Below are 144,179 nucleotides of genomic sequence, written 5' to 3'. Positions count from 1 at the left end.
GGGTATCGAGGGCACTTTCAGATAAGGTCCCTCAGTTTCCAAACCAAACTACTGAGCTAAACAAAATCAAAAGTGGGCTCTTCAGCATTTCAATGCTTCCCAATGTTGTAGGAGCCATTGATGATGTCAGAATCCAAGTGCTGTCAACTGATGAACATCTGTTTGTAAACAGAAAAAGATATCACAATCACAATCAAGCGTCGCAGGAAATCCACCATATCAGCTCCCTTGGATCCCTCTGGAACTCCAACAATCAACAGATTTGACTGTCTACTCTTATTTTCCATATAGTCCACTCTTGATTGTAGTGAGGCTTAATTCTTCTCCAGCACTTTTATGTGTTTTAGCGTATCTGCCACATCATCTTCAGATTTACTCACCCTTTGTTGCATTTTGACATATTGCTCTGCCAAGTTTGTCATAGCAATGTGAAGTTGATTGACTTTCTTTTCTGTTCCTTGAAGATTAGAGAGGACTTCTTTTTTGCTGTCCTCAATTGCTCGGAGTTTCTTTTCCATTGTGAATTCACCTGCCATCGTTAAGCACACAGTAAAAAAGGTGTTGACTTCCAAATGAGGGTGATTTCACACCACCCTTGGTCCCTGTTAGTGGGTAGAGGGAAATTCCTCTTTTGTGGTGAAAGTGGATATTTCACATATTCTAGTAGTCCAACTGTTCATATGGTTAAAAAGTTCTCAGAGAGAGAGGGCTGTATAATCCAGATGAGGTCTTTAGTGTGAATAGTATATCTCAGTAGACCACCTTCATTCAAAGTAAAAAACACTGTCTGAAAGGCTTTTAAAGATCTGATAGTGCCTGCTATAGTGCATTCCAGAGAAAGGGGATGTGTGTGTGTAAGGCAAAAAAACAAAATATCTTACAAGATTGTCAAAGTAAATCAAAATATCCCATATTTTCACTGAACTAAAAAGACAACTGCTCTAAAAAGAAAGGGGAAGGGGCAACTAAAATAGACTCAGGGAAGATGGGCAAATATTCATTAGTTTAATATACCAGGGCACTTGTTGCAATAATGCCTTATAGATAAAACAGGTGCTTCCATATTTAGTTAGCATTGTATTACATACTGTAGGGGAGGACTGATTACTTTGGGGGAATCCACTCAAATTCCTGTAGCGTTTCCCTTGCTTGGCGGGCTGCGCCGTCACCCTTTCTCCCCCCCATCTTGTTGGCATGGCTGTGTCAGTTGAAGCCACTTCATCGTTGCTTCTGTATCCATGGTAGTGGATTTGGGTATCTCCATGGTGTATCCCTGCTTCATCAGGTCTGGAGTCCCAATGGATTCTTATTTTAGTGAGGGGGGGCCTAAAAACAGATCCCCTTTTCACTCAGTATTTTCTTGATCCTGATGTATGCCTTATGTTTCTGAAGTAGTTCTGTTGCAAAGTCATGGTCAGAATTCAGCTGCTGTCTTTCTAAGACAATTTCCTTTTGCCAAGCTTTTTTCAGGACAATCTTCTTGATATTAAATTCCAGAAAGTTAACAACCATGGACCTTGGTGGTGAGTTTCGGTTTGGTTTCTGGGCTAGCACTCTATGGGCCCATTGGATTTGTAGGCTGACATCTGATGACAGTCCAATGATAACTTGGTTGTGAGTAGTCCCTCAACATACTTCGAGGCTAAGTTCCCTTATTTGTCCTTGGGTATTCCAAAGATATGAAAGTTATTTCTTCTACTCCTTCCTTCAATGTCTGTCAACTTATCTTGCAGGATTCTCTGTTGTTTCAAAGACCTACACTGTGCATCCTTCCCTTTCATATTCCATTGTCTCTGTTTCGCTGATTTGCACCTCTGCTTCATTGATTTGAGTTTCATGTGTTTATATTGTTTTGATGTTAGCAGAGAGTTGCTGGTATATCTCCTGTTTTAGTTTGTTAAGTTCAGACTCAACGTCTTTTGTGACTTGTTCTTTAAGTGAATTTAAATCTATTTTCATTTCAGCTTTGATGTCATATATCTCTCAGCTAATTGCATCTATCCCAAAGCACATTGTTGCAGTTAGTGGAATGCCAAATTGTTGTTTTGACCTTGTTTCATTTTGAATTGATTATATCAGTTAACGGAAGAATTGTGGGAAGTTGGTTGGTATAGACATCACATATCATCATAAAAGTTTTGATTCAAATAGATGCTGAATGTTTTTTATTGTCTGATAGTGTGGAAAACATGAATGTCTGCTTTTATTTAAATTAACATAAAGGTTAAATTTAAGACTTTAATGACTTTTATCTCAGCACAGTGGTAAAAATGGTGTCTGACCTCAGAGTCTCCAGTCTACAGTGTGGACTCTCCAGAAAATCACACAGCAGCTTCACTCCTGAGTCCTGCAGCTTGTTGAAGCTTAGCTGCAGCTCCCTCACATGAGAGGGGTTGGACTTCAGAGCTGGAGTCAGATAAGTACAGCTGATCTCTGACAAACTGCAGAAACCCATTCTGAATAAAAAAAAGTAAATGATGTCACATTAGAAGACAATGTTCCTGCTTGAAATTATTCAATGTTCATAATCTCCAAAATCGCATGTTGTACAGCCAAACACAAGTAAGAAAATACAAATTTATTTCAGATTCTACAGCACCCAAAGGTTTACAAAAGATACCAAATATAGCAGGATTGATTTTGGAGAAATGTGAACATATTGTTTCTCCAGACACCTACAATAGTTCAAATTTATGGAATGATGAATCAATAAAAACTCATTTAATATTTAGTCTTAATATTTCAGTCAGTATAAACTCAAAATATCATCATAAAAGTCTGGAAAAAGCAGATACTGAATATACAGTGCTGCTTGAAAGTTTGTGAACCCTTTAGAATTCCCTAATAGTAGTCCTAATACTAGATAAAGGGAGCCCAATTAAACAAATGAGACAAAAAAAAACATTTTTTTCATTTTTTAAATTCATTTATTGAGGGAAATTATCCAATCTTACATATTTGTGGAAGGCAAAAGTATGTGAACTCTTGCTTTCAGTAACTGATGTGACCCCCTTTTACAGCAATAACTTCAACCAAACGTTTCCAGTAACTGTTTATCAGCTTTGCATATTGGCTTGGAGGAATTTTAACCCATTCCTCCTTACAGAACAGTCTCAACTCAGGGATGTTGGTGGGCTTCTCAACATGAACTACATGCTTCAGGTCCTTCCACAGCATTTCTTTGGGATTAAGGTCAGGACTTTGACTTGGCCATTCCAAAACATTATACTTCTTCTGCTTTAACCATTCTTTGGTAGAACGACTTGTGTGTTTAGAGTGGTTGTCTTACTGCATGACACTTTCTGTCGAGCTTCAATTCACAGACAGATACCTTGATATTTTCATGTAGAATTTGATGGTATGACTCAGAACTCATAGTTCCATCAATGATTGCAAGCTGTCCTGGTTCAGATGCAGCAAAGCAGCCCAAACCATGATACTACCACCACCATGTTTCACAGATGGGTTTAGGTTCTTATCCTGGAATGCAGTGTTTGCTCATTGCCAAACATAACTCTTCTCATTCAAACCAAAAAGTTCAATTTTGGTCTCATCCATTCACAGAACATTGTTCTAATCACCTTCTGGCTTATCCACGTGGTCTTGAGTGAACCGTAGATGGCAGCAATGTTCTTTTTGGAAAGTAGTGGGTTTCTCCTTGCAACTCTGCCATGCACACCATTGATGTTCAATATTCTCCTGATGGTGGACTCATTAACATCGACCATAGCCACTGCAAGAGAGACCTTTAGTTTCCTAGATGTTACCCTGGGGTCCACTGTGGCCTCACAGACTATTACAAGCCTACTCTTGGTGTGATCTTTGTTGTTTGACCACTCCTGGGGAGGGTAACAGTGGTGTTGAATGTCCTCCATTTGTACACGATCTGCCTGATAGTTGACTGGTGGAGTCCAAACTCCACTGGTTTTATAACCCATTCCAGCCTGGAATGGAGTATCAGCAACTCTTCTTCTAAGATCCTTCGAAATATCCTTTGTTTGAGCCATGATACACTTCCACAAACCTGTGTTTTGAAGCTCAAAGTTTGAAAGTGAAGACTCAGATTTATCTTCTTTAAATAAGGTAGGGCCTCCCAGACTCACACTTGATTGTCATCCCATTAATTGAAACAACTGACTGTAATTTCCCCTTCAAATGAATTGATAATCCTAGGGATTCACATACTTTTGCCATGCACAAATTCATAAGATTGGATCGTTTTCCTCAATAAATGAATGAAAAAATGTTTTTTTGTCTCATTTGTTTAATTGGGTTCCCTTTATCTGGTTTTAGGACTTGTGTAAATATCTGATCATGTTTTAAGTCATATTTATGCAGAAATACAGAAAATTCTAAAGGGTTCACAAACTTTCAAGCAGCACTGTATTTTTTTGTTGTCAAACAGTGTAGAAAACATGAATGTCTGTTTTTATTTAACCCTTTCATGCATGGTGTCCACTACAGTGGACAGATATTTGGAAGCCATCTTGAACCATTTCAGCTGTAGTATCATGTCCCAACTACCAGGTGGTGAACCCCCAAAGTGTTGTCTACAATTCCATCTGAATATCATTTTTGACTCTCTCTGTGATTTTGTGATATTGAATCATAAATTCAAAATGGCGGAGGATAGAGGAAATGCACCAAGTAGCTCAGAAAAAAAACAGGTAAAAAGTATATTTTTCAACTAAATGAGATGTTTGAAATACTTTTATCAAGTTTTTAATAATATTTTTCTGGTACATTATTTTCTGTGACTGAAAATATATCTGTCCACTCCAGTGGACGTCATGCAACAAAGGGTACATTCTGTCTATTGGGCCTAGGTCTTGTTTTTCAAATATCCTCTCTATTGTTGTTGTTATCTAATGTTCTTATGTGTATTCATACCACTTGCTCTTAGTAATAAAATAATATATATATATAAACATAAATATATATATATTGCCTATATTGATTTCCATAAATCACTTTTTACTCTATTAATGCATGGTGTCCACTACAGTGGACACATTTCAAAATTCAATATATTAAAAAAAAGTTACTGACATGATTTTTCACTTGTTTAAGAGTAAAAGTAAACAATAAAAAATTTTTTACTCTGTGATTTAATAATAAATGCATGAAAGGGTTAACTGAGCAATGATTACATTTAAGTTCAAGATCAAATGTTTCAGAGGTTAAGAGTGAATTAACCAGTGTAATACTTTTAATGTTATATTAAGTATATTTTAAATATGACTTTCAACAAGATGTACAGTGTGGGTCAACATAAAATCGGAGGTCAATGCACCATCAAAACTATTGATTGATTCTTCATGAAAACTACGGTTTCAGTGTTTGAAAGAATGTTTTTATAGTGTTAACAATGGTTTAAAATGTAATAATTAATTAGTATTTTCATATTTAAAAACATTTGAATGTCTAAACTTGAAGGGGATTTTTACCTCATAAAAATCATCCTTCTGTTGGTGTCACCACAATGGTGAGAATCAGAAACAGGTTTATTGCCAAGCAGGTTTACACATACAAGGAATTTGCCTTGGTGTTGCGGTTTCACATCATACTGATCTTAGCACAGAAGTATAAAATGGAGTCTGACCTCAGAGTCTCCAGTCTACAGTGTGGATGCTCCAGAAAATCACACAGCAGCTTCATTCCTGAATCCTGAAGCTTATTGTGGCTCAGCTCCAGCTCTCTCTGATAGGAGGGGTTGGACTTCAGAGCTGAGACCAGAAAAGCACAGCTGCTCTCTGACAAACTGCAGTCTCTCAATCTAAATAAAGAATAAATTATGTTGCTTTAGAGGTAAAAGTTCATGCTCCAAATCATTCAGTGTTTCATTATGTGTTTAGTTTTACTCAAGTTTATCTCATCATCTCATCTCAATCTGTTGAGAGCTGAAGGTTTAGAATGTAGATGTTTTCCTAACACCTGAACCCAACAGGATGCAAGTTAAAAGCTGTCAAATACAAATAGTGAAAAGGAGCTCTCATTAAAATAAATGACAACACGCTGCTACTTCAATAAAGACATAGTTACTTCACCTCTTATACTCTGCCATCTACGCCAGTGACTCCATCTATACAAATATTATATTGTGCAGCCAAACATTGACATTCATTTCAGGTTCTACTCATCATCCGTAAGTTTACAAAGATACAAAATATGTCAGGATGAATTTTGGAGAAATGTGAACACATTTATTTCCTACAATTCAATTCAAGTCAAAAATGGTGTCTGACCTCAGAGTTTCCAGTCTACAGTGTGGACTCTTAAGAAAATCACACAGCAGCCTCACTCCTGAATCCTCAAGTTTGTTGTAGCTCAGCTCCAGTTTTCTCAGATGGGAGGGGTTGGACCTCAGAGTTGAGACCAGAGAAGCACAGCTGGTCCCTGAAAAACTGCAGCGACTCAATCTGAAAAAATAATAAATGATGTCACTTAAGAAGAAAATGTCCATAAGGTTTGGAACAAGCAGATACTTCATATATTTTTTATTTCCTGATAGTGTGGAAAACATGAATGTCTTTTTAAAATTTACATCAACATAAGTTTCAATTTAAGGTGAAAATCAAATGTTTAAGAGGTTAAGAGTGGATCACCTAGTGTTTCATTTTTAATGTTATATCAAATATGTTTTAAATATGAAGCTCAACAAGATGTTTAGTGTGGATCAGCATAAAACCTATGAGGTCAAATCCCATCAAAACTAATAACATAAAAACTAAGATTTGAATGTTTGAAAGTATGTTTTTGTATGTATGTATAAATATGTGTATATACGTGTGTGTGTGTGTGTGTGTACAAGTTGTCACCACAACTTGTACATGATTTTTATGTCAGCACAGTGATTAAAATGGTGCCTGACCTCAGAGTCTCCAGTCTGCAGTGTGGGATCTCCAAAAAATCACACAGCGGCCTCACTCCTGAATCCTGCAGCTTGTTGTAGCTCAGATCAAGCTCTCTCAGATGGGAGGGGTTGGACCTCAGAGCTGAGGCCAGAGAAGCACAGCTGATCTCTGACAACGTGCAGCGACTCAATCTGAATAAAGAATAAATCATGTAGATAAAAACCTATTAGAGTATAATCAGATCATTTCAGTTTTTAAATGTATAATTCAACATTTTATGTCCTAATCAATGAACTTTTCCCTAAAATGAGCACAGTGACTTTGTCATTGTGTAATTGAGGATCATCATGTCAGCCTTCTACAGACATCCAAATGTCACCACAACATTATCAACACTTATTCATGCCATCACAGATCAGCTAATAAAATGCTGCTAACCTTGATCAAGTCTGTAATAATGATCAAATTAGACATGTTGGATTAAAAGGCGTTTGCATTATTTTTATCTTCTTGTAAATTCTGATAATAATGTGTTGTTTCATTAAAAACAGAAAAGTAAATATTTTTCCTCATAATGAGGCGCTTATTTCTGACCACAGATTTACTCTCATCATTACTCGACTGACTATGATCAGTGCCAAACACCAGACTTTCACATTCATACACATTCAACTAATTAATTAACTACACAGAGGCTTATCTTCTGTTCCTCACTACACTCACTAAATCTGACAGAATGCTGAATCTGTATTATGTCACAATCTTGATGAGTCTCTTCTGTATGTATGTATGTGTTTTTACCCAGAACTCGTTCACCTCTACACTGGTACTCTTAACTACACCCTGAATCATCAATAACTGGATTAAATGTGCACCGAGCATGGTGACGAACATGTTCTCCTAATCCTAAATGTAACCTAGAACCATCATTTACAAACATGCCTGCAGTGCCATATTTATGCTGTGTTTCTGTACGTGATTGTGTGAGACTCCCACAGTTTTCTTACAAGTTTTAGCCTCTTTTGGTTAGAGACTAGATTCAAAATGAAACCAACTGTTTGGGCATTTGACTGAAACTTTAAAAACCTGATGTGATTTGTGGTGCAAAAAAATGAGTCAAGCTAAATTTGAAATTTCTGTCACAGCTTTAAATAATTGGGTAGACATAAAATGTACAAGAGGAAAACAGTCAGTGAACTGACCTCAGAGTCTCAAGTCTACAGTTGGGACTCTCCAGTCCAGCAGACAGACGCTTCACTCCTAAATCCAGCAGGTTCCAGTTTCCACTCAGGTCCAACTCTTTGAGATGGGAGGGCTTAGACTTCAGAGTTGAGATGACAACTTCACAATGAGTCTCAGACAGTCGACAGCCAGAAAGTCTGTGATTACAGATAAAATAACATTTAAAATACATTATCATCATGTCATTCGATGTCAAATATGACATCAAACATTTTTATCACAACTATTGATATTGTGATAGAGAGGTCTCCTCCTCTCCAAAAACAAATGTAAATGGGGATTAAAACCCGTAAAAATACTGAATAAAGTTGTTTCACGTAAAAATCTATGTTTCTCCGACAATGTTCGGCGAGCACCGGACTTCTGGGAGGGGCTGCTAGCTGAGCTGCTGCTAATGGTTGCCCAACTTGTTTCTCTGATAACTTAAGATCCAGACATCTGATGACTAAAATTCTTCATCCGGTATAGTTAAAAACAACCAAGATCTAAAAAAAAGTTTATCATAAAAATTTGGCTTAAAACTGAATAAAAGTCAATTCATAACAGTTTCTGATGAATAACCACAATGTTGACGTACTACCTTGTATGTGTATACTCTTTGGTAGACACCATTGTGGCGAACAGCCACAACGCCAATGTATTATTTTGTACGCTTATACTCTCTGGTAGACGCAATTGTAGCAGACAAACAATGCTGACACATGCATTTTGTGCACATATACTCTTTGGTAGAGGAAGTATGACGCCACTAAGGCGACCAAATGAAATGGATCATTACCTTGATTAAAATTACAGATTTCTCTCGGTTTGAACATTTTTGGAAACATTTGGGATAATGTAAGTACACAACTCAACAAAATATACAACATAGGTCTAGCTGTTTTTAGACATTTTAATGCGGGATAGTTACATATTATAGCTTTAAAGGTGCAACACATAAGAACTGGCCATCTTATCCAAGCAAATAGGGGTGTTTAGAAGGAGTCCCTCCATTTCCTTTTCATCTCCCATGAAATTAGTTCCTAACTCTTGTTGCATTAACAGTATGATAAGGACTAAAAATTCTGTTTTTTATAAATGTATTGGTGTTCAAGGGCTTAATTTCCACACACACTTTTGATTTACTCATTAAAATCTCTAAATATTGCCCTCTGACTGTCCACCTGCTCGAATCCAGATTAGAGAAGAGAGGAGTTGATGAAAATGTTGACATGCTTATCTAAGTCACCTTCAGCTATCACAAGAAATTAATCTTTGAGTAGCAAGGGCTTTGTAGACTTTTGTGCCCTGTTTTTTGCTTTTCACGTTACATACAAGCTGGTAGCTGCACCTAATCACAGATATTACATGTATGTGTCTCTCTACTGTAAAATACTGCAGTCTTTTGTCATAAAATAATAATAAAACTAAAGAGATTCATTGTGTTTACTAATTTGATTAGTATAGACACACCAAAAACAAAATAAAGTTTTTCTTGCTCTTGAAGAATTTGTAACAACTGAACATATAGTGAAGCACTTCTCATATATGACTTTAGTAAGAATCAGGTGTAACATGCTTAAAACTTTTATAATGTGCAAGGTTTACAGTGTTCATGTGTCTATCTTTACTGTAATACTAATGGCTTCAGATGAGAAGGCAGCTTTCTAATGTTGATAATCACATCCGGACTTACACAGCCTTTCTGCAGTTCCTCACAGCTGGGATCAGTCTCAGTCGTCCCTCCTCTGATGTGTTGTACTTCCTCAGGTCCAACTCATCCAGAACCTCCTCTGACATCTGCAGCATGTAGGCCAGAGCTGAGCAGTGAATCTCAGAGAGTTTCTTCTCTGATCTGTTCTCTGACTTCAGGAACTCTTGGATCTCCTGATGTACTGAGTGGTCATTCATCTCCATCAGACAGTGGAAGATGTTAATGCTTCTGTCAGGAGAGATATCCTCAGTGCTCATCTTCTTCAGGTTGTTGATGGCTCTCTGGATGACTTCTGGACTGTTCTCTGTCCGACCCAGCAGGCCTCCTAAAATACTCTGATTGGACTCTAAAGACAGGCCATAAAGGAAACGAACAAACAGATCCAGGTGGCCTGCTCTACTTTCAAAGGATTTCACCATGGCTCTCTTCAGAAAGTCATCCAGGGATGAGTAACTATAGTATTTTCCCAGGAAGTCCTTCAGTACCTCTTCCTTCCTGTTGGTGTAACAGTGGTACATGTAGACTGCAGCCAGAAACTCCTGAACACTCAGATGAACGAAGCAGTAGACTGTTTTCTGGAAGATCACGCTCTCTCTTTTTAAGATCTCTGTACAAAATCCTGATAACACTGAGGCCTCTGTGACATCAAGACCACACTGCTCCAGGTCTTCTTGGTAGAACATGATGTTTCCTTTCTCCAGATGTTCAAACGCCAGCCTCCCCAGCTTCAGAAGAACTTCCCTGTCAGCCTCTGTCAGCTCCTGTGGACTTGTCTCATGTCCCTCATCATACTTGTGCTTCTTCCTCTTTGTCTGAACCAGCAGGAAGTGTGAGTACATGTCAGTCAGGGTCTTGAGCAGTTCTCCTCTCTGGTCTGTAGTCAACATGTGCTCAAGAACTGTAGCAGTGATCCAGCAGAAAACTGGGATTTGACACATGATATGGAAAATCCTGGATGTCTTGATGTGTGAGACAATTCTGCTGGACAGCTCTTCATCACTGAATCTTCTCCTGAAGTACTCCTCCTTCTGGGCGTCAGTGAAGCCTCGTACTTCTGTTACCCTGTCAACACATGTAGGAGGGATCTGATTGGCTGCTGCAGGTCGGGAAGTTATCCAGATGAGAGCCGAGGGAAGCAGATTCCCTTCAATGAGGTTTTTCAACAGCACATTGACTGATGACTTCTGTGTGACATCAGACACAACTTTCCTGTTCTTGAAATCCAATGAAAGTCTGCTTTCATCCAGGCCGTCAAAGATGAACAAAACTTTACAGTGAGCAAGCTTCTCTGCTGTGACCTTCTGTAATGTTGGATGGAAAATATGGATCAGCATGAGAAGACTGTACTGCTCATCTCTGATCAAGTTCAGTTCCCTGAACGAAAGCAGAATCACCAGACTGACATCTTGGTTTTCCAAGCCCTCTGCCCAGTCCAGAGTGAACTTCTGCATTGAGAAGGTTTTTCCAACGCCAGCAACACCACTCGTCAGAATGACTCTGATGTGTTTCTGTTGTTCAGACAAGACTTTAAAGATGTCGTGGCACCTGATTGGAGTGTCATGGGGGATCATCTTGGAAGCTGTCTCAAGCTGCCTCATCTCATGTTGGGTATTGACCTCTTCACTCTGTCCCTCTGTGATGTAGAGCTCAATGTAGATGCTGTTGAGGAGGGTTTCATTTCCTGCTTCATCAGTTCCTTCAGTCACATGTTGACATCTCTCCCTCAGACTGATCTTATGCTCATCTAAAACCTTCCGGAGAGCATCATTCACTAAAACAGAGAAAAATGTGAAACTAAACAAAGAAAATCTGACAATTATTTATTATTATCAACACAAAAACAATCTGTCTTACTTTGTACAGGGCTGGTCTGACTGTCTGTCTGCGGTCCAGGTCTTGTTCTGGATCTTTTTCCACACTGGGGACAGGAGGAGTCGCCTGATGAGGCAGACTGGTCCCTGTATGAGGTGATGCACTGTCTGCAGAACCAGTGTCCACAGCTGGTAGAGACTGGATCCTTCAGGACGTCCAGACACAAAGAACAGCAGGACAGCTGCTCCTTCACAGAAACATCACTCCTCCTCCTCTTCTTCTTCTTCTCCCTGTGAAGACATTTCTTTATAATTAAAATGTCAGTCATTAGTTGTCATTTGTATTTTGATAGATTACCAACCTTAAGAGGGTGTCTTCTGTAATATCAGCCAGACTGAGGGAAGATGCCGTAAGAGGAGAGGGAGAGAAAAAGTAGTGGACAATGAGGAGAGAGCAGCATGCTGCTGCTTGTGGAGGCCTTGATGGACAATGAATGATAACCCTCATCCCTGAAATAGTTTTTATCTCATGCAGATTACCATCTTATTTACATGAATGAAGGAGACTACGTTTTTCATTGAGATAAAATGACTTTCTTTCTCCCTTCATGATTTCAATGTGCATACTGCTCCAGCCTCAGGTAACCAGCTGCCAGGCTGACGGGTTGTGCGTTGTGCATTAGGCTGCGGGAGAGGGGGCTGCAGCAAGAAAGTTGAACCAGAATCAACTTTTGGAGAGACACAACCTGTAACACTGTACTTCCCTGCCATGAGGGAATACAAAAACATTAGTAGGAAGAGGGGAGGACATTTCTCTTGGTTTGCTGACGGCTTCCTGACTCATTTTAAAAAAGACGAGAGACAGAGAGAGAAAGACAGAGAGAGAGAGAGAGAGACAGAAAGAGAGAGAGAGAGAAGTAGTGGTCAAACGAGCTAGAAAGCGGTTACAAATAAGTATGCCCTAAACCGCACCTCCACACAAACCTGCAGAGGTACGCTGCGATACCTGATAATGGCATTAGTCTTGTCAAGTTCCTTGTTTCCTTCGACATAATAAAATCCAAAATATGTCCAAATGATTGCCTTCATTGCCGATGGGGCAGGTTGTATTTGTTTTTCTGTCAAGTACTCCACTGCTAGCGGTCTCTCCATGACACACACTACACTTCACCTCCTTCTTGCCCCCATAGTTGGGTCTGGGTGGAAACCAGCACGGCATCATTGCGTGATCTCTAGGATTTAGCAAGCTAACTCATGTCAGGAAAAAATGGAAAACAGCATCATGGCAAGACTGAAAAATGTGAATTGATTCTGAATCAGCAGAGATAGAATCATGATTCTTATGTGAATCAATGTTTTTGTGCACCTCCAGTGTAGAAGTGTGGGAGATTATATGGATTTCCAGTGGTTGAGAATAAGTTTCTTAAATACAATTAATGAAAAAGAATAATCCAACTATGCAGATAACTCACTGTATCTTCTAATACATCTTGAAAAGTAACAAATTGAAAATCAAAATTTTGATTCAAATTAAGTCTTACCCCCCATTATTTCTAATAAACACTTTTCTATATCAAACCAAATCTTTTGGATTTTTCTACAATCCCAAAAAGCATGCATCAGTGAATGCATAATTCCATATTCAACACTGCACTCTCATATATTTTTATTATAGTTAGGCTATTTATGATTATTTATACTTATTTAAAAGTATGTGCAAATTATGTACATTATTTTATATTGAATGAAACAACTTTTCATTGGCTGTAATATTTCTCAACTTTCTTCACATTTTTAATACAAATATTCACTGTGACTTCAACTTAAAGGCACAGATGTGTAAATCATCATTGCGTTCTTTTCATTGACAGGTCTACAGACTGGTGCAGCAGGCAGAGCTGTTTATATGAAAACAGGTGATTATGAGCGTGTCTGCATCCATCTATGGGGAACTTTGGGAGGGGAAATCAGGCTACTAAACCAACTTCTACAATGACCGAGATTAATAAAACAGTAACACAAGTATGCTGTGCTTTATAAATGGAGTGAAGAGTCTGTATGCATATTTCTGTTTTTGTGTGTGCTTTGTGATTTTTGGTTATGAACCAGGATTTATTTTATGAATCTAACCTTTAGTATGTTTCATTGCATTTCCTACAGTGTTTCATTGACACATGTCTAATAATCGAAGCATCTTCAGGCCATTTTAAACTAAAAACAGTCTCTTACTTCATGTCTGAGGGTCCAGGTTCATTACTGAAGTCTGGCGGATGATCTTTGGACAAGTCACTCTTCACTGATGGACAGCTGGATACTGGAGACCCTGCTCTGTCCTCCTCTTCCTCCACACAAAAACTCATCTTGAGGACTTCAGTCAGTCTGAGAGGTAAACCAGAAACACTGACTGTGAGATTACAAGATCTTGCAAGATTCAAGAAAAACAAGTCTGTTAAAGAGTCACAGTAACAAGAGACAAATATTTATATTAATTTATATTCAATGACTCCTCTTCCCTCTGCAGTCCTACAGTCATTGTCACTCCTTCCCTCTCCATTTACAGGAAATCAGCTGAGTTTACCTATGTGTGTGTGTGTATGTGTGTGTGTGTGTGTATGTGTGTGTCTAATGCTCACACAAATCAGCTTTTTAACATGATATGTTTGTGAGCATCTCTGTTGGCCTCAAAATGATAAAATAAAATGTGTTTTGGTCCAAATGTTGGTACATTATATCATCTTTGTTTATATCATGCAAATTTAGTTAACAATTTAAGTGCTTTTTCTGTAATGATTTCTTATGGACTTCTAGTTATTTATAATTATCTATACTTATTTAAAAGTATGTGCAAATTATGTACATTATTTTATATTGAATGAAACAACTTTTCATTGGCTGTAATATTTCTCAACTTTCTTCACATTTTTAATACAAATATTCACTGTGACTTCAACTTAAAGGCACAGATGTGTAAATCATCATTGCGTTCTTTTCATTGACAGGTCTACAGACTGGTGCAGCAGACAGAGCTGTTTATATGAAAACAGGTGATTATGAGCGTGTCTGCATCCATCTATGGGGAACTTTGGGAGGGGAAATCAGGCTACTAAACCAACTTCTACAATGACCGAGATTAATAAAACAGTAACACAAGTATGCTGTGCTTTATAAATGGAGTGAAGAGTCCGTATGCATATTTCTGTTTTTGTGTGTGCTTTGTGATTTTTGGTTATGAACCAGGACTTATTTTATGAATCTAACCTTTAGTATGTTTCATTGCATTTCCTACAGTGTTTCATTGACACATGTCTAATAATCGAAGCATCTTCAGGCCATTTTAAACTAAAAACAGTCTCTTACTTCATGTCTGAGGGTCCAGGTTCATTACTGAAGTCTGGCGGATGATCTTTGGACAAGTCACTCTTCACTGATGGACAGCTGGATACTGGAGACCCTGCTCTGTCCTCCTCTTCCTCCACACAAAAACTCATCTTGAGGACTTCAGTCAGTCTGAGAGGTAAACCAGAAACACTGACTGTGAGATTATAAGATCTTGCAAGATTCAAGAAAAACAAGTCTGTTTAAGAGTCACAGTTACAAGAGACAAATATTCATATTAATTTATATTCAATGACTCCTCTTCCCTCTACAGTTCTACAGTTATTGTCACTCCTTCCCTCTCTGTTTACAGGAAATCAGCTGAGTTTACCTATATGTGTGTGTGTGTGTGTGTGTGTGTGTGTGTGTGTGTGTGTGTCTAATGCTCACACAAATCAGCTTTTTAACATGATATGTTTGTGAGCATCTCTGTTGGCCTCAAAATGATAAAATATATAATATAATATAATATAATATAATATAATATAATATAATATAATATAATATAATATAATATGATTTCTTACGGACTTAGAGGAAACAAAAACATGTTTAACATCAGCTCCTGCATATTCCACTGGATCTGAAGTAGAAGACTGCATCAGGATTGGGATCCTAATTTGATCCTGGATTGGGATCCTGCGAGTTCTGCGGGACCCAATGCATATCTTGCAGGAGCAGACGGTTTTAACTTTGCTGCAGGTAGGAGCGGGCAGTCAAAAAGAAACTGCAGGTCCTGGGTTTTATGGTGCTGCAGTTGGCCTGCAGCACCAGATAAAACTCCAACAGAGCTAGGCTGAGTGCTCGGTCAGTGCTCCTCCTAGTGCTCCCTGACACTGCTACTTGCTGCTGCTCCTCCTCACACATACACACACACTCATGAATGCACACTACTGCTGCAACCTGCTGACTTCACCTGAACAAGCAAAGAACAGAAACACCAAACAATGTGTGCATATTGCATTATGCGATATCGCAGGTTATTACTACTTTTGTGCTCTTTTAGGAGGTAATGGAGGAGTTGTAAGCTTGCATAAAGTTACATGCCATTATCATTAGGAGCTCTACTCCTGATCAATGCACTAAAAGACACAGGGAAATGAAAAAAAATAAAACAATCTCAGCAAAACAAACAACCACAGCCAACAACACATGTTCTAAAGTAAGAAGCCTAAAATAAATAAGTACAATGTCATTTTGCCTTAGAACGGGAGTACTTTTTGTTATTACCGACAGATATGCATGTCTTTAATAGGCCTACTACACAATAAAATAACGGTAACAGGCTGCAGAGAGGAAACAGCTGCTGGCAATGATAACTGACAGCTGATCCAGCTGTGATCAGCTGTAGCCGTCATCAGAAACGGACGTCGATTACTTCAGAGGAAAGCACGTCTCATATCTCTTCAGACAAATTTCCTCGTTTCCTTTCTCCTCGCTTCGTTTTCTTGAGTCTTTCCATGCATCCTCAATGGGAGGGACGTATTCAGCCGGTGCGGCAAAAACGCCAGTTCCCTCATTCATTTGGATGGGGGTAGTGCGGCTCGGCTGCGGCCGTTGTAGCCGCTGCGGCGCCGCACCGGACTGCGGCCGGAAAGTTGAGACAGAGTCAACTTTTGGAGAAACGCTACTCGACGTCACTGCAGCTGAAGGCTGCGGTGGCCAATCACAGCGGGAGATCAGACTGATAAGAGTATAAATACTGATGACCCCACAAAAGGCCTCATATCCAATAACAACGTTATTATTATTTATTATATTATCACCGTTAGTGTGAGCAGGAAACCCAAGCAGCCAAGTCTTGGAGCCACAACAACCTACTGCTCAGTACATCCAAAACTCATCAGATATAGCATCTCACCTGACAATAAAACTCCCAGACATATCTCAGGTGAATTATCACAACCATTTAATTTTTCACACACACACACACACACACACACACACACACACACACACACACACACACACACACACACATACATACCATCATGTAAAAATCGAGCTTTAATTACATCACCAAAAAAGCTCAGCAGAGAAACTTCAGACAACTCAAGAAACTCAGTGAAAATCGTATTTAAGTCATTTTAAGACCTAGCGTTCAGATTATTAGATTTTAGACTTTTAAAGACTTTTTAAGGACCCGCGGAAACCCTGATTATCGTTTGTTTCCCAGGGAGCGAATTAATAATGTCTCGTTATTTATCAAGAACAGAGGCCAATCAGAAAGCGGTAATTTGGTGCCTCTGCCAAACAATAAGCATTCTTATATATTTTTCCAAATGAAAACAAGAGAAAGAAAAAGTCTAACGTTCCTGGACTGAGACTGGTTTATTAACACTCACCGGGCATCGGGCGACAGTTCCTGTTCGTACGCTCTGCTTCATCTTAAAATGGAGTCTGACGGAATTATGGACTGAACTGGCACTGCCACTTACAAGAAGTCACGTGACCGTGTAAACGTGCGTGTGTGTTTGTCATAAACATAAATGTTTATGTGGATATCTTTTGGCTTAAACAGGTTAAATTAAAATGGGTTTTGGTGGAAATGTTAGAACTTTATCTCACCTTTGTATTGAATGGATGGAAATTAATTGATGTTTTTTCTAAGTTTTGTGGTTTTATTTGTTAGTCTAGGACAGGTCTTCACACTGAGCTGAGGGACGGAGAGACAAGAGGCGTGTGCCGCAATTTGTGTCAAAACTCTTCTTCCTTTCTCGATGACAAAGTGAAATCTGAACACACAAATAATACACACATTTTTTAGATTCAGCGTGACTTACACTCCCCGACGATATCATTATATGTGACGTGCCTATCGAATAAATATCTACAAATGTAATTAGAAATCACAGAAAAAAGACGTTCTCCATAAGTTTTCTTCAATAACACGATAATCCAGCAATGTCTATAGATCCATGGCTACACTGCAAATTGAGAATAAAAAGAAACTGATAACTCATTCGGGATATATTTTGTCAGCATGTAAACAAATGGCTAAAGGCTAAGAAAACCACAGCTAACTCGCAGTATCCATAGCTTCAAACTCAAGAGAGCAGAAAATGGTGACAGGACAAACAAAGCTAAAGTTAGTTGGATTTGGACAAGCTAACGTTTTGTAGCTCAGTTCAACAGCTTCTCTTGCTTCACAAGCAAATGGTCAGGCAAATTATGTGGATCTACACTAATCATACAGGTGCCATATTTCTCATACACCTAAGTGATGAGTTTGCAGCTATGGTACAAAGTCATTCCAGTGAAAACTTTGTATTTTGGACATCTGGGTTATTTTTGGAGGCTTTGAAATGAAAATAAAATTCAATTCACATCTAATGTATTTTAAGGAAGTGAAACCAAAATAAATAAAACCAAACTAAACACCACAATGGATGCATGGAAAAATGTTTTTAATGTGTAAAAAACAACAATTTTTTTCTTTTTAAAAACACTTTTAATACAAAACACATACTCTGAACTTTAAATGTCTAACTTCTTTTTCCCTTTTATCTCAACTGTCCAAGTCACTTTTTCACCCTCCTCCTCGATAAATGTGTATTTACCAGCATGTCCACACTCTTACCAAAGGTCAGTGACTAAAGTCTTCCTGAGGTCCTCCAACCTCCAAGTCTCTTTCAAATGTAGGACACACTTCCAGACATTGTGAGTTTTATCTCAGTCTGGGTTGGGTTTGGCGTGACAGAAGATTCCTTTGCCATGTGGGGAAACACCTGAAACAGACACGCAGTCCATTCTTCTTTTTCCTCAAACTGACAGTGAGCAGAAATAACTTGTGTGGTCTGCAGAGCGTCTACGCCACAGCGGGGATAAAATACTGCAGCGACACATCTTCATGCAGCAGAATCAGGTGGACAACGCTATGATGGACGATATCTGAGGGGACAAGAGAACAACGTTGGTGCAAATATGATTTAACCAGTGATGTAGCAAAGAGTAAAATCCTTTACCTAATTAACAGTAGTGCATTTACTGTTTACTGTAGTGCATTTGCAGCGTATTCCAAAGCATAATACTGCCATATTAATAATAAATTTGACAGTAATTGTGCATGCTCAAACCCAAAACTTAAAATGAAAAACAGACTTCAATCTTTTTTGTCATACATAATAAACACACAAATGTAAAAGTGTAAAATGTGAATCTACAAAGTAACCAGCAGCTGCAGCCAACAGATAAAAGTAGTGGAGGAAAATCAAAAGGATGTGTCATCTTCTTCCACTGTAAACCTCATATTCAGATCCAGCTCGATGATCATTATGGGAGATATCTTCCAGCATCTCCTACTTTAATTTCCATCTAAGGTGAGTGTGTGCAGCTGTGGGTCGACTTACTGCACATGGCCTTGCTGGGGTTGACCTGCTGTCCCATGAGGAACTGCTGCAGCTTCCTGATGTCCACCCTAGCCTGGGCCATGTTCTCTGGATCCCTGCTCTGAGACAGACCACCGTCCTGGGAGGCGTCATCACCTGGAGGGATGGAGAGAAATGAGCAGGAGGACGTATTTTTTTATTTAGTAAGAAACAGAGGCAAAATGTCCCCAAAATAAAAATTGTTAAAAAGCTTAATCTCGAAGCAGAAGAATTGGAAGAAGTAAGAACTAAAGCTCACCATGTTTACTATCTGAGTACTAGCATTAGTTTCGCAAGAATTTGGACAAAATGAACGTTTCACCTCATGATGGAATCAGAGGATCACCAAAGTTATTACAATTCATCCTGAGGGGAACATGAATGTGTGAACCAAATTTAATGGCAATCCATCCAATAATTGTCAGAGTCAGAGGATCACCAGTCATTAGGATATGTTGTCTGTGGACCATCCATGTGTGACAAATATTTGTGCTAACCCATGTAGTAGATGCTACACAGAATTAGGGACAACTTTGACCTGCTGGTGGTGCTACAGGAAAAGTCAGAGGATCAATAAGGTCATTAAAATTCATCCTCTAGGGAACATGAATGTGTGAACCAAATTTCATGGCAATCCATCCAATAGATGTCAAGATATTTCTGTAAAAAACAAAATATCAACCTCATGGTAGACAAGTCAGTCTCTAAATGCTTTGCTCAACTACTAAAAACCCTACAATGCAGAACCAATCCCAAGTCATTAGAGCAGCCCTTCATATTGGGACGGTAACATGCAGCAGTCATGTGCTACCATTATTTCCGGTGAGGCGTTGACAAAATGTAAGGGGTGTAGGTTTGTTAGTGGCTGTACTCTCCGCCATTCAAGCAACTACCATGCATTTAGAAATCCCCAGATGACTGGCAGGTGGCGAGATCTCTGATTGTCTGGTATCGCGAGACTGACCTTGTAGTGATACTAAAGGAAATGTCAGAGGATCACCAAAGTCAGGGGGATTCATCCTGAGGGGAATGTCAATGTATGCACAAAGTTTAGTAGTGGACAGACAGACTGACATAGCCGTGCTGCTAACGTGGCTAAGAAACAACTGACAGTAACATTGTTTTTACCCCACGGAGGGTTTCCAAGGTCTTTGAAGTGAGTGGTGACAGAAACCAGATCTGTCTCAATCTTCAGGTTCATCTCTCCATTCAGGTTGGCCTCTATTACCTGAGACACAAACACACAAAAACTTGAATTTTACCTCTAACAAACCAAAACTTTAAAACTAGCTGACAAACTAGCCAACATGTTGCAGGTTTCAAAAGGCCAAATATGAGATTTGAACTTTCTGGACCAATTTTAAAGTATAATTCTGGTTTGTTTTAACAAGTTTTGCTAGAAGTAGCTAAAAGTTTTTAGTGGCGGATTTATTTGGAGTTTGGATTTATTTTAAGGAATGTGAAGTTACCAGGAAGTTGGAGAGGTTCTTCATTCTGTCCACAACGTTCTTCATGGTCTTCAGAGGAGGCAGGTAGATACTGACCTGCGAGGAAAGACAAATCACAAAACATCTTTTTTGTATTCCAACATTCACTCTTTTTAGCCAAACACAGCGCTTGTTGGAGACTGAAATTTTTAAATCCACCTTTATATTTCAGAGGAATGCTATCCTCTGAATGTATTTCTCTTTAGAAGCTTTATGTGTATAACGTCTCCACAGTTTTTTGGGCATGTATTGCACCTCATAGCAGTGTCACTTACATCAAAGTCTGGCATGTCTGGTTCTTTGAACTCATGCCAGAGTCTCCGGGGGATGACGTCAACTGGGACATCATGAGTGACGACTCGGCTGATGCTGGACAGGGTGGGCTGGACAGGACAGAGGGAGAGAGGACATCACTCAGTTTCTCAGACATTATGCAACTGTTTACCCAGACTGAGCTGTACTCCGTGAAGTTCCCCTTTAACATTAGTCTAAGAGTAGTACAGAAGTTCCCAAACCTGATCTTTAGTTAAGTTTCTGTGTCTGTTTAGATTTTGGCTTCATCATTTCTGACAAGTGGGTAAATTTTAAGGTCTTTACTTCAATAAATTGTGAGTTTTTAGCTTTTCAGAATGAGCTGCTTATAAGTCAATTCATTCATTGAACTGTTCTGGTATCGATTAATCGTTTTAAGTTGTTTTTTCAATTGAAAACACAAAACATTTAATAGTTATAGGTTCTCAAATGTGCAAATTTGCAGCTTATTTTGGTCTTACATTATAGTGAATTGAATAATGATAGTGTTATATTTTTGTTATTGACAATCCAATTGACTGATTAATCATTTAGTCAATAAAACAATGAAAAATGGCCCTCACATTATCCTAAAACATAAATTGACGTCATTGTTTCCCTCATGTGGTGACAAACTGTCTGGCAAGAAAACATCTTTCTGATTCCTCCAAGTATCTTTTTTAGTGTGGCAGAGTTTTTATGCCTCCATGCAGACAACAGTTGTGGATGAAGGTATTATGTTTTCAGGTTGTCCGTCTGTCCCCTTCTTGTGAACGCCTGGAGGCCACAAATGTCCACTTCGACTAAAGGATGAACTGATTATAATTTGGTGGTCAAAGGTCAGGATCACTGTGACCTCACAAAACACGTTTTTGGCCATAACTCAAGAATTCATAGGCTAATTATGAAAAATTTCACACAAATGTCTAATAGGATAAAATGATGAAAGGTCAAAAGGTCAACTTCACTGTGACATCATAATGTTCTGCAAAAACACTTTTCTGGCTGTTATTCAACACAATAACTGAGGAACAGAAGGGGAGATTGTGACCATATTTCATATTTGGTCAGACACTTGAACTGGTGACACTAATCTTGGTTCTGACTTTGAAACTGTGGTGATTGTTTGGATCTTCTGTGCTGCCGGGTTGAAAATGTGTGAGAAGCATCCACGTTTTAGAATATGTAGCTTCTTTGCAGCAACATCCGTACCTGAAGCTTTGTCTACTGTCATGACTACAACTTTGTGTTCTAGCAGAATCAGCTTTAGCAGCCAAACGTGAACATATACTCACTACAAATATTGTACGAGTCTGGACGGACATGGATGTAAACTGCAATTTGACTGGTTGGTGGAGGCGTACAACTGCAAGGCGGTATTTTCTAGTTTTAGAGTGATTTTTACAGTCTCACCAGCTCAGCGGCGATGGTGAGGCAAGGGCAGTGCTTCTTCGTCAGTTTAACTTTGACGGCCTTGGCGCTCTGGACTGTCTTCAGGGCTCTGGACAAGTTCTCTGGAGTCACCTCCAGACAAATCTCATTGGCCTCAGAGGACACGCCCTCCATCTGGTATTCATCAAAGAAGTTAGCCTGCAGGGAGGAAAACAAACTACTGATTGGTTGGTATATTCAAAAAAGCACAGACAGTCTTATGCTTTAAGATCTAATCTATTGCCTCCATGTCACCATTTCTCTGTTAATTCATCTCTTCTCATTCCAAACTCCATCCTAATCTCTGTTCGGTCTGTAACCTTTGACTGTGTTTTATTTCCCAACAGGTGAAACATCGAGGCTGAACTACAAAATGTGCCGCTGTTACCTGTGACAGTTCACACCACATGCTGACCCCTCCGTTGGCCACTTTACCAGACAGAACGAAGAACAGGTTGTCAGGAGTCAGTCTCAGGACACACATCTTTGTCAGCTTTGAGATGGTGGTGATGACTCCTGGAGAGGACGAGGAAGAGCAAAGTTATTAACCACAGTGACAGAGACTTAACTTAAAGCTGTAAAAAAAACTGTTTTCTCGATTAACCAATTAGTTGTTTGGTCCATAAAATGTCAGAAAAAAGTAAAAAATGTGGATCAGTGTTTCCCAAAGCCCAAGATGACGTCCTCAAATGTCTTGTTTTGTCCACAACACAAATATATTCAGTTTACTGTCATAGAGAACTAAAGAAGCCAGAAAATATTCACATTTGAGAAGCTGAAACCAGAGAATTTTGGAAGAAGTATTCCAATAATTTACATAAGTACCAATACAGCAATGTAAAAATACTCCAGTACAAATAAAAGTCCTGCATGAGAAATCCTACTACAGTAAAAGTACATAGGTATTATGAGCTTGATGTAGTTAAAGTATTGCAGTAAAAGTACATAAGTATTATGAGCTTGATGTAGTTAAAGTATTGCAGTAAAAGTAGTGGTTTGGTCCCTCTGACTGATATATTATTATATATGACGTCATTAGATTATTAATAGTGAAGCATCAGTGTTAGAGCAGCATGTTACTGTTGTAGCTGCTGGAGGTGGAGCTAGTTTACACTACTTTATATACAGTTAGCTAGTTTAGTCCAGTGGTTCCCAACCTAGGGGTGAGGCCCCTCCAAAGGGTCAGCAGATAAATGTGAGGGGTCGTGAGATGATTAATGGGAGAGGAAAGAAGAAAAAACAAAGTTCTGATACACAGGATTTCCACTCAGTGGAAGTATGAAGTAGCATCAGATGGAAACAACATTAGCAGCGTCCGTCAGTAAAAGTTTCTCGGTTTCCTCGACGTATAAAAACTAAGCGACTTACGGGTGAAATGGTTGAGACAGGCGATATCCACGATTTTCCCTCGAAACTTCATTTTTACTTGTGACAATAAATATAGTAAATATTAGTTTCAGCTCCTCTTGTTTGGCGCTTCAGAGCGTTTGTTTGGTCCGTCTGTGTCAAAGGTCCGACGGAAACATCAGCCAGCCTCAACGTCTTCTTCTGCTTCTTCTTACCGCCACCTTCTGGTTGGAGCACCCTAAAAAATAATACTTTTGTAACCCTTGGTCTATTTAAATCTATGATCAGAAACCACTCAACTTCTGTTTGTACCTGTTTTAATTGATTTGTTTTCATATCTTGTATCTTTTCTTATCTGTACTTAAATATTTGTTTTGATAGATTGTTTTCCTTTATTTTGTATCTTTGATCATTTTTAAAATAATTTTAAGCTATATTCGACATCACTGTAAATGAGGGCCCGCCCTCAATGATTTGTTCTAGTTTAAGGGAAGTGCTGAAAAAAAAACTGGCCCATGGTTGAACATAATTGCTGACCCTTGACACACTGTATAATAAACATTACATGTCTAAATTATAAGATACATTTTTAAAAAATGAAATAGTTTTACTTTTTCATTTCTTATCATCAGTTTGACTTAGAATCTAATTATTTTTTTTACTGAGCATGAGTATTTTCTTCAGATTTATAACATTTAATCTATGGAAAAGCTGGTGGAGACACACCATCATACAATGTTCTTTGATTTTACTCTGTCTGATGAAAAATATCACCATCATAGCCTTAGGTGATGTAGGAAATTAAGCTGTCAAATAAAGGTAGTGGAGTAGAAAGTAATATAATATATAATAGTATATAATATTTCCCTCTGAAATGTAATGGAGTGGAAGTATAAAGTAGCATCACATGGAAATACTCAAATAAAGTCACTCAAAATTGTACTTAAGTAGAGTATTTGAGTAAATGTACTTATAATTTCCACCACTGGAAACTGCAGGCCTATAAAAAAGAACAAAATAGCCAACACGTTGAAGGTATTCTGTGTGTAGGAGAGGGATCAAACAAATCCAGCTTCTCTGGCTGACCTTTACTTGTGTGTAAGTTCATTTTCTACAGGATTCTACAAATAAAGGCTTGCTTATTATTTGCTCACCAAATTAAAATGTTCTCTCTAATCTACAAGCTCATTTAGTCTGAAACAATAGAATATTCTCTGTAAGCTGCTTAAATGTCTGGACCAGAGTCAGTTTGCAGATTTGATCACAGTTTGCAGCCTGGACCTGAACAGCCACGGTGAAATTAAACACTTTATAGGGAAATCCTGTTCTTTTTACTCACTTTAATTCATATAACAACAACTTAAACACTCAAGTGCAATATTCAGGTTCTTCTACTTGAGTATTTCCATTTTTTCTATGTTGTACTTCCACTCCACAACATTTCAGAGGGAAATATTGTACTTTTCAAACCACAATATTTATCTGACAGCTGTGGTTACAACTCTTTAGATAAATATACATAACAACGGATTCTAAAACAACACTTAAAGATTATTAATAGCATTATCTTTGCATGGATAAATAAATGAGAAAAGTCTCAGACTTATAGATGAGAGACTTGTTCATTTTTTCTTTGTAATCTTTGTTTTAAAATGATTTAATCGTATTAATTAATTGTTTGTATGCTGATGTTAAACACATTGAACTACAATTGTGAATATAAGATGCTATACAAATATAATTTTCTAGTCTGTTTATGTAATATTGTGGCATAAATATCAATGATTAATGAAAATAAAGAGAAATCACACACTTGACTTTAGACTATATTTTGGTGACTGTGCCTATCAGTGTAAACTTAATTATTTATATTTTATCATGCTATAGAAAAAGAGATCCCATCGCTACCTCTCTACCCATTATTGTTATTTTGATGTTTTTTCTAAATGTAATTTAGAAAATAAAATACGTAAAAATGTGTTTTAGATCCTTGAAATGTCTCAAGTTTAACAAAATATGTAACAAAGAAACTACACTGTCTCATGTACACACCCTTTTCTTTTTCTGTATTTTCCTGTTTGATTATGTTGTTTTGTTGTATTTGTCAATTTGAATTGTTCACTTTTTTGTGAATAAAGTATTTTAGAAGGCAGTCGAGGCAGGTTTCTGGGTTTTGCTGCTGTCGTCCTATTGGTTCTGTGGCCTGCTCGGTGACCAATCACAGGCCGTCATTGTTAATAAAGTTCAGTTGGTTCATAAACATTTCTCATTAAGCAGAAACAGGTGATCCGGGTCCAAACTGCAACGAACAGGTCTCTGCAGCCTGACTCAGACCGGCTGCCCGTTAAAAGGATTATTTCTAATCTATCCTTCAGTTAACTGACTGACTGATTGATTGATTGGCATCGCAATGGCGCCGCTCTCCATCCAGTCAGGAGTGAAATACGCCAAAACTCTGCTGCCGGAGACTCTGGTGAGGTCGGTACAAAAAACTTCTAATGAATTTTAGTTTAGTTTTTGTTTGTCTTTAAGCTGAATATTAATTTAATTCTTCGTAATAATTTAATAATATTGATTTGGCGCAATGAGTCCATGACACCAGCTGCGCGTAACGGTTTTCTTTTTGTAACTGAAGGTGCATGTGAGTTAAACGCGCTGCAGTCTGTCCAGAGGTCTCCTTTATAAAACAAAATAATCAGATTTATAATCCGCGCGAATGCACGTATTTTTCCTTTTTTGTAAATCGCAATCAACTTGAAAATGTGCACACGTGGACCTCATATCCCACCTCTACACTCCCACAATTAACCATAAATGGTCAATGCAAAAGCCTCCATGAATATTGATCATGTGGTCAGACATGGAGGTAGACGCCAAGAAGTGCGTTGCTGCACACTGGCAGGGTATATATGGACTAATGGAGGCACTAAAGCTCACTGCCTCGTGTTTAGGTATCTACTGTATATAGACACATACATGACTGATGAGACCATACACTCAATATCTAAAACACTGTATTCATTTATATTTACTCCAAAATCCAGCATACAGGTCTTTCTCTAATTTCCACAGTCCATATATGAGTGCAGGTGGTGAAGATGTACTGGTGGTGAATGGAGAAGGCAGAGTGTGTGTGTGACAGCCATCATGGTATCTCCAGTGACAGTCATGTGTTCACTGCAGCGATTTTACACACAAAAACTATATGAACACTAAAATCATACCTGGTGATATATGCAGAGTATTAAAAGATATTATTAAAAAGCTATCAGCGCTCTGTTCTGCGATACTTTAAAGGTATTTGATGTCATCTTGGATTTCCACAACTGATGATGATAATGATTTCATTAAGTTAACATGGTTGAACTGTTTTGAACTGTCAAATATATCAAAAAACACAGACAAAAACGTCAGTGTGTTTATGTACTTGCTCTGTACAAGCTTGGATTAACCCTAGATCTTTTCAAAACCCTAAAAACACTTTGTTTAAAAGATGTTAGTATTTTTAATGCTGATTATTTCCACCTAAATGAACTAGATGTTTAGGAAAAAATAAACAAATACTGGATTAGAAACTGCATCCCTACTCAACTCAGAATATTCATTCAATTCATTGATCCTACTAAAGTGTTTTCAAATGTCTTAAAACACTCAGCTGCCCAGATGAACACTGACAAATGTTTTTTTTCTTGCTATAATCATTCCTGCTGTTCATACCGGCCATTAGAAGATTCCCTCCAAACGGTACAACATGGATTGCATAAAATGCATTTAAAAGTCTCTGTGAAGCTTCTATTCAGCTTCAGCAGTCTGAGTTAGTCATATCAAGTGGATATCTGACACATTTACAGTCTTTTTAGCATCAAATTCCCTCTTTGTGTTTCCTCGGCAGTGTTTCCCTGTTGAGCTGCAGGTGGAAGTATAGTAACAAAAAGAGGGACTTTGACACTAAAAAGACTGTAACGTTGAAAGATATCTACTTGATTTGACTCATTTGGACGCTGAAGCTTCATATTAGCTTCAGATAAACTTTTAAATACATTTTTGCACAGAAGGAGGACTGTGGAGTTTGTCCCCCATCACTTCCATTGTAAGTGCATTGTGAGGGGATCTTCTAATGGTCAGTATGAACAGGAGGAATGATTACAGCAAGAAAAACAGGTTTCACTGATTATTTGGGCTCCCGACTGTTGTTTTAAGACTGACTCCTCATGTTTTGTGGCAGGTCAGTATCAACAGTCCAGACCACCATCTCTCGGCACATCCTGCCCTCAGCTCAGCTGCGCTGCTTTAAGGTCTGCACCCACAGCCGCAGGCGGCGGCGGGGTCTGACGGCGTCCTCTCTGGACGAGCTGCTGGAGCAGGTGAAGAGGGGAGGGAGCTGTTCCACTATGATATTATTATCATAGAAACTGTTTATGAACTTGTGTCAGAAAGATTCCTGGGTCCTGACTGTGCTGCAACCTCAGTGACTGGTTTTTGTGCCTCAGGCTGCGAGGGTGTTCATGCTGTCCTGCCACTTGCTGACTCTGGTCCTGGAGGACGACGGGACTGTGGTGGACTCGGAGGAGTTCTTTCAGTCTCTGCCCAACAACACGCCGCTGATGGTGCTGGAGAAAGGAGAGATGTGGACGCAGAACAAGGTGAGAATCAACTGATGAGAGAAGAGGAGGTAAACAGTCACGATTGCAATAATTGATGAACTTCAGGAGATTTTTCTGAATAGATATAAGACTTTATGGATCTCTGGAGGGGAAATCCACATGTTGCAGCAGCTAATAATCTAATAATATTTACTCATTTAATTATTGTATTTAATTGTTTTGTGTCATGTTGCTGGTGCTCCCCGTCTGAGGGTTTGTTGTTTGTTAATTGGTACGATAACTAATAGAAAATAAAATTATAAAGTTGGATAAAAACTTAAGGAAATATTAATACAATCACAAGAGATGTGCAGGCAGAGACAAAACGTCAAAAGGCTTCTCATGTGGCTCCCCTATAATAAGTATCAAAGTTCATATTTCAGGAGAAAAATTACTACAATTGATGTTCTTGCTCTCATCTGTGCAAACTGAATCTACAATATAGGAAACAGTAGGGTATTAAGGGTGCAATGTGTGAGAATTGGCCACCTGATCCAAACAAAAGGGGGCAGCAGAACACCCCTCCACCCCCCTTCCACACGCACATATCACCACCCAACAACATTATTACTCACTGAATGTAGTGTAAAGCTTACTGTTTACAGTGAATCTGTCCTATGATTAAGATATCAAAATCCTACAGAGACATTAGCATTAAATTACCAAAGAGCTGCAGAGATCAGTTCATCAGATCATACAGCTGAGATGACCGACTGTCTCACCAGCCAGCGGCTGCAGCAGCAGCTTTCAGCCTCGCTCTACCATTGCTGCCATTGCCTCTGGGCAGCGCCACTTCCTCTCTTGCTGGACTGAGGGCAGACTGGACGCTACAGTGATTCACTATCAAGATGAAGTACAAAGTGGTATTGTTAAACAGGATGAGCTGGAGCTAGCTGGTTAGCATGCTAATTTCAGTAGACATCATATAGCTCTTTGACATAATGTCAAAACTGTTTTTTCTTCTGTTTATAATTTTTAGTGAATTTGTGAATGTTTTAAACTAAAATTATGGCCAAATCTTACACATTGTACCTTTAGGGCTTACAAAGAGGGATTTCCTAACATAAATATTTTTTAATCCCAGACTTTTTTTGGAAACTCAGCCAATTTGTTTGTTAAAGCAAATCATGAACTGTTACTTTCTCCAGTTCTTCCACAAGATGGCAGCATTTTTCTTTATTTTCATTTTTTACTTGTGGCTTGAGGAGATCCTGCTGACAGAAGTGTCCTTTTGCAATAACAATAACTACATGAACCCATTTAGCATTTATAAGCAGTATACAAACATTTATAAATGGTTTATAACACACTATAATGTAGCTGTCAGCAGATGTTTGGACATTTTAAGTGTTTTATTTTATGTATAGTATTCATTAGCAGTCATAACTTTTCCTATGAAGACATTTTATATTATTTTCATTCATTGTTTATGTAGTAGCAAACACTTATGGGTGTCCACAAGAGGAGTTATAGTCGTTTACTAATACACTAATAAACACTTATATCTGCTTATAACTACATTATACTGTTATATGTTGCTGATATAAATGCTATATATAGCTATATATGCTATATTATATACGCTGATTATAAATGATAGATAGGGAGTACTGAGATTTTTTTCCCTCAAACTAGAAGTAAAAAAAAAAAGTGCTGCCATATTTTGGGAGAACTGGAAAAAGTGAAAGGTCATGCTCTGCTTAAAAAAAAATCTAACTTTCAAACTTCCAGCTGAATTGCTTATAAGGTCAAAAAAACAACAAGAATTACATAATCTTCCAAACACTGCACATAGTTTATTCTGAGGCTGTAAATTTAGACTGAGCGTTCAGACTGTGAAGGCTTTGATTGGCTCCCTGTTCTGTGGCTGACTGTGACCTCTGACCTCCCTGTTGAAAGAAGGACGGTCCAGATAAAACAGATCTGCTTCTGCACAACTTCAGGTTTGGTTTACTGCATATTTCAGATCTTCCCGAGCTTCCGTCAGCCAAAGAAGAATGGGATTGCGAAATTGACCTTTGACCTCTACAAACTGCACCCTAAAGATTTCCTGTGCTGCTTCGCCATCAAGGCCACCCTGTATGAGATATACACGCTCTCCTATGACTTCAGATGCACCAGGATAAAACACATCCTCAAGTGAGTTGACCTCTACTGACCTCTGCTGGTCACCTGTAGGACCTGCAACATATCTTCAACTAATCTCTCCAACAAGTCTGATAATAGTTTTTTAGTCTGCATGCTGAGATTTCTGATTATACATAATTACAGTACGGACAGAGTTGGTGTGTAGCACTAGTGGAGTTGGACACAGTTTAAAAGTCAACAATTACAGAAATATAAATGTAGACAGCTTTCCTTCCCTGCTCCACATTATCTATGGATGGATGGATTGAGTTAGTTAGTTAGTTAGTTAGTTAGTTAGTTAGTTAGTTAGTTGAAAATAAAACATTTTTTGTCTTGAGGCTGCCACTGGAGGTCAAACCAGAAGGGTTTGTTTGGTGTCTATTTTAGACCATCTCAGACTCTTGTCTTATCTTTCATGAGTGTAAATTGATGTTTAAATAATAATAATAACTTTATTTATATAGCACCTTTTTGAAAACAAAGTTTACAAAGTGCTTTGACAGACAAAGCAAAAGCAGCACAATGCAAAGCAAAGACATGAGACAGAAGACAATAACAGATCCGACCTTAAAAAGATGGCGGCCAAAGGCAAAAAAAGACAATAAAGAAATGATAAAAAGTTTAAAAGAAAGATGATCTAAAGACAACATTACATAAAAGCAAGTCTGTAAAAATGGGTTTTAAGAAGTGATTTAAAAGCAGCTTTATCTGCTCAGGCAGCCTTATCTGCTCAGGCAGGTCGTTCCAAAGTCGAGGGGCCCTGATGGAAAAAAGCTCCTTTTTAGATTTAAGCATCGACTTTGGAACAGCCAGAGGGGCCCACCTGAGAATCTAAGGCTGTGCACTGGCTCGTACAGGGGTCAACATATCTGTTATGTAGCTTGGGGCTTCAGACCCAGACGTGGGCTGTGTTCTGGACTAGTTGGAGGCGGAACAGGGATTTTTGTGTTAGTAGCACTCAACCAATTAAGCATTGCACTATAACATTGTCAGACTCATGATGGATGCAGCAGAACCAGAGATATTGTTTTTTTAAAAAAAAAAAAAATCTTTTTGTCAAAACTTGGCGCCTACATTACCCACAATGCAACTCGATTCGATTCACTCAACTTTAGAGTTTCAGGTGCGTGATGCTCGCAGTGCCTGTTAACCTCACTTCTTTTTAACTTCTCTCAAATTTGAGATAACCTGAATTACTGAATTGTTTATTTATGATTTCAATGTGTTTATAATTTGTGTGGATTATTGATCAGCCCAAATGTTTTAAGGAAGGTGAAAATTATGTAAATATATCTCACATCAAACTATTTTGCACATATGACTGACTAGAAAAGCCAATTTAAAACAACAATAATACATCATGCTACATGCTTCAGTGTTAAAAACATACAACATAAAGAAAATAACAAGAGTTAAGATTTTCTATCTCAGTTGGTTAGGATGGCTGTTTTAACAAGTGTGGTTCAGCAGAGCAGAAGTTTCAATCTCCAGTTCCCCGAGTACTAAGCTGCTGGCAAACCTGAGGATGCAGGTGGAAGTTTGGTGGTGTGATCAGTTCCTGTATGTAGGGAGGCACATGACTGTTGATGGGTTTTGTATGCGAGTAGCAGGACTTTGTAGACAACAGACTCTCCTCTTTGGTCCTTTTTTAATGCACAGTTAGTGTTTTTCTTTCATCTCTGCAGCTGAACTGACAGTTTGTGTCTCCTCCTCCCCGTCAGGTCAGTGATGCGCTGCCTCACCTGCCTGACCAGACTGATAGGCCAGCTGCTGCTCTGCACGTCCTCATCATTACTGCAGTTCACTGGAGAGGACGACTGCTAGTGTCTCTGTGTTAATGTCACTGGGTCTGAACATCAAAAGCATTTTCACAACTCTCCATCAGACGGAAGAATTTAGTCTGTCCATTTGTGTGTGTTTGAGACAGACTGAACTTTTAGTTTTCCTCTTGTTCACACTGCTTTTATCTTCACTGAATGATTTTCTTTCTTTGTCTGGATACTTTACATGTTTTAACTCTTTTGTGTGTTGAACTGTCACACAAATTCCACAACTGTGAGGTTGTGGAATTTATTTTTCTGAATGTTTTAGCTTTGATTTGTCTTGTTTTTTGTTGAGCTTCGTTAGTATTAAGTGAATAAAATGTTGGGAACTGTACATTTGATTAAAAAAAATACTCTATGTAAATCAAATATATGAATAAAGATTTGTTTTCTTAAGTTTTTCTAAGTCATGAGAATCTATTAATTTTAATGTGTCCATATCATAAATCCTAAACCTTTATTCAACTTTTGAGGAAGGACTGCTTCAATTTTTTTTTACACTTGTTTCATACTGTTTGTACTGTTTAAGTTACTTTTGACTGTTTTCTTCTCCTGTGCTGAACCATCTCTACCAACAGACATTAGTTTTCTCTGTATAAACTGACTTCAGGAAAAGGTTTAAGCATATATTTATCTGATGTACATGATGATATACAGTAAGTGTTCTCACAGCTTGTTCACGGCAGGATGAAGCAGAGATCGGTGTGTTGTGTGTGTGTGCACACAGGGAGCAGAGCAGAAGTACGGTATCAGTGATAAATTCCTGTTTTATAGCTCATGGTGCTTTGTAAACTGACACTGCTGCTGGCCTCAGCAGCAGCTGACCCATGCTTCATCTTCTCTCCGTGGGAATGTCTGGCACATGTTCCCTGACAGAGGAAAAAAAAATCCCCTCCAGAAGTCCTTCCTCATTTCTCTGATCAGACTGCAGAACAAATCCATATTGTGAAACGACTGTTTGTTTCACAGTATGTGAATATTCAAACCACCTCTTGGAACCGGCTTGTGGTTCATTCACAAACTCACTCGTTCTCGTTTGGCAGGCTGCAGTTCTTCCACCAGGGGGAGCTATTTGATCAATCAGATGGGATTTACACCAACAGCCTGCGCCGCCTGCAGGCAATGAGTGTTACAGTTTTTTCTTTTTAATAGCTGCTATTGTCTTTGAGTTTTTGAGGCTTTACATTTAACATTTTTTAACACCTCAGTCTGTTGCTAGAGGAAACTTATTGGATGGGTATCAGATTTCAGATTTAATAGTTAAATAATGGGAATGTTGACAATATTTCCGTTTTATTTCAACAATATCATGTATGTAACGGATTTGTAGAATAGAGCCATACTATTCAGCAATCCTCTGCCTACTTCCATGACGTAGATCAGTTCACCTGAGTTCACTCACTCCTATCATAGCCTAATCTATACATCCCGCCCATACTGATACAGAAAAACTATTTATAAAATCCTGGCTATATGTATCGGACATCATAATTGCTGCTGCTGTTACTTTTCTTGCCCGTAGGCGGCGACATCAACATGCCTGCATCTGCAGCTTTAAGTTAATAATCATAATAATAACTTTATTTGTATAGCACCTTTCATACAAAAAATGCAGCTAGAAGTACTTTACAACAAAAAATTACATGCACCAAGTGCTTCACAACAAAAAAGACAAATGAACATAAAACATGTAAATGTATATAAGATGGAAAATAAAAACCACTTGATAAAATAAATAAGAATAAGATAAAGTGAAAATATGATACATAGAATGTGTACTCAGTAGTAGTAATTTGAGACTTAATAAACAAAGACCATATCGTGTGTACAAAATCTGTAAATTGGCACTTAGGTCTGTGAAGCCATAAGCATAACAGAAGTGCAGCTGAATGATCATTGGATCCTGCGATTATGTTCTCTGTGACATTGAGTTGAGTTATATTGAGGTTATGCCGCTTTGAATTAAGTGGAAGTTTTTAAGTTGTACACCTGTAATTTACCTGACTTTATTGTCTTGTTAGAATCAGAAACTGGTTTACTGCCAGTTAAGTTTGCACATACAAGGACTTTGCCTTGGTGTTGTGATGACAATCAAAAAATAGAAGGTAAGAGAAAACAGAACTACCACGAAAGTCAAGTTGTTATAAGTAGGTAAGTAATACAGTAGGCCTACAACATATATATGACCTGACAATAATGTAAGATATTAACCAGGAATCTGCAAATGTTCACAGTATAAATACTATAAACAATACATGTAATGTGCAAATGCAATCCTTTTCAATATTACACTTTTTAATATTTTCTAATGAATATTCAGTGGTCACCCTGACAGTAAACATATAGGTTTTTTGGCTGCCAACAATGTTGAATGCTTCCTTTATTTATTTATTATTACTTTATTTATTATTATTATTTTATTACTTTAGGGTTAGGGTTACAATAAGTACAATAATCACAATTAGTAAACATGAAGTACACACAGTGGAAAATACTTTTTGGCAAGTAAAATCTAGTAAAAAATACTGCATTTAAATGTTCAAGTAAAGTTCACTTCTCAAAAGTATAAAAGAAAATGCAAGTAGGTAATAAGTAATAAGCAGTAGGCTGTTTTATTTATAGACAACTTGATGAAAGACAGGAATGCATCACCTTTAATGAGCTTTATTAATTATAGTTAATTAGGATAATTTTAATCTGCAAAAAGTCGTCGGATAAAATACTGAACCTCTAAAATGAAATATTTACTTTCAGCCTCTGGAATCATATATTTGCCTCACTTATGTATTAGTATGTAGTGTGTGGGACAGTGGTAGTGTTGTTGTGTGACAGATAGAGAAGACAGGACTTTCTGCTGAGTGGGACAAACTCTGCCCCCCCCCTCAGGGCGTGGTCGCGTGTCCGCGCACGAGAGCAGCAGCAGATGAAGCCGGCCGCGCGCTCCCGTGGTGGATCAGACACACACCGGCATCCAGCAGCAGAGGAACGACTGATCTCAGAGAATCACCGGAGAGAGAAAAAGACCGAGAGAAAAGACGAAAGATGAGGGAAATAGTTCATATCCAGGCCGGACAGTGCGGGAACCAGATCGGGACCAAGGTACAGACCACTTTATATTTCATGACTCAACTTGTAGCTGCAGCAAAAGTAATACCACAGTAATATCTCCATGACTTGCATAAAGCATCAGGGTTTCCATACATGGCTAACTTCTGTCATAATTATGAAGTGTTACGATTAGTGAATCAATCAGCGACAAGTTTGGTAATTTATTGATTATCTGAGCAAAGATGATAAAGGGTCGGTGGAGGGCTTAAAGGGTAGGTTAAAATTTTTTTCAAGTGTGTCTTAAAACAGCAGTCAGGTGTCCATATGAACAGTGAAAGAGGTTTTCCTCGCTGTAATCATTCCTCCTGTTCATACTGGATATTAAAAGATCCTTCAAATGTGCTTTCAATGGAAGTGATGGAGGCCAAAATCCACAGTGTGTCCACACAGTCATTGAAAAGTCTCTGTGAAGCTTATATGAGGCTTCAGCAGTCTGAGTTAGTCATATCAGGTGGATATCTGACACATTAAACCGTTACACATCACTGTTAAACAATAATGATGTTTTATGATGTGACAATGCTGCGGTTGAGGTCTGATTAGGTTTAGGGAAAGATGATGGTTTGGGTTAAAATGATCACTTTGTTAAGGTTAGGTTTGTTAAAGTTAGTACTTCCTTAAAGTTAGGCCACCTTTGTCATCATGGCTACAATAATATGTAATAAAATGTTCTTTAACAAATTCTGTGAAGAAACCAAAACCAACAATGAACTGATGTACTAACGAGTATTGTGATATATCTTATTCCTCTGTGCTGTAGACTTCTGTTGTTGTCCAAAAACTATTAAAAACACATCAGTGAGCCACACCACTGCACCGGGTGACATGTTTCGTCATCACCATGAACACACACACTGTAGTTTATTCTGATTCAGTCCCACACACACTGTCCTGCTGCCCGTCTTCACAAGAAAAACGACAGTATAGGTCAAAAATTCAGGTCAGCAAAAACAGCCAATAGTTACGTTTACACCATCTAGTGGTCGTAGTAATTATGACCCGAGGAAGTGACGCAGTTGGGTGGATGGTGAGATAGTTAGATGGCAAAAAGTTGACTTAGCTGCAGGAGACCGCTGTTTTGCTTCCTGTTTCCAACCACGATTGTCATGTTTCCAACCACGAGTTGGGACAGTTTTTTTAAAAAAAAAACAAAGGTTGTGTAACTTTAAGGAAGTAACTAACCCACTCCACGTTTCAAGTGATCATTTTGACCCAAACCATGATCTTTTCCTAACTCGAACCAAGTGGTTTTTGTGCCTAAACCTAACCAGATCTTAACAACAGCGTTGTCACACCATAAAATAAAATTATTGTTTAATATTACTGCCGATAGAAGCGGCATATTAGAAAACACTCCACATCCTCTTAATAAAACGACCACATAGGTCGTTTTATTAAGAGGATGTGTTGAGAAATACTCACTAGAGCACCAAATGTGGATCCATCCGCCACAGAAAATAGTCCCCAACAAATGCAGCTCCCCCTGTGTTTGTTTTATAACAAATACAGTGACCAGCTGTTTTAGGAAAGTCCCCCTTCTATAAATGAAACTATATTTCTGAGTTGAACCAATGAGCTTATAGCTGACAGAGTACAGAAGAGACAAGCTATTGTTTTTGAGGTTAATATGATGAATAGAAATTAAAACAATGGATAGCTAACAGTACATTTTTGAATGAATGAATGAATTCATTGGGCCTTGGTTCCTTTCTGTTTAGTAATAAACTCTTCACAGTGGTGCGGAGGAGTGAACTTAGAGCCACTGTGAGACTATTCAAGGAATCTGGATACACACACACACACACACACACACACACACACACACACACACACACACACACACACACACACACACAACTACACTCTGACTCACACAACTATTTCAGTATGAGTTTTCTGGGCTGGAAGTCAAGTGACCGAACATAGTTTTAGTAACAGAGAAAGTGAAACATGAGAATACAACTTTGTTGTCCACAAAAATGGAAAACTGTCTGATCCTATCCGGCAATTCATTAAAACATGAAAACATACGCAAACCACACAATAACACTGACACTATACTCCAAAAAATGAAGTGACTGTAATCGATATTTTTATAATAACGTTGTCTGAACTATCAGTGTGTAATGTGTTGGTTGTGGCTCGTAGTGATGAACCTACAGAGAATTATCAGAGACTCTGCAGCTCCTCTCGGCTTTACGGAGCTTTATAGTGAGTTTCAGCTCATTGTTTATCTGTCCAGCTGCAACTTTACTGTTCTGGTTCACTCTCAGCGCTCTCATAGTGTTGTTTTCAGAGAAAAAGCTGTAAAAAGCCGCTGTACACTACCTGCTCAGCACCAAACTGCAAACAGACACAGTTAGCTGTAGACTAGCTGGTGAACATAGTGGAGCATTTAGCAGCTAAAGAGCCTGATATTTCCCTCAGGAGTTGGTAGAGAGTAAAAACAGAGCTAAAAGAGAGTGAATATTGGACTTACATTCACCAGGTGGACAGAAACACGACTCCACATGAATGATAATGTTGCTCCGTAACTGCTGGATGTGGAAATAAGCAACTGTTTGCTAACAAGTTCAACATGTCAACTTAAAAGCTGATGATATGTCAGAGTTGTGTTCACTATTTGTTTCTGCAAAAAAAACTAGTGGACAAAAAATTAGTTACTGCGGATTTAAAGCTGGAGGGTAGGACTTTTGTCTCCCCCTTCTGGCAGTGAGAGTAAAGGGAGGCGCTCAGCTGTGAATAACAGGCACACAGAGAGGGTTGGTAAAAATGAATATGTTTTGACAGTGTTTTGGTCTATCAGACCAAAAACATATTTTTTGATGGTACACCAGCCCACCAGGATTTGTCCCAGTATGCCTGATGGCCAGTACACCACTGGCCGTAACCTGCTGTTGCTGCTGTAAAATGGTGGATAAATTGTTTTGAGTGTCACACAACTCCTGCCAAATGACTCCTTTCACTATCAGATTTGATCCATTTGGTCTAATAACACTTGGAAAGTCTAGAAGAGCCACACGATTAACAGCCAAACGGCCAGCATGGGAATGTCGCCACTGACATGAGATTTAAAAACTCTTGACTCTTGTAATGGACGTTCATTTATATGTAAAAGTTCCGCAGGGCAGGATTAAACAAAATAAAAAAAAGACGAAAATTATAATCAGAGAAACAACAAACACTCAATGAGCAGCCAGCAGGTTCCATAGTGCAAACACAGAGGCTGCTGGGTAACGAATCCCTGTGACTGTGTGGAAAGTATGTAACTCAGCAGGTTGTAAACAAATGTAGAGAAACGGCCACAGCATTGTAAAAAGTATCTGACATTGTTTAAGTTTGAATATTTATCTTGCTGTTCGACGTTTTATTATCAACCTCTAACGTCTGTTTTCACCTTTTAAACTCTTATTCAACTCATGACAAACTCTTTAAATTCCATGCCAAAGTTTCCAAATGAATACATTTCCCCAAATGTAATGATTCACAAGTTAACTGAATGTTTTTAAATATTTTATGTTCTGGACTCTATTTGATTTTTTGGTTCAAAGGCAAAGAACTAATTAAAAATGTCATTCTGAATTTTTAAATTAAAAGCTCATTTCATCCAAATCACTATATATATATATATATAGTATATATAGTATATAATTTCTGGTAATTATCCATGCAGATTTCTTGGTAATTATTTCCTCAGTATAAAGAAATCACCATGAAAACCTTCTGTTTTTTTCAACCATCGCTGGTTAATTATCTTCTAGAGAAAGCAGTGGTTACCTCTGTGACCCAAATATGCTAATACATAGATGGAAGGAGCTCTGTGGGAGAAAAAGGGTTTAACAAAATGTTCAGGTTAACATCTGAGTTCTTCTTCTTCTTCTCCTTCATCTGTTGCTGCTTCTGTGACTCCATCAGTTCTGGGAAGTGATCAGCGATGAGCACGGCATCGACCCTGCAGGAAACTATGTGGGTGACTCAGCTCTTCAGCTGGACAGGGTCAACGTCTACTACAATGAGGCATCCTGTAAGTAAAATAGATAAGGAGTGTGTGTGTGTGTGTGTGTGTGTGTGTGTGTGTGTGTGTGTGTGTGTGAGTGTGTGTGTGAGTGTGTGGGTGTGTGTGTGTGAGTGTGTGTGTGTGTGTGTGAGTCACTGTGAATATTCCCCTTAATCACCTGCGATGGTCTGAGTTTGGCTTCTACTGGAAAATTAATCACAATTCACCTCTTAAACCAACACAAAGCTTGTTTTTTTTCCCCCAAGTGTTTCCAAATTGATGGATAAAACTGAAATGTTAAGTAAATAATTGACACAAGAGAGGAAAATTGCCATCTTTTTTTGCATTTTTTAAATATTTGGGACACCGCACATTGTTTTATATCTTATTAATATATTTTTATCTAAGGATTCGGAAACCTTTAGTTGGTTTGCTCTGTCAGTATCAGTGAATGAGTTGCATTTTCCTGTTTGTTTGGTTACTTTTCACACAGAAAAAACCAAAATGTATTACTAAACCATTCTCACTAAACATTCTGTCATTGGTCAGTTGTGTCTGGGACGGTATTGAGAACATAAACACTGGAAGAAGGTGCTGAGGAAGCTCCTTCATCCAAATTCTTTGTTGTTTTAGTCCAGGTTGGACCTTGATTCATTTTCAGAGTAGCTGCTAGCAACTGTTGAGTTCATTCATCCACATCCCAGCATGCAAACCATTTGCAGAGTACACCTAGTTGTCAGATCAGATGGAGGTTGGATCACAAGTCACAAGTCACTCCTGTCACAGGTGAGAACTTGTCACTCTGTGTATTTTAGGTTCGGTATTTCCAGGACACACAATCACAAACCAAAGCAGAGAAGTTTAACCAAATTCTAGCTATATGTTTTTAGAGTGTAGGGAACATAAAATGCAAAGAGTAGTCAAAAATATAAAAACAATAAAAATGGAAATAGAATAGATTCTTAAATTAAAGAAACACTAAAAGTATATAGCGCTTATCTGAGGAACAGTATTGCAAATTGTTTTCTTGGCAAATGGCTGCTATGTTGTGCGTAGTTTGCTTAGCTGGCCTACTGGTAGTAGCTGGATCTCTGTCGGATCTCCAGTCTCAAAGGGTCCAAACCCAAGTACGACTGCTGTGTTCAGACCTGCCCAAATGAATAGTACCAAGGAGGAAAAACAAGAGTCTCCTTCAACTGGACTAAACATGGCAGGTTTGAAAACTCCTTGGAACAAGGGAATAGTAACAGGAGCAAAGTTTGTTCATCACAAAGACTCAATGATCAGGATTTGGAACAATATATATAGTGAGCTTAACAGGTGAGGCATGAATCGAGGCAAACTATTGGCCACCAGTCCCCACCAATGGGACCTGAGACAACTCCAAGAGGTCACTTAACAGGAAAATGTAAACATAGGTCGGTTTAGAGCATTTGAACAACATAAAAATGTGACATTTTGGTGCCAGAAAGTATCATGTTTCTTCTGTTTGTTTGTGCAGCACATAAATATGTCCCCCGGTCAGTGCTGGTCGACTTGGAGCCAGGAACCATGGACAGTGTTCGTTCAGGAGCTTTCGGACAACTCTTCAGACCAGACAACTTCATCTTTGGTAACAGTCAACTGCTTTTATTCAAGGAATATGGAGGTTAATGGAGGTTTTAGCAATGAAGTTGTAAGTTTGTGTAAGTTTATAGGGTTGTTTATGTAAAAATGCCCATTATATTTACCTAAGGTCCAATAATGACTGAAGACCCTTACCTGGAAAATGAATTTTTAATTTGCTTTAGGATAAATAAGATAAAAAGTTTTGAGATAAAGGTAGTTTTATGGCATGCTGATCTCTGCTTAAATGCTTCATTATATCAAAGAAAGCAGCCTAAAACTCAGGGGGTTGATTAAGGTGCAATTCTGCAAAATAATTATATAAACCGAATGTATTCTTCTCCTCATGAATGTCTTCCTCAACTAAGTCACTGATTGAGGATAAAAATGAAAGAAAATCTTTATTATTTAGAAATAAAGAGATAATAATATTATGAAATGCTCACATTGACACATGGCTCACCAGACAGCTTCATTTACACAGCAAATGTCAAACTCTTCTGCATAAGATTTTTCCAGAATACCAACGTTAGATAAAAAAAGAAATGGAAAGGCTGCAGATATGAAAAAATCCAAACATAACTGTAATTAAAGGAGCAGGAGATTTTTATTTTTAGAGCACCAGTCAGCAGGTAAAAACCCTTAAAGCTGCATTAATTGATTTTTTCGGCCTCTTGGGGCAGCAGAACCAGCTGTAAACACAGCATATGATATATTATTGATTTATAAAGCAGTTGCGGCTAACATGTCAACAAACAGCTGCCTACTTCCACATCCTGCAGACACATGATCATCCCATTATTGTTGAAAGTGTCAATAATTACTTGTGGAGTTTCTCAGGGTTCCACTCTTGGTCCTTTATACTTTAAATTTGATTGAAGCTAAATTAAAGTTTACTTTTTTTTGCTCCATTTGGTGGCAGCATAAATAACACGACATCTGACATATTATCATCTTATAAAGTAGTCATGGCCAAAATGTTAGCAAACAGCTGCCCACTGCCTGAAACTAGCAGCTAAAAGAGGCTAAAATGCTTTGCAGAACTGCAGAGATGGTGACATTGCTCTCTGGGTTTATTACTACAAGATAAACTTTATAAAAAGTATAAATTATTGCAGCTTAAGGAGTTGTAGGGAGGTTTGTGTTATCACAGAGATGGAACAGCAGTGAAACTTTCCAGCGTGTAATTTGTACAGTAAACACAGTGAAGTAAGTCCAGCATTTGTTTTATAAACTGATGTCTGAGTAGGAGAAGAAGCAGGGAGGTTGTAGATCTCTCCACGTCTCTCATGTACACACACATGAATTAAACTCTGTCCTCTGATACCCCGGCTGAAAATGGGTCACCAGTGGAGTGTGGGTCTGCGTGCACATTCCCATCTGTCGTGGTGATCATTTTACATTTCACAGATGGATTTGCAAAATGTTTGTGCTGATGATTGGTTGTCTGCAGGTCAGACAGGTGCGGGGAACAACTGGGCTAAAGGTCACTACACGGAGGGGGCGGAGCTCGTAGACTCAGTCCTGGACATAGTGAGGAAGGAGTGCGAGCACTGTGATTGTCTCCAGGTGAAGAAGACTAGTCTTCTTTTGGCTTTTCTGAAGAAATAATCAATAATCTCATTGGTTGGTTAAACCCTAAACCAGGTTAAAATGAAGCACTTTTGTAGTAAAGATGGAAACAAAACATTTTTATTTGAAATTGCATTTTTTTTGTCAAACATTTTTATATAATATAATATCATCAAAGGTGATTTAAGGTCAGTGTATTACAATGCAGTAATTTGTGTGGCTTTACAGTTTATTTGCTAGATTACATGAAAAGGACAGTTCTTTACTGAAGCCAAACCTACACCCATGACCAAATAATAAATATCTGAAAGCAGACTGTAACTTTCTCATCACTGTTTGCTGTGAAATGACAGAAATAAACAACTTCTCCTCGCAGGGTTTCCAGCTGACTCACTCTCTGGGAGGGGGCACCGGCTCGGGTATGGGCACCCTGCTGATCAGTAAGATCCGGGAGGAGTACCCTGACCGGATCATGAACACATTCAGTGTCATGCCCTCACCTAAGGTATCAGGAAGGAATAATCTGTGTTTATTCCCTCTCTTTTTTGTGCTTCATCCTACTTTCTTTCATCTTCCTCTTATAATACCCTTTCCACTTATATTCTTCTCTCACAACCCAAAACCCTTTCTATATAGTCCATGGTGTTGCTCTGATTTCTCTTTAGAGCCCAGTCACACCAGAAAATAATAAGTAGATAAAGTAATATAAAAAAAGATCAAACAGATTAAACTAAAGTGAAAATAATTGTTAAATATATCCTTAAAAGTAAGCAGGACAAGGTTTTTTTTTTTGGCAAACTCAAAGCTCATGACAGAGCTATTAACGTCAACAGTACACAATTATATAGAAGGTCTTTTACTTTTTATATGCTGCTTGAATTGGAATAAAAATGAGTGCAGATTATGCAACTGTTTTGTGGAGCAGTTTATACTCCAGTAGAGCAAAGTTAAATATAATTGCTTCTTCTGTTTTGGAGACTGGCCCTATTCCTGGTCAGTAGTCAGTATTGTCAAGATTAGTAGAGGGAGTTACCATCATGGATTAAAGGACAAGCTTCATAGTTTTTCAAGTGTGTCTTAAAACAACAGTCAGGAGCCCAAATGAACATTAAAGCTGTTTTTCTTGCTGTAATCATTCCTCCTGTTCATACTGACCATTAGAAGATCCCTTCATAATGACCTTACAATGGAAGTGATGGAGGACAAAATCCACAGTCCTCCTTCTGTGCAAAAAATGTATTTAAAAGTTTATCTGAAGCTAATATGAAGCTTCATCCATCCAAATGAGTCAAATCAAGTAAATGTATATGTAAATGTGTCAGATATCCACTTGATGTGACTAACTCAGACTGCTGAAGCCTCATATAAGCTTCACAGAGACTTTTAAATGACTGTGTGGACACACTGTGGATTTTGGCCCATCACTTACATTGAAAGCACATTTGAAGGATCTTTTAATATCCAGTATGAACAGAAGGAATGATTACAGCGAGGGAAACCTCTTTCACTGCTGATATGGACACCTGACTGTTGTTTTAAGGCAGACTCTAAAAATTGTGAACCCATCCTTTACAGGCTGAATCCTCCTAAACTGGTATCATGGGAAATTTTCAAATTCTTCCCATTTGGCTGACAATGTGCAAATGAAGGATAATCCTGTAATCCTTTAATTTCTCTTCCTCCTTGTCTTTCTTTTCCCTGTTCCTGCTTCGCTTTTTTCATCACACCTCAACGTCCCCTCATATCCGATCTTCTCTCTAATCCGTCAGGTGTCGGACACCGTGGTGGAACCCTACAACGCCACCTTGTCAGTCCACCAGCTGGTTGAAAACACAGATGAGACCTACTGCATTGACAACGAAGCTCTTTACGACATCTGCTTCCGCACTCTCAAACTCACCACACCCACCTACGGCGACCTCAACCACCTGGTTTCGGCCACCATGAGCGGCGTGACGACCTCTCTGCGGTTCCCCGGACAGCTCAACGCAGATCTCCGCAAGCTGGCTGTCAACATGGTGCCTTTCCCCAGACTCCACTTCTTCATGCCAGGGTTTGCTCCTCTGACGGCGAGGGGCAGCCAGCAGTACCGAGCACTCACCGTTCCCGAGCTCACCCAGCAGATGTTCGATGCCAGAAACATGATGGCGGCCTGCGACCCTCGACATGGACGCTACCTGACCGTTGCCACTGTTTTCCGTGGGCCCATGTCCATGAAGGAGGTGGATGAGCAGATGCTGAACGTCCAGAACAAGAACAGCAGCTACTTCGTGGAGTGGATCCCCAACAACGTCAAGGTGGCCGTCTGTGATATCGCTCCCCGGGGGCTCAAGATGGCAGCCACCTTCATCGGCAACAGCACGGCCATCCAGGAGTTGTTCAAGCGCATCTCAGAGCAGTTCTCCGCCATGTTCCGCCGAAAGGCCTTCCTGCACTGGTTCACAGGCGAGGGCATGGACGAGATGGAGTTCACGGAGGCGGAGAGCAACATGAACGACCTGGTGTCCGAGTACCAGCAGTACCAGGAAGCCACTGCCAACGACGGCGAGGAGAACTTTGAGGACGAGGAGGACGAGATCAACGAGTAAGGAGACCGAACACGACTGGTAAAGCTCTGAGGGAACGCTGGTAGAGCAATCATGTGACATCAGAATAATAATGGTCAAATCTAGTAGTTCTGAAACAGTAGTAGTAGTTCTTTTAATGACGTCATCTCGTTGTGTCCTCTTCTTCTGCAATGGTTTAATGGCACCAACTGAAGAAGCACCACCTACTGTTTATCTCTTAATATTTACACAACAGCAGTGGATGGAAACAAACATTAAATTTAATTTTCTTTTGGCGATTTCCTGGAAATTTGGTTAAAACTTAATGTAAACTTGGCTAATAAGACAATTCGCCAGTTAATAAACTAGTCAGTTTGAATGTTGATAGTTGATTTTTACTTGATTTTTATGAATGTAAAAAAATTTGCAACAACTGCAAAAATCCAAAGATTACAATGGATATTTTCTGGGTTGTTTTGGGGTGCTAGAACAACTTATATAAGAGAATGGAGTCATTATATTCAGCATTTAAAATCTAGACAGCTAATGGAATGATTGAAAAAATAATCAACAAATATATTAAAGTAAAAATAATTGTTAGTTGTTTTTTAATTTCAAAACACCACTGACAAATTCTTAAAAATGTTTTCTCCCACGATGAGCTCTTGTTTCTACAATGTTTCTGAAATGTGGGAATATAATATTGAAAATAATTTTTCTCAGTGTCCTTCCAACAGTCAACAGTGGTTTCTTCTGACAATGACCTAAATGTAACCAAACTAACCATAAAGCTGTCAGATCAGAAAATACAATGAGCCATTTTGTCATTTAGGTTCGAGGATCTGTTGATCGTTAGGAATACAAAAAAATGTTTGGTAACAGTTAAAAATGTAAAATGAATATCTAACAATTCAATTTAAAGTAGTGAATGAAGTAGGTGCACTGACAGGATGCTAACACTTTAAAGTGGAAACATGAAGGCATCTTTGACATTACCTTTGTCTTTTCTACACAGACACATGCTACTCGTTTTTTATTTGACCACTTACTTACAAAATCCTGATTAACTGTTTTTGTACTGTACTGTGTTTGCGTGTGTTTGTTTTCAAACTGTGATTTTTGTACATTGTGAGCACGTCTGGAGTGGCTGAAATTAAAGCATTCAGTGCCTTAAAGTGTTACATGTCTGCCGTGTCAGTGTTTTCTGGATGTGTGAACTGTAGTCTGTTATGTATCGGATCTGTCCCTGGTGTATTTCGTTTCATTATTCTGGTGGTTTATTAAGTTACCACAGTCATTTGAATCATGAAACAGCTTGTTTTTACAATAAGAAGATCAAGTTATTAAGTATATCACTTTTTTAAACAAAAGCCAATCATTTATGTGAATTGACCTTTAGAGATTTTGATCATTGTTCTGTTCCTGTTTATGTACAAAAATGATGCCTGTCTGAGTCTGCTTAAGTGTGTGCATATTTGACCCAAAAACTTTCTTTTATATAAAAAAATGCAAATTTTCTGTTGAGAAAACGTCAACTTCCTGTTTGCTACAGATTAGGGCTAGTGAACGAATCTTAATCAGAAATGTGTCTGTACCACTGATTATTAAAAACCTTCTTTACTTATTATTTGATAAAATAGTTCTTAAATTAAACCATAATTTTCCGGTTTTTAGACTGCTTTTTATTTACACAAAGTTCTTGCATGGCTGCTTTGTGTTGAGATAATGCATTTGATAAGTTAAGATTATTTTGTTAAAAAGGAAAAGGGATTTATAGAAAAGTGTGTTTATATCATGTAAAGTATCTTTTTTTAATGTTTTTTTTTTTTATTGGAGCAAAATGACAACAGAAACAACATGAAATATAAAAAGACAAAAGGACAGAACATAACATAAGATTGTAATTTAGCTAAAGTTGGCAGGGATTTGCGCGATTGTTGAGAAGTAGTATAACCAGGGGGAGGATAATGAGTGTGGAAATTTGGATGAATTAATGGATGAACAAATGAGGAAAACAAACACATGAACAAACAAACAAAACAACAACAACAAGAAAGCATCATTTTGGTGTCAACAATGAAAACTGGACACAGAGAGCTGAATGCCGTAGATGAAGAGTAGGTTTCCAAACCACAGATAGTGAATCTGTCAGGACCTGAGCTCACCTCCCTGCACTCACAAAATACCACATCAGACAGAGAGAATCAGCCCGTCAACAGCTTGTTAATCTCCCCCGCCCAGCTTTGTGTGTGAGAGTTGATTTCCCAGCAGTTCTGTTTGTGTTGTGGATTACGGGGCGAGCAGCGGCAGCCGTCAGCTTCAAAGACAAACGCTTTGCTCATGTCTGTCGGCCTGAGCTGATGTCTGTGGATCTATTCTCCACCTGCGGGTCTTTGTATCTCTGTCTCTACATCACTGGGTATTCAACAGACTCATCAGTGCTGTTGCCATGGTTACATGATGTTTAAAGGATAAGTCTAGTGATTTTTCTACATTATTCTTATTGTCAACAAATCTCATATGCAGAGCCAAACCAACAGTGAACTCATCCTACTAACAAGTATTGTGTGTGGATCAAAGCCTGAGCCTGATATATCATATTCCTCTGTGCTGTAGACCTTCGTTGTTGTCCAAAACTATCGAAAACAAGTCAATGAGCCACTCCGCAGCATATGCAGGAAGGTTTGGACTACAAGCTGTAAACAGAACCATGTTCCCGCACATGCTCAGTGGCGTCTGCCTTACACAGAACTACTCTCTGGAGACTTAAAACATGATGCTGTTATTAGTCTTTGGAGCCGTTTCTAAACAAACTAACGTGACCAAACTCTTCATGATGAAGGAACATGTCACTCAGTGCAGCGGTGTGGCTCACAGACACAAGAGAGGTCTATGGCACAGAGGAATAAGATATATCAGGATTTGGATACACACACAATACTTTCTAGAAGACCAGTTTATTGCTGGTTTGACTCCAAACATGAGATTTGTTGACAATAAAATTTTTTTTGAAAATCACCAGCCTTATCCCTTAAAAGTGTGGACATTTCTAACTCCTGACTTCTTGATAGGACTGTTTGTGTGGATAGAGATATTTTTTCAACCTGATGTATTTCCCATAAATGTGGCAATTGTAGCTCAATGGGTCATGCTAACTTTGCACTTGCTAGCTCTGTTATAGAGATTCAGGTGAAATGAGGACTCGTATATCAGACAACAACAACGAATATCAGAACAATCTGCTGACACCCCTACAGCCCATAGAATCATAGAACCTGGCCTGGAACGGCCATGATGGAGATCTATATCTGGGGGAACTTGCACGTCGGTTTGTTTACGTGTATGAGGCTGCAGATAGTTTTCCATTTAATGTGTATTCAAAAATAGTGGCATGTAGACGAGATCCAGTTGATTTTGGGGAGATAATGTTGATAAGCGCTGCAAATTAATTTGTGGTAGTTAAACAGTTGGAATAACTCTCATCTCTGGATACCTCTAGATTTTCCAAGTCTGGCAACAACAGGTTCACTTGGTGAGGCAGCTGGATTCACAAGATTACATTTTGTCAGACTTCAAGTTATGTGCTTGTGGCGAAACCATCGGTGGTTCGGACCAATCGGCGTTGTGTGAGGAACTACTGGCAGCTACAGGCATGGTTTAGATGTGACAACAGCAAGAACCGACTGTTTGTTTCAAAAATTACAATGGCAGCTCCTAAAGAGGTTAGTGTAGATGCTGCTATAGCATCAGTTATATCAGGACTGGAGAGTATTTATATAACTACACCACCTAGATACACTGACTTGCTTGCTAGCTTTCAAAGTTCCTCAGACTGCAGCTTGTTGCTGTGTTTCCTCTTTGGTGCTCTCCTATTACGTCATATGGTTTGTGGATTTGATTGGTTGAAGTTAGTCGTGATAGACGGTGATAGACTGTCACCTGTCAAGTATTTTTTGAAAGTGCCTGTCCTTATCCAAACAGTTTCCAAGGACGACTTCTCAGATGGTTCTGTGTAACAAACCATTTGGTGCATCAGGTTACCAACCATGGATGTATAATAAGAGCTGGACACTCGCGGTATTGCAGTGAAAAATCCCCCTGCGGCCCAAAAAGCATTTTCCCCATAGACCACCATTGTAAAAGAGACATCTATCAAACTGTTGACAGGACACCTTGAACTGCAAACAATGTCAATTATGACTCTTTCTATAATGAACTTTTGGTCCATGGGGGTTTTATATTTGTAAAACTCTCCCTGCGATAAAACTGTCTTTTTTGGCGTATGCGCCAGCTGAGCAATTCCTCTAGGACTGAATGGGTGCCATTTTTAGTCTGGTATCCAGCTCTTATAAAACATCCATGTTATCAACAGGTCCCACTCTGCAGCAACATTTCTCCTCTTCACTCAGCAGGAGAGCAGTAACTGTCTTTCAGGATGGTACTCTTGCCTTTCTGCCTCAGCCTCTATTGATTGTTTTTGTCTAATCCATTTGATTGAGCTCCTCTCTGTGTGTCTGTGTGCCTGTGAGAGACAAGCATTTAAAATGACGACTTTAAAAAAATCATGTTTATCTGGAAAGCTGTTTGAGGCTCAGCAGCTTGTTTTGTGTCAACAGTTTGTATTTGTCCTTTTCCTGTTTCAACATGACACAAAAAAACAACAAACAAACAAACAAAAAAAGTGTTGGAAGCTTTTGTTTACTAAGTTTGTCAGAGTGATTGATGAGAGAAATTGCATTTATCTGTCTGAAGTTTACTGTTTTCCCTCCAACAGGAGCTGGGATGCAGAGGGGCAGCTTGATGAGCCAATCAGAGAGCAGGAAGACAACTTTAGCCCAATTAACTAAAGGCAGAAGGGGGTCATCAGCTAAAAGACAAAACAAAAAAAACAAAAAACAACCTACAATAACAATAACAACATCCAAAACCAATCTGGCAAATTCCTGATTTTCTGAAAAGTGTTTGAAGATGTGTGACTCATGAAGAGCAGCAGTGCTGATCCAGGATCGCTGTGTGTATAACGTGTAGGTAATGACTCCAAACCTTTAGTCTAAACAAACAGAGCGTTAATTCTGGATAATTCTGTCAAACACTGGATCATGTTCAATTATGTTTTTGAACATTAAATGTGGTAATTAATTATTCTTGCAATATCTCCACATGACAACTACTGGCTTCTGGTTAAGGGAAAGATTGTGACTGCGGTTTAATATATATTAATAAGCCATGGATGAAAGTTGAATGTGTTTAGACTAAACAAGTCTAACATTTCACATTAATTCATTATAAAAAACTTCTTATCTATGATGTCTTGCACAGAGTCAAGAACTGTCCTGCTGTAACGGTGCCTTGTACTTTTTATTTGTAGATACATAATGCAAAATTCCCTGAAGTGCTTCTATTTGTAGTGATGATTTTACTGGGATTACATTTCTGATTGTTTCTACTTGTTTGTGTGATGGGAAAAAAAAAAATGTTTTTACTTTTTACCAAAATCAAAAATACAGATTAGTTGAGCTAAAAACAAGTCTGCAGTTTAGACCATGTAGAAACACACACAGTTATGACTCTTAAATCTCTCGTTAGTATGAGAGGCAGTCAGAGGCTCCAAATGAGCACAGTGCAGGAAACTTGAAAACTGTATTATTTTAGGACGAGTGTTTTCTGACTGCCTCTCCATGCTGATGTATAAACTGGGACATTTTGAAAGTATTTGTTGCTGTGAGTGTAAACATAAAAACTAATAAAGATGACTTGTGTAAAATAAAATGTTTTTTATGCACATTTCTTTTTGTCAAAATATTAGCAGAAAGCACAAATATCCACTCATAATCAAAGGAAATAGAGCCCTCCAGTGGTGAAAACACCAGATTAACTACACTTGCATTTCAACATACTTTGCCAAATAATAATTAATTTTCCTTATTGAGTTTAAATTATGAATTAATTTTAAAATGGATTTCATTTAACAAGGCTGTGAAATTTTACTTTCTATTTTCCATTTCTGTTCCATCATATTCCATCTCACAGTTCATGTCTTCCCGCTTAAACATTTACAGTTTCTCTTTCATGACAGCTCCCTTTAATTTAAAGTACCTATAATTGATATTTTTTATAACTCTACAGTCTGATCTGTCAGTGTGTTGGTTGTGGCTCGTAGTGATGAACCTACAGAGAATTATCAGTGACTCTGCAGCTCCTCTCAGCTTTACGGAGCTTTATAGTGAGTTTCAGCTCATTGTTTATCTGTCCAGCTGCAACTTACTTTACTGTTCTGGTTCACTCTCAGCGCTCTCATGGCGTCGTTCTCAGAGAAAAAGCTGTAAAAAGCCGCTGTACACTACCTGCTCAGCACCAAACGGCAAACAGACACAGTTAGCTGTAGACTAGCTGGTGATCATATTGGAGCATTTAGCTGCTAAAGAGCCAGATATTTCCCTCAGGAGTTGGTAGAGAGCAAAAACAGAGCAGAGTGCCACCAAAAGAAGTGGAAAATTTAGAGCCATTGGTTCAAAAGTGAGTCTGAGCTGAGGGTTTTGGCCCAGATTGACAACCCCCTGTACAAGCTGTTTATTTTAAACAACAACTTTAGCACAATTTGTTTGTTCAGTGTCAGAAGTTTGCTGGTTTATTTGAGTTATGAAAGATGTGGTTTCAGCATTGTATGGACTGTGGAGTAAATCTGTCTGTACACTTGATGATGATGGACAGTTGATTCTGTCTTTCTGATTGTTGTGATAGTGTGTTCATAGTTCTGTGGTGGTAAAAAATATTACTGTTTAATAAAGAACTTTATAAACTTTAATCAAGGATTAACATTAAAAAGCACACTATTTTCTCTCCTCTTCATCTTCTCTGCTGCTCTCCAATTTCCTCTCCTGCTTCCTCATCATACTCCTTCTTCCTCTTTTCCCCTCCTGATGTACTTTTCATCTTTTCATGTAACTGTCATGAGCAGCCACTAGGAGGTGCTGCAACACAACTCTGTCTCCAACCGCCTGACTTACCAACCTCAAATGACTGGACTCCACATAAAAAACACTTCTGTTAATGTTTATGCACCAATGCATTCACTCAGCACTTCAAGAGCAGCAGCCTGAAGCGCCTCTGTGTGTGTTTGTGTTTGTATTACTCATGTTGTGGGGACATCTGTTTACACAGTCAAACTGTGGGGACCTGTCTTTGTTTTGGTCAAGTCCTCATAAAGAAAATCATTAAATTTTAGTGTGACAACTTGATTTAATGTGAAAGTAAGTCTCCAGGAAATGAATGTCAGTCAGTGTAACGTCCTCTTAAGTGATGGAAACATGACTCTGTGTGTGTGATAATACCTCCAATGCAAACAAATGCATGTACTTCAATGAATCATTCACCCACTTTCAACCTAATATAAGCAGCATGAAGAGTTCTTGCTTTCTTCTCCCCTGAAAAACACATTCTCCTCAGACTGAACTTCAGGAAACATGAAGGTGAAAATCTCTGAGACTTTTGCTAAGTCAGCAACTTGTGAATATATGTTTTAGTCAATTAATGCACCTGTGAGATAAGTAGCTGCCCTTAACGAGCGACCTTAGATAATTGGCTGCGGCTAACGAGGAGCCTGTGATAAGTGGCCGGCTGCAGCATGGCGGCTTAGATGAGTGGATAATGTTAACGAGAATACTGCTCTGTGATCGACTGCCAAAAGCAGCGGAGACGAGCTCACCGCACGCCAGATGGTTTAATTGGCAATTACAGGGACAAAAAGAATATTCAGAGAGGCCGTCTGACCGGCCGCAGTCATCTTTAAAAAATGGACTTGGATTCTGCTGCTGGATGCAGTCTCTACTTTCAGAGAACAGGTTTCTCTTCCAAGTCTTTCCCATCCTGTCTGTCTTCAGCATCAGCCCCTCTTCTCTGTCTCACAGTCTTTGTCTCTTGTCCTTATTCATTCTACATTCAATGTCCGATCAACCATTTGGTGGACATTTTTATTGTGTGGCCCAAAGCAGCTACACACAACAAGGTGTCCTCCCTCATATACAAATAAAACATACAAGACAGACTCGGTTATTTCTATATCAGGGCCCTGTTCTTCAAACGTCAAATGTGGTTTAACTAATTCAGGCTAACACACTGTTATCAGGCTAAAATAATCCTGTTTGAGGATTGATTTGTTAATCCTGGATGACGTTATCTTGAATAACAAAAGGAAATTGAGTAGAGAGTTGAAACCATGATCAGTGCTGATCATGCGATTGCAGTTAAATGAGTTAAATGTGTTGGAAACAAGCAGCAGATGCACGTCTTGAGGCAGAAGTACTTTAAAGTGCTAATGACAGCTGCCAGATGCTCCAACTGACTCCCATTCAAAAAGCCTCAACTTCTCATGAAATACTGAGTCAATCATTTTTTTCAATGAGTCATTATGGTCAATTCAGGCCCTCTAATAAGTGTGCTGGTGGTCATTTTGGAAATTATTGCTCTATTAAAAAGATTTGAAGACTTATAGTCTATGTCCATAGTCTATATACTCTATGAGTTGTTAACAGCTCCACCAAATAGTGATTTTTCCCTCTAAACCTCTCACATGCTTTCATTTCAATAAATGTTCAAATGATCCAATATTTCACCAAAAATCAAAGATTAGAGAAAAAGTCCAAAAACTGAAAACAGATTTGTGTATCAGAACTTCGTTTTTTCTTCTTTCCTCTCCCATTAATCATCTCACCACCCCTCAGATTTATCTGCTGACCCTTTGGAGGGGCCCGACCCCTAGGTTGGGAACCACTGGATTAAACTAGCTAACTGTATATAAAGTAGTGTAAACTAGCTCCACCTCCAGCAGCTACAACAGTAACATGCTGCTCTAACACTGATGCTTCACTATTAATAATCTAATGATGTCATATATAATAATATATCAGTCAGAGGGACCAAACCACTACTTTTACTGCAATACTTTAACTACATCAAGCTCATAATACTTATGTACTTTTACTGCAATACTTTAACTACATCAAGCTCATAATACTTATGTACTTTTACTGCAATACTTTAACTACATCAAGCTCATAATACTTATGTACTTTTACTTAAGTAAAGGAACTCAGTACTTCTTTCACCACTGCAGTTACAACATAACTTCTAAACATCACCATTACCATGTTTTCTACTTTAATATACTATGTGCACTTATATAGAAGTACTTAGAACATACATTATGGATAAATTACAATTATTTTCCATGGCCATTGCGTAAAAAGGCCTAATAGTTCATTCAGTAAACACTGTGGCTGCATGCAGTTTCAGGTCCTCAAATATTTTCCTCTCAAATTTGCTTATAGCTCTCTACAAGTGTTTTCACATGTGCAGATTTTTGTTTTTATAAATGTAACAGCAGTTTTTTGTTTTGTTTAAAAAACTGTGACTTTTCTGCAAAGGTTTAAAACATGGCTGTATGTGAAATTAAATTGTTAAATCAAAATGTCAGTTGATGTATAAGTTGATAAACTATCAGGACAAACATTTACAGCTTAAAGGTTAGTGTAAAAAGAATAGAAAGAATATTGTGTTTCTTTCTTTCATATTGTTCCTGTTTTTTTCCTGCTGCTCAGACTCAAAATGAAAAATCTTTAATTAAAACTGCAATCCTTTGAATAAGACTCTGAATTCTGGCATTGTTGCTACACCAGAGGGCCTTTCTGTCATTCTCTCTATCTTTTAGATTAATGTTTGCAATCTCCGAGCCGACCACAGATTGCACTGAGGGCAAACACAAAGAGAGAAAAAGAGACACAGTTAGCTGTAGACTAGCTGGTGAAGAAAGTGGAGCATTTAGCAGCTAAAGAGCCAGATATTTCCCTCATTGAGGGAAGTTGGTGGACACCAGACCACAGGTAACATGTTAGCCACAGCTACTTTATAAGCTGATGTTATGTTTTCAGCTTGTTCCTTAATTTTCCTCCAAGTGGCCCAGAAATAAAATAAAGTTATAATCTTCAAACCTGCAATTTTCTGTCTACAACATTAAAAATTCCCTAGCAAGTCTATCTGAATTCTGCATATTTCTTATTCATGTCAGGTTTCTGAAAGAAGGATAATGATTAAAAAAAACTGAAAGTATACTATATACTACATAGTAATATGGAGTATTTTTGGAACAGGGACTAATTTAAAATGTAGTTAAAATGTAGTCGTAAAAGCTAAAGAACCACAACTGTTCTGGTTAGCTAAAATGTGAAGAAAGAACTTGACTTAAAATCGTCCATTAGTGGCATTCATGATGCTCAAAGGTTAGCAGTTCAGCTAGCTAGCTTATTGTGATAGCATTGTTTATGTTGAACATGGGCCTACTGTAAATGGTCAGCTAAGCTAATTAGCGGATCATGTCAACATAGAAAAGTTAGGTTGTAGTTTATTAACAAGACCACTACTTGTCTACTGACATATCATCACCTTTTAAGTCAATAGTAATTTTTATTTCATAACAGTAAACAGGCTTGAGGAGTTATGGAATACATGGAACGCTGTTACGCAATTAGGATACAAAAAAAGGAGGGCTAACTGTATTCCGTTAAAGGCACAGAAAAAAGGACAATCAGATTACTGATACATTTAGTAAAAATTATTAGCAGGATTACAATTTTAAAATACAATTTAAAACAAAGAACGATATTCTGCCATGCACTGTAAACGTAAGCAGAGCAGGAACGAGGAGGCAAAATAACTCACTGATTCACCATGGATGTATAAAGAGAACTGGATACAGGAAGAGCGCCAGGCTTTGAAGCAAATTTGACATAGCGGCCAAACCGTGTAACTACAACGTCACGGGATGCACACTGGCTCAAAAAGACTTTTTCCCATAGACTTAGATTGTGAAAGAGACATCCGTAAATCAGTGAATACATTTTTTTGAGCATCACAACCCCCGTGAAATGACTCGTTTCGCTATCAGAATTAAATCCGTTCAGTCCAATCACATTACAAAAGCCTAATAGAGCCGTATGATTGAATTGTTTTATCCCCATTCAAGTTAGCTGGAGGGCTAAACCGGAAGTAGCCGGCTCGGCCAGCGAAAGTCACTAGTGCGCTTGCTCTATGGGCCACACAATGCGGAAGATCCGGGTAAGTTAAAAGAGAGCTTGAGTATATGACAGCTTGTAGCGTCACCGAGATGACTGTATGTATGTGTGATGTTCCCAGAGCTGACAGCACATCAGTGGTCGCCGAGCATGTTCAATACTGAATGAGTTAGAGGAAACGTATCGCGCAGATAGAACTGAATAAAAGGACACGGTGAAGGCCATAATGCTGTAACACATATGTCTGCCATTGCCATTCCTCTGAGAAGAGCTGTGGAGGAGGATGAAGCTCTTGTAGAGTGGGCACGAATACCCGGGGGGGGGTCTTCCCCTGCTGCGACATACATTATACCTGTGTGATAGATTCACACAGCCAGTGAGCCGAGCGCTGTTTCATCAGAGTCTTTCCCTGAGAATGTTCTCTGTAATGCACATCATGTGTTGTGCACTTTCATTTTAGGTTTCTAGGCTACTGCCTGAATTTGCTTAATGAAAAACAAGTTTTTCTATAAAAATACACTTAGCAGAGGACACATTATTGATGCTAAAAATCTTGGTTTCCCTGTTTTTTTTTCTAAGGTTACATTGTTCTGTTGTCTTACAGAATACACTTAAGTAAAAGTCATCTTATTGATATTTCTTTTCTCTTGTCTTTATTTGCATATTTGGTATTGAGGTAATCCAAGAGTAACAGAAAGTAATCAAGTTATGTTATTTTAATAGTATGATACTTGGATCAGGTTACTGCTTACATTTTTTAGGGTTAGGGTTAGGGTAAGAATTAGGGTTAGGGGTTAGGATTAGGGTTAGGGATTAGAGTTAGGGTTAGGGTTAGGGTTAGGGGTTAGAGTTAGGGTTAGGATTAGGGTTAGGGTTAGGGGGTAGGATTAGGGTTAGGGGTTAGAGTTAGGGTTAGGATTAGGGTTAGGGTTAGGGGGTAGGATTAGGGTTAGCGGTTAGAGTTAGGGTTGGGGGTTAGGGGTTAGAGTTAGGGTTAGAGTTAGGGTAAGGATTAGGGTTAGAGTTAGGATTAGGGTTAGGGTTAGAGTTGGGGTAAGGATTAGGGTTAGGGGTTAGGATTATGGTTAGGGGTTAGAGTTAGGGGTTAGGAATTAGGGTTAGGGTTAGGGTTAGGAGTTAGAGTTAGAGTTAGGGTAAGGATTAGGGTTAAGGGTTAGAGTTAGGATTAGGGTTAGGGTTAGGGTAATTAATAATTACATATAACAGGTAATTAATAATTGTATCAGAATACATTTTTAAAGTTACCCTCCCAACCCTGTAAACAGACATGGAGAAGTGTGGAGAATTTGAACTGGAGATGTGATTATGTGGTACACTTTCTGAGACCACAGAGTACAAAACCACACTGATTACCAGTCTGGTGTGTACTCCTACAGAAGCTGACCTCACACACAAACACACAAACACACAAACACACACACACACACACACACACACACACACACACACACACACACACACACACACACAAGTGCATTTCCAAAATAACCACCTCAAACATTTTTTACCCCTGAAGACATCAAACTCCACATCAAGCGGCCTCCGCTGGGCTGCCCTGTCTTTATGTTTGTGAACTTTATTGGCATTTTTACAAAAGGGCAATTACCAACATGCCTTGGGCCTCTGAGCTGTTTTTATTGGAGCGTTTGTCATGTACAGCACAGGAGGGAGGGGAGGGGGGGGGGGGGGGGGGGAAGCAGGGAAGAAATGGAAAGCGATGGGAAGGAAAGAAGGGAGATAAATGGAGTGAGCTTTTAATTTGGCTAGGCTCCGTGAAGCTGCATGTGGGGACTGATCCTTAGCAAAGGCTTGCTGCCGTGGTAACGGGGTAAAACGTGGGAGGAGCAGGAGGGGGGGTGGGGGTGGGGGGGTCAAAGAGAAAGAGAGAGAGAGAGAGAGAGAGGTACAGTAGCATGTAAATATAAGAGAGGGGTGAGGAAGGGGAGGAGAGAGGAGGTTTGAGAGGAGGGACGCCGGAAGATACGCCTTCATGGAGACACACACAAACACACACACACACGCGCACACACACACACACATACACACACACTTGATAGGAAAGGAAAGAAAGAGGAAAAAGCTGGGAGTGCAGTAGACTGAAAGGAGGAAGGAAGAGGCTGAACGAACAAGCCTGAGTGCGACACACACACACACACACACACACCTTACATACACACACCCACCCACCCACACACACACACACACACACACACACACACACACACACTTTGCTCCAGCCAGGCAGTGTGTGGAGCGTCAGACAGACGGGGAGAGAGAGCGAGGCAGCAGCAGCAGCACTGTGAGGAGAAACCAGAGCCGCTGAAACACCAGACGTCTGCCGGAGCTGCCTGACAGTCCTAAATCAGGGTTTACAGCAACATTTGATGTCAGTTGTGATCCTCAGTGCTGACAGAAGGCTCGTCTCCTGGTGGGAAAGTCCTACAGTTTATCTCCCCGAGCATCTTTACGGACTGAGACCTGCTCCAGAGAGTTTTCACTCAAAACAGACATCTGAAAGGATACAGCAGGATTGCACTCTCTTTCTTTTAATCATCTGGACTTTGCAGACAACCTGCAGACTTTCTGACAATTCTTGAGTTTACTTCAGTAGGTTTTGTAGAGTTGAATGTCTGATATAATCCTTTTTTTTTTTTTTTTTTTTTTTACAGTTTTGTTACTCTCTTCAAAGGAAAACCAGACAACTAAAGGACCCACAAGCCGCAAGGATTACTCAGTATTTTTTGATTTCTTTTTCACAAAGGGAGAAGTTATCAGTATTTTGCAGACAATTTGCAAACGACCTTGTGGATAATTTCAGTAGTTGTTGAAGAGTTAAAAGTCTGAGCTAATCATGGTTTTGGAGTTTTAAAAACCAATAGGATTTACAAGCAGCAGGATTGCAAATATTTTTAGGATTTCTTGTTCACAAATGAAGGAGAGAAGTTTAGTCATCTGGATTTCGCAGACAACCTGCTGACAATTTATTTCAGTAGCTGAAGAATGCTGGTTTTTGAGTTTTGTCCATCACACCAAACTAAAACCAGACGACTGACGTACCTACAAGCAGCAGGATTACAAACCTTTTTCACAAAAGAGGTCATTTGAGTCATGAGTTTACATACAATCATTCATTTAATTTAATAGGTTTTGCAGAGTTAAAAGTCTGAGCTAATCCTGATTTTGGAGTTTTGATCATCACTTTAAAGGAAAACCAGACAACTAAAGGACCAACAAGCAGCTCGATTACAAAGAGTTTTTTGAGTTTAATAATCTGTTTTCTGCAGACAACTTGTAAACAAAAAAAATATTCTGAAGTTGGAACTGTTTAATGATTTAACGATATCCTGACTTGCTGACAATCCTTCAGTTCAGTTCAGTAGGTTTTGTTGGATCACTTAAAGGCAAACAACAAGCACGAGGATATCAGACAGATCACAATCAGGGAGAAGTTTAATAATCCAGATTTTACAGACAAACTACCAACAATCTTTGGATTTATTTTTGGAGTTGTTTTAGAGTGAAATGTCAACCAGACAACTGAAGATTGTGTTCACCTGATTTTTATTTTGCAAAGAATAATTTGCAGTGAAATTATAAAATTTGGGAGTTTTTTGTGTCGTTTCAGAAGCAAATCAAGGACAACTTTACCCAGATCACTGACGGATCTGAAGCTGACGGGATTACAAAACCTCATCAGATTTTTACTTTTATTTTTTTCCTTTAAGTGAGAATAGTCGTTTGGATTTTGGTTTCTCTGTCATCTCATGAGACTTCTACTAAGGACACTGTCCGCTGAATCTTTTCTAAGGCAGCAAGGAGTTAACTGTGACTCTTAATGTCTTGTGGTTGCTCACCAGTCTTTTGCGGACATCCTTTTACATTTTCATAGATGCATGACGGCTCTAACAGCTGCTGCTGCGACTCAAGGACTTCAAGGACTGTCTGCTGTCATTTTTTTAAGAGACTGTAAAAGTTGACATTGAAGAAGCAGGATTTGGCTCTGATTAAATAGAAACTGCACAGATCGGCTTCAGAGGCCACATCGAGAGCTGGGTAAGTGAAACAAAGTGGCTGGTGGTTTTCTCTGGAGGAGGAGATTCTCAGGGTTACTTGGGGATTTTGCAGTTTGATGTTTGGCACCTGTTGCATCTGTGCAATCAACTGCAGCTACTGTCTGATTCAAGGACTCCCACTATGGTGATTTTCTGTAGAAGAGAAGTAAGTTGAGAGTTTATTATCATTTGCACGTGGAGCATAATTTGGATTTTTGCTCCTTCCTGCACCCGTTCTGCCACAACTACATCAGTGAGCTCATAATGAGAGAAGAGTCTTCAGTCATGCCACCAGCTCTGTGAGGCTGTACTGACACTTTAATGTTCACCTTTTTCACTATCCTAGTTAAGCTTGTTAGCAAGCTAACATTTGCTAATTAGCCCTAAACATAAAGTAAACCTGAGGTTGATGGGAATGTCATTAGTTTTGCAGATTTGGCCATAAACCAAAGTGACAAAGTGGAATTTTGACCTCATGATGGTGCTAGATGAAAAGTCAGAGGATCACCAAAGTTAATACAATTTATCCTGAGGGGGAAATGAATGTTGGTACAAAATTTCACAGCAATCCATCCAATAGTTGTTGAGATTTCACTCAAAATCAGAAATATCAACCATCTAGTAGATGTTGAGATATTTCACAGGATAAATGAAACTTTTGACCTCCAGGTGGCGCTAAAAGAGAAGTCAGAGGATGACCAAAGTTATCAGGATTCATCCACTGGGCACAATGAATATCTGGGCCAAATTTCATTTAGAGGGACTGTCAGAGGATCACCAAAGTCAGTAGGATTCATCCTTTTGGGAACACGAATGTCTGCACAAAATTTCAAGGCAATCCATCAAATAGTTGTTGAGATATTTCAGTCTGGAGCAAAGTGGTGGACCAACAGACAGACTGACATTACCATCCTTAGAGCCATGCAGCTATCATGACTAAAAACTGCCTACAGGGTAGAGTTAGAGTCACAGTCTTACATACTGTACATTTGAACTTGTTTGTATGGACGTACTGCAAGGATCAAATCTATGAGATCACATATAAATAGTGTTTTTATCTCCTGGGAGCAACTTAGGAACAGCTGCAGCAGCCGTAGCCTTTCTGCCACCCACATTCCCATCAACAAGAAACAAACGCTGATATTTTAAGAAGCAGGCAATGATTGACCTTCTCCTGGTTTCAATTCTTCTTCCCTTTAGGATTCGGAGAGTAAGATTTCATCTCTCTGTGACAGACGATAACGACGAAGTCCGCCTGGCAAGAATCTGTGAGTTTTTCTGTGAGCATTTTCTCCCTCCTCCCACCCACAGCTCATGGTTTTGGATGCTTCAGTGAGAAACAACAACAACCACATCAGGAAATTGTAATAAGGGCTAAATAATTGGAAGGCAGAGTTTTGAGATGTGTCAGCGAAAATCTTTAGAAACCGGGAGACAGAAAGACACCAGACAGCTGACACATCTCTGATAGTCTGATAGCGAGAGCAGTTTGTTTTTCTTTAGAAAAAAACCCCCAAAAAATCAAACAGGAAACAGATAAAAGTCTACAAACTTAAATCCATCTGACCCCATAAAAAGAACAGATAATTAGCTTTTTCAACAACAACATCAGAGGAAGAACCCAGATAGCTTTCAGAGCGGCTCTCTGAACCCTTCATGAACTTTGGGGAAAAGAGGAGTTTTTATTAGTTTGGATGCCTTTAAGTGAAAAACTTTCGGCAGATAAACCATCTGAGAGAAAGCAGTAAAAGTTAATGATATATTAGAGTTTTTCATAGTTCTGGAAGGGAAAAAGAATTTTAGATGATTTCAAAATTTTAAAGCTTGAGTTCATAAAATGAAAGCTCATGAAAATGAAGGTTTATTTGCTCCTCTTCTTTAGGGTGAACCTCATTCTTTTTCTCATCGTTACAGGTCCAAGGACATCTTTTTCCATCATTCACCATCTCCTTTTTCAGAGATCAGAGCTGTAAAAAAAAAAAAACTCCTCTGCTGACACCAACAAAGCATTTTTCTCTTTTTCTTCTTCAAAGACGCTTGTTAAAGGACATTTTCCAGCATCGCAGAGCTCTTTTCTTTGGATATTTCCATCGTTTCTTTTTCCAATCTGAAGATTTTGTTGGATGTTTTGAAGTTTTTTTGCCCTGTAAATGATTTTCAGCTCAATGGTCAGATGACCACAGAAACAACGGAGACCATGAGGAGGTGATGCGAGGACACTGACAGCTTTTGGAGGAAGCAGAGGGTCCGATGGGAGAGTGTGTGTGTGTGAACAGAGTGTGTTTATGTGAAGAAACTCTGTGTTTGTGAGTGGAGTTGCACGCATGTGCATCCAAATGCTACAGTGCACTGCAGACGGGCCCAGACACCCATTGATTGTTATTTCCTGTTGCTCAATATTTGTTGACTCGCTGTGAGGAAAACAAATCAACCAGTCAGATATGAAAGAAGGAAATCTCAGCACGGACAAACAAAATTTCCAAATATTTCTTGTGGAAACGCTGCAGAGCCAAGCTGGAGGTCGGACCAGTCAGCTGTCACAGTCTGGAATGTGTTGCTCTGATTTCATGATTACGGAGAACTCTCCTCTTCTGCTGTTTTTGTTTTTCGGCAGAGTTTTATCCTAAACTAATTGTTTTTTGGGAACAAAGCGGTCCAAACACTTGTTTTCATTTCGCTGAGACGGACCATCAGACGGCTGGCGGCGACACACAGTCTCGGAAAAAAACAGTAAAAAAAAAAGGTCTTGATGTCACAGATGTGTTTTGATGAGTGACATCTTGGATTACAGCAGTGCTTCAAAATTTCCACCTAAATTAATTGCAGGAACATCATGGGAGTTGTGACGACACAATAAAAGTCTGGGTCTTAACTGGTGTAGCAAGATGCACTGGCAATATCATTAACTATATTATAATACGAATGTACAATTATATATTTTAATCAAACACAATAATTGATAGCTTAACAATATTTTTTTTTTTTTTCAGTTTTAACTGCACATTTAATCAATATGACCTCATAGGTATTTATTTTCCTTTAAGGGGATTATTTAACATTTTCAATCTACTAAATTTAGCTTTTTTGTTCTACTGCTACACCAACATTTTTGAGAACTTTTTAGGAGACAATTCACCAGCTATTTTGAAGATTTTGGACGCTTTTTGGCAGCATGCTCCCAGGAGGACTGATGTCAGGCGGAGGGGGTCGTGGTGGCGGTGGCCTGTGCCTGCTGCGGTGGCTGGGTCTCAGGCTGTGGTCCCGTCGGGGGACCCTGGTGTTCGCTCTGCTCTGGTTTGGCTCCTGGTTGTTCCTGAACGGCCTGGTTCTGGTCCACAGGAGCATCCTGTCTGACTACTGCACCGACGACAAGAGCAAGAGGATCCTGCACAGACTGGTGAGTCAGAAACCTACTCAGACGTTTTATTTATATAAGGAATTTACAAAATAATCTGAACTCAAGGTCCACTAAACAAGTAAAAAAATCTAAATCAATGACCTCAAGAATTTTTTTTTTGTCATATTTTGATTATATATTGACTTATTACCTAACTGACATAGAGCTGCAGCTGATTAGTTGACCAACAGAAAATTAATCGGCAACTGTTTTTATAATCGAATAATCATTTTAGCCTTTTTTAAAAGCAAAAATACCAAACATTTGGTGGTTCCATCTTCTCAAATGTGAGAATTTGATGCTTTTCTTTATCATACATAATAATAAATGAAATACCTTTGGGTTTTTGAACTGTTGGTCCGACAAAAACATGTATTTGAAGACGTCAACTTGGACTGTGGGAAATTATAACAGCCGTTTTTCAATATTTACTGACATTTTATAGACAAAAGGATTAACTGAGAAAATAATCGTCAAATTGGTAACTAAATTAATCGTTAGCTGCAGACCTAAACTGATGGTTTGTCTGATTTATACAAATCTGATACGACCTGCAGCCTCTGTGTTTGTACAAGTCGGACTGACTTTTGTTTCCACTGATGGTTGTGAAGCTTTCTGAGTCACAGTTACACCAAATTAGTACAAACAAATGCATTGATGCTATAGATGGGTTGTGTGTTTGCATTTGCGTGCCGTCAGTCAGTGTGTTTGTATATGAACGTGTGCATGAATCAGGATCTGTTGCAAATCTTTGTCTAAAAATACAAAAACCTGTAAAGCAGCTCTGTGCTGAGGTTTGGAGTCGAGTCGGTACATCAACAGTGTCAGCTAACCTGTGTCCTGTTTAAGTTTCATTTTAATGGACTTTGGTTTTACCTTCATACCTTGATATGGTACTGTCTATTAAAGTTGCCCTCTGCTAAAAAAAAACATGCCTTTCTTCTTGTTCTTGGTTGTTCTCTTCTCTCTGCAGAATGATGTACGTGCAAAGTTTGTTTTCACATTTATCAGCTGAAGCATGAAAGTTTCTCTGAGCTCAGCTTAAATCTCAGTTTAACGCCTGGACTAACCAATCAAACCCATCATGATCCAGTATGCAACCTGAAACCTCCAGCGCACAAACACTGAGAATGGACTTTACAGTGAAGTAGGAGGCATCTTGTGTCACACTTCTGTTACACTTCTGAAATGAAATACATTTGCATATTCACAGATTCTGGAGTTTTACATGAAGACAAGGAGGAGATGTCGTTCTAAGAATTTCTATGAAATTGCACTCCTTTGTGTCTTGAAACATGTCTGGAGGGGATCTTTAAATGGTAAAATAGTTGCTGCATCAATATTGCAGATATAAAGAAGTAATTCTAAAAATGTTGGCATTGAACATTAAACCTCCCCTCCAGACATGTCATATATAAAAAATAGTCATTGCATTGGAACAATAATGTTTGTCTTGTTTTTCCACTGAAACAAATAATTTCCAGTTTAAAATCCTTAAAACTGCATCTACTCCTTCTCTCTCATTAAAAATTCCAGAAGCTATAAATATGCAAATATATCTTATCTCAGAAGTTTTCATGCTGGACTCAAGATGTCTCTTTCTTCACTGTAAAGTCCGTTCTCAGTGTTTGTGCACTGGAGGCTTCAAGTTTCCACATCGCAACTGTGTCAGTTGCATTCTGGACCACAATTTGGCTGATAAACTAGTTATGATGTCACAAATCCTGCTCGTAGGCCCGCCGCTTAAAATCAGATTTTCAGTGAGCTCAAACAGACTTTCTGTTATCAGCAGATGAATGTAAAAACAAACTCTGCACATACATCATTCTGCACAGAGAAGAAGAGAACAACATCCAACAAGAAGAAAAACATTTTTTTTGAGTGGAGTTTTTTTGATAGCTGGTCGTCCAATAATTGGAAGATCGGCGGTTCGATTCCCGGCTCCTCCCGTCCGCATGTCGATGTGTCCTTGGGCAAGATACTGAATACCTAATTGCTCCTGATGGCTGTACCATCAGTGTGTGAATGATTACATTCCCTTTGATGGGCAGGTTGGGACCTTGCATGGTAGCCCCTGTACCCATTCAGCATATGAACGTGTGTGAATGGGTGAACGTCATTCATAGTGTAAAAGTGCTTTGAGTGGTCGGAAGACTAGAAAGTCCATTTACCATTGACTTGTTTTATCTTGTGTTGTTTAGAGTACTGATACTTGTATATATATAACAAAAAAATCAAGTTGGTGCCATTCTGGCTCTGGTGTTACTAATCAAATTAAAACCAGCTTTTGTTGCCTGCTATCAATTATCTGATACCTGAATGTGCTTGAATGCATCACCAACTTGAAAAATACGATGTTTCATAGTGATGGATTATCTCTCTGCAGAAAGTCTTGCATGTGGATTTTTACAGTAATTAATGGAAACCAAAGGGTGCCTGGAAGGAAGGAAAACAATCTAAAAACTGATGATGATTTGGAAAATGATCCACAGGAATGTAAATTAACTCCAGTTAATGGGACACAAACATGCAGAAGCCTCAGTGCTGTGTGTGTTTTAGTGTCTGCTGCTGTGTTTACAACCCAAACACCCGTCTGTGTTTACTTCTGCTTGTTTGTCGTCTCTTCAGCTTTAAAGACTTTCTTCAGAATATTTACGGTCTGAAGGACAAACTGCGGCTCCCATCGACTGTCTCTGTGAAACCCGCCGACGATCATCAGTCAGGCAGTTACTGTAAACAGGCAGGCGAGGGGAGATAAACGGCCAGAGGTCAATAGCTCTTAATGGCCTGCTGCTCTTATCCACCGCAGCATCTACTCCTGCACTGTGGGTAAACACAGATAACAAGATGCTCTCTCTTTTCTTTTCCATCTCTTAGTCTTCCAAACTTCCACTCGTCACTTTCTGCACTTAAAAACTTTAATTCTCTCTCCCATTTCTGGATTTATTTTTTCTCTATGTCAACTTTACCCCCCATACTCCATTCCTCACTCACTTTCCTTCCTGAGTCTGTATTCCCATTAAAACTTTTTTTTTTTTACACAATATCCTTAATTTTAGTGGAACATAGGAACTCAGGGCTCTCCTGGATAGTGTAAAAATCTTATAGATTTATATTATGACCACCAGTTTAAATTATTTAAACTTTATTTCTGAGAGATCATGTTCTGTCTGTCATTTTGGTGGATGACTAAATACTACAATACCCATGAGCCTCAGCTGCTGTTGCTATGGAGAGAAAACCAGTCATATGTGTGAATTAGAGCGGTAATTAATTCACAATGCTTTGCTGCTGAAGTTATATTGAAAAAAATTAAAAGCAGACCAATTTAATCTGTGATCGAAACATTGTGATCATCAGCTTGATCGAATTTTAAATGGGACATATTCTGCTTTTTGTGGTTTTCCGTAATTTATATCCTGTGCTGATGTTGGATATTAACATGGTCAAAGTTCCAATGCTTGAGGTGAATGTGTGTAGAAATGCTGCCTGCAAGTCAAAGCGCAGGGCTTCAACCTGCTCTGGTCGTTTGTTTCTACTTCTCTAAAGAGCTGGCTCATCACACATGCCCATAAACGGCCATCTATTCTGTAGCCCTGGTTGCTAAGGTGGTTGCTAAGGTGTTTCCATGTGTTGTCCACTCTCATATTTCAGATGTGATTCAGCTCCAACATGTACGGATGGATTTGAGAAGTTGACATTTGGAGTAAAGAAGGAGAAAAAGAAGTGAAATCCTGCTACTATAGTTTGTTTACGTAGCCTCCAGAGCCGGAGGAAGCTTCCTGAAGCTGACCAATCAGAACAGAGTGGGCTCATCAGGAGGCGGGGCCTTAAAGAGACAGGCGCTAAAACAGTCTGTTTCAGACAGAGGCTGAACTGAGGGGCTGCATAAAGGACCAGTAGAAGATAAATAAGGAGTTTTTAACTGGAAATCATGCAAAGATATTCCAGTAGAGCCCCAGAATATAAATATAGAGCTGGAAATGTGCAGAATATGTGTCCTTTAAGCTTGGTGATTGGCTGTTTTATCTGAAGAACCAGATATTTTATTTTAGTTGTTCATCTTTTGTACTGATGATTTAATCAGGGGAGTTTCATGTTAATCCAAGCTGTAGATGAGACTAACATTGTTTATGGGAAAAATGAATAAGACCAGAAAGGAACCAGAAGTGTCTGTTCAGCTCACCACACCTCCTATAACAGCCCTCATGAGTCTCATGTTTTACATCACGTTTTAATGCTTTTGTTCATCACTTGTGATGTAAAAACATAAGATTTCCACACAGTCAGAGAAATAAAAAGCATGCGTCCAGGGTTAGGGTTAGGGTTAGGGTTAGGGCATTTGAGTGACAGCTGCCATCTAGCGGTCGTAGTAACTGTGAGGTGGGACAGTGGTGCAGTTCAGATGACGTTTATATATGTGTACTGATTTCCTCATTCAGCGGAGGAGGATGGATGGAGGCTTTAACCCAACAGTGGACTTTGTTTCCTGTTTCTAACCGCGAATCGGGACAGTTTTTCAAAAAGCGTAACTACAATCGTCCCCTAACCTTAACCCCGTGGTTATTATTGTAGCCATGACGATGAAGGTGGCCTAACTTTTAGGAAGTAGTAACTTTAACCCACCACATGTTTCTCTAACCTTAACAAAGTCATCATTTTAACCCAAAGCATGATCTTTAAACCTAACCAGACCTTAACTACAGTGTTGTCACATCATTATAGTTTAACAGTGATGTGTGACAAACAAATGATGTCGTCCAGCTGATTGCTGCCGATAGAAAACGCTCCGATGTGTCGTTCTGGAGTCACATGATCAAGCCTTGTATTTGGATGGTTAATTTGAAGGACTTGTTGAATCTTAGCGCATCACTGAGCATCAAACGCACATTAGAGGAGGTTATACCAGCGACTGGTTCAGGAGTAGTTTAGTTCAGTCTTTCCATGACTCTTCTTATTTTCCATTACAGTTATTTTGTAGTTCAGTAATTTGGAGACAAGAAACATTTATAGCCTTTCATGCTGTTATTCTGCGTCTCTGTGGACAATTGGCACACCCTACAAAAACAATGATTCAACTGACAAAATGAGACTTGGAGGCTTCCCAAATTATCAAAGTTTGCCCTGAATTGTAGTAACAACATAGATCATCTCTGCAATTATTACAAATCAGAGGCGACCCACAGATAGTCAACACAATGTGAACAAAACTGAACTAAAACTCAAATCTTCTCTGTTACTTTGGCCTTTAACTTTTGGTTTTTGTTCCCCCTGAACAAACAATGTTTGAACATTTCAGTGACTTGATGAAAGCAAAAAATCTGTTTGTCTTTAGAGTCGGCGTCTCATCAAAGTTTTCCATCACACAGGCCGTGATGTCACTCTCCCTCCTGATATTAAAACCTCTTACAAATCCAAAGTGGAAACTGATGAAATCCCAAATAAACAGAGAGATCCAAAGTCAACAAATACCGCAAGTTTTCTGAACTAACACTGCATTTTTGCTCCATCCGTCACATTGTTTGAAATGCTCTTGGAAGTTCAGAGAGGGGTTCCAGTAACATATTGACCGAGAGCAACAAGAGGTGTTGTGTTTCCAGAAGCTGATTTGGCTCCTCACACAGCAGTAATGCAGTACAGATGTAGTTCTGCTCCATGAAGCTCCATTTACCAAAATCAGTTTGAAAATGTTGAGAGTTTTAAAACAAAAAGCTCAAGTTGTGTTCGCTGACTGATGGATAATGCTGCTGTCGTTGCGGTGAATTACCGGATTACTGCTGAGATTTCACCACGGCCGGGGGTTCAGGCTTGTCTTAACTGCTCCAGGTGTCGTAGTAACCTGAACAAATCTTTTCTTCCTTCCTGTGGGCTCATCCCTCCATTCTTAGACTTTTCAACCTGCCTTTGAAGAAGCGGATTAAACAGCGTGTATGTGTTGAAACTGCTTTTCAGCGAAGTACTTGACACTGAGTAAAACATGAATGCAGAGGTTCTGAGTGAAAAGTTTAGCTTTGTGTTTACATATGAGTAATAAATTGTGAAAAAGAGAGACGGACAAGGAAGAAATTTAAAGTGAGACAAAGAAACTTCCAAAGACAAACTAAATACTTAAGTAAAAGTACCAATACAGCATGTAAAAATACTCCATTACAAGTAAAAGTCCTGCATGAAAGTGAATAAAAGTACATAAGTATTATGAGCTTGATGTAGTTAAAGTATTGCAGTAAAAGTGCATAAGTATTATGAGCTTGATGTAGTTAAAGTATTGCAGTAAAAGTACATAAGTATTATGAGCTTGATGTAGTTAAAGTATTGCAGTAAAAGTAGTGGTTTGGTCCCTCTGACTGATATATTATTATATATGACATCATTAGATTATTAATAGTGAAGCATCAGTGTTAGAGCAGCATGTTACTGTTGTAGCTGCTGGAGGTGGAGCTAGTTTACACTACTTTATATACAGTTAGCTAGTTTAGTCCAGCGGTTCCCAACCTAGGGGTCGGGCCCCTCCAAAGGGTCAGCAGATAAATCTGAGGGGTGGTGAGATGATTAATGGGAGAGGAAAGAAGAAAAAACAAAGTTCTGATACACAAATCTGTTTTCAGTTTTTGGACTTTTTCTCTAATCTTTGATTTTTGCTGAAATATTGGATCATTTGAACATTTATTGAAATGAAAGCATGTGAGAAGTTTAGAGGGAAAAATCACTATTTGGTGGAGCTGTTAACAACTCATAGACATGTGAAATGTGACCCCGACTACACACTGCTTTTTGTAAGACGTCAAAAGACAAAAAGGTTGGAAACCACTGGTTTCATCTTTAACAATGTGTTGTATTTTAAAAGCTTGTTATATTATCCATTGTGTCAAATCTTCATCTGAAAAGTAACTAAAGCTGTCAAATAAATGTAGTGGAGTAGAAAGTACAATATTTCCCTCTGAAATGTAGAAAGTAGCATCACATGGAAATACTCAAGTAGGATTTTTCATGCAGGACTTTTACTTGTAATGAACTATTTTTACGTTGCTATATTGGTACTTTTTCTTAAGTAATGGATCTGAATACTAGACACAGCAACACCACTAGACACAGCATGCAGGTTTGCTATATTATCATAGCAGCAGTTGGATCAGTCCAGAAGTTTAGATGTTTATATGTTTACTGTGTGTAGGACTTTGCTGTCGTGGGACAAAGATAAAAATACACTCTTGGGAAACTCTTGGTTGGTGCTCAATCATCTCAGAGACGTCCACTCTGAGCTGGAAGCTGCTGGAGATTTCAGTATGAAAACAAACCATCTTATTTTGAGGCTTAAGTCATACAAGTCAAACTCTGTCTGGTTTGGGAATTAGCGATACATTTCAGCAAACAGCAAATGTTGACTGACTTCACCTCACTTTATTTTCTGTCCATATTCTAAATTAAATTTGTTTCTACTGCTGCAACTTGTCATTTTAAAGGCAAAACAACAATTATTATCAGTTTTTTATCACAGATACACCTTTCTTTCCACCATGTGCCTCATTCATCCTGCTGCAGAGTGAACAAAGAAAACGTTTTTTTTTATTAGGACACACATCAAAGAAGAACCATATTCCCTTTGCCATTACCCCCGTGTGCCCTGATGTCAATATTACAACATCAAACAGAATTATAATGTAAAATTCCCTATCAAGTCTATCTGAATCCTCTATATTTCTTATTCATGCCAGGTTTCTGAAAGAATGATATTTATTTTAAAAAAAAAGACATCTAAAAGCATCAATGTTGGAAAAGCCAAAGAACTATAACTTTTGAAAAACTTATCCACAACCTGAAAAAAATGTATAAATGTAGGTGTGACCAGGCTTAATATGATATAATAATAAACTGTGGTCATACGTACATTTCTTTTCAATTCAGTGGCTTATTTCTATCCAACAAATCACACCACTTCTTGATTTTTCCACAGTGAGGTATATGCAGCTCTGTCACTTCCCTTCACATTCTCTGCTGTGTAATATTTATGTTGACTCTGCAGCTCTGCACATATGGTTTGTGTTCAGGCACAAATTTGTGTGTTTCTGGAGACCCTCTGACTATTTATGGTCTAATGGCTTATGTGTTTCTAACCCTGTCCCTGCATGTCTCTGGCATGCCTTTGCCTATTTATGGCCTGACGCTACATTTTTAATGGCCTACCTCTATTTTCTAACGCAGTCTGGTTTGTTCTTTCACAGGGGGAATATCAGGTTTATCTATACCCAGTGACTCTGACTCTGACAATATCATGAATCTAACTTGGTACATTTGTGAATTTATGATCTCTTGCAAACTTTGGTGTTGTGTCTTCTTGCATGCTCATGCAGTAGTCACGAATACAGTGTTTCTTTTGATTAAACGTCAAAATTATTGTAAGAGAAAATTATCTCGTGTTGCAAATTTGATGGAACATGTGCCAGAACGACACATATGAGCAAGGTCATGGTTTTAACAGGAAATGAACAGTGATCTCCGATGTTAAAGTCTAGTGTTTTGATGACCCATCCATCCACCTCGACCTTAAAACCATTCATTTTTACTTTTCTTTACAGATACCTGATACTAATGTTTACTACAAACTTAAGTACAAAGAGCGCTGCGGTTCTTATTTTTAACTGATGTTAAAACTGATGTTGTAAATTTGAGCATCTTGATGAGTAGTGTCTGAATTTATTCCTCTTAGGCAGCAAACAGCCCCAACAACCTTCACCAGTGAGTTAGGGCTGCCTGTATCTAGCCTGAAAGACAAAACCCAGGGCACAAAAATGTCAGAAAGGCACTCAATGCACTCACTGCTGCTCATTAAAGGACACATATTCTATACATTTCCAGCTCTATATTTATATTCTGGGGCTCTACTGGAATATCTTTGCATGATTTCCAGTTAAAAAAACTCCTTCTTTATCTTCTACTGGTCCTTTATGCAGCCCCTCAGTTCAGCCTCTGTCTGAAACAGGCCGTTTTAGCTCCTGTCTCTTTAAGGCCCGCCTCCTGATGAGCCCACTCTGTCCTGATTGGTCAGCTTCAGGAAGCTTCCTCCGGCTCCGGAGGCTGCGTAAACAAACTATAGTAGCAGGATTTCACTTCTTTTTCTCCTTCTTTACTCCAAATGTCAACTTCTCAAATCCATCCATACATGTTGGAGCTGAATCAGATCTGAAATATGAGAGTGAACAACACATGGAAATGCCTTAGCAACCACCTTAGCAACAAAGACGACACAACAGACAAACGTTTATTGATGCGGGACAAGCTGACGTTGTCTCATCGGGAAGTTAAAAAATCTTGCAAATGAAGCATTCAAGCAGTTTGAAGCCCTGACTTTTGACTTGCAGGCAGCATTTCTACATACATTTACCTCAAGTTTTGGAACTTTGACCATGTTTAACATCTGACATCGGAACAGGATATAAGCATGATACATCCTCATTGATGTTTAAGATAACTGAATTAATGAAGGCGGCTCAAATGAGTGTATCAACATTTTCATCAACTCAGATCTTTTCTCATCTGGTCGATGTTCAGAGACACATCAACCAAAAATAAAAATAAAAAAGAGGGGACAAAAACAGGATCCTCCAGTGGAAATGACACCTTTGGGTATGATACAGTGAAAATCTGTGAATTTAAATTCATGTACTGCCTAAAAAATTATATTTTTTTGTCAGAAATTTGTAAAAACTAAAAACACTGGAAGCAAATGAAACAGTGACGGGTTGAAAGTCAGTACACAGGAGGGAGGTTTGTGGAGGTCTTGACACTCAAAACAAACACGCTGACATTTTAGTGTGACGGCGGTGAGGCGAGACGACCTGACGATGGTCTCTCTGTCGCCTCTGGCAGGAAGACTTAGCTCCTGTCTCTGAGGAATGACATAAACACACCGTTTAGAAGCTGAAGGTTGACGGACTGAAACGCAGCCGAAGGGTAAAAAAAAACCATCCCTGATGACATTTTTGTTGTTGAAGTCAAAGTTTACATTGTCTTTCATGTTCTGACTGAGTTTCATGATCCTCAGACCCTCGAGAACTGTTGAAAACCTTCTTGTATCTCAGAAGTCAGCAGAAACATGGAAAATACTCTATTACAATCAAAAATCAAGCAAACAACATTTTATCAAAGATCTGCCGGTTTTAAAGGTATAATATGTAATTATTCCACATTAAAATGTCTAAAAACAACTAGACCTATGTTATATATGTTGTTGAGTTGTGTACTTACATTATCCCAAATGTTTCCAACAATTGTCAAACCCAGAGAAATCTGTAATTTAATCAAAGTAACGGACCGTTTCATTTGGTCGCCTGTCGATGGCGTCATACCTCCTCTACCAAAGAGTAAACACGCACCAGATGCATACGGCGGCGCTGTGTTTGTCCGCTACAATGGCGTCTACCAAAGAGTAACTTACACACATACAAGATAATACATCGGCGTTGTGGTTGTTCCACACAAACTGTTATAAATTCTCTCTTGTAAGTTCTCTCTTGTTCTACAACTGAGTCTGTGCAGATGTTAGAAGTCAGCAGCTGTTGGTAAATCAACCCAGACTGTAAGATAAATACAGAGAACTGACAGGAGGATGAATCTCAGGTAAATCCTGGATTTGTGTTCTACAGGTGATTTATAGCTGCAGGTCACAGAGCTGAAGGGAAATCAAAGAGTTCATTTTCTCATCTGGCTTTTCTACAGAAACTCATGAATGTCGTGTTTGATGTTTGAGCCCCGACAGCAGGAAAAATTCTTAAATCGATTCAAAAGAGAGATGGAAAAAACATGCATGTAATTTCATTTCCTGTGACTTTATTTCAAACAGCGTCAGAGTGATTTTTGTTGGAGTCCACCCTCCACCGTCTCTGAAACTGTGAAGATTAAACTGAACATGACAGCTGTGATATAACAAACAAAACTAAACATATTGTTCTGCCAGCGTCCCCACATGGGCGCCTAGTTATAGTTAAAAATGCAAGTGCAAGATTAATTGTCAGGCGGTATGGCAGGAAATCATTCATTCATTTAATTAACACCTGAAAGTGCCATTTCCTGCAATGCAGAGCCTTCAGTCATGACCAATAAAGCTGCTCTTTCACTATGAAGCTCAGTTTATATTGCACTATATATTAAAATATTAGGTCTCTTTCTGTCCTTCCTGAGTCTGCACTTAAACACACTCATGAATACACTGATCTGGTTTGAATAAGTGAACTTAGGCTACTCATGAAGAAGTGGAGGGAGAGAGTGAATGAGTGAGAGAGAAAATATGATCCAATGCTGTGTCTCAAATCTCATACTTCTGTACTTACACTTAACATTTTGAGTGCATAAGTGCGTTCACACTGAGAAGTATGGGAAAAGCAGTGTACTGTGAGTACCCGGATGGTGCGCTCAAAACAGTCAAAAAGTTGAGTGTGGAACTGTGGACACTTCTCGCCCTCAATGGTCGCCATCTTGGCTACGTAGCAGAAGGGGAGGGACCACTTTTAAAACTGGAAATGGCGGCCGGGTACGTTGTAACTACGGTGAACATCGCCGCATTATACAAATGTAAGTTATATATGTGTTTTTTAGCACTAAGCACCACTATACTGTTGTTGGATATAAGCAATCAGTATGTTTGTTGGGTTGATTTAGCAGTCTGTAATGATTTGGTAGCGTGAACACTAACGCTAACGCTAGCTAATGCTAATTTGCGATCGTCATTTCCGGTAAGTGCACAACGGCTGTGTTTGATTTGAGAAAACACTACCCTGTAGAAATTCACGCACTACGCCAGTAATATATAGTGTACACAGTGTACTACATGAAAGTGTACTAACAGAAGTATGTGATTTGAGACACAGCTCAGGTCTGTTAGCTATGTAGTGTGTTAGAGTAGCTAGCTAGCTAACACCAGCTAGCTGAACAGCCTCTCCATTCACATCCTTGCACATCACACCATAACCTATAATATTATACTTGGCTCAGCCAAGCTGTTTAGCTCACTAATAAATGAAAGTAGATGTGAAAGACACACAAGTGTTGGCAGTTCTTCTCTCTCTGTGGCTCCTGCAGCCAAATCCTTAAATGTTTCTCTTCATAAATCAGTGAAACACACTCCAAAACTGATTTGTTATTCAGGAAATAACTGCTCATCAGTCTGCTCACTTATCCACCGCACTAAATCCTTTCTTCGTAATCACTAGAAGGGCTTCAGAAATCACACACACACACACACACACACACACACACACACACACACACACACACACACACACACACACACACACACACACACAGGCAACCTAAACAGATCTTCTAGGCAAACAATTAAGTGGTTTGAAGTGCCGTCCCAAGCAGCTGGCTGACAGACAGGTCCGTCGGGGGGTTCCTGTACCCACAATGCACTGCGGTGTGGTGTCAGAGAAGTAGGTCCTGCAATGTCAGCCAACACCAAGGTCACACACACACACACACACACACACACACACAAACAGAAAATTGAGAAAACATATAAATAGACAAAAATGAACATTTAAAATGGAGAGTTGATTGTTTCCTTCAGGTTGCATTTAAGATAACTGACCAAACCAAATGTTTGTTGATTTTAAGATTTATTTTTCGAACTATTCCAGACATTCATTAGTCTCCATTTGTTTATGTTTGCTGTGAAAATCAATTAGAAGACTCTGCAAACATAAACTCTGCATACATTTTCATCCAGGCTCACGGCCATTTTGTGATGAAGCGCAGATTGATTTTAAAAAGTCTGCATGTCATTATCTCATTATGATAATGTAACTTTAACAGCCTTGCTGGTGCTGAATGTGATGGATTACATCATGGATTCATAATCATTTTCATACTGACATTGTTTGTAACACACAAACACGAGGACCTTTAGCTCCCTGCCTCATTCTGAGGAAACTGCTACGGGTTAACCGCAGTATTGTCACATCATAAAACCTCATTATTGTTTAACAATGTTGTGTAACAGTTTGGAAAACACAGACAGATGATGTTGTCCTGCAGATTACTGCCTCCAAACTGTCGTTGTGGAGTCACATGGTCAAAACATGTATCTGGTCTTTTAATTTGAAGACTTGTTGAAATTAAGAGATTCTGTTCATTAATTATTTAAACTTGTTCCTTCAGTTGAATGTTTGAACGTCTCTGTGCAGAATGATGTATGTTCAGAGTTTGTTTTCACATTCATCTGAGCTCATTAAAAATCAGATTTAAGGGGGATGGGCCTATGAGCAGGATTTGTGACATCACAACTAGCCAATCGTGGTCCAGTATTCAAGTTACACAAGTGTGATACTTGGAAACTTGTGTCACGTCCTGCCTGGACTTTTTCTGTTATTTTTGGACTCTGTGTATTTTGTTCTCTTGAGTTTTCAGTGTTGCATTTATGTTGCCTGGTTTTTTCTGTTTCCCTTGTGTGTTTCCTCCTGTCTTTATGTGTACCTCCTCTCACCTGCCCTGCATCACCCTGGTTAGCCCAGCCCTGCTCCCAGTATCTCCCCCAGTTTATCTGCTCCCAGTCTGCCCGTGTGTTGTGTCACCTGTTGTCTGTTTTACTTTAGTTCCTGTTTTATTTCGAAATGTTTTCTCCTTGTGTCTTTTCACCGTTACTTCCTGTGTTTGATTACCTCATGTGTTTCACCTGTGTTTAGTTTGCAATCACACCCTGTGTATTTATAGTCCAGTTTTCAGTTCGGTCTTTGTCGAGTTGTCTGCTTTTGTTCTACGTTTATTCCGTGTTCCTGGTTAGTGTTCCTGTGACTTTTGCATTTTCATTAAATATTTCTGCATCGGATCTTGTCTGCCTGCTGTCTCTGCAAATCCTCTGAGATTAGATATATTTGCATATTTATAGCTTCTGTAATTTTTAATGAGGGAGAAGGAGTAGATTTAATTTTAATGATTTTAACATGGTAATTATACTTTTTTTTTTGTGGGAAAAACCATATCAGACACACATTATTTTTCCAAGGAGAGTATCTATCTACTACACGTCTGGAGGGGATCTTTAAATCTCCCGACACGTCAACAGGATTGTTCAGGATCTAACAGTAATTAATGTCCAGTGTTTCCTGGTCTTTAACACATTCCAGGTTTATACAGTGAAATCATGTGTAATAAAACAGCTCCTCTCAGGATGAATCCTGAGCTCTATCAGAGTTTTTCATTTAAAGCTAAAAGTCTAAACTGTTTTTCCTCTGGAGAGTTTTCTCTCTTGTCAAGTTCATAATTACTTTTGTCTCACAGTATTTGCTGCAGTGACATAACGGCGCAGATGATTAAAACACAAAATGTTTCTAATCACTGAAAGCACCCTTTCTAATCATTAAAGTATTGTATATCTTTGTAGTGGCAGCCTGACTGGGCGGGTAGGCCTATCATTTTGAATTTCAGTGTTATCAATGTGTTTTTGGATGCAGGAAGTAAAGATTTTAGTTCCTCAGATACACCTGTACAGATCAATACAATATGATGGGACATGCACAATAAAGACGCTGACACTGCTAATTTTAAGAGTTTTTTTTCTTTATCAATTTACACCCTATGGTAAAATTTACTGGTATTTAAGAAGCAGTTTTTCCTTTATGTAGTGAGGTAAAAACCATAGACTGCATAAAAATATGGACGTAGTTACCGTGACGTCATCCGTTGGTTTCTGAAGAGCGGTTTTGAAGCTCAAAGCGAGCCGCTCCGGCCGTCGCCATCTTGGCAGTGCGTGACTCTGCCTGACTTCCAGCCAATCAAAAATGGGCAAAGAGGCGGGCTAAATGGCTGAAACAAGCCATCTAGCGGCTGGCGGACCTGTCACTCAAAGCAGCCATGTCCTTCATTATGCAGAACTTTACGGCTTAATAAAATTTAAACGGGTGAGTTAAAAAAAAAATTCTCCCCCCGTACAGTTGTCATAAAAGAGGAAATTAGCTACAGAGACCAAAACCGTTGTTTGTACCAGACTGTAAACATGTTTATTTCTGCTGTAAAGTTGGGCATTTTAACATGGGGGTCTATGGGGATTGACTCGCTTTTGGAGCCTAAAGTGGTCGTTCAAGGAACTGCAGTTTTTGGCACTTCCGGATTAGCTTCATTTTACAGCCCTGGAGATTTCCGCTTGGTAAAAAGGAGGTTGGGATTGTGGATGAGTGTGTAGCACAGCTTACTTTCATGCGGTAGACCAGAGTTTGAATTCTGTTAGCTGCAACCGTGATCTCTCTCTAACCTGAACCGTACCATAGCTGCCATGTGCAGATATGTTAAAAAGCAACAATTTAAATTGAATGTTGCATTGAACATAAAAAAACGGTGTTACTGAACATAATCTGGTGTGTCGCAGAGTCATTCTATATTCATTTTCTAATAGAAACAGTATTCACAGCTGTAAAACACAGCGAACAAACAGTTAGCTGTGATGTTAAGTTTATTATAAATGGATTAAAACAGGGAAAACCACTGGATTGTTCCTTTTAAGACGTCAAAACTCACCAAAATGTGGGCTGAAGAATGATCACAGAGATGCAGAGAGATGTAATAAAAAGCATTACGTTGTACAGATGTTCATATACACCCAGAAAGGATGCAGCAACACGAACCCACTTAACCACAGATCATTCACAGCGTGTTCAGACAAATTAATCACAGCTACATTTCATACATTTAATTATAGCAGCATCGGTCACTGTCCTCTCATGTAGTATCTGCACTCTAGCCTGTATCTCCAAGGCTCCATCAGTCTTACATGTCGTGTGATAATTAAAGTGGCAGCTGATGGAAAGTCTCTCTCTCTTCTGTTAGCAGCTGTTTGAGCTCAGTGCAGAGCCGAAAATGACTGTGTTTAACCTTCAGTTAACATCGCTGTGTGCTCAGTCAAGAGTTTAGGTCTCAGGTGACTTCAGCAGCGGACGAGTTTCTCAGAGACAGAAATGATCCGGCTGTCTGAGTCGAAGCTACAACAACTTACTCTTTCCTCTTCATCTATGTTTGCAGGTTTTATTGGTTTTCACTCCCGTTATTTACAGGCTTTTAGTCACCACATGTCATATATTGCTATTGCCAGAATAAAACGTTAGCACTGTACGTTTCTGCAAACCACAGAAACGTTGAATATCTACGTTTCAACACGTGAAATACATAGCATATAAACATTTCAACAATACGTATGTTATCAAAATGTCAACAAAACATATATCAACATTTCTAAAATGACGTAGTTCACATGTGATCTATATGAGTTGATCTTTCCTATATAGGAGGAGGAGGGGCAGGTGGACGGTTAGTAAGTTTCTCGAAACCGAAATCAATGTCCACTTCCCGTTTCAACCGACAAAAGCGAGTGTTTTTAGCAAGACATCGGGACAATTGCAGCGGTTTTTCTGGCGAGAAAACCCTAACCGTTTTTATTTTATTTTAATTTTAACCCAAACCATGATCTTTCCCCTAAACCTAACCATGTGGTCTTTGCGCCTAAACCTAACCAGACCTTAACCACAGCGTTGTCACACCATAAAACATCATTATTCAACAGGTAGAAATGTTAATATGCTACGTTTGTAGAAATGTTGATATGATACGTAATTCACATGTTGAAACGTTTATATCCAACGTTTCTGTGGTTTGCAGAAACGTTCAATGCCAACGTTTTGTTCTGGCGACTGGGTTGCAGAATAAGTTCAGCTACTCAGAAATGTCATCAGTTTGCATGTTTCAGATCAGTTTTTCTGAAAATGAATAGTGGCAGAACTTCAAATGGTTTGACTTGTTTGCCTGTATGTTAAATAAATATCTGGACATGAATGGAGGAGACATAGGAACCATGTTGATGGGGCACAATGTTAGTTAGTTAGATATTTATAGTGTCATGCACAGTCCACATGCACTTACAGGATGCTAAAATACAGTTACAGTAGTGAAACATTTTTCCCCCTCAGCTGGTCATCATGGTCTTGTCACTCATCTTGACAAGCTGCCATCCTGCCTGAGGCTGTAGAGAGTCTGTAGAGCGTCTACAACAGCTGGAAAAACTGATGGAGAACACAGGAAGTTGGCAAGAAAAACCAAACACACAAACAGACATCATTAAGTTGCAACATTTTGAAAGTGTACTTCACAGAGTATCACGAGAGTCCTTGAAAATTACTAGCCTAAGTGCTATTTTATAGAGTTCTGGATGGTTCTGCTGTTGACTTTTCATCCAGCACATTGTAAACTGAGGGCTGATCTGCTTGGCGGTTAGAGAGACTGAAAGGTTGCAGCTTCACTCCTCTGCTCCCCTCAGTGTGTCTGTCAGCTGCTGTCAAACTGTCCCCCGACTCAAACGCCGACCTCTCCACCTGCTCATTCACTCTCATTTCTTCCAATAACGGCTGAGCGCTGAAAAATGAGCAATCTGTTGTCTCCTGACTCCTACTGCTGTTGCCAAGTAACCGCAAGGAGCCAGATTATAGTACACAGCTTTTCCTCAGATGTTTTTTTTTTTAAAATTTAGTGGCTGAACACAGTGTTACGTGTCAGATTTTCAGCACAGTTCGAAAGAAAAACCAGCGGACACATGCTGTTAAATTCATGGGTATTTTCTTGGGAACAAAGGAGCATTTTGGAGGAATGGAGAAACTGCACTCTCAGTACTTTTGTAAATACTGGGTACAGTACTGCAAAACAACACTGATGTTATTTTGTGTAATTATGGTACAAAAACAAAAAGTTTCCGTTTTCTCAGAGGAATAAAGGTCTGGTTGAAAGGTCATGCAAAATTCAAGATAAATGGGAACAAATCGTTGTTCATACAGTATGAAACAACACGTGAAGCATTTCACTTTAAGTTAATATATAGAGCTCTAGCCATAAAACAACCGTTAAACACACAAGGTCTTGAACAGTTTTAATTGTGCAGATTTTGTATTATTAACTCAAATTTTTTGGTTTTGCTCTCCAGTTGCACTGATCTGGACCCAGAAACTAACTCAAAGAATGTAATATAATAACAGAATTTAATACTCTTGGCAAATTTTAAAAAAGTAAACCCAGTGATGGTCAGCATAACTATCATCCTTGGAATTTCTTTTTCTATTTTTAACAGAAAACTGGCAAAATAACAGAAATGTAGAGATTTAAACCTGCAGTAAAATGCTGGAAACACTAAGTATAGCACATATGAACAAAGATGTGCAATTACGGAATTATGTATTTCACAATTACAATATGTTTCCACAAACTGTGCAGGTATGATAAGGCAATGAAGGGGGAGGGGTTTTTGAAGAATATACTGCTTATATAAGAATATACTTTTGCAAGATTTGTACTACTTTTCTTCAAGCTTTCTATCTTAAAAATACATTACTGTGTCCTGTTTTTAAAAAGTGGAAATGGCATCATGTGACTTAAACGTCACTGAAGAGCTGAAAACATCAGATCTGTGTGGAGCGATGATGAGGAGACCGTAACCTTCCTCACATCAATACATGAAACTAACAGCAATGTCATATTTCCATCATGTTTTCCATTGTTTGAGCTTTGATTGTTGCTCTTTTAATGACGTCATCTCGTTGTGTCTCTTCTTCTACAACAGTTCAATGGCACCAACTAGAGAATTAGCTTAGTTTATCTGCTAATATTCACACAAGTGTGAGTGTTAAAAAAATTTCTTCTTAATGACTATTAAACAATAGAGGCCGGAGCCGAAGTATCAAGATTCCTTCTTGTACATTTTCTTGTACAAGAAGGAGCATTTCACAATGCAACACACAGGATGAGGTTACAAAGAAAAAGGCTCCCAGTGGAGCGCCTACAACAGGGTTTTATTACAGTTCTTTTCTTAATCTATCAAATATAGACTTATAGATAACATCATGTCTGTTTTCAGTTCTCCTGTCCAGGAGCCATCTTGCCCAAGTGACCCCCAGATAACATGTCTCACCTTGTCTCCAACGAATTTTAATTTCTACATCTTCTTCTTTACAAATATAAAACTGAACTTCCTTTAACCTCAGCTGATAAAGTCTGCTGATGTTGCAGAGTTGCAGTACAAGACAGGAACAATTCATCATGATCTAGATAAAATAGTAACACTCATACACAGTGTAATCATCATTTTTTATAACAGTGAGTATTAGTGGGTAGAAGCAAACATTAATTTGAATTTTCTTTTGCCAGTTTTCTGGAAGTTTGGTTAATATTTGCTCTACATTTGGATGGAAACCTGATTATTGAGAACACTTGTCATCGTTTTCAGAACGTAACCTGTATATTTTATGCTCTTCAATAACTCCTCCATTCCTCCAAAATGCAATATTGTTACCCCCTTTGTCTCATAATCCTGTTCTTTTTCCACTGTACATACATAAGTAAGTAAGTATTTTATTGGTACCTAATTCTTACAATGGAATTACACTGTGTTTTAACATGTTGCCAATTGAACTCCATTAAAGTGAACCTAAAACTTAAAACTGTACTCAATTACATGACTTGAGTACATGTAATTTTGTTAGTTTCCTCCTCTTCAGCACAATAATCCAAATAACGCCACGGTTTCTTGATCTGTATTCAACCACGTCTGCTGCTTGGAGAGCAGAAGAGAGGCAGGGAGAACAGAAGGTCAGAGAGGGACAGACAGAGAGACGAGAGGACAGATAAGAACAAAGACACTTAAAAAGAGCGAGCAGCAGTGTTTGAGATGAGAGCTGCATACCAACGAGGAGGCCTGCAGGGTCACAATAAAGCTGCCTGAACAACGTCAACAAGGCTCTGCTATTCTCTCTGAAGCTACGGCTGACCCCAAAACAGTCTCTTTGAGCTCCGTGTTCAAACGGCAGAGCTGCGTCTGAACGTCATGCCACATTTAGATCTTCACTTTATACAATACTCTTACATCCAAACAAGTCTTTTAATCTGTAGTTCAGCATTAAATTATTATTAATACTGCTGTAATTTTCTGGGTAAAACAAGTTTTCTTATCAACTTGTTTGTAAGTTCGGGTCAGAGAATGAGATGGATAGCTCGAGATAGTTTGAAAATATCAGCCTTTGAAAATAAGTTTTGGTACAAGAACCAAAAGGATATCTTACATTTCTGAAACCTTTTGTAGATGTATGTTTTGTAGAAATGTTGATACGTTATGTTTTGTAGAAATGTTGATACGTTATGTTTTGTAGAAATGTTGATATGCTATGTTTTGTAGAAATGTTGATATGCTACGTTTTGTAGAAATGCAGTTACGCTACATTTTGTAGAAATGTTGATACGCTACGTTTTGTAGAAATGTTGATACGCTACGTTTTGTAGAAATGTTGATATGCTATGTTTTGTAGAATTGTTGATATGCTACGTTTTGTCGAATTGTTGATACGCTACGTTTTGTAGAATTGTTGATACGATACGTTTTGTAGAATTGTTGATATGCTACGTTTTGTAGAATTGTTGATACGAAACGTTTTGTAGAAATGTTGATACGATACGTTTTGTAGAAATGTTGATACGCTACATTTTGTAGAAATGTTGATACGCTACGTTTTGTAGAATTGTTGATACGCTACATTTTGTAGAAATGTTGATACGCTACATTTTGTAGAAATGTTGATACGATACGTTTTGTAGAAATGTTGATATGCTACATTTTGTAGAAATGTTGATACGCTACATTTTGTAGAAATGTTGATACGCTACGTTTTGTAGAATTGTTGATACGAAACGTTTTGTAGAAATGTTGATACGAAACGTTTTGTAGAAATGTTGATACGCTACGTTTTGTAGAAATGTTGATACGCTACATTTTGTAGAAATGTTGATACGCTACATTTTGTAGAAATGTTGATACGATACGTTTTGTAGAAATGTTGATATGCTACATTTTGTAGAAATGTTGATACGCTACATTTTGTAGAAATGTTGATACGCTACATTTTGTAGAAATGTTGATACGCTACGTTTTGTAGAAATGTTGATACGCTAGGTTTTGTAGAAATGTTGATATGCTATGTTTTGTAGAATTGTTGATGCGCTATGTTTTGTAGAAATGTTGATACGCTACGTTTTGTATAAGTGTTGATACGCTAGGTTTTGTAGAAATGTTGATACGCTACGTTTTGTAGAAATGTTGATATGCTACGTTTTGTAGAATTGTTGATGCGCTATGTTTTGTAGAAATGTTGATACGCTACGTTTTGTAGAAGTGTTGATACGCTAGGTTTTGTAGAAATGTTGATACGCTACGTTTTGTAGAAATGTTGATACGCTACATTTTGTAGAAATGTTGATATGCTATGTTTTGTAGAAATGTTGATACGCTACGTTTTGTAGAAATGTTGATACGCTATGTTTTGTAGAATTGTTGATACGCTACATTTTGTAGAAATGTTGATACGCTACATTTTGTAGAAATGTTGATACGCTACGTTTTGTAGAAATGTTGATACGCTACATTTTGTAGAAATGTTGATACGCTACATTTTGTAGAAATGTTGATACGATACGTTTTGTAGAAATGTTGATATGCTACATTTTGTAGAAATGTTGATACGATACGTTTTGTAGAAATGTTGATACGCTACATTTTGTAGAAATGTTGATACGCTACGTTTTGTAGAAATGTTGATACGCTAGGTTTTGTAGAAATGTTGATATGCTATGTTTTGTAGAATTGTTGATGCGCTATGTTTTGTAGAAATGTTGATACGCTACGTTTTGTATAAGTGTTGATACGCTAGGTTTTGTAGAAATGTTGATACGCTACGTTTTGTAGAAATGTTGATATGCTACGTTTTGTAGAATTGTTGATGCGCTATGTTTTGTAGAAATGTTGATACGCTACGTTTTGTAGAAGTGTTGATACGCTAGGTTTTGTAGAAATGTTGATACGCTACGTTTTGTAGAAATGTTGATACGCTACATTTTGTAGAAATGTTGATATGCTATGTTTTGTAGAAATGTTGATACGCTACGTTTTGTAGAAATGTTGATACGCTATGTTTTGTAGAATTGTTGATACGCTACATTTTGTAGAAATGTTGATACGCTACATTTTGTAGAAATGTTGATACGTTACGTTTTGTAGAAATGTTGATATGATACGTTTTGTAGAAATGTTGATATGATACGTTTTGTAGAAATGTTAATATGTTACGTTTTGTAGAAATGTTGATATGCTACGTATGTCACGTGTTGAAACATAGATATTCAACGTTTCTGTGGTTTGCAGAAACGTATAATGCCAACGTTTTATTCTGGCAACCAGGCTGAGGATTCAAATGTGAGAAGAGATATGAGGTAGTTTGGAAGCTTAAACAATAAAGCTTTCTTCTTTTTTTTAGGTTTGATACCCAGCGTCGTGCAGAGTCATATCTCAAAAAGTGTTTGTATGTTTGCATACAGAATCATAGATCAAAATCACCTCGGTGGTTCTAACAGATAGACATCATTTTCATGCTGTCTTCAGAATCAGCCTTTTGTTAGTAGACTGTGTGTGTGTGTGGTCTGTGTTCATATTTGAATGCGTCCCATCTCTTCATCACGCTCTCTTTAAGCTCAGTCTGAGAGCAGGAGTGTCTCTGTGAGGATGAATGTGAGTTTTGACGGGTTTGAAAGGCTGCGGCCAAAAACATGACTCAGCACAAGGCCGCTCCGGCTCTCTGATTGCATCATTGTCTCAAACTATTATACGGTTCATGAAATATTCACCCTCACTATACGACGCTAAAACAACAAACCTGTAGCTGAATGAATGAGGCAGCTGCTCTGTGTGAAGTGTGTTAGTGTAGGAGTCTGTTTCCGTCTGGAGCTGCTTTAACTTTCTGCAGAACAATGTCTCTGCAGCTACCAGAGCTGCTAGATAAATATTATTTTTCCTAAATCATTCCTGTTTTTAAAGGGTCATACATGTGGTTTCAGCCCATTAACTACAAATCATGTATATTTCCATTAATTTATCAGCTTTTAGACTGATTTCCTTCCTTCCAGACAGCCTCTCCTTTATCGTCTAATCGTTGCAACTCTATTTTGAAGTGCTGTATGCTGTCTGCCTCTTTAATATGTTATTCAAAAATGTGAAATAATCCCTAAATGTGTCTTTCTTTTAGGCTAAACATTTAGGCCAAAATCACTGGCCCAATACTGTTATACATAACAATTCTATTTATATAAATATACTAACTTTATATCTCAACATGAGTGTTTTATGCCTGCTTTAACTGCCATTGAAATAGCCCTTGGTCATGTTTTAATTACTATAATTAGTCAGATATGCAGTCTGCAGGGAGAGATGGCAGCTAATCAGTGTTTTAGATAAACGATGTGATTTGTATATTATATGTGTGTGTGACTGAGTGTTCACATGCAGGCTTGTTGGCAGCATCAGAGTTATATTTTATTGGGTTTATTTTTATTTTCAACACAGAGGCGTGCTCTGGCAGTGTAAGTTTATGCCTACGGGTTCATGGTAAACACCCTGACACTCAACTTCAGGCTGAGTCTCAACATGCTGTTTGACCACAGGCATTTCAGTTCACTTGACAATCACAGAGACTGTCGTGACTGAGAGAGAGAGACGTTGACTTTTGCTCTGCACGGTGACATTTCAGTGTCCATCATCACGCTTTAATGGATGACTGATTTATCAGCCAGCAACAGTACGGTGTCTGGAGTCTGTCTGCATACGACTGCACATTTGGCTGCAACAAAACGGTTTGAACTCTGCAGAGGCTGGTGCAAAAAAACGTCATAAAAGTAGAGAAGGAGCCATCACACGCAAGCAAAGTATAAAGGTCTGCCCAAAAAGTTGCTACATTTGCTTCTAGGTGCTTTTTTGAAAAAAAGTTGTTAAAAGGGTCTTAAAAGTCGCCATATCAAGCAAGAAAGTCACTAAGGTGGCAACACTGCATGAATCTCAGCCAGCCACAGCAAGAATTCATCACTCTAAGACTCATGTATCATGTAGTCTGATCTCGACATGTGAAACATACTTTACATACCAGAACCCTCTTGGCCTGAAACACTGTATATAAAGATCTACATGGCGAGGTGTGACGTCACCCGTTGAAGCTGGTTTGAAGCCCAGAGTTGCAGCTTCTGGTTGGCGCCATCTTTTCTGTTTGGAGCCAGAACCCAAGCTAATGCTAGCTTACTGGGAAAACTGAGCACTGCACACTTGGGCTAACATTAGCTACTTTAGGTAGATTGTGCTAGCAGGGCAGGTATCAGGTAACATTAAACTTAGTGAAATATTGCAACAATAGTTCGACTCAGTGTGAATCCGGGAGCCAACCGTCAATCACAGCTGTCAATCAACACCCACACAGCAGACATCAAAGCTGCTATAAGTCTTCAAATCCTATTAATGGAGCAATAATTTCCAAAACGACCACCAGCACACTTATTAGAGGGCCTGAATTGAGACCAGAATAGCTTCCTGAAAAAAATGCCTGACTTAGTATTTCTGTTGAGACTTTCTGAATGGGAGTCAGTTGGAGCAGCTAGCAGCCGTCTACGACACTTTAAGGTGCTTCAGCGTCAGGCTCCTCAGCAGCCTTTTTCCTTCTTTGTACTTCTTCTCCAAGTCATTCACGTTCCAACACAATTGAAAAGAGTGAAATCTGTGTGAGAGCTGCTGTTTATCAGCTGACAGATGAGTGTAGTCGCCCACAAGCTGGCCACAGTGTTTAGTGCTTTATTAAGTCAACATCTGTAAAGAACAATCACCTGCTCGCTGGCTCATTATGGAGGCTAACTGCTGCCAAAACACTCAGTGTTTATGTGTGCATTTAACAGAAAAGGGTGTGTATGTGTGTGTGTGTGTGTGTGTGTGTGTGTGTGTCTGTGTGTCTGTGTGTGTGTGTGTGTGTGTCTTGTGGGTGTTCATTAGCAAGGAAACAGTGGTGCAGACTGTGTTGTGACCTGCGGTTGTGGACTCACCAGCTGTGAGATCAGCCTACACTTCCAGTGAACTGACCCCAGGTCAACTGGTCCACCTACGCTGTGTGTGTGTGTGTGTGTGTGTGCAGAGATATACATTGTGCACATGCAGTGTTGAATACAAGCCATTCAGCCCACACTTTATGCTTCCCACAGGCTGTAAAAATCACACTATTGTTCTTGGACCTCTGAGCCTGCTCAGCACAACAAGAGCAGTTATGAAGTGTTGATTCACACTCCAGGCTTGTGGGGATACTATACATTACTGCACTTGACCTTTGATCTTCTGTCGTTAGTGATAAATCACTCCTTGTCAACTGTTTAAGAGCTGAGGCTGACGGAGATGCTTTTTACATACAGTAATGTGATTGTTGCTGTTGATCCTCATGGGAAATTTAATTTCCTCTAGCACTCCTTCCTTTGTGTTTGCCACAATGGTTTAACTTTGGTTTCACAAGTGGTGGGGACAACAACAACAAAATAAAAACAAACAAACAAGTAAAAACATATTTGTAACATGTATAAATACACTCAGTGAGCAATCTAATGCACAGATTTGGTTGAAATGGCTGCTGTGTATAGTTTAGCCTCACAGAGCTGCTAATTGTTGATTTGTTAATTTAGCTGTTTACTGCTAACCAAGCTAGCTATCATACTAGCTGTCTGAGGCTACTGTGTTGCTAATATTAGACTGTTACTTTACTGTATTTTACTCTTTACTTTTACTCTTGTGGACCCTAAACTGTATGTTAACTTGATTTTGTACTTCAGATGTGGATGTAAAGCTGATCTTTCACTGTTGACACTTTCTGCCTGTCAGGATGAACCTTATTTGACAGTTATTCTACTTTTATGAGTCCAGTTTATTTTTTTTATTGATCTAAATATTGAATTTGTCATCCAATACTGTTTTCACAGCTTCATAATCACCTCCAGTTAAAACTTTCAGAGGCCAAATGCTGTCTTTACTTTTATTGGACGTGTTTTTAGCTGTGCATCTTCACACATACTGAGGGCAGACGAATCAGAAAGTTTTGGATCAAAGAAAACAAGCTTATTAAACTGACCAGATATTCAGTTTTGCCATTTTCTTTATTTGATAGTTTTCACTACTTGAAACAGCATTATACTACATTAATGTCACCTTTCAATTATACCCAAAAATTGATGAGATACCAAAAAATGACACTACTTCTCAGTGCCGTGTCTGTTACTGCAATGGAAAATTCTAATAATGAAGTTACAGAAATAAAAGATAACCTCCTGCTTTATTCAGTTCAATTCAAAATATTTTATTCTTCCCTCAAGGGGCAATTTGAGGCAGGCGACAAGTACACATATACAATTAATTTACACATGTAAAAACAATCTAAAAAATGCAAATATGACAACATTAGAAAGAGTTGAAATACATAAGGATTAATGGCAGTCTGTTGCTAGCCAACAATATCCAACACCACAAAGACACATATTATGTCAAAGTGCATTTATTTTTTTGGCATTTCTCAGTTTATACACTGCAGCTACATTTGAGGAGCGAATTTCCAAAATGCCTTCTGTCTAATTTGAAGGAAAAAAAAAAAAAATCTCTCATTTATCATTCAGGTTCTTTAAATTTTAGAAAACTCCAACCTTGAAAAGCACTTCAGCAGCTCAGGGCTGCAGCTGCTGTACTTTAAAAAAGAAGAAGCATCAGTTTCTTTTAATTTGAGGAAAACTGTCTTTCAAATTCACTGAAATGTTTCACTGCGCTGCTGGAGATTATTTTAATTTGCTTTGATAGTTTCCAGTAAAATGCTTCAGGCTCCTAATTCTTGAAAAAAAACTTTTATAATTACGACAGATTCAGACAAAAGGTTTTCAGGAATTTTCTACAAAAACTGCTGGAGCTCGGTTTCAGCCGTCGCTCAGTCTGCTGCTGCTGCTGCTCCTGTTGCTGCAGCCTTTGGGCTCAATACACACAGGAATGTCATTAAGGCGTCTTAATGTTCCTCGTGTGTTCGGGCTTTACCATTATGGAATGTAATGGTGAGAGCCGAACAACAAAGGCCGCCTTTCAATGTGAATGAGACCGTCCGAAACGTCTCAGCTTTCTGTGGCTGCTCTCTACCTTCTGAAGAAAAAACCCTTTAACTGAAGTTAAAGTATTAATAGCAGGAAGGAAACAGAATAGAAAATAAAAGAAAGGAGGAAAGAAAGATTAAGAAAAGGAGGAAAGGAAAGGAAAGATGGAAAGACAGAAAAATGATCGGGGGGGGGGGGGGGGGGGGGGGGGGGAGGGAGGAAAATCAGGAGGTGGGAAAGTAGGAAAACATGGCAGAAAAGTAGGGAAGTTAAAAGCAGGAAAGTGGAAAGTTTAGAACATTAAGAAAGGACGATGAAGACATAAGAAAAGACACGAAGAAAGAAATTAACACAGGAAAATCAAAATAAAAGTAAGAAACGATAGGAATAAAATAAAATGAATGAAAGGAAGAAAGAAAGCAAGCCTGCTGTTATATTTACCTCATGTTAAATGTAAAATATGAATCTACATAGTAACCACTCAAACACAAACAAATGTTTTTAAGATTATTTTTCATACAATATTTGCAGATGTTCAAGCTATGGGAAAGGCATGTCAAATAAACTAGCTGTATGGTAATAATAACAATAATAATCTTTATTTACAGAGAACTTTTCAAAATCCACGTTACAAAACCGACAAATCATAAAATCATCAGATTCTAAAAAAACAGATCAATTTAGTTTAAGTTGAATAAAATAAGAGAAAATTTTAAAGAAATAAAAACAGAAATAAAAGACACTAAACTCAAGTAAAATCAGGAAAGTTTCAGATGAAAGTATGTTTCAAGTAGAGACTTAAAAGAAACTGCTGACTCAGCCGACCTGGTTTCCTCAGGCAGATTGTTCCAGAGCCTCCAGATCCCAACTGCAAACACTCTGCAAACACTGTTCCCTCCAGTTTACAGCCATCAGATAAAAGACCTCAGAGTACGTACCAGCTCGTACTGAGAGGTCAGAGATACACAGTGCTGGAAGAAGTACTCAGATCCTTTACTTCAGTAAATTACCAATAGAGCAATGCAAAAATACTCCATTACAACTAAAAGTCCTGCATTTAAAATCCTACTACAGTAAAAGTACATAAGTATTATGAGCTTGATGTAGTTAAAGTATTGCAGTAAAAGTACATAAGTATCATGAGCTTTATGTAGTTAAAGTATTGCAGTAAAAGTACATAAGTATTATGAGCTTGATGTAGTTAAAGTATTGCAGTAAAAGTAGTGGTTTGGTCCCTCTGACTGATATATTATTATATATGACATCATTAGATTATTAATAGTGAAGCATCAGTGTTAGAGCAGCATGTTACTGTTGTAGCTGCTGGAGGTGGAGCTAGTTTACACTACTTTATATACAGTTAGCTAGTTTAGTCCAGTGGTTCCCAACCTAGGGGTCGGGCCCCTCCAAAGGGTCAGCAGATAAATCTGAGGGGTGGTGAGATGATTAATGGGAGAGGAAAGAAGAAAAAACAAAGTTCTGATACACAAATCTGTTTACAGTTTTTGGACTTTTTCTCTAATCTTTGATTTTTGCTGAAATATTGGATCATTTGAACATTTATTGAAATGAAACCATGTTAGAAGTTTAGAGGGAAAAATCACTATTTGGTGGAGCTGTTAACAACTCATAGACATGTGAAATGTGACCCCGACTACACACTGCTTTTTGTAAGACGTCAAAAGACAAAAAGGTTGGAAACCACTGGTTTCATCTTTAACAATGTGTTGTATTTTAAAAGCTTGTTATATTATCCATTGTGTCAAATCTTCATCTGAAAAGTAACTAAAGCTGTCAAATAAATGTAGTGGAGTAGAAAGTACAATATTTCCCTCTGAAATGTAGAAAGTAGCATCACATGGAAATACTCAAGTAAAGTACAAGTACCTTAAAGTTGTATTTAAGTACAGTTCTTGACAAAATGTACTTAGTTACTTTCCACCACTAGAGATATAGCAGGTCATGAAGAGCCTTAAAGGTAATCAATAAGATCTTAAAATCAATTCTAAAACATACTTGGAGCCAGTGTGAAGAGGCTAAAACAGGAGTGATGTGATCATGTCTCTTGGTTCGGGTAATACTGTCACAATTTTGTGGATAAAGTTTAACTGAACTGAAATATTCTGACATCCACAATGAGCATTCATCAATTTATCTGTGAATTCCTACAATACCATTTAAAATAAGTTGGAAATATGAGAGAGAGAGTCTTCCCAAGAAAAACAACAGAATCAGTTGTTTCAGCTGCCGCCCCGACACAGCTGCGTATGAATCTATGTTTTAAGTGACAGACATCACCTCATAAAACTTACAAGAGCTTGCAAGTTTGGCCATCAGCAAAATCTAGTGTGTGCGGCGGAAATTCTCAAAACTAAAACCCGACAGAGCCTCCAAACTGCACTGAAGCACACAACTGGAGTAAATGGACTCAACTCCCTGCGTGAAATGAGATGAGACATATAATCAACTGAATTTTCCTGAAGATTTAAAGAAAAAAGGAACCATGGTGATATTTAAAACCACATTTCCTCCCTCTGCGGTCCCGTTGGAGTTTGGCAGACATGTTGCAGCTTGGCAGACAGACCCAGAGTTCATTAGCGGATCTTAATGTTTCAGTCTGGTGCTCATTTGCTTCCAGTACCCATTTGTTTCTGTCATTAGCTTGAGGGGAGTTGGCCAAATAAACATTCTGGATTGTTCTGCTGTTTGCTGGCATGGATCAGCTGCTCTGAAACTTGGCGTTGACACAAACGGGGACGAGACTCAGACGACAGCGACTGACAGACTCTAATTGAAACCATGTTGTTCATTTAGACCCCAGAACTCGCTGCCGTTTATCAGACCCACCCAGTGCTGAGAGCTTCCTAAATCACCACTGGGTGGATTTGGACATCTGTACTCACCCGTACACACACCTGCTGTCGTAACGAAGGCCTGTCCTGTTTTCTCTGAGAAATGTACTGAATTAAAAAACATGAACAGTGAGCTTAGAGATTCTGGGAAATGTTTTATAACAACATAGAGTCTTCTTGACGGTCAAGATGGACAAAAACATGAGGCAAATACATATATAGTCAGCCAAGAATAGGTGTACAGTTGTCATTGGATGATTGGTTGGACAGGATTTCAAATCGATCACATGATGGATCCAAGGACGGGAGTCGCCATAGCCAACGTCCAAATGCCAAATCCCTACACACTATAACAGTAGTCCCCAACCCCCGGGCCGCGGACTGGTACCGGTCCGTAGATCATTTGGTACCGGGCCTGATCTGTGTGAGGCAGGGTTTCCTGCAGTGACGGCAACCAAAACAAAATTACGGAGTAGACTGGACATAAGCAACACACTTCGGGTGTCATTGTCTCCCGTTACCCCTAGATGGGACCGTCTAGTTGCAGAGAAACAAGCTCAGGGCTCCCACTGATTCAGCGTTATGTTGAGTTGTATTTTTCATGCACTTTATATTTGTTTTTGTGGTGTATCTTATTTTGAAGGCATGTTTAAACGATACCATAGCGAGAGGATGTAACTCATGTTATGTTGTTGGCGCAACACAGTGGGTCAGGTTTATTATTATATTTAGAAAATACCACAGTTTGGTATCTGTCGTATCATTTTAGTTTGTTGTATTTATCCACTGCACCTCAAAGGCCGGTCCATGAAAATATCATCTGACATTAAACCAGTCCGTGGCACAAAAAAGGGTTGGGGACCTCTGCACTATAATACCATCATGAACACAGATATATTTTAAAGTTACAAAAATCATAAAGTACTGCACCCATCAATCACTTCAACTAACTCAGTTCTTCATTGAGGTAAAAAAAAACTCAACTGTGAATCCCTTCTGTGATTTTTTATCTGTGAAATTTTAACTTCCAGAAAATTGGCAAAAGAAAATCTGAATTAATACACGTTTCCATCCATTACTATTGTGTGAGTATTAGGAGGTAAACAGTAGGTGGCGCTAATTCTCCATTCAGTCCCATTAAACTGTTGCAGAAGAAGACGACGCAATGAGATGACGTCAGTAAAAGAGGGTTGTATTAATCTGAGGAACGTTACACTCTCCTCATTCCACACTGATCTGATGTTTTCATCTTTTCAGTGGAAGCTTTAAAGGACCAGCATGTAGGATTTAGTGACATCTAGCGGTGAGGTTCAACTGAATTGGTTCCTCCAACTGAATACCCCTCCCCCTTCCCTTTCCTAGCGTGTACCAGTGGTGGGCTTCAGGTTAGGGATGTGCAGAGGGCCCAGTATTTGTATTTGTATCTGTATTTGACAGCACAGCGTGTAGAAGAACTTCAGAGGCGATTATTGCTTTGCACTTTTCATTTATTGCCTGTTTTTTACAACCTCACTTTGTGGAAAGGAGAAGAGGAACAACAGGATCTGGAGAGTCCCTTGGGAGCACTTTGCGTTGTCAGTAGTTCAGCTTTATCTCTGGGAAAGACCCCCAACTCCAGGAGTGATGTCCAAATAAGGAAATGTGCGTCATATAGCAGGTGGATGTGACTCCCCTCGTTGAGACCTGCTGATAGACGTCACAGCGGAGCAGAGGAGAGACACTGAGATAGCGATGTTTTTTTTTTTCTTCCTGAAAACAAATAATTTTAAAAATATTTGTATGAAATAAATATTCATAAAAAACCCACGATTTGTGCTTTGCCGAATAACGTATTTATATTCAGGCACACCCTTACTTCAGGTGCGTTTACGCCACCAAACCCAAGCTGCTACTTCAACGTAAAAACACAAAAGGAGCCAGTGTTTGGTTTGTCCGTTCTGGGCTACTGTAGAAACATGGTGGTGGAACATGGCAGGCTCTGTGGAAGAGAACCTGCTGTAGATATAAAGGGCTCATTCTAAGCCAATGAAAATATAAAAATTCTTAGTTTCAGGTGGTTATACACTAATTAAAACATACTTATGAATATTATATTCAATTTCTGCTGATAGATCCCTCTAAATCTAAGTCACATGATTCATGAATGCCATCATTTATTCACTAAGACTGTTTACATTTTGTTTTTATCTGGACATCAACTTTTACACCTCAGACAAGAGGAAAAACTTTTTTGAATATGTGCAGATTTTTACATTTTTAGTTTCAGTTTTTTTTTGTTTTTTTTCTATTTCCCAAAACTTAAACGCTGCAGAGCCACCGTTTGCATGTGCAAAATGAAACTCGATATCATAATCCCTGTTTTCTGTGAGTTTTGTGCTCAGATATATGAATCTTTAGAGGCCTTTTTCTCTCAACAACATAAACCAGATCATAGACACATTTCAGCATGTAGAGCACGTGTGCTGCTGCTGTTAATGATAATGAGGTTTTATGGTTGATGGAACAAACAGTATTTGGTGTCTGATGAGTTTTGTGCACAGTGGCCATAGCGAGAAAAATCTGATTTGGCAGAAGACAGTGTTACCTGGTTACCTGTAAACCAGGTTTCTCAGATTACAAAAATGAAGGAAGGCACTGAGCTGAAATTATTCAGAGACTTTTGAGGATTCAGATGGATTATGATGTATGGATTTCGGCACTTGGATATTGGAGTTTATCTTTTAAATGTTTCTTAAATTATTTATCTGAAGTTTCAGCAGATTCAGATATTTTTATTTATATACTTATCTCATGCACACACACAAATGCATGTCTTAAATCCAAATATCTCCCTTATACACACACACATAGACACACACCAGTAAGTAAAGGACTTGAAGCTGATCTTCTCTAAACACTGCGGTGGGAAAGTTTACAAGCTGCAGGGCCGAGCAGGGAGGAAGCAGCTGGAGAGTGTGATGTGATGCAAGGCGGAGGAAATCCAGGGAATTAACAGATATGTGAAGGCTGCAGAGCTTGCAGCACTGCAATAAAGACCAGAGTCTGCAGATGTCCGAGTCTACTGGGAGAATTCCTCCACTCAGCGATCCTCATCCTCCTCTTTTAAGAAAAGGACTCACAGTCATCTGTTCCCGATGGACACGAGGCGCTGCGAGATGAAAGGTTTACGCAATAGAGTGCATTTCAAAGGGTTTTCAAAGGTTTTGTTGCACAAGAGCCACAATTATCAGTTTGAACCCTAAAAAGATTCAGTTTGGAGCTGTGAGTTGATATAAAGTTGGAGGAGAAAGTCTGAACCATATCTGTTTGAGTTTAAGAGCTGCTGTGAGCTACAAATCAAATGATACTGCGCTCGTGTGTGTGTGTGTGTGTGTGTTTTGAGTCCTAGGATGCTAAAGGGTGGGCATATATTCAAGGATGAACCCATGTGACAGTAAAGGCATGAATGCTTTTTCATCACTAATTATTCACCAACAACAGTTTGCTGACTGCACAGACATCAGCCTGCAGCTCAAACAGAGAAACGTGAAAGGCAGCATCATTCGACCTTCGTCACTGTTGACACATATCGACACGTCATAATTCACTACTGTCTTATTTGACCGAGTTTATTACCAAGAACTTCAATTCGTTCTGTTTAGTTTCCTCCATTTTCTCTCCTTTTACCTTTTATCTCTGTACAATGATCAAATGGATTCAACAGCAAACACAATTCTGCTCTTGAGGAACATCTCGATGGCCAAAGCGCAAAACCTCCTATCTGCAAAATTTTCTGATTGGCGGATTTTTACTTTGGATGATGAGAACAAGGAAGGCTGCGCATATTGAGTCCGATGATAGACAGATAATCCTGCCCTTCGTTGTGACAGAAAAGTCACACAACAAAACAAAAACACACTCAGAGTACCTGAGTGTGTAGAGAGGCTGCAGCACGAATCACTGAACATTCATTTCCAGTGGACAAGGAAGCAAATACACAGAATTTAAGGAATTCTGACCCTAGTATACTACAATGTAGTAACTATTACATTTACTACATCTTTTTACCTGAAAACAAACTTAATGTTATTTTTAATTTAATCTTAATTATAACTTAATTTAGAGCATCGTTTTGTAGAACCTCTTCCAACTTGCACCAAGTACAAAAGCTCCTATCTGCACTTTGCAAGGCATTAATATCTATAACACATAATATAATAATATAGTCCAAAAACAGTGTTTTATGTATTGGGTGTCCTTAACAAATAGCATTCTGCAAGAGTAGTTTTCTCAAAAGAGTGCATTTTTCAGATCGGAGGTTTTGCTCTTCAGCCAGCGATTTGACATTGTTGTGCAGCTTCTAAACTGTGACTTTATTTCTAAATCTTATTAACAAACAACTTTTTTCTTGACATTTTCTCACCAGAATTTTACTGCAGTAGCTGTTCAGTCTAAAATCCTGGTTTTTCCTTTGGTGCTTGCAGCGACCACCAGTGCATTCACACATCTAGCTAAAATGATGTGGGTGAGGATGCTTTCAAAAATAATTCCATGAATAGTTTTTATTCATCAGTTAACTTGATCCAAAGTTGAGAAAACAGCAGAAAGATAAAGTAAATCAATATTTGGTGTTTAAAACAGCAGCAGTTCTCCTCAGTGTTTCAGGTACTCAGCAGCTCGGTTGTTCCTGCATCTTGGAGAAGTAAGTAAGACTGACTCCATGATGTTGAGACCAGAGACCATCTGTTGCAGGACTCCTTGTTCTTCTTGTTGATGTAGATAGATCTGTATGACTCTGGATGGATGTTTGGACTCATTGTCCTGCTGCAGAATGAATGTGGGACCATCAGACGCCTCCATGATGGTGTTGCACTGTGGATAAAAATCTGAAGTGCCTAAAATATTTGCACAGTACTGTATTTGATATCTAATCTGCCCAATGAGCATGATCATCCTGCATGGTCACTATATATTCTTTCTACTAAAACTCTGATTGAAACAGCTCCACTACAGCTACAATACACAACATCTCACACACACACACACACACACACACACACACACAGTAGTGGTTATCATTCATTGTGATGAGAGACAACAGGAACTATTAGGAACTCAAAAGGGAGGAGGAGGGATGATAATTGCAGAGTCTTCTATTACTCTCAACACCTCTCTTCCCACTGCTGTTGAGTCCATCAACACACACACACACACACACACATACACACACAGCAGCCCCAGATAAGGAAAAACACTTCCAGGTTTTATCTGAGGGAGGAGAACAATCCAACAAGAGACCAAAGCAGAAAGCAGAGACTGAAGGAGAGAGGTGAAGCAGTGAATATTTCAGGTATGTGAGGAGTTCTGTTAAATCAGCCTCCAGCTGCTTCTGTTTCCTGAGACACGTTTGCACCAGACCGTGAAAATCTGTGAAATAAGTTAGTACAAGGTCAGGATTTTACAATTTATCATTCCTCAAACAGGTTTGAATGAACTTTTAATGCGTTCAAACCCGTCCCCAGTAGACTCACCCGCTGCCTCTGTGTTTCATGATAGATGGAGGGCTGATCTCAGGCTTCTAGGCGAAGAAGAGGAAAAAAAACAACCTCAAAATTACTAAAAAAAACCCAGAAAAACAAAAACTGATGACATTTTGATTGACCTTCTACACAGGAGACATCTGCCTTCACCAAACTATGTAATAAATACAATAGAATAAAGACACAGCATCACTTTATTGATCCTAACAAGAGGAAATGAGGTATTATTTACTTATTTTATGAAGTAGAATAGACTATAATACAAACACAAAATGCATATTTCTAATATGCATTTGTATGTAAATGTATACTATGCTGTTAATATAGTATAAATATACACCTATATTACATATAATAATGTAAAAGCCATAGACTGTATAAAAATATGGACGTAGTTACCGTGACGTCACCCGTTGGTTTCTGAGGAGTGGTTTTGAAGCTCAAAGTGAGCCGCTCTGGCCGTCGCCATCTTAGCAGTGCATGACGCTACCTAACTCCCAGCCAATCAAAAATGGGCAAAGAGGCGGGCCGAATGGCTGAAACAAGCCACCTAGCGGCTGGCGGACCTGTCACTCAAAGCAGCCATGTCCTTCATTATGCAGAACTTTACCGCTTAATAAAATTTAAACGGGTGAGTTAGAAAAAAACTCCCCCCCGTACAGTTGTCATGAAAGGAGAAATTAGCTACAGAAACCGTTTTTTGCACCAGGCTGTAAACATGTTTATTTCTGCTGTAAAGTTGTAAAGTCTGTTTACAGCCCCAGAAGTTGCTGCTTGGTAAAAGCGAATAGAATATGAATATATGAAAATATAAGTACAATAAAATTAATAGAAGAGGGTTATGCATGCTGCAGTTTGGACTTACAATGGGATTGATTGTTCCAAAATTGATCAGAGCATCTTTTGAACCATCTTTATTATTCCCTTTATTATTCTTGAATCTATCCTTACTTCTCATATTGCCCTATAGTCTGGGCAAATACATTTCCCATAACTCTTCACTAAATCTTACCTCTACAAAAACAACCCACTCACATCTTTTCTTCCCCATCTGCTCCTTTATTTCAGGAAACTCGGCTTCTTAAAATATATGATTTTAACGTTTTCCAGGCAAAAGTTTTCACACACATTCTCTCAGTCAGAGGAAATGGGAAAGTGTGTCCAAACTCATTTCAGGATGTATTTTGAAACTACGATTCTCTGACTCAAAGGCCAAATCAGATACAGCGGTTCTTATAAAACTATTTTTAATAGTGTTTAACAGTTTGTGTCTTTGTTTGAACTTGAATAAACTTGTAAACTCAAACTTCAAAATGAGCTCTATAATATAGGAAAATATTAAAAACTGGACCTCATAGGAGCAGATAAATCACCAACCACCTAGACCAGAAGGTAATATGAGTCGTGGGTTAAAAAGGCAGGAAGTGTGACAGACAGGAAGACAAGACTGCGACAGAAACGAAGAGGACACACAGAGATAAGAGGCAGGTATGCAGACGGGTTAATTGGCCTGAGACAGAGAGAGAGTCTGTTATTAACCGCAAAAAAAATACTCAGATAAAAACTGATGAAAGATGAACGATGATGGACGATCTTCCATCTTTCCAATATCAGACAGTTAATATGTTGAAGGGGAGAGTTTAGATAATATGGCTATTTAGCTCTCCGTCTGTTTTTTGATTCCTAAACATCTGCAGATGTTTCTATAAATCTGCACAAGAGTGAATGTTAACATTTCAAAGTGATGCATATCTCAAACTGACACGATTCTACCAGCTGGATCTGATCTATTCAGACCAGGATCAGCTGGATTCTCATGAACTGAGGCGCCCACATCACTGATCAACATTTTACACATCACACTATTGGATCTCCCTCCCTCCAGAGAGCCATTACTCTCAGTTTATTTCCATGAAAATGAACTCGTAGAAAGTTTAAACATGAGACTAAAGTTGTCTTGACTTTTAAATCCTTTTTATTGTTGTATGATAATCTCCGACTGTCGCTCTGCCAGTTACTGGAGCCAGAAAATCTGTTCCTGATCGAGTCTGTCTTCTCAAGAAAAACGACACAACAGGTTGTAATGTAAGACGCCCAAAAATGAGCTAACTTAATCTTAACCCCTGTGGTTATTATTGTAGCCATGACGACGAAGGTGGCCTAACTTTAAGGAAGTAGTAACTTTAACCCACCACGTTTCTCTAACCTTAACAAAGTGATCATTTTAACCCGAACCATCATCTTTCCCTAAACCTAACCAGACTCGAACCACAGCGCTGCCACATCATAAAACATCATTATTGTTTAAACGCACAATATGTAATTTCAGCCGCTAGGCGTCTCAATCAAAACAATAACAAAAGACGGAGTGTGATGACGGTGTGAAGTAGCAAGGGATCATGGGAGTTGTTGTCTTCGTTGTTAGATAACCAGCTTCACTGGGATAGGATTACTCCAGTGCTCATCATTCAGGATGTTTTTACCGGCAGAGGTCTCCTCCTCTCCAGAACAAACGTACACGCAGATTAAAATCATTAAAATACTAATTAAAGCTGTTTCACCAAAAAAAATCAGTGTTTCTCCGACGATGTTTGGTGACCACCGGACTTCCTGGAGGGGCTGTTAGCCGAGCTGCTGCTAACGTTTGTCCAGTTTATTTCTCTGATAACTTAAGATCCAGACGTCCAATGAATAAAATCCTTCTTCCGGCTAAAAGATATAGTTAAAAACCACCTAAATTTATCATGAAAATGTGTCTTAAAACTGAATAAAAGTCCATTTATAACAGTTTGTGTGGAACAACCACAACGCCGATGTATTATCTTGTATGTGTGTAAATTACTCTTTGGTAGACGCCATTGTAGCGGACAAACACAGCGCCGCCGTATGCATCTTGTGTGTGTTTACTCTTTGGTAGAGGAGGTATGACGCCATTGACATGCGACCAAATGAAACGGTCCGTTACTTTGATTAAATTACAGATTTCTCTGGGTTTGAACATTGTTGGAAACATTTGGGATAATGTAAGTACACAACTTAACAACATATATAACACAGGTCTAGTTGTTTTTAGACATTTTAATGCAGAATAGTTACATATTATACCTTTTACAGATGTTGTCCAGCTGATTACTGCTGATAGAGGTGCCAGATTAGAGAACGCTCCTATGGAGTCACATGATCAAACCACGTATTTGGAGGACTTGTTGGCCTCATATATTCTTTAAGCCTCTGTATCTTTTTAATTAAAGTGAAGCTGAAATATGAATTCCTCCTTTTTGGAAATGAGGAAGGAATGAAACTATAACGATACTGCAATAGATTTTTCCCATTTTTTTGGACATAGTTGTGGACATATTTGTGGAAACAGCGTCTAGGCCTCAGGCCAGTGTTTAAATCTGAGTTTTCATCAAGCATCTCATGGCCAGCTTCATAAATTTAAGCAGCTTTAATGTTTGTTCAACATCCAAGAATTCAGCGTTGGCTTACAGATAAAGTCCATTTTACTTTTATAGCCCAATACCACACATTTTTTCTCAGAGGACTTTACAGTCTGTACATCATGAGCCCCTTGATTCTGAGGGTCATTTCCTTATCGTTTGTCTTCAGAGTTTGCTTTCCCGACAATGCTGCACATCTATGGTTTTCAAGTTCTAACTGTTAAATGTTGCATCCTTGAATGAACCACCTCAAAGAGTTTTCCAAGTATTTGAAGGGGTTAAACATGCATTACAGTGACTGTCCATCCAGGTGTTAGTGAAGTAGGAGGTGTGTGATGTCTGGCTTTAGTCTCTGAGCTCCTCACTGACTGATGTTTGTGTTGGAATGTGGGCAGAACGAGGATTAGCCGGGTAATCCCTGACCAGAACAAATCTAATCCTCAACCTCATCCCTCACACCTCTGGACACTGAGCTATTCAGACAGCACACCGGATATATGTATGTGTGTGTTTCTGTAGCGTGTGTGCGCGCATAACTGTGCTGTAGAATGATCTTTAGGCTTTCTCGGGTTAGAAGAGAGAAAGAAAAACAGATGAGAAAGGAAGGAGAGAAGGATAAATGTTACAATGAAGAGACAGAAAGATCAGATATCAAGCAACAGCTAAATGAGTTGCTAAATGATGTCGGAAAAACTGGATCTTTTGTCTGTTTTGCTGCCTTTACATGTTTGGATCCAAACCAACAATAAACTGATCTACTTACAAGTATTGTGTATCAAAGCCTGATATATCTTATTCCTCCGTCGTTGTCCATGAAGCGTTTGATCATGTTAGTTTGTTTAGAAACGGCTCCAAAGACTAATAACAGCATCATGTTTTCAGTCTCCGGAGAGTAGTTCTGTGTAAGGCAGACGCCACTGAGCATGTGTGGGAACGCTGTTCTGTTTACAGCTGCGCTAGCTTGTTGTGCTACATCTGTGCAACATCTGTTTACGCTGCAGTGACTGCAGCGCCCTCTAGCAGCTGTAAGTAGTCATGACAGGAGCAAAGGAGGAAATCAGGTGACGTTATTAAAGAACAACAAAGTCCGAATCAGACTTTAACCCTAGAGATCACTGTTCACTTCCTGTTTCCAACCTGCAAGGCGGCATTGTTGATTAGATATTAAAATAATTTTTATTGATGGGAATGTGACAGTGACGGGAAACTGACTCTTCCAGATTTCAGTTAATTTCACAGAAGATTCCCAAATTTTGGCAGCAGATGACTTAAATGAAATTAATTTACTTCTACTGATTCGCTGGTTTATGATCCTTGATGGATCTTAAATGGATAAATGTGAAAATTTTTGCAATGAAAATGTGTATTAAAATCTATTAAATTGAATATTAAAAGTGCAATAACAGATTGAAATGTGCAGATTCGTGACCCAATAAAAAAAAAAAGACAGCCATGAAAACCTGTTCCTGTTTATACTCAAAGTCCAGCCTTGATGATGTTTATGATGTTTGTCAGCAGTGTGTGAACTGCATAAATCTGCTTTATGCTGCTCCTTTGAAATCAATCCTAAACATTTGCCATCATACAAAAAGTCTGTTTGCCATAAACAGTATGCGCAGCATCAGAAATAATAGGCCAGGAGCTTCCATCCCTTACTGAGATCTACATCATTAGACTAAAGAAAAAGGGACACAATATTCTTCAAGACTCCCTTCACTCTGCTAAACGTCTTTTTAACTTCTTCTCTTCTTTTAAAAGACTGAGAAGTATCAGAACCAGGACAAACAGGTTCTGCAACAGCTGTTCGTTCCCTTAACTACACCTTACTACACCGTAGCAGGTTGTGATACTGATAGCCTCCCCATGGGAGTGTTGTTTTAATTATTTATTATTGTTACTATTAATTAAATTGCTTTTGTGTCCTAAGGTGTTCATTGTACGTGACTGGGGTTTTTATTCTGTGTGAGCTCACTAAACCAAATCACTATTTACTTTATTTCCACTTCACTGTGATAAAACGGCAATAAAGTATTGAAACCTTGAAGCCTGAAACCCAAAGCAAACGCTTGATAAATAATGATGAAATTGAATGGGGGTCTGAAATTAAATTTCTTCCTGTGACAAGAGATAATAAAATATGCTGGAAGCCACATATAAATTGTATCAAAGCTAAAATGTCAGTCAGTTGCAAACTGTATATATATAAAGTTAAAGACCTTCTAAATTAAGCTTCATTATATACACCTCATACTGTTCCCTTATAGTATCATATATAACTTAGTGTGTACTGTATATATATATATATATAACAAATACTAATCCAATCTTCATACTTATAAAGAGAGACATAAGAATTATAAACAAAACTACTTATAGAGAACCAACAAACTCGCTTTATTGAATTAAAAGGCTCTAAAATTTAAAGATTTGGTCGACTTTAAAATGGTTCCATTATGTATAAAGCATAAAATCAATTAGTACCTGAAAGTATCTGAAAGTGGTTTAAAATGAGAAAAAGGCATTATGATTTGAGAAGAATTTTCATGTTTAAAAAACAGGAAATGAAAACATGTTGACGTTATACGCCGCAGACTGCAGAGATCTTGAAGTTGAAGCTCTGTGTGTCCCTCCTGCTCTCCCGTACAGTGTCTGGAGTTCGGCGAGGGTTCGGTGACGGGGGACATGTGCGAGGATCTGTGTGTGCTCGGCCTGGTCGAGTACAAGCGCTGCCTCTACTATGAGAACGGGAAGAAGGTGATCGAGGCGCGCTGGAGAGGAAACCCCATCATCCTCAAGTCCAAACTGGAGAATTTCTCCTCCTACGAGCCACTGGGAATACTGGACTATCAGGTGAAGTTTCCAGTCATGATCCAGGGAAGCTCGACTTTACGTCCAATCAGAGTACATTAAAAAGGATTTACTATTATTAATCTTTTGCTCTCTTCAACAGGACACAGCAGAGGAGCTCTCCCCTCTCGATGTGGTTTTCTACGCCACTTTGGAAGTTAGTGATTTGAGACATTTGCTGCCAGTAAAGCCCACAAACTCACATCTCTGCCTGTTTTTTTGTAAAAATCACACAGTTTACAGTGAATATTCCTTTCCTCTGATCTCAGGTGCGAAACTCTCTGGGCCTGGCTGAGGAGGATGAGGAGGATGAAGGAGGAGGAGGAGGAGGAGGAGGAGGAAGTAACAGCTCTCTGGCCAGACTGTGGGGGAAGAAACTGAAAAACAGAGACAAGAGTTACTCCAGAGCAGAGCTGGCTTCACTCTGGTCCCTGCTGCAGCAGGAGGAGTACACCTTTCTCAGGTAAAGGCTTCCTGTTGTTATCTCTATCCTACAGTTTGGAAAAGTGGATTTATTCCAGGAAGTGAGTTTAGCGGTTGGCATCGGCAACGTTCTGGCCATCGCATCACTTGCTGGTTCGCAGTCTGCTGTTATTTTAAGTCTTGCTTGAGCTTTTTCATCTTCTCTCGGCACTGTTTCAGATTGTGGTGAATGTTCAGCTGAATGTTCAAGGTCGTTACCTCAAATACCTGCTGGATGTCATCCTCAGTAAATATACCTAATAAAACCTCAACTTCACCGTCACTCCATCTATCAGAACATCTCTGCATTTTTTTGTCACAACGCAATGAACTGTACAGATGGGGATAACGATGCTGACTTCCATTCATGGTTTTGCACTCAAGCAGTGACAGGAGTAGCTGTGTTGAGTCTACAGGCCACTATGCTCGTTAACATACTATCACATACTTTGCTTTTTAAGATCAAGTGATTGAATTTGTCGTTTAAACCATGAAAAATTACGGCACAGCTAAGATGAATTCTTGTTGCTATAGTATCAGGGGACAAAAACACATCAAAATATAAAAACATCAAGACAGTACAAATGCATCAAAAAACTGATTATGATGAAGATGATGATTTCATTATTCAAAACAAGAGTGCATATGGCAGAGTAAAAAGATAAAAAATGAGGTATATGCATACATTTACAGTATATATTCCTATTTATAAGGCTGCAAGGCCAAAATGTGAAGGGTTTATCCTCTGGGAAGCAGGAGAATGCCCAGTAAATTTAATGGATTTATCACAAGAAATGTTGTTATTTCTTGTGCGAAATGACTTACATAAAGGAAAAAGGGGTCACCAAAGTCATTATGTGTCATCCTCTGGAGAGCAAGAATATTCATATCAAATGTAATGACTGTCTGACCAGTAGCTGTTGGGATATCTCACTCTGGGCTGACTGACTGATGTCGCCAATCTTAGTTTTCACCAATACTGAGGCTTTATAAAGATCTTTTTTCATATCTCCCACTAAAAAAATTAACAATTCTCTGATTTGATATTTAAGTCTTATCAAATAAACCTCGTCTCATCCCTGAAATGTCAGAAGTATTGTGGGCAGAGCTGGCGGATGAGAGGAAAAAGACGTTAGTTTGTTTTCAGCTCCTCCGACTCCTCCGAGTCTGAAAATAAAACAGGCGAGACGAGGTGACCCGCACTGCTGCTTATCTGGAGGCCAGCAGGCAGAGCTGCAGTGACTAATGGAGTGTAGGATATATACAAAAACAAACTGTGTGTGAGGGTGGATGGCTGGAGGAACAGAAACGAGAGAGAAAAGGGGAATTCTGCTCAAAAAGAACAAGCTCGTCATACATCATAAGTGTTTATAGCTGTTCTTTAAGGAAGGTGAAATGTAGGTCATCACATAGAGCGGAGTGAGATGCTATAAATGTTTAAATATTAGTATGACACTGCGCATTTTCAGGCAGTTTCTCCTCAAAGCATTCACAGTGTTGGACTCATATTTCCACCTGAAGAGTTTGAGCGAAAAGTTCAAATCCTGCTTTCTTTCTCTCTTTACTTTCTGGGCGTAAATGTCGGATCTTGTTTACACAAGTTATTATCTTGGTCACACAAGATCCATCATGTTTACACAAGTTTTTGTCTTGTGCTCACAAGATAATGATAATTTAACAATAACAATATATTATCTTATGCACACATGTTCATATTGCGGGGTCTTGCTTGCAAAAGATAGTTGATCCACTTGTGCATGTGAGGTAAAGAAATATAATGTTTCAGGACTTCAGGGGCTCGGTAAAAATGTACCATGACATCAGATAAGTCACTGTTTATAAAAGGTTTATAAGGTGCAACTCATGGTTTTATTAATGGTTACTAAATCGTTTACACATGCTTTGTAAATCAGTCATGAATTTAAGAGAACGACTTCTGGGTGGCCAGGTATAAACAAACTCTTTGAGTGGTTGGACTATTTGACTACTTACTCATTGACATTTGCAGCTGCAGACAGGATTGTTTCAGCTCAGTGTCTTGTTGAAATGAATAATATTTAGTTTACTTAAGCAATGACAACAAAACACATTGGATATAAATGACAAACAAATAAAAATGAAGATGAATAAATACACATAGTAAAATCAAAAATAACCAAAAATACACTACTGTGCACGTGCCACATTAATAATAACCTACAGACCAGCTGTGTAGATGGACTGATATTCTATCGTTGCCCTCCTGAACCTCCATCTTCCCTCCTCTGTTCTCCAGAGTCCTGCAGGACCTCAGCACCCACGTAGCCAAGGTGTTGGGCTCCTGCGGACACTTCTACGCCGTGGAGTACCTGTCTGCCGGACACGCCTGGGACCAGAACATCTTCTCTCTGGAGGAGGTGGCGGTTTCTGGACTGCAGGATCCGAGCCAAACCGGAGCCAGAGGGAGGTGGACCGCCCGGGAGATGGTGCAACGCATCGCGCTGAGTTTTCTGGACATGGTGTGGCACTTTGATAATGACTTCACCCACAAACTGCACCTGTGTGACATCAAACCTGAGAACTTTGCCATCAGGAAGGACCTGACGGTGAGTTTAGAGTCACTTTGAAGGTAGTTAGATGACTTTCTCCTTAAGAAATACTCACAGTGAAAACCACCAAGCGAGCCTGAGTGGCCTTAATGTTTTCTGAGAATATAATTGAATGGCCTGAGAATATAATGAACATATAGGATAAAAGTAAAGCAGGGAGTCGGGAGAAGAAAAGCAATAAAAGGCCAGGGATGTTTTTTTTTTAAGAAAGCTATTAAAGAGATCGGAGAGTGGATGGCGGATTACGTGAGATTTTTCTTGAAGAGATGTTTTTTCAGCCTAAAGCAGATGTGACCCTGCAGCGAAGAAGAGAAGGTCACTCTATCATCTGCTGCAGGCTTTACAGTCCAGGCAAAAAAAAAACAAAAAACCCTTCATCTAGTTTGAAAAGGTCTTAACTAGGGCTGCCTGTTGTTTGAAATGTTAGTACTAATTAAATAACTGAGTGTCTTTACCAAAACCTGAACAATAACTATACTTTTTTATACTTTTTTTATACTTTATTTCTTCACTGTTCACTTCCTGATTCAGAATAACAGTCGCTTTTTAAACCATAATCACAATCCCATAAACAGGTGTCTGATAGGCCTTAAAGAATTGGCCAGATTATAAAATAATAGATCAAAGAATAAGCCGACAAGATTTGAAATTTGATTTGATTTGTGAGTCAATGTTTCTAATAGAAGTCTGTAATTAAAGCTGCAAACAGCGTTGGTCGGGACCTCGCACTCTGGCCCGTCGGGATCAGATCATTTTGCTTTTTAAAAATGAGAGATATTTCTTACAAGTGTGGTGTGCTTTTATTTTGAAAGTTTGATGGACATGTGTACTGTCAGGTGTGTAGAGACACAGAAAAATACTCATATATTTGAATGGAGAGTGTGAGTGAACCCACACCTTTTTGAACATTTACTGCTTCCACATAGTTTTAGATACAGACTTCATTTGAACTTTAAATGAGTCACGAGACTTTGACCTGTTTTTTCTTTTTTTAACTGTTTTTGAGATATTAGAGTGTGAGTTTTAAAGTCTTTTCTTGCTCCTCCTGTGATTTTATAATGAGTGTGTATTGCGGAATGTTTCACAGCACTGAGGAAGTGACATCACCAGGAGCAGTTGGAGAGGAGGATTTTAGAGTACGCTTCTTGTGAAATATCCTCATAAATCCCATGACTTTGGCCAAATCTTACATTAAAAGTCATATTTAAGTAGGAAATTTTGTGGTGAATCCATTGATACAGGTTTGAAAGTGGTCAGACTTATAGTTTAGATGTAAGAAGCCTCTGTTTGACACAAAGTTCATGCCTCCCCATTGTTTTACATTGTAAGTGATTTTGAAGCTGATACTATTAACGCCCTCGGAGGAGATAGCGTTTGTTTGGGGGCCAAAATTGGGGCAAAGTCTTATTTTTGAAAGGCTGATTACCGACTTCCTGTTGGATTTAGATCAGGGATGTCATTGTATGATTTGTAGGTCTTGATGAGATGAATAATTGAGTTTTTGTTTGATCTCTCTACGACATTCCTACGGGCCATGACGGCCATTTTAGTTACATAGGTGGCTCTAGAGAGCACATTTTGGCACTTTGGGGGTTAATTTTTACATTTTATCAATTTTTCACCAGATCTGATGTGTGTGCCAAATTTGGTGAGTTTTTGAGCATGTTTAGGGGGACAAATTAAGGGTTTAAGTGGTGTAATAATAAATAAATAAATACAGAAAGAAAGAAAGAAAGAAAGAAAGAAAGAAAGAAAGAAAGAAACACATGAAAAACAATAGGGTCCTTGCCCTTAGGTGAGGAGTACTGTTTTACAGTAGTCCTCTGCCTTTTGGGCTCGGTCCCTAAATATACAGTGAGTCTTTGACAGTAATTCTACAGAAGTGCAATGCATTCACCAAAGAAGAAGAAGAAAGCAGCAGTAGGCTATGCACGTTATTGTCAGAGGTATTATATGAATCTATTTGACACAAGTCAAGTACCACAGTCAGTAAAACCAACAGATGTTTGGGATTGCTCAGGCGGAGAACACACTGATCTGCATGTACATCAGTAATGCATCCAAAATACTGGAACCAACTATGAAAGCATGCAATAAGTTATGATAAAACAACGCTGTTATCTCATAATCATGAGATCTTTTCTCATCAAGGAGGAAGTAAAAGCAGATTAAATCAGGTAGCGTCGTCATGCCTCTGTCTTCTTACGGGATGATCGATAACCACCAACAAGATCAGAATCTTTTAATAATGAGAAAACTACCTAATTATAATGACTTATTATCTTTTAATTATGACATAGTAAGTCATAATTATGAGATAAGGACTCCAGTTTTTTTTAGTGGTGAATGCAATGCGCTTCTGTATAATTCACTCAACTAAAGACGACTTGGATGCTTCCCTTGTTAAAAAAAAGATCTTTGCACAGGTGAAAATATGGCTGTATGTAAAGTCTGCTATGAGCTGCAGCCAGCGATTCTTATCTCAAAGTCACCATTAATCACTAAGCAATCAGACCTCTCATACTGATGCATTAATCCTCTATTTTTCATCTGAAATACATTAAAAGTTGAAGTTTGCTGTTTTCAGCTCCAAAAATAAGACCACAGAGTCTGACAAAGAGAAATGGATGTTCTCCCTTCTGTTTTCCTTCAGTTAAAAACCAAAGCAGAGTTTAAATGCATCAGGAGTGTTTGGACACTGCAGTGCTGTGAAAATAAAGCGAAGGTCTGCAGTTGTTATTCCAGTGTTATCAGATGGTTTATGCAGCAGCCTTGCAGTCATTAATTCAACACCACGTCAGGTCTCCGCTGGGTGCCGGCCAACAATCACAACTGAATCTAAACTATTTTATCTTTTAAACTTCAGCCTGATGATTACTGGAAAAGTAGCAGTAAAGAGAAAAAAAACCCTATTGTGTAGCTCCAACAAATGTCAAGTAAAGCAGAGGCTCATTATTGCTCTGATAATATTAGCAGGATTTGTGTTTTTCATGTAAAAAAGCTGACTTAGAACAGATTTAACGACTCACTGTTTATAATGCCAACATTGTAAAAAGTTGCACATAAAGAAAGAACTCCCATAATGTTCACCACGAAAACAGAAAGAGGTTTGTCTGTTGCAGCTCCAGCTACACTGCTCATGTTGATTTCATGTATATATTTCATAGACAAAACAGGGATATGATTTGAATGAGTTTTTGTTGTCTCACAGTAAAATTCAGTAAAAATGATTAACTTTATTTAACTTAATTTTAACTACTTCAAGTTTAACTGTAGTAATATTCTATGTTTCTCTTAATCTACATGCATTGATCTACAAACAGGCAGTAGTGGAAGAAGTACTCAGATCCTTTACCACAGTAAAAATACTAAGTACATAAGTATTATGAGCTTGATGTAGTTAAAGTATTGCAGTAAAAGTACATAAGTATTATGAGCTTGATGTAGTTAAAGTATTGCAGTAAAAGTACATAAGTATTATGAGCTTGATGTAGTTAAAGTATTGCTGTAAAAGTAGTGGTTTGGTCCCTCTGACTGACATATTATTATATATGACATCATTAGATTATTAATAGTGAAGCATCAGTGTTAGAGCAGCATGTTACTGTTGTAGCTGCTGGAGGTGGAGCTAGTTTACACTACTTTATATACAGTTAGCTAGTTTAGTCCAGTGGTTCCCAACCTAGGGGTCGGGCCCCTCCAAAGGGTCAGCAGATAAATCTGAGGGGTGGTGAGATGATTAATGGGAGAGGAAAGAAGAAAAAACAAAGTTCTGATACACAAATCTGTTTTCAGTTTTTGGACTTTTTCTCTAATCTTTGATTTTTGCTGAAATATTGGATCATTTGAACATTTATTGAAATGAAAGCATGTGAGAAGTTTAGAGGGAAAAATCACTATTTGGTGGAGCTGTTAACAACTCATAGACATGTGAAATGTGACCCCGACTACACACTGCTTTTTGTAAGACGTCAAAAGCCAAAAAGGTTGGAAACCACTGGTTTCATCTTTAACAATGTGTTGTATTTTAAAAGCTTGTTATATTATCCATTGTGTCAAATCTTCATCTGAAAAGTAACTAAAGCTGTCAAATAAATGTAGTGGAGTAGAAAGTACAATATTTCCCTCTGAAATGTAGTGGAGTGGAAGTATAAAAGTAAAGTACACATACCTTGAAAATGCAATTTACCATATTTATGGTCATCAAAGAATGAAATTTAATAAATAAACATATTAAGTTTTTAATTTAGAAACTTAACTTTTGTTTTAATTGATCATGTGTAATTCAGTTTTTTTTAGCAGGTAATTGTAATAGTTAAATTTATATTTAAATGATACAATTTTTTAAGAATGAGTATAAATTTATCACTAAATGTAATATTTATATGTATTCAAATTATTCATTTTAATAACAATATAATAACCTATAATACTTTATTTTTAAAAAAATGAAATTACCTACCATGTAAAAGTGTAAAAGTATTCAGGTGGCCTTTTCCAAACTTCATACAGCATCGTCTTAAAGGTTCTTGTGGTGCCTTTTAATGTTGATGCTTTTAGTCACTGTGACAAAATCAGTTTGTTTATCTATAAATACTGAACTTGTGACAACAGTTGAAGTTTTTGTCCTCTGCAGGTAGTAGCCATCGATGTGGACATGGCGTTCTTTGAGCCGAAGATGAGGGACATCCTGGACCAGAACTGCAGCAGCGATGATGACTGTAACTTCTTCGACTGTTCATCCAGGTGTAACCTGAACAAACGCAGGTGCAGCCCCCGCCGCAGGAACAGCAACCTGCAGGTAAGACCAGCCGGAGGAATGATCGATTTCACGCTGTAGTTGTGATTCAAGTAGCCAGTTCCGTAAGAAGTGCACTTTTGTTGCTGCTTATAACGAGATATTGTACCATAATACTTAAACACAGAATAACAAGAGGATTACAGGTGAAAAATGGATCCCAGAAACATTGGTGACATTACTTAAGTAGAGTTTTGAGGCACTTTTATTGACTTTCATTTTTACATTTTGACATTTTTACCTCGCATCATTTATTTTAAGAATCCCTGCAATTATAATCAGTATATAAACAGTTCATAAATGGTTTAAAAACTGTTACTATAATGGTTATTAATGTATTAGTCAACAACTATACAAAAGTAATGAATGAAGAGAGTTTAAAAAAACAAACATTCATTAAATTATATATACTGATTATAAATACTAAACGTGGGGACTTAAAGTAAATTGCTACCGACAGCTCTAATTACTAAAACTAAATTCAGATTTATCCAAAACCTGTGATGAGCTTATAAAATATTAATAATGAATGTTATACCCTTTTTACACCAAAATTAGTGTGTATATGCAGGTTTTTTAAACGCAGGTAAACCTGCTAAAAATAAGCAATTGACTCCTTTCCCATTGCCAGTAGATGAGTTTGCCTTTCTGTTTTTTTTGTTTGTTGTTTTGTTAGTAAATGGTAGAAAGCAGCATTGAGTCCAGTGACCCGGAATTTTTACTTTTTTATATCTTTTACTTCAGTCTCTCTTTCAAACTCAATGCTCACTAAACAACGTTCGAGCCCTGCTTGAACGGAGAAGGATGTAGTTTGTTGTACGTTGTTACCATAGACTGCAAAAATCAATAATTAATGATCCTTGCTATTTACGCTCCAACGTCCAGAACTTCAACGCGCGTCACAGCATCGCAATAGAAAAAGGACAAAAATTAGCACGTCTATCCAGGTGTCATGTTTCCATCACTGCCGCTCGGAGCTGGAGCCAATAAATACCGACACCACTGCAGAGTCATGTGACTCGGGAATGAATGCCGATGTACCCTTTCACATTGAAGACCAAAGCCAGATGTTAGTGGGGGGTTTTGTCCAGTATGAAGGAGCTTTAGAGTATAAAGTGGTCAGATTTGTCCAGAACTACATTTTTAAAATGTAGCTTAGAAATGAATGCATCAGTAATAATAATCTGTTTATTTAAAATATGAAATCATAACCCTGACAGGAGCCATTCAGCTGCGTAATGAGTACTCTCACTTATTTTGCTGATGATACTTTTAACTACATTGAGATTGCTGGACTTCTTAGTGTGATGGAGTATTTGTCTAATGTGTTTTTGTTACTTTTACTCCAGTTTTTTTTAATCTTTCACTTTAATCTTTCATTTAGATCCAATAAAGTGAATTTCACTTTCTCTTATTTTTCTTTTCTGTATTTTGCTTTTGTCTTTTGTGTCATTCTAGTTTTAGTTACTTCCCTAAGTAAAGCTTATTTATTACTCACTGTTTTCAGTCAGAGGACCGTTTGTTGTTGTTGTTGTTGTTGTTCTCCGACTGACATTTTCTGTATGAGACAAGTTTTACATGCAGGAAATCACACAACCCAGAATAACCACACATTTTCACCCAAGTACAAACATTTTTATCTCAGGTAGACGCGATTTTGTCATAATCACAAGTTTGTGATTCATCATAAATGTAGAATGTAGAATGTTTGTGGCATCGGCGGAAGAAGAATTGAGATCTTTTACTCGAGCACCACTGGTTTGTGGCTTTCCATTATCTTTGTTGACACTGATGCTGCCTCTTAATTAATATATATTATTGAATTTTAGAGCATTCATATGTTTTATATGAAAATTTGAGTTTTGTGACCCAATAGAATGTTTGGAAAATCTTAGATTATTACATTTTCATTGATCAATTCAGACAGGACATTTACTCTTCATTTGATTTAAGTTAGGCGGCAATTTTCTTTTAAATTAAAAAATAATTAAAAATCCCTGATTAAAATGCAAACAGCTTTTTATAACTAAACAATAAGGTAAAAAAATGCAAAATTTCAATTTCAAAGTGTAAATTTGTCTCTTTAATTCTCCTTTGCATCTACGCCATATTTAATGCGCCATGACCTCTGACCTCTACTGTTATCAGTTTCCTGTGAGGCTTTTCTTCTCCTCCACACGTCTGAGTCTCAATGTTTTCCTGCGGCAGGACGAGCGTTTCACGACTAATAAGGAGGATGATAAATTACAAGGTTGTGTGTTTCTCCCAGGCGCCACAGGAATCCATTTTTCACAACATTTAATTATACATATGCAGTAAAGAGACATGTGGAATGATAATTACTGACCAGAAGAACCTGCTGACACGTTGTGTTTTCACATCTATCATGAAGAGATATTTTATTAGAAACCTGGAGATGCTTTTAATGTATTTATGTATATAAATCTGTTTTTTTTTCTAAAAATGTCAGTGACTCAAACAGGACTCTAATTTAATTGCTTTAACTCTGTATCCAGCATATTCTGAGATCACAGTATGAATCTATTATTATTAAAATTATAATTATAATAATTATTATAATTTTAATCCAGACTCATTTAACTAATTTTATAACAAAACAAATAAAAAAGCTCTTCATTCATTACTTAGAGCTCAAATGAATAAATGAATTGTTAGCTTTATGCATTAGATATCATTTTAAATATTTACAAAAGGCACTTAGTTTATTAGATATACAACATTTTGGACATAAAACTTTTTTCTGCATGACTTTATTTTTTTTATCAGGTGATCAGTAGACAATACTTGTTTTAACTTTTTAAATACAAAAGTCAAGTCAGTTTTATTTAGGCCTCATCCTGCATTAGAAAAGTATGCAAAAAAACAACCAAAGAGCTAATAGAATAATGGGCAAGGGAGAAGAAAACACTGAATTTGTCAGAAAGAGGTCTTTTACGTATGTATGATAGTTAAAAGTCTAAAAAGTATAAAATACAGACAGAGAATTGTATAAAAAGTTCCTAAAAATATCTCTGATGCAATATTCACAGGAAATAATCTGTTCAATATTCATCCAAGTTGCTGGTTTTACACAAACTTCCACAAATGAATAAGACATGAAAAAAGTCAAATGTAATTTGTTGTTGTGTCACAAATTACACTTTCTAACTACAAAAAAGTTTGGATGATTTACATCTTTCATCCAATGAGACCTGTTACCTTTTTAAATTAAAATTAAAGGAAAATCCACCTTAATAATAAAGTAAAAAGTCATAATTATGTTTTACATTTATATTTATTCCCCATTCTTCTATTAATACTGTTCACTTTTTTAAATGGTTTATAATGTTTCTAATTACTGTATCATTATGATGACTGTTTCTCTCTGCCGTTAAACTCTAACAGCTCTTCTCAGTTTATTTATATATTTTTTACATTTTTTATTGCAAATTCTACATTATTTCTATTATATATTATTTATTATCACTTGACTTGTGGTATTATCTCGTACTTTGCATATTTTGATCGTTATGCACCACAACACTGAGGCACATTCCTTCTGTGCCAACCTGCCAACTGATTCTGATTTATAATTTCTATTTTTATAATTAGTATTTTGTCTAATGACTCTTTCTGAGGCTGTTATAAATAAAGGTGCTCTGCAAATAAAGTCACAAACAACATAGAAATTTTTGCATATTTCTCTTTTTTTTTAAGGTGAGGAATTCTAAATTATTTTAAACTTATATATTATTATTATTATTAGGAGTAGTAGTAGTAGTATTAATAATAATAATAATAATAATAATAACAATAATAATAATAATAATAATAATAATAATTTATTATCCTAATAATAAACGTTTTTCCTATCATCATTATTATTATTATTATTAGTAGTAGTAGTGACTTTAGTAGTAGCAGCAACATCATGTAATATAAACAATACATGTTTTCATGAGTAATTATAACAAATTGCATCATTATTTTGTCATTTTTACATGATTACAAATATGAATTATTGATATATATATATATATATATATATGTATATAACACTACTAATGTTTTTAATGTTTCATGGCTGGATGTTTTTTTTGCCTAGACAGGAGTTATCATTATTATTATTACAAGTTTATTAATAAAATTATTAGTATTACTAGAAGTGGTGTCATATTGGTTCAATATTATGATTGATTAATTTGATCAAATACAATCATTTAATAAAATGAAATTGTGAAACTACTTATTTTCAAGGCCAATTTTTAAATAATACAAAATATAACTTGAAGAGATACTACTACTACTACTAATAATAATAATAATGATAATGATGATGATGATAATAATAATAATAATAATAATAATAATAATAATAATAATAATAATAATAATAATAATAATGTACATTTTGGCTGTTTGGATGTAACTCTGTGAATCACATTAACTGTAACACGAAGCCATTTTTAAGCGTCGGCCTGTCAGACTCGGAGGAAACGTCTGGGACACAAAGGCCGAGCCGGACATCACCGTCACCGCCGTCATCACCATGACAACGCTCGGACAGACTCTCATCACCCTGCTGCCTCCTGTATCACATGTCATATGATACAAGATACCTGCATTCATCTGAGGAGGACGTGTGAATATGAGACCAGAGGAGACGATGGGGAGACCGAGGGATGGTGATGATGGGACGTGACCAACAAACACATCAACCTGTTGGTACACAGCAGGGATTCAAAGAATGGAAACTTCCATTTCACAGCAAAAACTGACTTGGTTATAATGTCCAGTTCCTAGGAGATGGAAACGTGATAAAAGAAGAAAATCAAGCAAGAAATTAAATAAAAAATAGCTAATAATATGAATGTGGAAGAAAGCAGCAGAGGAGAGAGAAAAGTAGAAAAAAGAAAGGAAGGATGAAAGAAAAATGAACAGCCGTTAAAATAACTGAAGAAAACTGAAGACAAAGTAACAAAAAATAAAAATAATTTTTAAAAAATCAATGAAGAAGAGAAGAAAAATTTATAAGAAGAGAAAAGAACCAAAGATGAAAAGGAAAACATAAGGGAATAAGAAGACAAAACAAAATAAAAAAATGTACAAAACTAGAAACAAGAAAAGAGAAAGCCCAAAAAAAGGGTAATAAATAAAAGAGAAGGAGAAAAATACAGATGAAGATCAAAGAAGAACAAAGAAACAAAGAAGAAAACAACCAAAGATGAAGATAACGAAAGGAGAAATTAAACAACAATCAAGAACTCGATGGTGAATGAAGATACAAAATAGAAAGCAAAGTAAACATGTAGAGAAATGATTAAAGTATTTCAATCCCTTGTTAGTTTTAAGTGTAAAGAGAGAGATTTTGAAATCTAAGGATATCGAAAGACTTGTGGACATGATGGGTCCCATTTACACAAACGAAAGAAAAGTATAATTTACAGGATAAAGACTTCTTAACCTATATGCAGATAAGGATGCAGCTTTGTAGCTATTTGGGGCAGACAGTGAATATACCCAAACCCTCAAAATTGGGAGATCCGCAAAATTTAATAAGGGAGAAAGAAATTATTGCGTCCAAGATTTACAAATTGTCGAATGGAGTGCCCCTCAAGGCACTTGGGAGAGAGACCTGTGACTTTAGATAAAGATGTTTGGGATTCAATTTGGAAAAAACTTCACAAAGTCTCTAAACTGGTACACAGGATATATTTCACCCTGGCGAGAATTAACAGAATGGGCTTGTTAGACTTTGATGTATGTTGGCATTGTCTACAAGATGGACACTTGTCTATCATATGGTCTGCTATCGGTCAGTTTTTAATTTGTCAAGTACTTCTGCTATAGTAGCTGTGGCTGTAGGACTATATGACAAGTCTTAAGTTTGCCAGTTGTGAGAGATTTTAGAGTGTTGCAAAGTGAGAGTTGCTATTTCAGGCACCCTTTGGTTCCAGAAGTAAAAGATTAATTAATTTTCCTCTATATACAATGTTACGCGATTGACGGTTGGTGCGCTTCCAAGACTTGGATTGGCATGAAACTCTTGTGGTTGAATCCTAAAAGATGAGCAACTGTGTTAACAAAATCTTTCTGGGCTGCACAGTTACCAGGGATCCTCTACTGTGCCTCTTTAACCACTCACCTCGAGGCTCTTGGCCCAAACATCATAAACAACTACTAATCATTGGTTGTATGACAACCAAAAGACTTATTGCACTGCACTGGATATGTGCAGATTTAGTGGAGGGTGATTAATGGTTAAAATCCTTTCTTGACATGCTGGTAATGGAGAATGTCGAGCTATACAATGAGGAATAGTCTGAGTGCTCCGAGTTGTTGAACAGATCAAGAAAAAATCCTCTTTTTCCTAAATTGGACTTACTTCTGTATCACTTCTGTGTATTTGTAATTGCTTTATTTTATAATTTATTTATTTCTATCTTGTTCTATATTTTATAGAATAGCCTTTGTTACTATTGTCTAGTATGCTATTATTGGTTTGCCTCTGTAATGTGCATGTTTATAACTTTTTGAAATAAAAATTTTAAAAAAGTGGGATAAAAAGAGGATGACCCACAGTCACAATAATCAAAGAAAAATTAAGATAGCAGGAAAAATACAGATGAAGAAATAGAAAAGCAAAGAGAGCAAGAAAATAACAGAAAATAACCAGATGAAAAGAACAAAATGAGAGATTCAAAACAACAGAACCAGAGGATGAATGAAGAAAAGAAGATAGAAAGCAAAGTAAAAATGCAAAACTAGAAGAGAATAGACACGAAGAAATAAAAAGAAGGAGAAGATGGGAAAATATGTAATGGGATCGAAGACAAAACAAAAAAAATGGACAAAACTTGGGAAGAGAAATATGAGAGAAAGAAATTTTAAAAGAGAAAATATGATTTAAAAAAGAGGATAATAAGCTGTTATGCAGAAGGATGAAGAACACAGATGGAGAAAAGAAGAGAACAGAAAACAAAAGAAGAACAGAATGAGAGAAAATGGAGACCAGATACAAACTCGATAACCAATCAAGAACTTGATGATTAATGTAGAGAGGAAAATAGGAGAAAACAAAAGAAGAGACGAGATGAAAAGAAAAAGGAGACGATTGAAAAAAGGGGAGATAATGAACAAAGAAAGAGAAGATGAGTTGATAGAAGCTGTTGATGACACGTCCATGACACGTTGCCCCCTGATTGGTCCATCTGAGGCTGCACAGGTGACTCCTGACCTGTGACGACCCCACTTTGTCAATCATGTCCTCAGAGAAAGGAGGCATTGTCTTTTTAACTCTGTGTGTCTGTCTGTGTGTGTGTTGTGCTGACTGATGTTTGGTAATGAATAGCGAGGCGTCATCTGCATACTGATGTTAAAAACAGACCATCTATACTGACCTCTTCTCTTTGTTGTCTCCTTTCATTTAATTTCTTTCCTCTCTTTTCCATTCCCCTCCTCTTTACCTTTGCTTCTCTTTTTGTTTCCTCAACACTTTCTCTTTTTTTTGTCTTTTTCTCTCCTGATTTTTTTTCCTCCTCTTCTGTCTTTAATTTTTCCTCTCTAGGTGATTTGTGAGAAGATTTTCAGGCCGTGGTTTTCTCCCACACTGCTCGGAGCCAAAGCAGGACTCCCTCTGCAGGTAGGATTGTTTTTTATCTATATTTATATTTACATGTTCTTTATAATATATTTTAGATGAAACTTTATTTTATGGATCCCTTACTTTCCTACTAACTTCTGGGAATGTTTTTCAATAATTTCCTAAAAGTAGCTTCTATGTAACTGTTCATTCCGGTCATTTCTTTGAAAGGGTTACATAATTTAATGTATATAGGAAAGAATATGCTTATGTCTAGTTTAACACATGAAACTATAATTGTTAACAGTCTAATTTATATTTTAAAAAATGCAAATAACAACTAACCCAAATATAAAGAGTTGGCACTTACCAACTAAACCAATTCAACACTATGTTTTTTCCTATAATTTGGACCCACACCCTTTCTTCCAAATGTCTTAAAAATGAACTGCTCAGAAATTTTGCTGAAAATTAGTATAAAATTAAAGGATCTGTAAAATGATGCTCAACCTTTATTTGGAGTTGTTTTTTGATTTGTTTTTCATACATTTTTTGTCAAATAATTTATCAGAAAGTGATACAAGACAATAATCATTCAAAGCCTCTTATACTTAATGAGAAACTCAGATGTCCTTTGCACACAGAGGCTGTTCAAACACATCCAGTGGAAACAATAAAAAATTAAGAAAAGGCTAAAGGTGCACTGTTCTTATGTTCAATAAAAATACTGTACATTTTCTGTGTTGAGGCATTTCTTTCTTTGACATTTATTACAACTACAGCGACCTGGGCCTCCAGAGTCCTTCTGGTGTCAAAAGCTCCTGTAAATGATCACATACATAACTCTGTGAATATGAATAAACCTATTTGGAACAATTCTAAGGTAGTTTTAAGTTATGCCACTGCCAAAATGGAGAGCGAGAATGACAACATTAGTTAGGTAAATAAATACAAACATATATTGAGTAAATATTATAATGCAGTGGGTTAAATAATTTCAGGAAGAGTGTAAAAGTATTTAAAACTGAAGACTGTGGTTCAGAGAAGAAACTTTTTTATTAATGACAGATTTTGGTGGGTCGTCCTCTAAAAAAAATGTCTTCGGTTTGTTTGAACAGGTGGAGCTGCAGCGAGCCGTGCAGGAGTGTTCAGAGACAGACGGAGGTGTAGAGGAAAGAGAGGATGGAGGAGGAGGAGGAGGAGGAAGAAGAGGCAGGGATGTTCATCAGCGCCTCCTCAACATCCTGACCCGCCTCCTCCAGGAGGGAGGGGCTTCAGATGAAGGGGGAGGGGCCTGGGAGACAAAAGGCCACACCCACACTGCACTGAACTTCTGAGGTGGTGAAGCGAAGGCCGACAGGGACCTACGAAGAGCACTACAGAGGAAGGATACTCAGAAATACACAAGCACATTCTTCAGACGTTTTTCAGGAAGAAAAACATTGATGTTTCTGCGCCAAAAGTTTCTTCTTGGGCAAGTTTTGAAATGCTCATCCTGGAATCAAATGACTCATTGAGATGAAAACAAGATGCTTGTTTACGTGTTGGCTGATGGGAGAGATTTAGCTTATTCTTTAGGTCAATATGGATGCTTATTCTTTGATCAATATGCAAATCAAACAAGATATAGATTCACAAGGAAATATGATGCATTGCTGAGACATATTCAGGATTTTATCTGAGCGAATATAAATATAAAATTCATGGACAAACGTATGTGGAAACTCCTGTTGTGTATATTTGGTCTGAGTTTAGTTTGGGCCTTTCAGTACCTAAGAAGGGAAAATTTAATGTAGTATGCAATGATATTTTTGTTTGTTTCCAACTTTGTGTCAACAGTTTGTGTTTGTCCTTTTCCTGTTTCAACATAACAATGCCTCCGAGCACAAAGCCAGCTCCATAAAAAATGCTTTTCTCAGTTTGGTGTGGGAGAACTTGAACTGGAACGTAGACTCACTGGTGCTTTTGTTTCCAAGTGGGAGCAAATCCTGCAGCCAGGTTCCAACATCTGGTGGAAAGACTGGAGCCAGGAGAGGAGAGGCTGTAATGTTTGGGTGTCCACGTACTTTGTTTGTTGTCAGGGAGTGTTTGGATTTCATGTCAGTCTTCTATCTAGACATAAACTTTAGGGCTGCAACTAACAATTAGTTTGTTATCAATTAATCTGCCAATTATTTTCTCAATTAATTGTTTTATCTATAAAATGAAAACAAAGATATTCAGTTTACTATCGTTTTTGACAAAGAAAAGCATCAAAACACCACATATGAGAAGTTAAACATGCCTAAAACAGTTACTTTATTTATCAAAGTACAGCAGTCAAAGATTATTTCTCTGTCAATTGTTGCAGCTCTAATAAACTCTGAAGATGTTGTGTTTGGGGAAACATCCAGGCCAGGACTGGATGGATGGAGAGAGCTCAGTGATGCCTTAAGTGTCTCCTCATCAGAGGAATATATTATGGGTGGAGTGTTAGCGGATCCTCTCTGATTTTTTTTCTTCCTTAACTTAAAGGCACCCTGTGGAGTTTTTGTCCTTCAGTAGTGCTGTGGAGCAGTTTTTTATGAGTCAGTCTCCATTGTCTTTATTTTGGGTGACACCTTCCTGCCAATGTTATCACACGATTATAATGATCCACAGGTGATTCATGAGGAAGTGCACGTTTGTTAGAGCTCGAGGATACAGATATAGATATAGAGATATATACATATATATATAGAGAGAGAGAGTTTGGTGATTTAACACTTGATGTAAAGATAAACTCCACAGGTTACCTTTAACCAGCTAGTCTCAGTGAGATTTTAAAAACCTCTCTTGTTTGAAGAGAGACTGTGGTAAGAAAACATCTGTTTACATAAAGTGTGCTGTAAAAGCTGCAGATAAGATGTAACAATGTAGAAAATGTATTAATCACTAATAACACCAGTTATTTGGTGAATTAATGGCTTTATTGGTCAATTTAAGGTTTTCAGATCAGCTGCATTTCAGCGTTTTGAAGACAGATAACTGATATTTTTTGACTGAAGCTGCTCCAATTCAACAATATGAATTTCTTCCTCATGATATCTTTATTTTGTACATTCGATCTGTCTGATTAATTTTGGTTAAATCCATGATGGTGAGAGTGATACTGTAATAAAGGTCAACAGGGACAGAATACAGTTTGTTTATTTAAATGAGTGATTAATGTTGCTGTTTGTCAGAAAAACGTCCTCATTTCATATTCTAATAAAAAAGTATCCCGGCCCCTAAAAATCAGATTTTCAGCAAGCTCAGATAAAAACTTTCCTCCTTCAGCAGATGAATGTAAATATATCATTCTGCACAGAGAAGAGAACAACATCCAGCTGAAGGAACAAGAGGAAAAACACAGTTTTGAGTGAAGTGGGACTTAAACTTTCCACCAAATTTCAGTGAAATCCTGCTAACAGACAACCAAAAAAGACTGTTAACATTCTAGCTGGTAATATTCACCAAGTTTAAAAGCGTCATGCAGCCTTGTGGCGCTTCTGTAGAAAACAGAAAGGATAAAAGATATAAAATAACCACCTTCATCTTTCAGCAGCACACAAAGCAGCAGTGGTTCATTTGTGTTTTTGTGTTTTGTTTGTGCTGCAGTTGGACTGGATCTCAAGGGTGTTGTGATATAACCGAGTCAGCTTAATTTTAATGTGTAGCAGCTAAATGGTCTCACTAAGACCAGCCTTCTGAAAATAGACTGACGAAACCTAAGTACCATTTGTTTTCATATGCACAGTTCAGCTGAATAATAAAATCTCTTAAGATGTTTAGAGTTTTGCTGTGTTGCTTCATACAGAGCCGGCCAACAATACTGCAGGCTCCTCATTAAAGCTACAGTGTGGGACTTTTACATATAAATGAACATCTGTTACATTCAAGTCATTGCCGAACGAGTTCACACAATGCTGATTAAGCCTATCACCAGATAAATCTCTCTGTATTTCACAGTATAGTATCGTGTAGTATAGATTAGTTCTTAAATCTGGTATCTGTGGCGAATGAATGCATACTGAGCATGCTCTATGGGCAGAGCATGCGCACCAGAGACTTCCGCCAGCCGATCCGGCTAACTTCTGGTTAGCCCTTCGCTAACTTGAATGGGGATAAGATAATTTAATTGTGCAGCTCTTCTAGACTTTCCAAATGTTTTCGCACCAAATGGATCAAATTCTGATAGTGAAACGAGTCATTTTGCGACAGCTGTGTGACACTCAAAAACGATTTATCCACCGTTTTACAGCCACAATAGAGTAGGCTACTATGACATAAGCATGTGTCAACAGTGTTTTTGTAATTACTCTCACTTCCAGAAGGTCCTGCTCAGCCGGTTTAAAGGATAGGTTCAAGTTTTTTCCAAGTCTGTCTTAATCCAATAGTGATGTGCTGATATATGATATATTCCTACTCTCCACACTGACCCTGAACGCAACTACACTGTATGAGATGAGGGACAAAATCCACAGACCTTGTTCCAAAGTTCAGCTGAAACTAAACTGAGGCTTCAGCAGTCTCAGTTAGCTGAATCTAGTCTGTATCTTCCAAAATTACAGCACATAACAACATTTAGAACCAAATTTCCTCTTTTTGTTGCCTGGTGCGTTCCTTGCTGAGCTGTGGCGGACTGATACATTCTAGTAGTCGCGTGTAGATTTGTTGCAGGAACATGCTATGTATTTATTTACACTGACCTCCATGACAGCTTTCATCAGCTCAGCGGGTGATGACACACCAGATTAACTCACACTGAACCATATAAATGTCTTATTAGGTGCAGCGGCAGGAGCAAATCCAGGAGGTCTGGAGGACAACAAGAACAGCTGGAGATCAACCCTGAGATGTCACACATGCACCGAAACATGAAAAACACATTGAGCCTCATGCAAGAACATCTTCTTCTAATAAACCTCTTGACTTTTTTCTGTGATGTTTGTTTGTTCCGAGTTGAATTCAACAAACTCTCATGGACGGCCATGACAAACATCACAGACTTGTATTAAATCTCTGGTTTCAGTCAGATGAACGTCGCCTGTTCATGAGATTTCATTATCAGCATCATCGACGGCCCTAAAATATCCATATAAGGAGATCTGTTCCGCTTTGTTTGTGGTTGAGTTTCATTCCAAAAAATGTTCCCAAGAATTTGAGGTTGCCGCTGTCAGAAACCAGCAGACACATTTATCAGTGTCAGTAGTCGTATTAGAGGAACTGAAACAACCAGAAAATATTAATCCATCAGAGCAGCACTGTAGTGTGACTGTTACGCCCAGGTCTAAGGGAATGAGGGCACAACATAAGGACAAAGTAGTGGAGAGTTAGATGAATGCAAAAAAGGAGCAATTTATTGCTACACCAGATGACTTCATTTTCAATTAATGAAGTTGGGCTTCAGGGTGAATCAAGGCCAAAACAATTAACAAAACCAACTATCCTACCAAAGCAATTTTTAATTCTTCCCTGAACAAACAGAAGAATGAACAAAAGACATTTTCTAAACCTAACTCCCTACACTAAGAGAAACAGGAAAAAAACTGTGCACAAAAGGAAATGGTGATTCACCCCTACTGCCTCAGGGAAGTTTAGTGATCTTACCTATTTACAAAGTTTGAACCATTTACAGGGTGCATGATTTACGATGTCTAAGCTATAACGCTATACAATGCGAGGAAGCGTTAGCAAAGTGCTAGGCTAACACAGACTACCAAGTCAGCTGCACACGCTGACAATGACCCCAAAACTACAGCAAACGAGAAATCATACTCAGCCTACGCTCACATTCCTGTCACAACATCCAACACACATTGCTCTGCGAAGGTGGGAGGACGAGGAGGGATGAGGCTCCGCTGCCAACACTGACCCTCGGCGTCACCTGGAAACCGTCTTGAACCGGCCGATCCACAGCGGCTGCAGCGCTGGAGGGCTGCCAATCCGGGCTGGAACCTGTCACAGATCCTCACAGGCAATAGAGAGCTCTCACTCTGTTATGAACAGCGTTACACAGTTCAGTATTACACACACAAAAAAAACCCCAATATGGCTCACAAAAGTGAACGTAGGGGAACAGTGAACCTTAAATGTTGTGTAATTATAATACACATGCTGCACAGTTGACCCTGTTACATCAGTATATTTAAACTCCAAAGTCATTAGATGAAGAGATTATGTTTGCAAGTCAAACAAGTGTTTCTCCTCTTGTGAAGAAACGCAGATTTGTACGACAGGTCTGAACTCGAACCTCAGAGAAATATCTAACAACGAGAAAACTGATGCCATAGATTTTCTTAAATCACTCATACGTGACTTTTAAGAATGAATCCGTTCATACGAGTGCTTCTTGCATGAGGCTAATGCTCCAGCTAGCAAATCTGCAAAGAAAAAAAGAGCAGTAAAACCTCAACCAACTTACACATGACTACTAAAATATATCAGCCCATGAAAGACTTGAACTTGTCCTTTAATATACTACATTATTCCCAGACAGTTTACTGTTACTCTAAAGCTACCAAGTCACACTTGTGAAACAGGTCTGGTATAAAACAGAGAGATGGCAGGTGTGTCTGATGTGACGTGGATTTAGGTTTACTGTACGTGTGAGTTCATGTGTTTGGACTGTTTGTCCCACTGCAGCAGTCTGAGGATTTATTCTTATTGTAAAGTCCTTCACATAAACAGACAGTCCTCTCTGCGTCTGTCTCTGTAGGATCAGATTCCAGATCTCCTCCTCATCAGTATTTATGTGGAAATGGAGATGTGAGACTATTTTGCGACCACAATATTTAATTCCTCTCACAGGCAGAGAGTTTAATTGGTCTGAATATCAGGAAACCAAGAAAAAAACCACTACAACTCAAGTTTTGTGGTTTTCCCTTGATAGCAGCCATATGCATCTATATTTCCTCCTCTCCTCTCCTCCAGACGTTGGCCTCCGAGCAGATCGAGTTTCAGTGTTTCTGCAGAAATCCAGAGGAAAGCTGAGACGATGCAGAGAACAGAGAAGAAGAAGCAGCAGCAGGAGACTTAAGGTAGACACAACATGTCAAACACAAGCCTCCATCCTTCCAGACACAGAGTCCAAAATATAAACTGAAGCTCTTATTTACTAAATAATGACACTTATGAGAATTTCCACTCAGTTTGAAATGAGACTGTAAACCCGTGTGGGCCTCAGCTCTTATGTTACACTATTCTACGAGTCTGTCCTCCCAAGAAAAATGACAGAATCAGTCGTTTCAGCACACAGTGATCAGTTTTTGTCTGTATTTCTTCTGGTCTTCATCTCAGCACAAATATGTGTATATGAGAGATGTATTTTGGCTGTTTGAGGCAAATAAACACTTGTACCAGTCCATTCTCTTCAATCTGCGTACAAATAACATGCAAAATTGGACTTGAAGCTAATTTGCATCAGTAGTCCATTATAATCAAGACATACAACAGCACAACAACAAACAGTATAAAGCAAAACGAACAAACAAACGAACAAACAAAACACAAAGAACACACCATACAAAATACAAAGCTACACACAACAGCACATCGCATACACCCACAATGTCAGTTAAAAATTAATAATGTAAACTAGGCTCAGTGGTCACACAACTGATTCGTCTTTAGTTGATTTTTTTTTTTTTTAAATTTTATGAGAGTTTAAAACACTGCGCATTGACAAAATTACAATATATGCATTAAATTTGGGTTTAATTACATTGAATGATTGACTTTGGCTGACATGAGGCAACACCAAGTTGGACCTTTCAGTCCAAATCACAGTTTTACAGTTGTAATTACAACCTGTATGTCAATGTGAACACTATTTACAAGTCAGAAACTTGTAATTCACTATCTCCAGCATATGAGTGAACTGTGGGCTACAACTCGGTTTTTTTGCCTATTTCGTTTATATTTCAACAAATTGGAACCATTAAAAGTATGCTATATTAGCTATTAGTAGTAGTTCCTGTTTGCAACGTACCCAGAGATGTACAGACAACTATCACTGGATTATTCTGATACTGAAAAAAAACTTGATGATTCTCAGGCAAGTTCTTACAGGGAGCGTCTTTGTTCTCTGATTTTTATGCAGATTTATCGATGCTTATTTGCAATGCACATCAGAGATGATGATATCCTGGTGAGGTGTAAGTCTGAATCCAAAAATATATGTATCATCTGCTTTATGTCAGTGATGGTCCTCACAAGTATAGTAGTACAAACAGAGCTAAAAAAGACAGCTGGGGAAGAGAGATACTTCGACGCTGAAGGTTAAAAAAGCAATAAAGAAATAGAGATAAAACTCTACACATGAAAAGAGAAAAGTACACAGTACACAACATGGAATGCTGATCCTGTAAAGTGTTTGTTTGCTGAGCATTTAAGGATGAAACCAAAGCAGAACAACAGACAAACTGGTGTTACCACTGTCATTTTATGGAAATCCTCCAGAGCTCTGCTGGCATCTTCCCACTGTTTTCACTTTCATAACAACAAACACTGCAAAAAGATATCAACGTCAAATTCAGATTGAAGACTAAACATGGTGAGATTTTGATGGAAAGAGATACTGTTTGGTTTCTGTTGGTATCAAACACCAAAGACCGGCCGGGCTGGTGAACATGAGCTCTGCATTTCACTAAGAAACAGAAACTGCTCTCCAACAATGACCTCATGCTGTTTCTCTGCTGCCAACATGCGACGTTGCTTTGTGCAGATTTAAAGTCTTCTTCTGTCAGTGTGGATGAGCTAATTCCTGGAGCTAATTCCAGGGTAGATCTGTGGCTTTTTTCTTATTTTAGCAAGGCAGATAAACAGAAGCATGTTACTGCACTGCTATTCATAAAACACAAGATTTAGATTTCAGTAAAAATTAAGAAAACAGTTGTCAGTTGTGTGTTCATAGATGTCCATAGCTATAACTTCATCACCTCACACTGCAATTTTCCCAGCGCCTATAAGTGTGTTTCCAACCACCTATTTTTTATTCACATTTTCAATTTGTGCATAAAAAAACCCCAGAAAATTTGAAAATAAAATTGCAAATAGTTGTAAACTAGGCTATTTTTTGTTGGTCTTATTGTCATTTATGCTTATGTGAGAAAGTTTATATTTAAAGCACAATTAATCCTACACATCTTTTGACTGTTTTCTTTATAGTGTCACCTTTGCTTCTTGTCAATAAACCTGCAACTACATAACTGTCTCCAGAGTCCTGATGAGAGAAAGGCATTTAGCTGCCTGCCAACACATACACGCCATGTGTATTTAGGACTAGTTGTTATGTGCAGATACTGTAGAAAGAATTTAAAAAACGATGACACTGAACATAATCTTGAGTTTTGCAGAATATCAGCGTACTTGTCTGGCATTAGGGTTCCACAATGTTTTTTACTGGATGACCCTTGAGATCTGTTAACACTTTGTCTTTCTTTTGTGTTTTATTATGAAGCACTTTGTGGCATCTGATCTGGAGAGGCGCTATGTAAATATGTTTTACTTACTTTAGTTGAAGTATTTCTTGCAGTGCAGACCGACACAGACAGCTCCAAGCGGTTTTACAAGAACAGCGTTGTTAAACTGGCGTCACAGATCATCAGCTGTTTGTCTCGGAATACAAACATGAAGGAGACTGAAGTGTCGCTCCTGCTGATTCACATCAAATCACTAAACCAAGAGTTTAACATCAGGCAAAACCCCTGCTGTGACGTTATATACTGAGGTGTTTTATGCATTGTGTGATCTGGTTTGTACATTTTAAGGGGAAACAAGAACAGATTTTATTGCTTTATCCCACAAAATAAGCAGAATTCTCAGTAAAAATCACTCTGACAGTGTGAAACTTCTGGCACTGAACCTTCCTTCCAGTCTGAACTTGCACCTTTCCTTTGCAGGAGGAGACAAGTTCAGTCACTGCTGTAGGAATCCTGCATGTTTGCCAAAAGAGGTTGATACATTACAGGTTAGTTCCTTTTAGGAGATAATTTAAGAATGTTATTTAGTGGCCAAAAAAATCTGATTAATCAAAGATGTGCTCAGTGCTGGGAACTCTCACTGTGGTCTCTCTTCTTGACAGATTTTAATTATCTTGTTTTTCTTCTCCACATGATTTTGCCAATTAATATTTAATAGGTTTTGGTGATTGTTGCATAAAAACATCCAGCTACAGGGTTCATTCAGCCTGTCATGGGTATTACAAGAGATTGGCAGTTAATTTCCAGCTCTCAGGTTTTAATCACACCGTCTGACTGAGCTGTCAGTCACTGCATGTTTATCTACATTCAGGTTTCCACTCGGTTCAAACAGAAATGCAGTAGCTGTCAGCGGTTAGTTCTCTTATTTTAAAGCTCTAGCGGCTGTTGTTAAGAAATAAAATGAGAAATCCACTCTAACTACACCTCCACGCATGATTTCACTGCGATTGAAGTTTAAGAGAATAAAACCAGAGTCAGTTTCGCCCGAAACAAACACATTTTCCTGGATGGAAATCAGTCATCTGCTTTTAATTTCTTGATATCTAATGTTTCCAGCGGCAACCAGAGGAGCCAAGTAAAACGGATGTTCATTATCCCTGAGAGGAGAAGTTTATTGGAAGCCACACCCACTCTTAAACATTAAATCACTTCAGTTTAGTTGCACAAGGGAGAAAACTGAAAGTTGACGGAGTCTGACAGCCGAGGAGTTACACACAGAAACATATGAAACAGGCAGAAATCTCAGAGACAGATATCTCAAAACCATAACTATCTGCATGCATGCATATGTGTTATTTGGGTGAATCAAACTTTTAAGAGAAACTGCAGTTAGATCTGCTGTTTGTTTAGAGATTTACTGAGAGCTGAAGAAAATGATTCATGACGAGCTTCCCAGTAATTCACACAAATGCAGAGCTTAACTTCCTTTTGTTGCTTTAGCAAATTTACTCAATAAACATTATTTACCATTATAAACTGAGCTTGTTAATCATGAAACATACTCTCATACTGTACTTGTCATACAAACAAACATACTATCATGCTGTACTCTGCATGATAGTATATTATCTGCTTTGAATTTGAAAAAAATTCTACTGGTACCAATTTTGGAAACCAAATTTTGTGCACCTTTAGCAGTGTGTGGCCTCATCCCATCCCAGCTCACACTTGACAGCAGCTGGGGGGCGTGTTGATGTCTGTGTTTGGTTGACAGCAGCTGGAGGTTTGTGTCGGTGTCTATGTTTGATTGACAGCGGCTGGGGCGCGCGTGTTGTTGTCTGTTTTTGATTGACAGCAGCTGGGGGTTTGTCTCGGTGTCTGTGTTTGATTGACAGCGGCTGGGGGGCGTGTCGGTGGCTGTGTTTGATTGACAGCCGGAGAGATGTGTGTGTTTGGTTGACAGCAGCTGGGGGGCGTGTCGGTGGCTGTGTTTGATTGACAGTGGCTGGGGGGCATGTTGGTGTCTGTGTTTGATTGACCGCAGCTTGGGGTTTGTCTCGGTGTCTGTGTTTGATTGACAGCAGCTGGAGGGGCGTGTTGGTGTCTGTGTTTGATTGACAGCAGCTGGAGGGGCGTGTCGGTGGCTGTGTTTGATTGATAGCAGCTGGGGGTTTGTGTCGGTGTCTGTGTTTGGTTGACAGCAGCTGGGGGTTTGTGTCGGTGTCTGTATTTGATTGACAGCAGCTGGAGGGGCGTGTCGGTGTCTGTGTTTGATTGACAGCAGCTGGCAGGCTACAGGTGTTACTCTAACAGGGATTTTATAGAGCAACGACTTTTCCCTGGTGAATGTTTGTTTGGTGGCTCGTTCAAGTAAGTAAGTTAGTAAGTTAGATAAGACGGTGACTTTAGCAGGAAAGTTAATGTGGGTTGTTGTTCAGAGTCTGTGGCTCTTGTATTTAGTACTTATGCCCCTAAAGTATGGAACAGTCTGCCAGCTGATTTGCAGTTTGCACCAACACTGTCCTATTTTAAGAATAAACTAAAGACATTTTTATTTTGTCCATATTTTAATTAGGTGTGTGTGTGTGTGTGTGTGTGTGTGTGTGTGTGCTTTTTTGTACCTGTGTGTGTGTGTAATATCTGCCTGTATCTATATCCTATCCATATTTTCACTGTTTTACTGTTTTTACTTGTTTCTGTATGATATTGGCCTCTACAAATAAACTTGACTTGTGTTGTGTAGCCGGATGCTATCAGGCTCAGTGTGACCATCTGCTCTGCCTGTGAAAGAAGCCATGTTATTGCTTTATTCAGAATTAGATTTGCTATATTGAAATAAGGTCTCCAGCTACATAAAGGGATGATGGAATGATATTAAATCAAAATAATACAGAACTAGGATTTAAAAGATAAATTCTTTTCTTTCAAGTATCACATTTTTTTTCTAAAAGGCGAACACAGGACAAGAGCAGATACATGTATGTTGCTGTGGTAGACAAAAAAAGCAGTTTAATTTCAGTTGGACTTTAAATTTTGCATTTAAATCTGAAATGACTTCACAGCCAATTTTTGTAGGTACATAACATTTTATTCATGTGTTGGTATATGGATCTGAACAACAAATTTATAAGATTCATAATATTTTCATATTAACACGGACAAAAATGGTTCCTTTCACATTTACACTTACATATTTGTGTGCAATGATGTTATCACTGAGTTCTTACTAGTTAGCTGCAGTGTTTGAGTCTGACTGTGTAATTAGTTCATTGTCAAGTCCAGTTCATTCAAAGTTTGAGCTCTGCTGCTCTGCTCCAGTTCAATTAAAGTACATGAGATAAAAGGTGATAAAATGCCACTTTGGTTCTGTTTTTTAGAAACTAATTTCACACTGTGTTAAATCTGAACTGGGAGCAATAAACACTCTGAGCTGTGATGAAGAAGAGAGAGAGAGCAGCAGGATGATTTCGTCATTTCCATCTCCTCTGCCCATGAAACCAGAGATGTTTGTGTTAATCACAGCGGTCTGTGTGAATGTGGAAGTTCTTCAGGCTTAAAACTCGAGTGCGAAATTGGGTGTGAAGCAGGCTTTGTGAAAAAATAACACGAACGTAGCTTCTGTCTGACCTCCACAGTCTGGATGTGAAAGTGCTGAGTGGAGTCGCTCCATTAAACCAGCAGGAATCAAAAAAGAGTGAAATCCTTGACATGTAGTTGTTTAGCTGTTCCGCTGGTGTTCCTTTCCACGTAGCAGTTTGGTTTCTATCTCTGAATTAAAAAACAGGAGTGGGGAATAAAGAAGGAAAATATGTAAAAGCAAGATCAGGTCCAGGAGCAGTGAGCTGTAATTGTATGTAGAGTTGGAGGAAGCAGAAAGTGTTACATCACCTGACTGTGAGCAGGCAGAAAGGGTTTGTTGTGTCCTCACTCACACTGAAACACAAAACCAGAGTTTTCACACTTGTCAGTGAAAACACACACACACACACACACACATTCCCAGCCTGTTCGAGGTGACCTCTCCTGGATCTTTGACGTGCGATGAGGCGTTTCTAACATGTGACGAATTTCCTGCCATCTGGCTGCAGTTGTTACTGCTTCTCTGATCACAGACCAGCAGACTTCAAAGACAACCTGCAGGAGGAGGTTCATAGATGTAGGACAGAGACAGAGGTATAGTTTTCAACTTTCATTGTGATTTCAGATTTCTTTATATGGTCATCCGCTGCAGTGCTGCAGTGTGTGTGTGTGTTTGTTCACAGGGGACCTATTATGCTTTTTCCGTATTTTCAGTTAATGTTACAGTGTTGGATGTTCATATTAAAAGTTTCAAACAATGAGGTAAATGTATGTAGTAGTAATCTCCCTGTGAGTAAAAACTCAGGCTTCAAACTCCTCTGAACTCTCTGTTTCCAAAAGTTTTTCACCTTTCATTGTGATTTCAGATTTCTTTATATGGTCATCTGCTGCAGTGCTGCAGTGTGTGTGTTAGTCAGCTGGTCTCATTTGTCAGAGCTGGAGTTCACTGCTCCGCTGCGCTAACATTATGGCATTTCTGTGTCTGCTTGTACTATTCCTCCCTGTATTATTTCTAACTAATCTGCTGAACAAAGAGCTCAAATTATCTCCAGATGTTTTTGTAGTGAGCTGTTTTTTATTGAAGAATAGCACCACTAATGAAGCTCTGATAATTTGGTGATGAACACATTTCATTTCCTGTAAATCCTCCAAATTATTTAGTCATTTAAAAACTTTTAATATGAAACAGTAAAGCAGGAAATGTTGGGTTTTCATCAGCAGTAACTTAACACGACTGATACAGCTGAAAGTGATAAAAGTAAAATAAAACTGATATCTGAACAGGAATGCGGAGAGAAACTTCAACCCACAGAGATTCAGATAGAAGCTACAAAAGTTCTGAGAGCTGAACACAGAGATGTCACACAATAAGCAGGTAATTAGCGAAATGTTTACCAAACAGAGACGTCTAGCTGTAATCTTTGTTGCTGCGGGTGTTGTCCACTTGCATATTTCTGCTCAGATTTTGGCTCCAACATGTACGGATGTGTTTGAGAAGTTGACATTTAGAGTAAAGGAGAAAAAGAAGTGAAATCTTGCTACCAAAGTGCAAGAACAATTTTCTATTCTTATACAAAAAAAAACCTCTAAATAAAACTCTTATTTTTTTCTCAGACTGAGTGTTCCAAGTCACAGACGTCATCTTTAGTTGAACCTTTTTGTCAGGAAAAGGTGAAAAAATGTAAATACTCATCTGGACTGAAGCTCATGCTGGTTTTCACTCTGGGCCTCCTGTGGAGATTTCTGGAAGTCATCAGAGAGGAAAACGAGAATGTGTGTGTGGTTTAATACAACCTGGAGTTATGATCAGGCGTCGACACGACCCAGAGGCCCTGCACTGATACTACATATACATGTACGTATGTATCTATGTATGTGAGTTCTCATGATCTCAGTAAACGGTTTCACATGTTCACCACACACGTTGTTTTTTTTTTGTATTCTACCACCTGATGTGGACCAGACTGTGTTACTTCAACTGTAAGAACAAAAAACACTTGAAAGCAGATAATAATGTCTGTTTTGTACATATGACTATTACATTTCAGGAAGTCATGAAGACTCAGGTTCCAGCCTCCTGTGGCTGTAAACATTAGGGGTGCAAATATGTTATTCGGCAAAGCACAGATAGTGGGGTTTGTTTTTTTTTACAAATATTTCTTTCATACAAATATTGAAAAATTATTTGTTTTCCGGAAGAATAAAAAACCCCATGTCAGATACAAACGCACAGGTCAGTTACATCACTATCTCAGTGTCTCTCCTCTGCTCCGCTGATGAGGGGAGTCACATCCACCTGCTACATGACGCACATTTCCTTATTTGAACATCATTCCCGGAGTTGTGCTCGCATGGGACTCTCCATAACCTGTTGTTCCCCTTTTCTTTACCCACAAAGTTAGGTTGTAAAAAAATAGGCAATAAATGAAAAGTGCAAAGCAAGAATCACCTTTGAAGTTCTTCTACGTTACACGCTGTGCTGTCTCTGTGTTATGGGTGTATAAATAGGTAGAGGTCTGTCTGCAATGAGGAGATAAGTAAAGTTTTAGCTCAGTAGTCAGTGCAGTACTTGTGGGGACCTCCTTCGTAAGGTAATTTATTCATGAATGCTTGTTTAATTTTCTAAAATTAAAAGCATAATAAAAACAAAAACAGGATTTCTAAGCCTCTTTCCACTCTTATTCAAATACAAATAATTTTGCTGCCTCAACAAATAAGATACAAATACAAATAATGGGCTGTCTGCACATCCCTAGTAAACATAAATCCTGAATCCTTATATCCGTATTTCTAGAAACAAAGGAAGTGTACAAAAACTGAGCCTGTCCTCTCAAGAAAAACGACAGGTCTTAATATCAGTTGCCCAAAAATTACCTATAAGTGACAGCTGCTATCTAGCAGCCGTAGTAACTGTGAGGTGGAGCAGTGGTGCAGTTCAGATGACGTATATATATATATATGTGGACATATTTCCTCATTCAGAGGAGGAGGATGGATGGAGGCTTTAACCCAACAGTTGACTCTGTTTCCTGTTTCCAACCGCGACTCAGGACAGTTTTTTAAAAAGTGTAACTACAATCGTCCCCTAACCTTTAACCCCGTGGTTATAATTGTTGCCATGACAACGATGGTGGCCTAACTTTGAGGAAGTAGTAACTTTAACCAACACCACATGTTTCTCTAACCTTAACAAAGTGATCATTTTAATACATTGTTGAGAAAACCAAAAAGTTACATCAATAAGTCTATTGACGGAAAATTAATTGGCAGCTATTTTTATAATTGAATAACCACTTCAGTCATTTTTTAAAGCAAAAATACCAAATGTTTGCTTGTTGCAGCCTCTAAAACGGGAGAATTTGAAGCTTTTCTGTGTCATACGTGATATTAAACTGATTATCTTTGGATTTTGGACTGTTGATCATAGACAATAAGACATTTCATGATGTCACCATGGACTCAAGGAAGTTATAATAGGTATTTTTGGTATTTTCTTACATTTTACAGGCAAAACGATTCATTGATAATGAAAACAATCATTACTTGCAGCCTTTCTATATAAGTGTGGCACCAACTGTTGTACTGATATAAATAATTCAGTAAAAATATGGATTATGCTGAATTTACCTTGATAAACATTATGGTAACAGATAGTTTTTTGTGCACACTTCACTTAATCTTAATATGAAACATTTAATGGGTTCTTTGGTATAAAACTTCTGTTCTGCTAAATGTCAATTGACTTTCAAACTGATCTGAGCTGATGTTCACAGTGTATTATTCAGAGTCAATGCGCAACAGACGCATGCGTCATTTTCTCTGTGACTAATCAATTTTCCAGCAGCTGATTCAAACCAGCAGCTCAGACCAAAAACCTGCTCTGCTGCCTGATTTCACCCACAGACCAGAAATACAAAAACACACAGAACGAAATAACGCTGTTGTATTGATCAGCTGGTCAGTACAGAGAAGGCAGGTCGGAGAGCAGCATTTACTGTAAAAACAGATTACGTCACACACATGGAGATAGATTTTCAAGGCTCTTTGAAGGGTTAACAAATATTAAAACCTTTTAATATAACCATAAGAAGAAAACAAAACCAAACAGTAAATAAACAGTAATAACTGACCTTTACAGACATCTCTTTTATAATAGAGGTCTATGGGGAAAATGTTTTTTATGGATTGCAGGGGTCGTGTTGCTTCAGGTACGTGGTAGAAAGTACATTTAGTCAAGTACTGTACTTAAATACAACTTTGAGGTACTTGTACTTTACTTGAGTATTTCCATGTGATGCTACTTTCTACATTTCAGAGAGAAATATTGTACTTTCTACTCCACTACATTTATTTAACAGCTTTAGTTACTTTTCAGATGAAGATTTGACACAATGGATAATATAACAAGCTTTTAAAATACAACACATTGGTAAAGATGAAACCAGTGGTTTCCAACCTTTTTGTCTTTTGACGTCTTATAAAAAGCAGTGTGTAGTCGGGGTCACATTTCACATGTCTATGAGTTGTTAACAGCTCCACCAAATAGTGATTTTTCCCTCTAAACTTCTCACATGCTTTCATTTCAATAAATGTTCAAATGATCCAATATTTCAGCAAAAATTAGAGAAAAAGTCCAAAAACTGAAAACAGATTTGTGTATCAGAACTTTGTTTTTTCTTCTTTCCTCTCCCATTAATCATCTCACCACCCCTCAGATTTATCTGCTGACCCTTTGGAGGGGCCCGACCCCTAGGTTGGGAACCAGTGGACTAAACTAGCTAACTGTATATAAAGTAGTGTAAACTAGCTCCACCTCCAGCAGCTACAACAGTAACATGCTGCTCTAACACTGATGCTTCACTATTAATAATCTAATGATGTCATATATAATAATATATCAGTCAGAGGGACCAAACCACTACTTTTACTGCAATACTTTAACTACATCAAGCTCATAATACTTATGTACTTTTACTGCAATACTTTAACTACATCAAGCTCATAATACTTATGTACTTTTACTGCAATACTTTAACTACATCAAGCTCATAATACTTATGTACTTTTACTGCAATACTTTAACTACATCAAGCTCATAATACTTATGTACTTTTACTGCAATACTTTAACTACATCAAGCTCATAATACTTATGTACTTTTACTGTAGCAGGACTTTTCATGCAGGACTTTTACTTGTAAAGGAGTATTTTTACATTGATGTATTGGTACTTTTACTTAAGTAAAGTATATGAATACTTCTTCCACCACTGCTGACTGAATACACAAACAATCTGTTTTCATATCATCCAGCTGTGTGTTGTTTCTTCTTCGCTGGACATCCATGATGTGTCCAAATGTTTCAACTGTGCAAAAACCTCTGGAATCAAATGATTAACAGACACTGCGGGGTGTCCTGATGCTAATAAAGACGTCCTACTGAATGAAAAGAGTTGTCAGGTTGATGTTGTTTGACGGGTTTGCAGTTGTTTGCAGTTTACAGCTGTCAGCAACATTTAGCAGGCGAGTGTGACTTATTTTATTATTTATTTCTTTGTTATTTCTAACCAAATCAGCTCTTTAAATACCTTCAGCTGTCAGTCCGCTGGTCCCCAAAGTTCCCACAGTCCTTTGAGAACTGGAGAAGCGCAGTGAGATGATTACCCACAGGACTCCTGACCCTCAAAGGTCAGAAGGTCAAACTAACTGTTGGTGTAACATTACAGTCGCCTCGGGCTCTGGTTTAGTTCTGTGACACGTGCTGATGCCTCAATACACCTGACAGAGTCAGATTTCACCACCTCGACCCCCCGAACACAAACACACGTTCTTCATTATAACTCAGAACTTTAAATTAAAGAAAAAGAGTTTTTATTGCAGTGTTTTGGCCTGCAAGGTCTTCGTCAAGCAAACATTCATATGAACAATACATAAGATGTACCATATACACAGGCAATTATATCACATGATGCAAAATATTGAGGGTGGGAATGTTTGAGAATGTCACGATTTGATTCAGAAACGATTCTCAATTCAAAACCGATTCCTAACTGATAAATAGAAAAGGAGGCGCTATTTTTAGTCTCTTACTCCAGTAGACCGGTGTCCACTGAGATGCAATATGAAACATAACGTGTGATGATGGTGTGAAGTAGCAAGGGATCATGGGAGTTGTTGTCTTCGTTGTTAAATAACCAGCTTCACCGGGATAGGATTACTCCAGTGTTCATCGTTCAGGATGTTTTTACCCGCAGAGGTCTCCTCCTCTCCAGAACAAACAGACCCGGAGATTACAGGTAAAAACACTGAATAAAGCTGTTTCACCTAAAAAATCAGTGTTTCTCCAACGATGTACGGCGACCACCGGATGTCCGGTACGGGCTGTTAGCCGAGCTGCTGCTAACACTTGTTCAGTTTACCTCTCTTATAACGTTCGGTCGGTTTCTCCCGGGAGCCCAATTCTCCGCAGAGGTCTCCTCCTCTTTAAAAACAAACGTACACACAGATTAAAATCATTAAAAATACTAATTAAAGCTGTTTCACCTAAAAAATCAATATTTCTCCGACGATGTTTGGTGACCACCGGACTTCCTGGAGGGGCTGTTAGCCGAGCTGCTGCTAACGTTTGTCCAGTTTATTTCTCTGATAACTTAAGATCCAGACGTCCAATGACTAAAATCCTTCTTCCGGCTAAAAGATATAGTTAAAAACCACCTAAATTTATCATGAAAATGTTTCTTAAAACTGAATAAAAGTCAATTTATAACAGTTTGTGTGGAACAACCACAACGCCGATGTATTATCTTGTATGTGTGCAAGTTACTCTTTGGTAGACGCCATTGTAGCGGACAAACACAGCGCCGCCGTATGCATCTGGTGCGTGTTTACTCTTTGGTAGAGGAGGTATGACGTCATCGACAGGCGACCAAATGAAACGGTCCGTTACTTTGATTAAATTACAGATTTCTCTGAGTTTGAACACTGTTGGAAACATTTGGGATAATGTAAGTACACAACTCAACAACATATATAACATAGGTCTAGTTGTTTTTACACATTTTAATGTGGAATAATTACATATTATAGCTTTAAGTGTTGAATTCTGCCCAATGATGTTTGGGTTGAGCTAAGATTACCGTTTTTAAATAAATAAACTGAAAAATAAATGAATGCTTTACTTTCACCCAATAGACTCAGAAAACTGAACTCATGAATATGTGAATCAAGTTAAAAACAGAGAGAGAAGTTAGTTGAATTTTGTGAAGAGTTAAAGACGGATGATTCACAGGAAGAGGATCCAGAGGAAGCCTCAGGCTTTCATCTGTTGCTCTTCTTAATTAATCGCACCTCCAGCAGCAGAGTTCAGCTTCCTCCAGGCTCTTTAATTAATCACCTTCACTCTGAAACATTCATTACATCTACCTGACGGATGAGAGAAGTGGAGGACATTTGTCACGCTGCACAACCTCAGACAGCCTCTGCTGTCTACAATTTATCAATTTTTCTTTTGTTTGTGTCTCAGGAAAAATCATCGTCTTGATTCAAACAAACCAGCGTTGACTGTAGGAAGGAGACGGGATGCAAACTGCCGTCACTAAGTCGCGAAACTTCTCATTTTCATCCTGATGACAAACCATAAACAGTAGATCCGCTCATGTTGCAAAGTCAACGGAAAGGAAAAGTTCAGTGATGTTTGTCCGGGTATCATCGGATAATTTGTAATTCATTTGTAATTTAAAAACCAAAAAACGGTAAATCTGTTATTTGTTTCAAAACAAAAAACAAAAAAATGTTTTTGGTGTCAGGATCAAATAATGAAAAACCAATCAAACTCGGCCAAAAACCAAAACCAAAAACCGAAATCACGTGATCTATTCCTTTTTTTGTTTCCCGGCGTCGTCACCATAGCAACGGTCACTGAGGATCATGGGTAGGCTAATGTAGACGCTTCCACTATCGTACAAAACTGACAAAAATACTTGATTTCTAAACCAAAATTGCACGGTCTTTTGAATTTGGCTTTCTGGATTTTCGTTGGGAAACAAAAAAGGAATAGATCACGTGATTTTGGTTTTGATTTAAAATGAAAAAAGGAAAAAACCACGTGACTTCCGTTTTTGGTTTCAAACGCAAAAACGAATTGGCTGAATGTCCGCAGACCTGTTCGATATTCAATCCAAAAAGGAATAACGATAAAACGAATCAGCAAAAACCAAAAACGGGCCGGGTTTGATTGGTTTTTCATTATTTGATTCTGACACCAAAAACGTTTTTTTGTTTTTTGTTTTGAAACAAATACCAGATTTACCGTTTCTTTTTTTTTTTTGGTTTTCGAATAACAATTGAATTACGAATTATCCGATGATACCTGGACCGATGTTCAACATTTTTTTTTTGTGTAATGACCCTTTCTTTTTGGAGCCATGTTGGACGGTAACGCATTACTTTGTGACGCGTCATAGTAACGTCACTACTGCTGCTTATGTTGTGAAGCAGAGATGCTCGTTTTAATGTTTTGCATCGGAAAAGTCACCTGCAGATTTTGCTCATCATATTTCTTTTATTTTCGAATTTGTGCTTGTTAAAGAATAATTCTGATGATTTTCTATATTTTTCTTCTTGTCAACAAATCTCATGTTTGGATTCAAACCAACAATGAACTGATCTACTAACAGGTGTTGTGTGTGTATCACAGTCTGATATATCTTATTCCTTCATTGTCGTCCAAAAACTGTTAAAAACACGTCAGTGAGTCACAGTCTGTTTCAAAGTGTTGCAGTTCCCATTTCTGAACAACATCCAGCTTCTGTTCCTGTCAAGTTTGCACTTGTTTGTATTGTGAGTCGTTCTGGACGAAAGCATTTGCCAAGTGGATGTAATGATGTGAAAGATAACGGTTTCATTTATTTCAGCTCTGCCTGCTCTGACTTGAAGTAAAAAACAACACATACTGGTCCTGTGCAACATCAAAAGGTTCAGTCAGGTTTGATGGTATCAGAACTGAAATTTAGTCCAAAGATGACTGCCAAAGATAACCTCTTGTTTCTATGCAGTGATAGACTGTGTGTGTGTGTGTGTGTGTGTGTGTGTGTGTGTGTGTGTGACTTGCATGCAGCAGTATCTGATGCTCCTATTGGCCGGCAGCCGTCTTCACATTCCAGACAGATGGAGGCAGGAAGTAGAGTGACGTCTCCCATCAGATAAAACCACTTGCAGACACACACAACACACTGCTCACACACACACACACACACACACACACACACACACACACACACACACTCAGAGCTCTGATGTGCTTCGTATATTTTGCACAGTATTGAGGTTTTATAACCATCAGCCGCCAAGTCCTACAAGGCAAAGGTCACGACTTTCAACTTTAGGTCACTTTTACTGTAAAAGAAGCTGAACAGTGGAGAAGCACATAACACAACAAACTTTCTACAGCAAAGAGGAAAAAACATAGTCAAGGTTCTTTTTTCTTTCACATCCGTTTACTGTAGTTATCAATATTCATTCAAGCATCACTTATCTGATTTAAGGATCATTCAGTATTTAATTACTTCTATAAACAGAATTTCCCTCAAATTCTTTAATGTTGAGCTCTGTCGCTCAGAAAAACCAACTCTGATCAGAATATATGTTCACAGAAATATCAGATAATAAAGAGGACATGTGTGGTAAAAACACAACAAACATTTCAGTAAGAAATGTGTCCGCTGTAACATTTGAAATTAAAAACTCATAAATCGACCAGTACCGTTAGTGACGTCTGTAAGTTCAGTCAGTAGTAAACATGCTAGTAGATTAGCTCGCTAGTAGCTTCTATATCCAATATGCAAAAGTATTTTTACAAAAGAAGAACGTCTAGTGACAACGAAAGCTGAGATTCAGCTTGAATCACTGAACAAAGGTCTGAATCTGGAGAAATTCAGTTTATTGAACTTGAAAATGTCAAAGTTCTGCTTCACGAAACTTTTTAAAAGCATTTTTCTGGACAAATACAGCAAAGTAAAATAGAATGACTTTTAATTAATTGTCTAAAATGTGTTATGGCATCAAGATTGATCTTTACATTCTCATATTGTCCTGATAAGTAAGTGATTTTTTATAGGTAGAAGTCTGTTTCCCTTTAAGTGTTCATGCAAATTTGACATATTAATTGAATAAAATTAAATTTTGAATAATGTTTTTTTTATCATTATATTTATTCTGTTTTAAATATGTCAAACATAAAAAAATAATCAAAAAAGAGGTT

At 38.3% G+C, this 144,179-nt stretch overlaps 5 protein-coding genes across 6 annotated transcripts in view; 3 read left to right on the top strand and 2 right to left on the bottom strand.

Annotated features, from left to right (window-relative positions):
- The window catches only part of LOC122972231 (NACHT, LRR and PYD domains-containing protein 12-like), an 18,959-nt gene extending 1,585 nt beyond the window's left edge, over positions 1-17,374 (bottom strand). Inside the window, exons 1-10 of one of the 2 annotated variants that reach the window (XM_044339182.1) lie at positions 17,321-17,374; positions 14,958-15,107; positions 13,830-13,979; positions 11,644-11,891; positions 9,772-11,560; positions 8,057-8,233; positions 6,872-7,045; positions 6,246-6,419; positions 5,603-5,776; positions 2,283-2,456 (exon numbers count right to left, since the gene is read on the bottom strand). In XM_044339182.1, coding sequence (XP_044195117.1) covers positions 2,283-2,456; positions 5,603-5,776; positions 6,246-6,419; positions 6,872-7,045; positions 8,057-8,233; positions 9,772-11,560; positions 11,644-11,891; positions 13,830-13,979; positions 14,958-15,088 — 3,191 coding nt within the window. In that variant the 5' untranslated portion in view covers positions 15,089-15,107; positions 17,321-17,374. The remainder of the gene's footprint in view (positions 1-2,282; positions 2,457-5,602; positions 5,777-6,245; positions 6,420-6,871; positions 7,046-8,056; positions 8,234-9,771; positions 11,561-11,643; positions 11,892-13,829; positions 13,980-14,957; positions 15,108-17,320) is intronic. The other variant, XM_044339183.1, reaches the window with a different exon arrangement.
- Positions 17,375-18,743: 1,369 nt separating this feature from the next.
- On the bottom strand, positions 18,744-24,092 carry hus1 (HUS1 checkpoint clamp component). The gene is made up of 8 exons (XM_044339267.1): positions 23,920-24,092; positions 22,940-23,067; positions 22,534-22,710; positions 21,105-21,212; positions 20,812-20,886; positions 20,471-20,570; positions 19,325-19,459; positions 18,744-18,866 (listed from the first exon to the last, which is right to left on the bottom strand). The coding sequence occupies exons 1-8, from the start codon at positions 23,969-23,971 to the stop codon at positions 18,784-18,786; spliced, it is 858 nt and encodes a 285-aa protein (XP_044195202.1). The 5' UTR covers positions 23,972-24,092; the 3' UTR covers positions 18,744-18,783.
- Positions 24,093-26,156: 2,064 nt separating this feature from the next.
- cidea (cell death inducing DFFA like effector a) lies at positions 26,157-32,897 on the top strand. Its single transcript, XM_044339284.1, has 5 exons — positions 26,157-26,376; positions 28,124-28,262; positions 28,389-28,541; positions 30,508-30,680; positions 32,390-32,897. The coding sequence occupies exons 1-5, from the start codon at positions 26,309-26,311 to the stop codon at positions 32,490-32,492; spliced, it is 636 nt and encodes a 211-aa protein (XP_044195219.1). The 5' UTR covers positions 26,157-26,308; the 3' UTR covers positions 32,493-32,897.
- Positions 32,898-35,417: 2,520 nt separating this feature from the next.
- tubb6 (tubulin, beta 6 class V) lies at positions 35,418-51,079 on the top strand. Its single transcript, XM_044339228.1, has 7 exons — positions 35,418-35,590; positions 39,515-39,623; positions 41,098-41,208; positions 42,655-42,770; positions 43,150-43,278; positions 44,543-45,357; positions 50,094-51,079. Exons 1-7 carry the CDS (start codon positions 35,534-35,536, stop codon positions 50,164-50,166), a joined length of 1,410 nt encoding a protein of 469 aa, XP_044195163.1. The 5' UTR covers positions 35,418-35,533; the 3' UTR covers positions 50,167-51,079.
- A 7,454-nt stretch (positions 51,080-58,533) lies between these two features.
- Positions 58,534-124,721, top strand: dipk1c (divergent protein kinase domain 1C). Its single transcript, XM_044339227.1, has 10 exons — positions 58,534-60,459; positions 61,659-61,726; positions 62,373-63,855; positions 105,292-105,495; positions 105,596-105,649; positions 105,762-105,955; positions 108,230-108,539; positions 113,179-113,343; positions 120,908-120,982; positions 122,041-124,721. The coding sequence occupies exons 3-10, from the start codon at positions 63,631-63,633 to the stop codon at positions 122,257-122,259; spliced, it is 1,446 nt and encodes a 481-aa protein (XP_044195162.1). The 5' UTR covers positions 58,534-60,459; positions 61,659-61,726; positions 62,373-63,630; the 3' UTR covers positions 122,260-124,721.
- The last annotated feature ends 19,458 nt before the right edge of the window (positions 124,722-144,179 follow it).

The sequence above is a fragment of the Thunnus albacares genome, chromosome 21 (assembly GCF_914725855.1).
Source record: "Thunnus albacares chromosome 21, fThuAlb1.1, whole genome shotgun sequence".
Classification (NCBI taxonomy): domain Eukaryota; kingdom Metazoa; phylum Chordata; class Actinopteri; order Scombriformes; family Scombridae; genus Thunnus; species Thunnus albacares.
This window is presented reverse-complemented; position numbering and strand designations above follow the sequence as displayed.

What these genes read in the sequence shown, in the direction of transcription:
- tubb6 (XM_044339228.1), top strand. Translation starts at nt 35,534, where the DNA reads ATGAGGGAAATAGTTCATATCCAGGCCGGACAGTGCGGGAACCAGATC. An exon ending in ACCAGACAACTTCATCTTTG is followed by an intron (nt 41,209 to 42,654) that starts GTAACAGTCAAC and finishes GGTTGTCTGCAG; the next exon opens with GTCAGACAGGTGCGGGGAAC. An exon ending in AGCACTGTGATTGTCTCCAG is followed by an intron (nt 42,771 to 43,149) that starts GTGAAGAAGACT and finishes TTCTCCTCGCAG; the next exon opens with GGTTTCCAGCTGACTCACTC.
- dipk1c (XM_044339227.1), top strand. Translation starts at nt 63,631, where the DNA reads ATGCTCCCAGGAGGACTGATGTCAGGCGGAGGGGGTCGTGGTGGCGGT. An exon ending in TTTTCTACGCCACTTTGGAA is followed by an intron (nt 105,650 to 105,761) that starts GTTAGTGATTTG and finishes CTCTGATCTCAG; the next exon opens with GTGCGAAACTCTCTGGGCCT. An exon ending in GCAGGAACAGCAACCTGCAG is followed by an intron (nt 113,344 to 120,907) that starts GTAAGACCAGCC and finishes TTTCCTCTCTAG; the next exon opens with GTGATTTGTGAGAAGATTTT.
- cidea (XM_044339284.1), top strand. Translation starts at nt 26,309, where the DNA reads ATGGCGCCGCTCTCCATCCAGTCAGGAGTGAAATACGCCAAAACTCTG. An exon ending in CTGCCGGAGACTCTGGTGAG is followed by an intron (nt 26,377 to 28,123) that starts GTCGGTACAAAA and finishes GTTTTGTGGCAG; the next exon opens with GTCAGTATCAACAGTCCAGA. An exon ending in AGGATAAAACACATCCTCAA is followed by an intron (nt 30,681 to 32,389) that starts GTGAGTTGACCT and finishes CCTCCCCGTCAG; the next exon opens with GTCAGTGATGCGCTGCCTCA.
- hus1 (XM_044339267.1), bottom strand. Translation starts at nt 23,971, where the DNA reads ATGAAGTTTCGAGGGAAAATCGTGGATATCGCCTGTCTCAACCATTTC. An exon ending in CAGACATGCCAGACTTTGAT is followed by an intron (nt 20,887 to 21,104) that starts GTAAGTGACACT and finishes CTTTCCTCGCAG; the next exon opens with GTCAGTATCTACCTGCCTCC. An exon ending in AGAACCTCTCCAACTTCCTG is followed by an intron (nt 20,571 to 20,811) that starts GTAACTTCACAT and finishes TTTGTGTCTCAG; the next exon opens with GTAATAGAGGCCAACCTGAA.